This window comes from Ursus americanus, chromosome 2, assembly GCF_024610735.1.
Source record: "Ursus americanus isolate L20-20 chromosome 2, mUrsAme1.1.p, whole genome shotgun sequence".
Lineage (NCBI taxonomy): Eukaryota > Metazoa > Chordata > Mammalia > Carnivora > Ursidae > Ursus > Ursus americanus.
Window position 1 is genome coordinate 22,509,836 of NC_142128.1, and position 115,863 is coordinate 22,625,698.

Here is a 115,863-nt window from a genome sequence, read left to right on the forward strand (position 1 = left end):
TACTTCCACCCTGAGAATGTAAGCAGACGGCCACACTTTGCCCACACAGCTCATTCATGCCGCAGGTATTTACGGAGCCTGTGTGTGCCAGGCGCTGCTGGAGGTGCTCGGGACACACCAAGAAACAAAGCAGAGTCAGATCCCTGTCTTTGTGGAGCTGCCAGCAAGCCTCCCGCACTCCCGATTCTCCGTCTCTTAGGCAGAGGGTGGATTCTCTCTCTCGGAGCCTGAGCTGCCCACCCCAGCCAAGTCTCCCTGCAGCAGTGCTCTGTACTAACCCCCGCCATGCGTTCCTCCCGGGCTCTCTTGGCTCTCTTCCTCTGTAGTTAAAATGTGGGTAGGGCTAGTGACTTGACTGGGTAGAAGGCAACTCTGTGAGCTTGGACTGCACCCAACAGAAGCCTGACCCAGAGAAGCCTTAGAAATCCTCAAGCATCTGTTGCTTCCATTCCCTATGCCAGATGTCCCCGTTTGTCCCTCCAGATCACCCCTCTCCACTCCCCTCCACCCTGCTCCCAGAGGACGAGCTGCAGGCATCGTATCCTCCAGCTCCAAGATAGGTTTGGTCAGGGGGCTGCAGCAGGAGCAGGAAGGCAGGAGGGTAGGACATTTATGCCTCTGGCTCCCTCTCTGAGAGGGAAGCTCGGGCTGCTCTTTCCAGCAACAGAAGATACCTCTCGAAGAGCCTTGCCCTGTGCAGCTCTACTGCCTCTCGACCCTGCAGGGTGTGGATGGTGACACCCCCACCCCTGCCAGCCCCCAATCTGCACTCTTGTTAAGGCTCCACAACCTACCCATACTTTTGCAATCCGTTTCTTTCTTTTAAAAGTCTCCTCAAATTGTACCCATTTGATTTATTTAATTAATTTATTTATTTTAAAAATTTTGAGAGAGAGAGAGAGCACAAGCGGGAGGAGAAGCAGACTCCTTGCTGAGCAGGGAGCCCGATGTGGAACTTGATCCTGGGATCATGACCTGAGCCGAAGGCAGACGCTTAACCAACTGAGCCACCCAGGTGCCCCCAAATTGTATGCATCTGAATGTGCCATCTCTTTTCTGAATATGGAACCTGACAGATACGCCCCCTCTCCTCACATTTTTCTCAGTGGCTCCCTGCGAAGAAGCTAACTCAAGGCTGCAAATTCGGTGTCTCAGGCCATATCGGGCTCACAGATGTGCCTACTTGGTAGTTGGGATGCAGGGCACGAGCAGATCTCTTTGTAGAAATCAAGACCGTTCCTACTTTTTAATATTGAACCCCCTGCCTACTTCACCCATTTGTGTTACCTTCCAAACTCGAGCAAGCATTTGTTGGCTTTGGAATACAGCTTCAGCTAAATCTCGGTCTTAAGGGCATCAAGCGAGAACTCGGAATGAGAGAGAAGAGAAATGAATTAGGACTGAATTAGGCTAAGGTGGGATAGGTGGATTTTTTTTTTAAGATTTTATTTATTTATTTGACAGAGAGAGAGACAGCCAGCGAGAGAGGGAACACAGGCAGGGGGAGTGGGAGCGGAAGAAGCAGGCTCCCAGCAGAGGAGCCTGATGTGGGGCTCGATCCCAGGACCCTGGGATCACGCCCTGAGCCAAAGACAGACGCTTAACGACTGAGCCACCCAGGCGCCCCGGGATAGGTGGATTTTAGAACAACTGCATGTAATACTCCCTATCTTCTCATTCCCCCCTCCTATGAGCTGTAGCCTCCCTGAAACCCGGGCTCCAAGAAAAAAGGCCAATTCTAGAAAAGTTAGAGTTAGAGGAGAAAATGATAATTGATAAAAAAAAAAAAACTGATCTAGTCCCACTTTATATACAGACCTTCATTTGTGTCACCTTAATTTTTACCTTTTGGGAAATGGGAACTAACACATACTGGGTTTTAACACACTAGCTCTTTTTTTCTTTTTTTACATAGGTGCCACACCCAGCATAGAGCCCAATGCGGGGCTTGAACTCGCGACACTGAGATCAAGACCTGAGCTGAGATCAGGAGTCAAACACTTAACTGACTAGCCACCCTGGTGCCCCTAACATACCAGATCTTTTAAACGGCACAAGAATTCTATGAAGTGGCTCTTGTGACTTCCATTTTAAATATAAAGAAATTGAGGTTCAAAGAAGTTATGTAACTTGGCCAAAATTATATAGATCCCAAGTGATGGGAATGAGTGTCGAGCCTTCACTTTTTCCCTCTTTATTTCTCATAACCTCAGAACAGAGGGCAAGTTAGAAGCAGATTGGGTATTCCTCATGATGTAATTAATACAAGCCTTGCTTTCTTTAGTGAATGATACAGTGACCTTTCCACAGCAGTGCATACAGATCCCACCTCCTACCCATTAACAGCTGCTGAGTATCTGGATGAACCACAGAGGATTTAACTGCTTCCCTCTTGCTGGACACGTAGGTTGCTTCCCACTGTTTCACTACTGAAAAGTGCTGCAGTAAATATCCGTATTGTATCTACATCCAGACAGATACAGGTACATACAGATATTGAATAAGGATACATATAAAGATATCTTACACTTCTGTGAATAGCTCTATAAAGTAAGTTACTAGAACTGGAATCCTTTTCTCAATGACAGGTCTATTTTGAATTCGGAGAGTTACTGCCAGATTGTCTTCTAAAATTGTTGGACCAACTCACAGTCCCCACTAATGTGAATGCCTGTTTCACAACAACCTCGCCAATAACATGTACTGTCATTACTCTTCGATCTTTGCCAGACCAAGTAAAAACTTGACATTTTATGTCAATTTTATTTGCATTCATTATTATTATTATTATTATTATTGGTTGTTTATTGGCTACTTTGTCTTGTATAATTTGACTGTTCGTGTCTTTTGCCTATTTGGGGCAGGGGAACAGACCTTGATGTATCCCATATACTGAAAATCTCAATTGAGGTAAGTCAAGAAATAATGCACATGATGGCAAAAGGAACCTCAAATAGGGTCTCTGGTCCAGAGAAACAACAGCGATCTCTCAGATGCTTTCGCTGCTGAGAATGTGTTCAATCCAGAGCCTTCACCTGATGGCCTCAAGGAAGAACTGACAACAGCACACAAACCAGGAGGGCTAGACAAAGAGCATCTCGGGGAGGGGGTCCCTCAGTACGAGGCAGTAGTTCCTGCATGTCACCTTGCCTCCGGAAGCTCCACACCCGGGAGGTCTACAGGTCAGGGGCACCTGCCCCCACAGCTCCAGGGAATGCAGCCCTGGTGTGGGAGACAAATGCAGAAGAGGGCCACTACAGACAACGGCCAGAGATAAAGCTCCGGGAAGAAACACCTTTCAGAAAACTAGGTACTCGGAACTCAGTGAGCAATCTGGTAAACAGACTATAAAACATGTGTCCAAAACTGTGCCTGCTTCTTCCAAGCGAGGGTTGTTGTCCAGAGTTGAAAATAGGGAAAAAGGGAAGGATAAAATGAAGGGAACGCCCTTCCAAGCAAAGAACAGAAAGGATTCTATGTATCCCACTCTGGTAGGTAAGGGCAAGCCATTTACTTGTTAGAAAGACAAGTTCCTGGGCTGCAACCTGATGCACAGGTATCAGAGCCTCTAGGGGAGGGGCCCGGGAAGCTGTATGCTTGACAAGCGACCCAGGCGATTCACACCAGCAGGGAAGCTAGGGAAATACTGCCAGAGAACAGTGCTTCTCAACACAGGCTGCACAGAATCCCCTACGAAGGTTCAAAACAAAAGCCGGAGCCCCACGCAGAAAGATTCCCATTTATTGGTCTGGTATGAGGGCGAGGCACCAGTTTTTATTGGTGGCGGTGTTCTGTGTGTGTGTTTTTAGCACTCCTGGTAATCCCACTGGGCAGCCCAGGCTGAGAATCCCTGGTTAGTTCCTCAGTTTCCAGAATCACCTGGGATGCTAGAATACCAATTTTACCGTCTAGACCGATCAAGATGCAGACTCACAGTCCTCAACTCTGAAAGATGAGGGTAAGACAGGTTTGGCATGGGCCCTGGGAACAGACATAGTTACAATAACCAGTGGGACCACTGATTTACTTGACCTGCAGGTTAAGATCCTCTCCCAGGAAGACAAGTCCACATCATGTGTTAAGACAAAGATGGGATGCTAGGAAGCGGTAGCTTTCCAGAAACAGTGTGTGGGGGCTTCCTGTGGAATCAGTGCCAAATTGATGTACCTTCCTACCAGGCATCCTTCCAGAAGATTCCATTAGCGTGTGGGTCTTACCATATCTCCTCCCTGACTACGAGGGGTAATAAGAGGTGGGCTGGCACTGGGGTCATCACTAATGGGCATCCTGTAGAACAGAGGCAGATTTCCTTGCTGGCTGCCACTGCGGCTTCTTCCCATGAATAGCACAAGGCATGCAAAGAGGCCTCGGACATCCCACATTGTCCACGGCTCCAACCCTAAACCACTGGCCTTGACCAATGTCATGTTCCATAGCCTGATTCCATTTCTCAAGTGTCTCACAGCTCCTCTTAGACCTGACCTTGACCTCCCAATACCATTGGGATTAGAGTCTCATCATATGAATTTCAGAGGGGGCACACAAATATTCAGTCCACTGCAGCTCCTTTGGCTGCAAGTAACAAACACATGAGAGAAGTCACTAGAAAGCTGCTGGGATATCAGGGACTTGACAGAGGTTTTGGGTATCCAGTCCTCGGCAAGGACAGGAACCAGGATAATTTGGGGGCTCCTAGCAGTGGGTGTGCATACCTTCTCTTTGGAGCAGTGATCCCCAAAGTGGTGATATATGCACACCCTTGGCAGTGACAAGGCCATCCCGAGATACAGGAAGAAAATACCCAAATTCCTATTCCTATTTAGTTTTATCTCATTTTAACTTTTTCCTATTTTTGTCTGCTTTATAATTTACATAACAGTATGATATCTGTACAATTTATAAATAAATAAATGCACACCCACTGGGGTACCTGATCAAAAGACTTCTGTTAGAAAAAAGCGTATGCTCTATAGGCCCTTGCTTCTCAAAATGTGGTCTAAGAACCAGCAACATAGGCATCACCTGGCACTTGCTAGAAGTGTAGACGCTCAGGCCCCGCCCCAGACCTACCTGGACAAAATCTGCACCTGAATAAGACCCTGGTTGACTTATGTGCAAGTGTGAGAAGTGCTGCTTTAGAGCATGACCCTGAATCCACTGTGACCTTTGACCTCTGTCCCTAGAAAATGCCAAACTCCCAGAAGAAGAAGCTGATTGGTCTAATTTGGGTCAAGGGTCCACTCCCGGACCTACCAGCAATCACTGGCAGAGGACCAGGATCACTGGGCAGGAACATGGTTGCAGAGAGCCACTTCTGTGGACAGAACAAGATCTAGGGAAGTCCAGAAAAAAGGCAGCCACAGCACAGAAGTTTGGTAAATATCTGGCCTATGTCTGGGTATAGCCAGATCCTATAAGCAGGATTCAGGTGACTGGACCCTTACACAAACCAAACCCCAAACTCCTATTAAGCAACTCAACCTGGCCTCATGGGAATAAGCTCTGACCCTGTTATTTGATCGTGGGGCTCAGTCTTTTACAGAGACAACTGAACCAGCTGAGGCCTGGCTAGGATTTGGGGGTCACAAGTCACCCATTGTGTCCTGTGTATAATCTAAGTAATATGCTCTGCCCTGGTCTCTTCGGTTCATAGAAGTTTAGGCAATGAGTATAAAGCATGAGTGTCCGTTGGCTCAAGAGCACCATGCTTGTGACAGCAGGACTTCATTCCCCTGTCCTTTCTCTGGGGGGGTCCCCAGTGGGATGCCCCCACCCTGCCATGCCCTTGAGTACCAGACCACCAGTGGCAGCCACCTTGCGAATCTCCCCGTATGGCTCCCACATGTCCACATCTGGCGTCTACAGAGATGCTTGAAGGGGTTTCCCCACCCCAACCCAGCCGAAAATTCCACGCCCAGCATGCTGCCCTTGGATGTGTCTAACACCTCCAAAACTCAGGGTTCCAGGTGATGCTGGGTTCTCTGCAAGAATCAGGAGGAAGGTTTTCTTCCCAATTCTGGGCAACACCCTGTCATCCAAGGACTCGGAGAAGATAAGCTTCAGTCTAGAGTTTCTTAAAATGCCATTTCCACAGCTCTATCACTCCTCAATGCAACCCCTAACTTTTGGAATGGGAGATTTCTTTTCCCCCTATCCTCTTCCTTTCTCTGGCCTCTATACCCACCAAACTCCTATCTCCTCCTCCTGTGTAAGAACAACCTTGTGTGGGTGTGAATAGACATAGATGGCAGCATGGCAGAGGGATGGTGTGGTTAAAAAGAAGCTGAGTGTTTTCTTCACCAGCATCAGCTAGAGATGCCCAATTACATGTATAACCTTATTATTTTCTTATCACTCACTACCCCCAGGTAATTTGCTTTTCTTAAATTGATCTGTGTTCCTTCTCAAGTACCATGGCAACTACTCCTGCAGTTTGGTCCCTTGATTCTGTGAGCTGGTGGAAGTGAACAGAGCATGTAGGGGCAGCCAGGGCAGAACCAGGACATTGCTGAGGTCCAGTGGGAGGGATCCGTGGGCTGTCACTCCCAAGCCAGGCAGGGAGGCCACCTCACACAGGCATGATCTGGGAACCACTGCTGCCATATTGTCACACTGCTCACGTCTCTGGTTTGGTTTCATTTGCATCGTACATAATTGCTTTATTTGTCCTAAGTAAATACTCAGTGATGCCCAGCTCACCAGCTTCTGCGACTGAACTGTTTTCCACTGCCCCCCAACATGCATCTCTCAGAAAGATGGACATATGGGCACATTCATTTTATCAAACATAGGCAATCTGCACGCTGAGACCAGTCTAGAGCCACAGCCTCCTCTTCCCCAGAAGAGGGTAGCAGGGTAGCAGGCCCTTGCATTTGCCTTGGGCAAGAGTTGGCTGCGCCCACACTCCTTTCCTTGGATAGGGACTATGATCTGAGGCAAACATGAGTCCTTATGTTATAGTCTAACTACCATCTAGGAGGACTTAGGCCTTTGTGCCAGTTCCACAGCTTAATGATGTGCTATCCTTCATCCACCTGTGGAGTCTACCCAACTATCTTCCCCCTAATTGATCGCATTCCCCACTTCCTTTGTTTCAGGGTAACGATGCCTTTCAGATTTCCCCTCCACCAAAGGGTTGGACCCTGGGGCTATTTCTTACCATTTCTCTCTTCTGCTTCAAGCATACTACCCGTTCCTTTTCCTTGGCTTTGCCTTGAGCTTTCTTTCTCTTCATGCAGGTAGCCAGGACTATATTTTAGAAATTGAGTTCCCTGTCAAGGTTCTTCTTTAACAGCAGAGAAAAAAGTATCTGAGAAATGGGCCAACCAAAGGAATCACAGTTAATGTAGAGCGTTCACCTCGGAACTCCTAGACGTACGCACTATAGTGGGAAACTGATTCTTCCCAGTTGCGTCAATGGCCCAACAGATGGGTCAATGAATATGCTTTAACATGTGTCTCTCCTCTCACCAAGGCTGCTAAATAGAGAGTTTCTAGCTAATGTCAACTGAGAATTTCTGCCTTTACACTATCTAGGTATCTATAATTAGCATAAATATTCCTGGGTCTCTGCATTCCAGGACTGACCAAGCTTCAGACCAGCCTGAAGGTGGGGGGTTATATCTTCAAGAACCACTCCTCTAGAGGATGGTAACACTGATCCATCAACTAATAGACATTTTTCCTATGGACATAGTTTAATATAGTTAGAACAAATCATGGATAAGCGCTATCTATTTAACTTGGGGATAAGTATTATATATTGGTTAATGCTTAGCCCCTCATGGCTTTTCTCCCTTCTATGAGAAGTAAACCAGTAAAAATCCATCTGTCTCTTCCCAGCCCCATCCCATAATGAGCTTTCCAACAGCTGTCTCCAAACCAGTTTTTACTGAGGAAGGGACTAGTAATCTACTTTCATTTGATCCACTACCTCAGGTTAAATAAAACTCTGGGGGAAAAAAGAAAAGAAAGAAAAGACCTTTTGCACCAGAATTACTTAAAACTTCACAAATTATTCACATCAGCTAACTAAGCAGAAGTTCAACTTAGCCTACCATCTAAAGAGATGACCTTAGTACTTGCTGAAAACAATGATTCATTATTTTATAGGATACTTTCTCAAAATATTTGCTAACTCTATTTTTAATACATTGTAGGCTTGGATCTTCTGTCCGTGATCCTACCTGAGAAGCAACCCGGACAGAGTGTACTTTCTCTTCTACCGATCATCATTACACATTCTTCCACCTAATGGAAAAACAAAATCATTTGCAACTCACCTTGGTCCTTGATCCCGTGGAGAGGAGGTGGCTGCAAAATAGTGCAAACACATCTATCCACTCATTCAACAAGCTCGTGTGGAGGCCTGCAAAGGGTCCAGGTCCTGGGAACAAAGATGGAAAAAACTGGTCCCTGACAGCAGAAAAGTAATTTCCCAAACCAGGAGCAATTATTAAAAATACAGATTCCAGGGTGCCTGGGTGGCTCATTCGGTTAAGGGGCTGCCTTTGGCTCAGGTCATGATCTCAGGGTCTTGGAATTGAGCCCTGAGTCAGGCTCCTTGTTCAGCAGAGAGTCTACTTGTCCCTCTGCCCCTTCCCCTGCTTGTAGTCTCTCTCTCTCTCAAGTAAATAAAATCTTAACTAAAAATACAGATTCCAGGGGTACCTGAGTGGCTCAGTCGTTTAAGCATCTGCCTTCTGCTCAGGTCATGATCTCAGGGTCTTAGGACAGAGCCCCACATCAGGCTCCCTGCTCAGCGAGGAGTCTGCTTCTCCCTCTCCCTCTGCCCCCCACCACTCGCGTGCTCTCTCTCTTGCTCTGCTCTCTCAGAGAAATAAATAAAACCTTTAAAAAAATACGGATTCCAGATTCTCACCTCAGGCTTCCTGAGTCAGATTTTCTAGAGGTAGGGTCCCCCAAGAGATGTTTTAACAAAGGTCCTAGTGCATCAGCCACAGCCAGGGTTAGCCATCTATACAATGGGAGAACTCCTATTGACGGGGGTGTCAGGAAAGAAACAACTAGGGACAATGGCATGGATCCCGTGGTAGCACTTTGGATGAGGGTCTGGGCGAGTGGGTTTATCAGTCAGGGTCCAGTCAGAACACAGAAGCCATACCAGTGACTGGAGTGGGGAAAGGATTTCGGATAAGGAATGTTAAGGAGGTATAAAGTGGGAAACTAGGAAAAGAGAACTCCAAGGTATTATAGAGACAGCGCCTACCGGAAGCAGCTACCACCACACCAGCTGGGGCAACAAGAGAAGAGGTTGGAATGATTAAAGCTCAGCAACCCAGAGGACGGCCCCGTGGTTCTGGAACCCAATCCTCTGTGAGGGGGATGCTGGCCAGCTGGTGATGGATGCTCCCATCGGACTGGTTCTGTGAAATAGCTACAGACTGGCTCCGGGGCAAAGAAGTGTTATTAAGGAAACGAGCAAGGGAGCTGGAAGAAGCAAGTCTGACCTTCCTCTCCCAGCCTCTGTCTCCCTCTAGCGCCCTCTATGGACAGAGCCTAACTTGGAGCAGCTGACACCATAAAAATGCAGTAGCCAAGTCCTGGTCCCAGCACCACAAAGCTCAGTAGAGAGGTTTGGGTTTGGATGTGAGAGTTGATGATTTAACAACTGCACAGTGGATGAAAGGAGAGGAATTTACTCGGTAAGAATCATGCTACTTTACAAATGGAATTGTATTTAATCCTCACAGTCCCTTGAGGATGAAGCCCAGAGAGGTTAATTCACCCGTGAAAGGTCACATAGCAAGTAAGTAGGTGGAGCTGGATAAGAGCCTATTAATTCCATGAGTTGGCTCCAGGCCTTGTAAAGGACTCAAATTAGGGTGTTGTTCTTCCTTCTGCAGTTCTTTTCCCCGGAAGTGGCTATCATTCCACTTCACCTTCCAGATGGGCTGTGTGTGCCCCAGATATAATTTAGTTATGTGAGAGTAAGTTTTCTTTTTCTGATCTTTACTAAGCATTTCCACGGAACTGGGGTGTCACCAACGACTGTCCCAGCTAGACGGATGGTGGGGCAGTCTCAAGCTGAACGTCGCATAACCTGCTCCAGGGCATCAGTGAGGAGGCTTTTCACCACCACTTCAACAGTACCCCGGATCCCATCCCCAACGCCTTCTCCTGGGGTTCTGTGGAGGGGCAGGTGGGGCAATGTTCACATGGTGCAGTGTGACAGAGACAGGAAATCTGTGGTAAGGACAGGCTGCCCCTGTTGGGACATCAGACAAGCAGCTAGACGCTGACACAAAGAGGTCAATGCCAACAGAGGTGACAAGAATCCCTGGACCCAGCAAAAGGAAGGGACCTGCTCCAGTGGAGGCTGGGCTAATTCACCCTTCGTTCAATTGCTTAGAATTCTACTCTGGAGCCTATTGGCTCCTTTCTCATGTTTCTCCTCCTCTGTAAAAACAAATTTAAAAACCTTCCCTAACCCCACATCCTCCTCCACGCTTTCTATCCCACAAGGTCCTTCGAAAAGTTGTCTATACTCACAGTATCCCCTTCTTCACTTTTTACCCACTCTGATCTGGCTTCCGTTCCCACATCTCCACAGAAACAAAGTTCTTACTAAGGTGACAGATAACCTACTGGCTCATAAATGCAATGGGCCTTTCTTAGTCTTTCTATCACTTGACTTCCAGCCAACATTTGGCACTAATGACCATGGCTTCCATTTTGAACCATTCTCTTCCATTGGCTTCCAAGACTCAAATGTAAATACAAGTCCATTCTACCTTCCAGCTCGGCCTCAGTGAGAGTTCTTTGATCCCAAGCAACAAAAACCAACTCTGAGGGGTAATACAAACTTATCAGAAGGCTCTGAACTAGTTCATGTCATGCTTTTGATTCATAATAGCTCGGATTCTTCACTGTTCCCCGTGTCCATACTCTTTGTAATGTGACTTTGTACCTCCTCCCACCCCTGTCACTTGCTATGACCAACTGGACGTCAGCAGCTGTGACACCAGGAGAGGCTTGAAAAAGCACTGCCACTTCCCAAACTCTCCCTTGCTCCTCTGCCTTTATCTTAAGAACATGCCCTGCTAACTTGAGGAAGGATGAGACATGTCAGATACAGTTGAGTCACCCCATTTGTCTCACTGAGGTCACCCTGGAACTCACTCAGTTCCCAGCTGAACCCCGAGACATATGAGTGTCCAGCCAGGACCGGCCATTGTTTTCTTGACCTTCAGATAGCCACAGATTCAGGAGTGAACCTAACAGAGACCAGAAGACCATCTACGTGATCCACAGATTTATGAGCTGAAGAAATGCTTGGTGTTTTTAAGTCGCTGAATTTGGGGATAGTTTGTCAATTAGCTTGGTAGGGCTGTAGTAACAAAATACCAGAGACCGGGTGGCTTATACAACAGAAATGTATATTCTCGCAATTCTGGAGAACAGAAGTCCAAGATCAACGTGTTGGCCAGTATGGCTTCTTCTGAGGCCTCTCCTTGGCCTGTAGGTGGCCATGGATGGCTGTGCCCCACATGGTCTTTCCTCTGGGAAACCCAAATTTCCTCTTCTTATGAGGACACCATGCAGGCTGGAGGAGGGCCCACTCTAATGACCTCATTTTAACTTAATCACCCCCTGAAAGGCCCTGTCTCCTAATACGATCACATTCTGAGGTCCTGGGGCTTAGGACTTGAACCTGTGAATCTGGGGAAGACATGATCTGTCACAGTTTGTCACACAGCATTCTTATGGCAATAAACATTTGATATGTACGACCAAAAGCAAAGCCGAAGAACTCCCAAGAGGACAGGAAAAGGCAGCACTAAGGATCCAGAGAATGGGATCTAGTGGACAGTCTCTTCAAGCAGCTGCTCTCAGAGTGAACCAGCTCTTTTTTTCTTTTTTCTTTCTTTTTCTTCTTCTTGGGTGGGAAGATTCCCCTGTGTCGTTCTCAACAGTTAGGTTCCAGAGACAGAATCTGATGGGCTCTGCTTGAGACCTATACCCTCCTCCAGCACCCTGATTGACAACCCCACCAAAACTATGCTCAGTGGCGGAGGGGTAGTTCCCTAAGGGGACACCTGAAGCACAGCTGCCAAAAAATGGGGCATGACCTCTGGGCAGGCGGGAGCAACATGAGTCCGCTACAAGCTCTGGCTCTTCTTCCTGGTTTTGTAACAGCCACTTTGTCCATGAGCCAGCACACGAGGAGCACTGGCCCATGCTGGATGACAGACTGAGCCCCCAAAAGCTCCCTGGACAATCGGAATCACAGCACAAAGTTGGCAGGCTGGAATTGAATAGGGATTAATGTGAAGGCCTGTACATGAGTCCCAGGGAAGTAACAGCTGGTGGAGGACAAGATAAGAGTGTCGATGCTTAGTGGTAGCTTGTGTGGAGAACACCACAGGCTTGGGAAAAGCCAGTAATGGGAGGGTTTGGCCAGGGATGGAGGGCTGGCTCAAGGCTCAAAGAGCGAAGGAACAGTGCCTGTCCCTGATAGCTGTCTGTGGTTCTGTGCGGCTCGCTTGGAAGAACAGCCTAAAACGACTGACTGAATGCCTCCTACACACCAGGCACTGTTGCAGGTGCTTTACCCGGATCATCTCAGTTAATCAACACAAGCACACAGTGCTGTTATTCCCATTTTACAGATGAGGTGAGCGAGGCAGGGAGAGATTAAGTAACTGGTCCAAGGTCACATGGCTTTGATGGAGCCTAGTTTCAACCCAAGCACTCTGACCCCACAGCCTGTGCTCAGAGCTGCTGGCAAGGCTGGCTCCTGGGAAGTGGGACACAGACACTCGGCTCTCAGGTGGGGGACAGGAAGGAACAGCACCTACTGTGTGCTACAGACATGCTAGGAGCTTTAAGGCACACTAACTTATTCCCTTCTGGAAGCTAAGCATTACAGTCCCCGTTTTAAACATGAGCCTTGATAGGAAAAGAAGCAGGCTGCCTGGATGAGTAGCTGAAGGACTTGGTGCTCTCCCACCGGAAAGAAACATAGTTCAGCATACATTTAGGAGCGGGGAAAATACTTGGGGGTTGTCAGGATTCAATTTAGTCCGTTTCGCTTCAAGAGGAAGGAGTTAGGGCAACAGGTAGAGTTTACAGCAATATCATTTTGTCTCAAAGTTATAAAGGTCTTTCTGATATAGCTTATTAATACTTATAACCATCCTAAGTATAATAGCATAAATACTATGCCATTTACTAAGCATCTATTATGTGCTGAGAACAGCACTGTCATTATATAGAATGTCATTTGAATAACAAAATCGTAGCAACAGTTGTTAGTGAGCACTTAACTCTATGCCAGGCTCTGTGCCACAGCTTTGAATGGTAGGCACTATTATTCCCATTTTATAAATGATAAAGTGAGTCACAGAGAGGTTAACTAAATGTATCCAAGGTCACACAGCCAGGAGGAGGTACATGAATCCACCCACCCCTCTCCAGGCCAGAGTTCCTAATGATCACAAGGCCCGGTCCTGCTGGAACAGCAGTGAGGAGTCACGGGCTCCTCTCCGGGAAACACCAGAAGTCCATCACCCAATGTGCAATTGTCTGGCTGAAATCTGAAGCTCCTCCCACCCTGGGAACCTAGAGACCAGGAGCACAGACCAGGGTGAACAAGAGCAGATCGATCCCCACACAAATGGGCTGTGCAGGCCCTCCCCCACCCCCCTGGGCCCAGGCTGCAAAGCCAGGGTGCTCCCCGCACAACCGTTTCAGCCCTGCTGAGACCAGAGTGCATGTGTTTTATTAAAAGAAGTGTTTACCCGGCCTACTCCTGGCAGAGCTGCAGAAGCAGTTTATTAGGACTTCATTTGGAGTGTAAATTGTTGCTGGTTTATAAAAAGGCTCTGCAGAGCAGCTCCACTGGGATGGCCCCAATCCACAGCACAGGGCATGTGAGGCTTTAACTAAATCATTGATTTCCCTCTGGAAGGAGCAGCCCAGATATGAGCCACTCATTTCGCTGCTTAGCTGCTGTCTTCTTGCACCTGGAGGGCAAAGGTGGCAAGATTCCCTCTTCCCTCCATCTCTGTAAGCACAAGCACACGCGGCCACATGCATATGCACGCACACACCACTAACTTCTCTGAGAGCCTGTGACGTTCTCGTACACTGGCCCTAAAAGGCCCTAAAAGGCCAGTAGGGTCTGAAGAAAATCTGACTTAGAGGGGCATTTGCGACATGCTGCCTGCTGACCTTGTGTTCAGTTACAATACCTCATCCATCTCTAAAGTCAGACAGATTTGGGTCCAAATGCCACTTGGATAACCTTGAGCTTGGGATGTCAGATTTACCAAATAAAAATACAGAACACACAGCTAAATTTGACTTTCAGATAAACAATGAATAATTGTTTTGGAATAAGTATGGGGCATGCTTGTCTGAAATTTATATTTAACTGGGCGTCCTACATTCTAGCAACACTCTCCTGGGCAGAGGACTGACCTTCCCTCACTAAGCCTTAGTTTCTTCGTCTATAAAATCTCGCGATTCTTCTGAGACTTGTGCAAAGCAATGCCTGTAAAGTGTTCAACACGATGGCTAACGCACTGTTACTGCTCAATAAATGCTATCTGCTACCTGCATGTTGTATAATAACCCAATCTGTAGCCTGTTGTGGTCATTTGTGCACATCATCACCTCAGGATTCACTAGAGGACTGGTCCATCCTAATCCTTGGGCCCCTAATGCCTAGAAAGCTCCTGGAAAGAGTAGGTGCTAGGAATGGATGCTAATTAACTTAACTGATAATCAATTTAACAGTTGCAAAAAAAAAAAAATGAGCCAGTGAGTGAAAAATCAACAATCCTGGGAATATTTATTCAAAAAGCAAGATTCCCAACTTCTTTTTTTTAAGTTAATTACACACCCAATGCGGGGCTAGAACTCACAACCCTGAGATCAAAAGCTGGACATTCCACCAGTTGAGCCAACCAGTGCCCGAAGAGTCCCAACTTTTTAAAAAAGATTTTATTTATTTGTTTATTTATTTATTTATGGATGTATGCATTTGAGACAGAGAGAGAGAGTAGGTGGGAGGGAGAGGAACAGAGGAAGAGGGATGTATGTATGTATGTATGTATTTGAGAGAGAGAGAGAGACAGAGAGCAGGTGGGAGGGAGAGGAACAGAGGAAGAGGGACAAGCAGACTGAGCCGAGTTCGGAGCCCGATGAGGGGCTCAACCCCACAACCCCAAGGTCATGACCTGAGCCAAAATCAAGAGTCAGCTGCTTAAGTGACTGAGCCACAGGGGCACGCCAAGATTCCCAACTTTCAAAAAGAAAGAGCAAGATTGCCTGGGGACACGTACTGACAGTGTCCCAGTTAAGATAAGAACACCTGAGACAACTCATGTGGTTCAAATTCTGACTTGTCCTCTTCTCTGTGGTTCTCCGTTTGCTCCTTTGTAAAATGGAGGTAATAACAGTACCTACCTCAAAAGGCTTGGGAATGTTCATATGTGTAAAATACTTATTATAGTACCAGGCACGTGGAACTTGGTGTGTAATTAAGAGTAGCTATGATTTAAGCCAGCCCTAGCCCCATGAAAATGGACAGGACGGGTGCAGTGAAGATGGGGAAGACACAGCGGCTTCTTGCCCACAGCCTGCAGGCCAGAGCAGGGATGGCCACCTGTGCCCTCCAAGGAAAACAGACTGCCTCCAGGACACCTGGAGAAGGAATACAGTCTGCAGAGAGGTGGGCCCATGACACTTCCCAACATCTTGCATATTTGTTGAGTGTCTACCTCCTCCTACCAGAATGTGACTTGGTGAGGGCAGAAACGCTTGAATTTTTGTTTACTAGAATATCCTAGAGGAACACCTGGCACAGAGTGGGTGTACCAGTCAGTTGTCCAGGACGGGCAACGAAGAAGGGAAGTTGAGAGAGATTTTGTATTTTGTCATTTTCCTTCCTTTCTTCCCTTCTCCCGGCCCCTGTCCCTCCCTCCCTTCCATCTTTCCTCCCATCCAGTGTGAGATGCTCACATGTTGGAGGACGGAGGGAAAGGGCTGAGGAAGGAAGAGAGACAGAAAATAATGAAGAGGCACACCCTGCAGAGGAAAGAACAGAGCCCTCTCTCACCTCCTTGGTAAGCTCGTTCACCCAACAAATCCCTCTCCTACACCTACTGGCATGTGAGGGCTTACCGCCCACTGTCACCTACCTCCCTCTTCAGGGAGGGGTGGAAAACACCACTCAGCCACAAGAGAATGAAGTTGACCTCTATGCTGTGATTTAGAAAGTTCTCCAACATACCTTAAGTTGGGAGGATGTGGAGAGGATAGTATATTCTCAACTACGCACACGCACATGTTGTGTATGTGTGTGTTTGTATCACATAGAACGTTCCAACGAGGATGTAAAAGAAACTGCTCATAGCAGTTTTTCCTCGGGAAGAGAAGTGGGGAAGAGGGGGGTTTCTGGAATGGAACAGAGCTAACTTTGCACTGTATAGCATTTTGTTTTATCAGCTATTTGGCCATATACACTAATTATGTTTTCATGTTTAAAGTAGTATTAAAAATATTTGGGGACCAACTAAAAATATTTTTACATTCTTTCCTAATTATATAATAATACGGTCTGGGGAAAAAAAAGAATGGAAAACCAGTTAACAACAAAAAGCACTTGTGAGTCCATCATTCAGATATAACCACTGTTAACATTTTAGTGGATATTCTATTATTTCCAATGTACATAACCTTTCCCCCCCCACCACCGGATACTAGTGTTTTTTATCGTGGAGTTCTTTTTTTTTTTTTTTCAATATTTAACCATATGTTGGGCGCAGTTTCTCACATCATTAAAATAGACTTCTGATGACAACGGCCATGGTAGATCTATCCCTTACCGTATTTAATCAGACCCGTTTTTGGACATTAGGCTATTCTGGGTTTTTTAATCATTATAAATAATGCCATAATAAACATCTTGTAGATACACCTCAGATTGCTCCCTTAATGAAAATTCTCTGATATGAAATTGCTGAAAGGCTAGACGTGTCTATTTTAATCTATATAAACACAGAGAAAAATGTTTATGCTATATTCAGAGAAAGGCAAGACATAAAATAGTATGACTCATTTTGCACAGCCATATGTGGGTGTGTCTGTGGGTGTATGTGTGTATACACACACACACAATACACATTTCATATACATACATTTATCAGTAGGATTTAAAAGATTGAGAAGATACATACCAAAAAGCTAATCCTTTGCACGGGGTGGCAGGATCTGGGGCGATCTTTACTTTCTTATTCCTGTTCCTTCTAAAATGTGTACTGCAGTGCACCCCCACCCCCAAAATCCCTGCTCTGGCACCGAGACACTCCGGGCCCAAGCTTCTAGACACTTCCCAGGACTTATCCTCCGCTAAAGGAGTGGCCTCACCCAGGGTCACACCTGCACACCACGTGGACATCTGCATCCAATGACTGGTCCGTGCTGGCATGCAAAGGCCTAGTCTCTTAATCCCAGCTCTCAGCCCCCATGGGATCAGCTGGGGCCTTTGTTTTAACTGTATCACAGCCCAATGTCTCTCCCTCTGGCAGGTCCTGCTTTCCAGGTAAGCTGACCCACAACATCTAAAATGAACACTTACTCGCTAATGAGGAAAACTTACCACACTGAAAAAAAAACCAAAAAAAAACCTTAGGAAATGTCCTACTTTTTTTGCGCTAGATGATTTCCCACTAGGAAAAGTTGTCCGCTCTCCAAAGTGACCAACGAAATGCACTATGATATCTGCTCCCCTGGGTCATGCCGGGGAAAGGCACTGAAGGCAATTAATCAATTAGTTTTTTTGTCTTCCAATAAATCCCCTCCCAGTGGTGCCTGACCCTGGCCAGCTGACATTTCCATAACCCACTTGCCACCTTACGTGTGTTAAATGACTTCTTATTGTCCTAAACTTGGAGATTTTAATCTCATCTATTAAGCCAGCAGGCCCAGTAATTCCCTGAATGCATTTTTATTGACTTTGTAAATCAGACTTCCCCACGTCAGGGACTGTGACCAGGAGAGAGGTGTTTGTCTGTGAAATTGGCTGGACACAGACCATTGACTGTGATGATAACTGGTGATTTGTGGGGCCAGATAGACAAGCCACATGCACTAAGCAGATTAAAATATAACAAAACAAAAAGGTTCTATTACCAGGAATACTGGCAAAGGGCAGCAGGATGTTTGTGATAAAAGATAGAAAACAAACTAATTCCAAGTCTGGAAGGAAGCCCAAAACAGCGTTTTGCTCCCTCTTCGCTGAGCCAAAGAGAAAAGTGTGGGGCTGCTAAACACAGCTAAGTAAACCAATTTCTGAAAGCCCTTTAGCAAAAGTCAAAGAAAGCTTGGCACTGGCCTCACCGGGGCCCATATTTATGATGTTGTGCACACGTGCCTGACTCTTGTAGCAGGCAGAGCTTACAAAAGGTGCAGTGATGATCTTAAACGGCTTCTAAGAACATGGTTCTGGTGGACTTCATCCCACAGAGGATGAAATCTAAACTGTCTGGCCTCTGCCTACTGCTCTGACTCTAACCTTCATCAGTGTTCTCCAGCCCCGCTGCCTTCTTGCTCTCATTCCAGCAACACTAACAGTTCCTGCCCTCAGGGCCTTTGCACTTGCTGTTCCTTCTGCCTGTCATGCTCTTACGTCAAACACCTCTGAGTCCAGCTTGTCCACTTGACTCAGGTCTCCGGACAGATGTCACCTCCTCGCAGATGCTTCCCTCGTCACTCAGTCCAAAGTTCAACTTTGGACTCCAGTGCGAGCTCACAGGGTGGACACCCCACTCCATCACTCTCATTTTCTCCATTAGCTAGTGTTGCAATTCATGCTATTTACTGTGAACTGATGTCATATTATCTATTCATTTATTTAACAAATGTTTGTTGAGGACCTACAATAAGCCAGGCATTGTGCTGAGTGCTGGTTCTTACATGGATCATATGAAATGTATGAAATTCTAATCCACTATCAAAATTTAAGGTGCCACTTAGCAACAGTGTCCATACAGTTATTGGAAAGAGTTATGTGTGTGTTTCTCTTCTACAGTAAACTGGTAGATTATTATTTTGTGACCCATTTCTGGCCAATGGGAAGTGTACTTAAATGATGTGTACATTTTCCAAGAGTCTAGACCAGTGCTGTCCAGTAGAACTAAAATGTGAGTCACATACATAATTTCGAATTTTCTAGAAGGCATATTTTTTACAATTTATTTATTTATTTGAGAGAGAGAGAGAGAATATGAGTGGGCGGGGCACAAGGAGAGGGAGAGAAAATCTCAAGCAGACCCCTTGCTGAGCATGGAGCCGAATGTGGGGCTTGATCTTGGGACCCCGAGATCATGACCTGAGCTGAATCCAAGAGTTGGAGGCTTAACCAACTGTGCCACCCAGGCACCCCTAGTAGGCATATTTTTTTTACATATTTTATTTATTTATTTGAAAGACAGAGAGAGAGCATGAGTGCGGGGAGAGGGGGAGAGGCAGAGGGAGAGGGAGAAGCAGGCTTTCTGCTGAGCAGGGAGCCTGACTCGGGGCTCAATCCCAGGACCATGGGATCATGACCTGAGCTGAAGGCAGACGCTTAACTGACTGAGCCACCCAGGTGCTGCTAGCAGGCATATTTTTAAAAGTAATAAGAAAGTGGTTATATTTACTTTAATACTATATTTTATTTAATCTAGCATATCTAAAATGTTATCAGGTCAACATGTGATCAATATTTTAAAATTTTAACAAGATATTTTAGATTCTTTCTTCCATACTCAGTCTTCAAAATCAAATGGCTCTTTTGCACCTACAGCACATCTCAGTAAAGACACTATATTTTCATCAGAAATAGTTGATCAGTATTTACATTTCATAAATTCACAGATAAAAAAGTAGATTCATATACCCCAGTTGTTTCGAACATACTTAAAAGCTTTCCAGTAACAAAACAGAGTAGCGGTTTTTAATTTACGTTTAAACTAATTAAAATTAAATTTAAAAACTCACTTCCTCAGTTTCAGTGGTCACATTTCATGTGCTCGATAGCCACAAAGGGCTAGCAGCTACCATGATCGACCCTATAAAGGACAGGCACGCACTGCCCTATTCTTTCCCTCTTCCCGCTGACTGGGAGGTGGTTAATAACCAGAAGTCCAACTTGGACCAGAGACGGAAGCCGTGTGTTGGTGTTGGCAAAACCACCCTCCCCACCTATAGACGGTTAGGTAAGAAAAAAAGAAACTTCCAACCTATTGAAGCCTCTGTATCTTTAGGTCCCTTTTGCTGTGACAGCCGAGCCTCTACCCTAACTAATACATCCATGGGAGAATTTCCAGTATCTCCTGGGCCTAGCTTCACTTCTAAAAACATTTATTATTATTAATAATACCATCAGTACTAGTATGTTTCAGCTTATATTTTTCTTGGGACATTACATCAAGCACTCCTCAATATCTCAGCCTGTTATATCAGCAAATTTTTTACTTTGGACTCCAGTGGGAGCTCAGGGTGGGCAAAGATTGCCTGGCTCAGGCTCCACCACTCTGAGGGTTAAGTGTATGCATCGACTTGACTGGGCCTCAAGATACCCAGACATTTGGTCAAGCATTACTCTGAGTGCGATATTAGGCAAGGGTGTTTCTGGATGAGGTTAACATTTTTTTTTAAAGATTTTATTTATTTATGTGACAGAGAGACAGCCAGCGAGAGAGGGAACACAGCAGGGGAAAGGGAGAGGAAGAAGCAGGCCCCCAGCCGAGGAGCCCAATGTGGGACTTGATCCCGGAACACCGGGATCACGCCCTGAGCCGAAGGCAGATGCTTAACGACTGCACCACCCAGGCACCCCTGGATGAGGTTAACATTTGAATCAGTAGACTGAGAAAAATAGACTGTCCTCTCTAATGTTGGTGGGCCTCATCCAATCAGTTGAAGGGCTGGATAGAACAAAAGGGCTGACCAGAAAAGCGGGAACTCCTCCTGCCTAACCAGGAGCTGGGACACTGGTTCTTTCCTGTCTTCAGACTCTGAAACATTGGCTCTTTCTGGGTCTCAAGCCTCACAGCAGCATCAGTTTCACTGGATCTCCACCTTACTGACTGATTATAGGGACTTATCAGCCTCTGTAATCATGTGAGTCAGTTATTCGTTATAATAAATCAATCTCTCTGTCTCTCTGAGAGAGGGTTCCATTCCCTCCTGCTTCATCTGGAAGACACGTCTTTTCACTGTATGTTTTATCTCTACTTCTTCTTTGACCTTTTCCCTTTGGGAGAGGGAAGGAGGAGAAAGAGGGAGAAAGAGGGAGGAAGAGGGAGGAAGAGGGAGAAAGACGGAGGGAGAAAGAGGGAGGGAGAGAGAGGGAGAGGGAGGGAGAGAGAAAGAGAGATCTTACTGGTTCTGTTTCTCAGGAAAACCCTGACCAATGCAACCACTAACTGGCTGTTTCATCTCTCTGCCTCAGTTTCCTCATCTGGAAAATGGGAGAAATGATCATCTTCTACTAACTGTCAATTATTCTTGCTATTTTATTATCAAGACACAAGGACTGCAGAGCATTGCTGGGGGGCAGGGACACCGCCATGTAAGCATGTATGGGGGGCATTTCACATATAAGGCCTCCAGCTATGTTTGGCCCTCAGTGCACAGGAAAAGGGTTTTATACCTCCCTCTCCTGCTCCCCTCAGCAGCTTCAGACCCACATTACCACCTCCTCTTGGCCCTTAAGTTAGCCGGGGCCTCTTGGATTCCACCCTGCCCTCCATTTCAGAGAGAAAGGATGGCTTCCAGGCATGAACTTGTTAATTAATTTTGTTTCATCTGTTCACGCTTTTGATCTTGTGCTCTCTCCCTCCTCAGGGACATTCACTCCACATTAACTCTTCTCTCTTTCATGGACTCCTAGCCTCAGAACTCAGGCCTGGGGTCATCTTAGTGTTAAAAGCTTCCCTCTGTCCAGCCTCTTCCTAGCACCCCCTTGTCCTCCCTCTGGACTTCCTCACAAAAATGGCGTCTGCCCCTACCATTCCACGTACTGACTAGCACTCCCTCCAGAGGAGCTAAGGAAAGGGAACGAGCCAGGCAGATTGCTGGGGAAGAAGGTTCCAGACAGAAGATCAACGTACACAGGCTTCAGGGTGGGAGTGTTGTTGGGGTTGGCTGAGGAACATCAAGGCCCATGTGGAGAGTGAGCACGAGGGCAAGTGATCGGGGGCTGAAATGGCTCTGAGTGAAGTGGGGAGCTGTTGCAGGCTGTTGAGCAAAGTCACATACTCCCACCTACATCTGAAAAGGCTCCTTTTGCAGAGAAGCGAGAGCTGAGACAGGAGACCCATCAGAAGGCAAGTACAATAATCCAAGCCAGATAAGATGCAGCTCAACCAGAAAGGAAGCGTCAGAAGAGTGGGAGACACTGTCCCTCTCTGGCTGTTTTGAAGGCAGAGCCACGAAAATGTGCCGGCACTTTGGGTGTGCATCACAGGAGACAGAGAAGGAGGCATGAAGGGTGCCCCCCACGCTTTGTCCTTTCTCACCTGCCACGTACTCCTTCCCGGCCACTTGCCCTCCATGCCAAAGCTGTCATGAGCCTCATATTTAGAATGTTGGCCTAAACTTGTTCCCCAAATTGCAAAGGTAAGTACATCGAATAATAATAGCAGGAAGATGGCAGAGAGATGTCGTGAAGAATTCCCATCCATCGTAGCTGGCAGTCAACAGAGAGTGTATATGCTATAAACAGAAACAGCTGTTTTTGTATGTTTGTGTAGAGATATGGAGGTGACCGTCAGGACAAACAGTTAAAAGGGTTAAGACTGGTTGCTTTTGAGAAACAGGATTTCGAGCGGGAACAGTAGGGCAAGAATATTGTTTTCCATTAGAAGCTATTTTGTGCTGTTTGTCTCTTGCTCTTTTTTTTTTTTTAAAGCAATGACCATGTAGTCTTACATGCTAGTATTCTTTAGCACAAGACTTATTGTATCCTCTTGTGTTCAACCAGTGGTTACATTTCTTTATTTGTTTGGGTTTAAAAAATTCCCTGTATTGGTATTATAATGTTGATCTGGCTATAAATTTTTTAAAGAGCTTCAGCAAAACAGAAATGCTTTAGCTCCCCAATGACATTGCCTGTAAACACCGTTTATAAGCTTGTTTCCCACAACATTTTGAATGAAAGAGCTTAGTATTTCATATCAAATGAGCTGTTTGCATGTTTGGGGTTTTCCTTGACATAGATCATGGCACGTGTGTTTGACAGCTGTAACGTGGAGGCCATCACAGAGAGCTAATTGGCGTGGTTTCCAATTACTATACTGCTTATGAAATATCCACGCAAAACAAAATCAATCTTGGCTGGCTCCATGTTGCCCAAAGTCCAAGGCGTGGAATAAGTGGCTTTTGCAATCTGGACCTAAACCCTCTCTTTCCTACGTCACTTCCTACAACCCCTGTCCCCTCTTGGCACCCTCCTCCTGCCCACCTTCTCACTCTGGGTATTCACCACTCGGGACGGCACCTGCCAGCCTCTGTGTCTCTGTCTGAGTGGGTTCCTCCTCCAGGTGATCTCACCTTTCAAGGACTAACATGAACATGACCTGGTCAGGGACATGTCTTTCCACTGCTAGGCCTATTGCCACTGCCCCCAGTGCTGGCTGGCTCCCTAAGCTTTGACATGTCTTTCCACTGCTAGGCCTATTGCCACTGCCCCCAGTGCTGGCTGGTTCCCTAAGCTTTTCTTCTTCTTCTTTTTTTTTTAAGATTTTATTTATTTATTCGACAGAGATAGAGACAGCCAGCGAGAGAGGGAACACAAGCAGGGGGAGTGGGAGAGGAAGAAGCAGGCTCATAGCGGAAAAGCCTGATGTGGGGCTCGATCCCATAACGCCGGGATCACGCCCTGAGCCGAAGGCAGACGCTTAACCGCTGTGCCACCCAGGCGCCCCCCTAAGCTTTTCTTCTATCAGGCTTTAGACCCTTGGAAATCTTGGTGACTGTGACCTATCCACTCTGAAGGCTGCCTGATGAGTGAGAAGCTCCAAGCTCCCCTCTCTGCGCTGCCTTGGGAGCTCAGTGCTCACTCTCTCACACATTCTACACATTTTCATGGGACACCTCTGCTTCCGTTACGAACGCCCTAATGGGCGCTGTGCCAGAGACACAATCTAATGGGAAATGTGGTCAGTAAAAGAAGAAATGACCACAGGTCATGGGTACTTGAAAAGAAGATGTAAAATGTGCTGGGAGAATATATATAAATAAGGCTGACTGAATGGGGGAGCAGAGAGAGTTGAAAGGAAGTGATGTCTGAGCTGGTACCTCAACTCTGGGTAGCAGTCTGATAGGCAAAGAGGGAGTGATGGAGGAAGGAGTGTGTCCCAGAGGACATGACGGCATGTGCAGGAGTCCGGGAGGGCTGGGGATGGAGTCAGTGGACTGCAGTGGCACAGGCATGAGGGGGCAGGGGACAGCAGAAGACAGAGAGGTACACAGAGCCAGCTCATCAAAGGCCTCGCGAGTCAGCTCCCTTGCAAGGGGGTTTGGACTTTGCTCTAAAGCAACAGGGAGGGGCGCCTGCGTGGCTCAGTCGGTTAAGCAGCACACTTCCAGGCAGACTTTCGCTCGGGTCACAATCAGAGGGTCCTGGGATCAAGGCCCACCTCAAGCCCCATGTCAACAGGGGGCTGTGGAAAGGCTTTAAGCAGCTGGGAAGGGGCCAAACATGACCAAAGCAATGGTTTCTCACTCCTTTTTTTTCTTTCAAGGGTTATACAGTAGGGGCACCTGGGTGGCTCAGTTGGTTAAGCATCTAACTCTTGGTTTCAGCTCAGGTCATGATCTCAGGGTACCAAGATCGAGCCCCAGTCAGGCTCTGTTCAGCGCAAAGTCAGCCTGAGATTCTCTCCCTCTCCCTCCCCACTCTGCCCCTCCCTTCATTTGCGCTCTCTATAAAATAAAATCTTTAAAAAAGTGTTTTTACTATAATTACCACATAAAAATAGGACACAAAAAAATAAATACGAAGATTTCCAAGGTGTAAAATCTTACAGAATGTTTACAGACATGTCTCCTGACCTGTATGCTTTTTCTGACATCCCTATGGGTATTTGTGTTTATTTAATTTTTTTAAGATTTATTTATTTGAGAGAGACACAGAGAGAAAGAACAAGGGAGAAGGGCAGAGGGAGGGAGAGAAACCCAAACAGACTGCCCACTGAGTGCAGAGCCCAATGCGGGGTTCGATCTCATGACTTTGACCTACGCCGAAACCAAGAGTCAGGCACTCAAATGACTGTGCCACCCTGGCACCCCGATTTTTTTAAAGATTTTTATTTTATTCATTTATTTTAAAGAGAAAGGGAGAGAGACAGTGCACATGCAAGCTGGGGTAGGGACAGAAGGAGAGAGAGAATCCCAAACAGACTCCCCAATGATGAGCATGGAGCCCAACACAGGGCTCGATCCCACAACCTGAGATCACAACCTGAGCCGAAACTAAGAGTCTGACACTTAACTGACTGAGCCACCCAGACCCCGTATTTATGTTTATTAATAACTTTAATTACAAGGTAATATGTAGATATTGTAATTGTATTGTAAATTGTAAAAAAAAGGAATTTTTATAAATTTTTAAAATTGTATTGTGACATTAATTATAGGTATTATAACAGAAAATAGAGCAAAGAAGAATATAAAAGTCACCCCAAGGCTCGCCAGGAGACGGGAGATAACCACTATGTTTTCCTGGGCACAGATGCACAGACCCATGAAAACCCACACTATCAACACGGCATCGCTCAACACTCCACATGTAACTCATTTTGCAATCTACTTTTGTCACTTAACAGATATCCTCATCATCATTTTGTCATTAAGCACGTTATTCAAAAACTTTGTGTGGGGAATGTTCATGTGGAATTCTATTTATTGTGTGTTTTCTATTCCTCACGTAGTAATTCTCAATTCAGAAACCCCAGAAAAAAACGAAAAGTCTCAAACATAAAAGCCAACTGTAACCAGGTAAACGGTTTAAGTAAATGTCCTTGCCATCTCTTATTTCCTATGTATCTGTTAATTTCTAAGAAAAACTCAGGTTTGGTTTTTTTTTTTTTTATTAGAATGGGAAAGAAAAACACATTTGTCTTAGAAAGAAACACTGTACTTGTCATTTGGTAGCTGCTTTTCCTTTAGCAATATGTCATGCACGTGTTTCCATGTTTGCTGAATATTTCTATGCAGAGCTGGAAGATGCTGGACACCTACCCGCCATCTAGAGTCAGCCTTACCGAACCTCTCGTGGCGCTCTTGCCTCGAGAGCTAGTTCTTAGGGCTGAAATGGGTAGGAAAAAAATGCCCCTTTGTTTTAAGTGGCATCTCAAGAACTCCACCGTGGATTCCTGGTTCCCTCAGCCCTGCCAAATGCTGTTGATCTCTCCACGAATCTCTTGATGAAACCGGAGTGATGCCCCTCCCGGGAATAACGTGCTTCTCCCTCCACTAGGTGTACATTTACATCCGGCAATTCTCAATCCTGCACTAATTATTATTTTGTACAGAAGTTAGTTTTCTCTATTTCCTTAGTTACCACTATTTACAGAAAAAATTTTCTTAACACCCTACCATACACCAGCTTGGTGTCAAAGGAATCCAGTTAGGGTCTCGGCACACACACGGCTGGCAGGCGGCTCATGGAGGATACAGGGAAGAGCAGACAAATGTAATGCTGGGCAACAAGCACATGCTCAGGGGAGAAGATGGAGTGTGAGGTATTATGGCAGGAAATAAGAGGAGCATCAGGAAGGGATGGTTATGGGCTAGTCATGGAAAGCTTCCTGGAAGAAGGGACAGCTCCACTGAGACTGCCACTGCTCTTCCCAAAGTCATTAACAACTGTCTAATTGCCTCTTTTCAACCCAAAGGCCTCTCTTCAGTCTTCACTCTGTGTGATTTCTCTGCAGGACTTGACAGTGCCCCTTGCTTGCTACTCCATTCATTCAGTTATTTACCAAATATTTATTGAGAATATTCATTATGTGCTGATGAATGATGGGGACACAATGGTGGGTCCTTGCTTTTTGTGATGACATCTCTCTTGATTCCACACCTTTGACCATTCCTCCTCAATCTTCTTCATGAATTCATTTTCCTTTCCTCTGTCAGCCCAGGCCCCTGCCCCCCATGGTCCCCCAGCAACTTTAGTTACTCCAGTGACTTTGAGAAGTCACTGATGACCCACAAATCTCTATCTCTAAATGCAACTTTTCTCCCAGTCTCCATAGTATACTTCCAGTGGCTTCCTGGATATTTGACATGGGGCTGGGGGCGGGGGAGTTTTGTCTACTCTGTGCCAAGCACTGTGCCAATTACTGGAACTAGAAGGCAAATTCCTTCCTCTCAGAAGCTCACAGTCAAGTGGAAAGTTAAGTCTGCATAACTCAAGTACACTAAGCACACGCCCAACATGTATAGCACTGTCCACTCTGGAATATGATACCTGGTCTCTGACAGGGCTCATGTGATAACATCGCAGAACCCCAGGGGTTGTCTTCACTGTAAGACCCTCTACAGTTGAACAGTACACAACCTACACAACCTTACATGGCCAATTCCACTGGACTCCATGTGGGGCTGAGAAAGTAATAGGCTGGAACTGCTGGCCCTCTTGGTAGTTTCCCTGGTGATCGTTCTCTGCCAGGTCAATGGGTTGGATATGGACTATGATTCTCCACTTTGAAAATAGAGTCCTTTATGAGCAGAGTTCTGAAAATACCAGCCTCCTCCTCCCAATAAGAAAAGAGAAGCAAAGCTCCAAGGCTGTGGGACCCAACATTTAATCTTACTCTTTTCGTGAGGGCCCCAAGTAAATGTAAATCACTGAAATAAACGAATTTCTTCACAATTTAGACCCAAGGTTGCAAACAGGTGGGTTATACCATTTATGTCACGCATGACCTTGCAGAGGTATTTTGAATTTAGCTGCCAAGTAATTCCATGTAAAAATCCAGATGTTCAGCTGCTTTTGAAAAAACCAGAAGATGAGGCAACACTGAGCCCACATGCCCACATGGCAACCGTCAGCCCTCAGCTGAGGTGAGTGGCAGCATCCCCTTGGCTGGGGGGGGGGGCTTGCCTTCCAATTCTTCTCAGCCCCACCTCTACCTATCACCTCCCCGACCTGGCTAGCCTCCCTCTGTCACCTTCCTGACCCCTGTAGTCAGTCATATTAACTTCAATTTAAAATATTCTTTTCACCCAGAAATGACCTACTAATTATTTTATTGATTTGCAGAGTCCATTAATTTATTGAATTTTCTATAACAAGTCTTGGCTACAGAATAAAAAATAAAAACCTTACAACAGAACAGATTCCAAGAGCCATTTTTCTCATTGCACACAAGCAACCAATTAGTCCTGAGGGAGCACCGTTCCCCTCCCCTTGCTTCTCCTGCAAAAGCCACCCAGCAACGAGTACATTTTCAAAAATCATCTCTGATCTACCTCAAAATGAGCTCAGAGATCTCCCAGAGCTGGTACAATTAGTCTATCTCTAAGGCAGGGCTCCCCTGCAGGGGGATAAGGCCATTTTCCATTAACCCTTTGTGACCTGAGCACACACTGATGAAAGAAGAAATCTGATTCATAACGAGCAAGCTCACAAAAGAACTGTGAATCCACAAGGTACGGCATTTTCCTCCCAAAAAAGTAACAGACGTTAAAAAAAAAAAAAATACCCAGTAAAGGAAAAGAGCAGGCATTCTTGTTTCTTGTTTTGAGCAGGGTAAGCTGGTTTACCTTTTAGTAGAGGCTATTTAGAGGTAGGATTCAAGAGAAATATTTTTATGTTCATAATTCTCGATGTTGTGATCATGGCTTTCTACCGCCTCCACTCACGAGTGGCTTAGAGAGGATACAGATGGGGAGCAGTTGTCATGCCAGGAGCTTCTAGAAGTTTCTGCCCAGTGCAGCAGACAGGACCAGGTGAAAGGAGTTCTTTGAGGTCTGATACCTTCTCGGAAAGACGGTGTGTTCGGGAAATCATGGGGAGAAGCCCGTAGGAACCCCACACCCACCCTCTGTCCCTAAGTCAGAGGGTGTGGGCTCCAGGCAGCAGCAGGTTGAAACCCGGCTCCTGACCCCTTCCCAGACACGTCCGCCCTGAACAGCCTGTGGGACAGGCTGGAGGACTCCACCCCGTGGAGTTGCCAGGGGAAGTCATCCTCTCACACCCTACGAAGGGGCAGATCAACAAACCCAAATAAGTAACTGAGTTCCTCTATCAGTCCCCAGACACACTTGGACAAACCACCTGACATAAGCAGCTGGTCTTCACACAAGGAAAACAGCAACAGAAACAAAACACTCCTCTCCCTTCAAGAGCAAGCGCAGCCACAGGTGCTCACATTAGGTGGGACTGACCACCTCTCAGGTCCCGGTGGATGTTCTTTAATCTACTCCTCCTCCCACCTTGCCCACCACCCCTTCCCGCAGCCTGGAGAGGCTCTGCTTCCAGAGTTACCACCCTTCCGATAAATCCCTCCGGGGCTCCCCTTGCTGTAAAAATGAAGCCTGGGCCCATAACTGTGACTCAGGCAATCCTTCTGACCTCATCTGGTACCGCTCGACATCCCCACCCTTCACCTGCTCTGCCCTCCCCACCCCCCAGCCCCACATTTTTATCTTTATTCAGATTCCTCAAGCAGCTCAGGCTTCCTCCCACCCAAAGCCTTTGCACTCCCTCTGCCTGGCAAGCCCTTCCACCACCTACTTTGACTTGCTTGGTGCCTATTCATCCTTCAGATCACAGCTCAAATGCCACCTCCTCCAGGAAGCATACCCTGACCTCTCTCCCCACTCCATTACACACTGAGTTTGTAATGAGCCTTTGCTTATGTTTATTAACATGATCATTAGGTTAATACCTGATGACTACCCAATCGATTATAGATCCCATGAGAGCAAAGACGATGTCTGTAGTGCCAGCACCTAGAACAGTGTAACTGAACCTATTTCCAAAGTATAATTTAAGTGAAGATTGAGCTTAGAACCCAGCCTCCCTAGGTGAGGCAGGGATGGGAGACTAGATTAAAAAACCAAACTCAGAACTCCTTAGCCAAGCCAACTCTCAACTAGTGATTGACAGAGTAAAGCCTTCCACTTACAGATGCACGTTTAGTGAGATCTTTTTATATTCGTGGGAAAGCCTCTGTCTTCCCTTAATGACTGTGCTGTACACATTGTACGCCTGGACCCTAAATGTGCCAGAGAGAGATTTGGGGTTTGCTTCTGGTGCCTGTGACAAAGGCCCATGCTGGGGCGCTCAGAGACTCAGTTCCTTCCTTGACCCCTGACCTACCCCTGCACCCACACCCCCCAAGAGCTTCTGGGTCCCTAAAATTGATCACTGACTAGTAGTCTTCGGGATTTCCTTCTCTTCTCTCTTTCAATGTGGACCCGGAGGTCCCTCTTATAAAAATCTGGGCAAATATGATAAACAGCATGAGGCAGACAAAAATAGTGTGCAGTTAAAGGACGGGAACCTCTCTGTAGAGTCAGGGGAAGTTAACTTCCTGCCAAATAAAAGAAGAGGAGGAAGAAGGAATGGCAGAAATTAGGAGGAAAGGAAGGGGGGAACATTGTTAAAATAGCTGATCTGTGATTTCCACAAGATCCGAGAAGTCTTTCTGATCTATGAAACGGGGACAAGTGGTCGCCACAAGAAATTAATTTTGGGTTAGGAAGTTTTATCTAAAGATGAAAAAACAATCAAAATAATCAAGTTGGGCCACTTAAGAGGCAGCTCATAAGAAGACAAGGCCACATGGAGGGCAGAGTCAGCAGAGCGGAAGAAAAACTTGAGAAAATGAACTCCCTCTCCCACTAAATTCAGCGGAAATGGGAACGTGACAAAAACCATGAGAGAAAGCAAGCAAGCAAGCAAACAAAGCAGAAGCGGCCATACTATAGAATAATGGAAGAAAAATTGGGAATCTAAATAAAGGTAAGAGTTTAAAAGAGGAGACTGGACTTTACATAAATATGATCCACACAGAGAAATATCGGGGCAAATTTTTTAAATTCCTGTAAGTATCTAGGGGAAGCATCGTGTTGGCGTCCGACACGCACTCCAGAGAACTAAATGGCAGAGAACACTGGAGCATCAGTTACAAAGCACGAAGGTCGTGACCAAAGGCTCCTATATCCAGCCAAGAGGCAATCTGAGAAGAAGTCATCAGAAAGATTTTCTCTCTCTTTTTTTTTTTTTTAAGATTTTACTTATTTATCTGAGAGAGAGAGAGAGAAAGAGAAGGAGCTGGGGAGAGGGGCAGACGGAGAGGCAGACTCCCCACTGAACTTAACCAACTGAGCCACCCAGGCGCCCCAAGATTTTCTCAAACATGCAGAGACTCATCCTGAATAAAATACTTGAAGACCTATGCCGGAAAAAAATGCAATAGCAGTCAGAGGTAAATACTCAAGAATGGGGGAGCAGTGGCCAGCTAAGACGTGCAGTGTCCATGGCAGCCAGTGGTATAAAGACGGTGCTCTGAACTGCGGTCTTGGTATGGATGCAACATTGATGGTTGCCCCTCCCCCGCCCTGCTAAAGTTTTCTTTTTATAATTAAAAAAGTGATGGGGTTAAATTCACAAAGTCTGGGGCAGGAAAAAGATCAAAAATGAAATTTCTCATCCTCCATAAAAAAGGAGCATTCCTTCTAAGACTGCAGTTCTGGAATTGACTGTGATGGTTTAATTCAAGGACATCTTTACAAATCTTTTTTTTTTTTTTAAGATTTTATTTATTCATTTGCCAGAGAGAGAGACAGCCAGCGAGAGAGGGAACACAAGCAGGGGGAGTGGGAGAGGAAGAAGCAGGCTCCCAGCAGAGGAGCCTGATGTGGGGCTTGATCCCATAACGCCGGGATCACGCCCTGAGCCGAAGGCAGACGCTTAACGACTGAGCCACCCAGGCGTCCCTCTTTTCAAATCTTGAAGGTAGCTACTAAGAAATTTAAAACCAAGGTGTATGCCTTCCAAGTCTTCACAAAACATAAGAGAAATCAAAACAATTTACAGAGGGAAAAAGAAAAGTAAAAAAGTAACAGGGGCGCCTGGGTGGCTCAGTTGGTTAAGTGTCCAGCTCTCAGTTTCGGCTCAGTTTCTGGAGCCTCGGCACCATGATCTCAGGGTCCTGGGTTCAAGCCCTGGGTTCAAGCCCTGCCTCGGGCTCCATGCTCTGTGGGGAGTCTGCTTGGATTCTCCCTCTCCCTCTGTCCCTCCCCCCACTTGAGCACCCCCTCTCTTTCTCTCTAAAATAAATAAATCCTTAAAAAATAATAATAAACCAAGGATGTACTGTATGGTGACTAACATAATAAATTATTATTAAAATAATAATAATAATAAAGAAGACATTAAACACAAGATGATGAACCTCAAGCAGGGTCACCAGTTGGAAAGTGGCTGTTGGAATCATCACAAAACAACCCATGAGGGCCCATACTGGGGAGGTGGCAGTAGGGATGGAGTCAGGGCCATGTTTGGGGATCATTTAAGAAATTGCACCTGATAACCTGATGGTGGACTGGACATGAGGTTGGGGATCGAAAGACAGGGAAGAAATCAAGGGTCCCAGGTTCACAGCCTGGGTGACCAGAAGGATGAAAGAAAGACTCAGAGTGTCATCCCAGCTTCGGACACATTAATCTGCTGTGCCTGGCACGTCTCAGCGGACCTGTAGGCTGTTTAGATGGATGGCCTGGGCAACAGAGTTCCCACTGCAATAGGAGGAGAGGGTCCACCCTGCCAACATGTTCACATTTACAATACCCAGAGGGAGTTCTCGGGTCAGGACTTTATGAAGACCACAAAAAGACCGATTTAGAATTATACAGCCCCCACCAAGGAATGGAAACCAAATACATTTCACTTTGAATGGAGGAATAACTAGAAACAAGTAAGTACAAATGATTTACACCTGCTGTTCTGATTTCAGTCTCCGGGAAGTAAAACCATGAGGACCACGACATCATGTTCCATGCCCAGGTTTATTTGCAATTCTGACTCCATCACTTATCGGCTTTTGCACCTCAGTTTAGTCACTGATACAACGAGGAGGACATTATACCCACGTCACTGGGTTGTTATGAGGACTAACACATATTAAAGCTTTGGACACTCAATATGACCTGATCACCACAGTTACTGTCAAGATCCAACCTAGATTCTCCTCCGTGGTTTCTTCATCCCCAACTTGGCTGTTTAAGATGGCTTCCACTTCTGCTTTTAATCCAGGCTCTACTATTATCTGCAACGATTCTTGCTTCTTGCCCCAGCACTTGCTTACACGTCTGAGGCAGTACCAAGATTAGGAATGGTATCGTAAGGAGGCGTTGCCTCCCTCCAGAAGGATCCCAGAAAGTTTCAATGAAACACTAAACATACTTGATTAAAAAATATATTGATCGAAACATCTAACTGCATATTTGTGTGTGTGTGTGTGTGTGTGTGTGTGTGTATGTATTTACTGGACTGTTGGGTTCCACACCTGACCCCAAGAAAGCCCCCCTCCAAGATGCTCTAGAGAAGGCGATTGCCGCTTTATCCTCCCATCTGCAAATGACTCCACCAGGTTTCGGCTTCCAGACATCACTGCCTAGTCTGTAGGTTAAGTGTTCTGGTCAGCTCCTGCCACACAGAAGCAGTTTTCACAGATTCGGGTTGGATGAGATACTTCTCAAGGCGATCTGGGCTGACAGTGAACTTCCCCCACCTGGTGTGACTGCTGACACCTCTGGCCTTCCTTCAGTATTTTCCAACCTTACAATAATGACAACCAGCAGGACAGAGGTAGGGCCTCGGTGTCCACAGGCCAGTTGCAATCACACCCGCAAGAGAAAGGGTGGTCTGTCTGGTGCAACGCCCCAGCCCCAGCCGTCCTCCCAAACACAAACTCAGAATATCCCTGGGATTCACGGCACTGGCTCTTTGGAGTGCGATCCCACTCTTTGTTCTCTACCCAAGCCTCTCTCTAACCTCGCTCCAGGTGAGGCAGGCAGGTCCACACTCTGTCCTGCCCATAGTTAACCCTTTCTTCCCTGCTTGTTGCCGTGTGGTCCAGGCCACTGGGAGCAATGTCCACAATGGACACGACCTGGACCTCTGCTCCACGTGTTGAACCCCAGCTGTGTTCTTGGTTCACCCCATTTTATATCACAGAAACACTCCAGAATGCCTTCTTTTTATCTCATGTGATTCCTCAACTATCTTTCCCAAGATTTGTTCTCTCAAACCCATGACTTAGTATACATCCCATTTCTACCCATATAAGAGAACATTCCTCAACTGACATAACCAAGTCATCAGACCTTTACAAAACCTGTCAAAAGAAAAAGGATTTCCCCACCCAACAATACTTCTGACACAAAATGGGGGGAGGGGGGTCCGCTCCACCCAATTTTCCAGTTCTCTGTGGACACCAATGGGGTGTCCTACAATTTAAATCAACTCTGATACTAACTTCCCAGAGTGAGCGCAGACCCCACAGGTGAAGGGCTTAGTCCCACAAGACTGCCCCGGCACGTGCCAATCACTTCCGTCCACGTTGGCCACAAATCAGGGGCTCCCACAACCCCTTCCTCAGATTCGATAATTTGCCATAATGGCTCACAGAACCCAGGGAAACACTTTACTTACTCTTACCCATTTATTGTAAAGGATATTATACAGGATGCAAATGAACAGCTAGATGGAGGCACATAAGACGAAGTCCAGAAAGGTCCCAAGCACAGGAGTTTCTGTCCGCAAGAGGTTTAGGGCTCACCTCCCCCAAATCTCTTCAAATCTTGTTCTTCAAGAGTCTTATAGAGCTTAATCTCCAGAACCACCCCTCCACCACACACACACACACACACACACACACACACACACACACACTCCTGGAAGGCCACTGGGTGGGGCTGAAAGTTCCAAACCTGTTCATCACTTGGTCTTTTTGCTGAACGGCCCCATCCTGAGGTTATCTAGGGGTTCCACCCTAGTGACCTCATTACCATTAACTCAGGTTGTTAAAAGGGCCCTTTTTTTTTGAGAGAGAGAGAGAGTACATGAGCAGGAGTGAGGGGGAAAGGGAGACAGAGAGCCCCAAGCAGACTCCCCACTGAGCACGGAGCCCAAAGCAGGGCTCGATCTCACCACTCTGAGATCATGACCTGAGCCAAAATAAGTCAGAGGCTTAACCGACTGAGCCACCCAGTTGCCCCAAGGGCTCATTTTTGAGTAAGAAAAAGAATTTTTTTTTTCTCAGAGAATTCCAAGGGTTTCAGGAACTCTGTGCCAGGAACCAGGGACAAAGACCAAGTATAGTTATACCACATGTGTATAAACTAAATACTGTTTACATACATATCATCTACACTAATACATTTCCCTCTTCCAGGATCATAGGTTTTCCTTCTTATCAATCCCACTCACTGGAGCAGTCATGATACTTCTAAGTAAGATGTAGTTACCATTCCCCCAGGCCACAGGTCCTCACAGGATTTTCTACTTAATTATCATCCTACCGGATGATGATCCTCTGCTCGTTCCAATTCTCTCCATCTTCTCGAGTTGGAAATTAGATCCTGGATCCCTTTTTTTATTGGCTTTGTTTTTCAGCTAAAATTCGTTGAGCAATAACACAGTGCCAGACACTTGTGCTCCTGATGATCTAATCTCTGTGACAGCCCAATAGTTACATTCTCCTGTGAATCTTCATTTTCTAGCTGGCAAAACTCAAGCACAGAGGGGTTAAGTAACTTGTCCAAGGTCACACAGCTGGTAGTGGAACCAGGCTTCTAAGCCAGTTGGTCTGCTCCATCATCAATATCAGTGTCTCTAACCTCCGGCCTTCCCTGCCATCATATCTGTACACCCATCTCTACCTTTCCAAAGGCCCTTGTCCACCATGCTAAGCAAGATGCCCATTGCACCCCATACACAATAATGCTTGAAGTACTTTCTGAGTTATGCTGGCTGCCACTGACATCCTGATTGGTTGCAGGCAGGCATCCCTCAGTTTACGTGGGTTTGTCATATGCATGTTTGAAACGGTGGGGACCTTCCACTTACGGTTCCTCTGATTCTCAACCCCATGCTCTGAATAATTTCCACAACAGTGGAGGTGAGGAGGAGTTCCAGACAAGGTGTGGTGTGAAGTTTCGGCTGGAGACAGGATGGGAGGGGCTGGAGGTGCAGGTGTACCCTGGGAACACACCTGGGGGCACCTGGCTGCGGGGCATGCCAAGGCATATAGGGTCACTGAAGCTTAGGGACAGGGACAGGGACATTGCAGGCAATACAGGACCTATCTTGACACTCTTGCCGGGAGCTCTGTTGAGAACCTCACTGTGTACTAATCGCTGAACCAGAGGCCTTTCCCGTACCTAGGCTGTACCCTCCCATGACCAGTGGCCACCAGAAATGGGATGTCTGCCAAGCAGCAGTGTCCATCCCGCAGTCTCCTCACACAGGACAGGGGCTCTTAGGCACCAGAACTGAAGCAGAGTTGGGTCTGGATTTAATGTGCTCCTTCCTAGCGCTAACTGGGCATTGCATGACACGGGCCCAGAGTGGCATCTTTAACAGATGACTCAAGCGCTCTATTTCAATCTGTTCCAAGCTCTGCAGTGACAGTAGATTTTTTAAGCCTTGTCATCCTTCAGAGTCATTAAGTCAGCAGGCGCATTTGTCTGGCACCGAGACACGGGCTACGGCTTCACAAGGTTTAGCAGACAATCCATAAAAGGCATTCCTCTCCACTCTGCACCCACCCACCTCCCACCCACACTGCTTCACATGCAAAAAAAAAAAAGAAAAAAGAAAAAGAAAACGGTACTGTCACCCAATAAATAAATAAATATAGGGTATGCCTTCGGTGCCCTGAATGTGGTACTGCACAAAGAATCTCAAAGACATCCAAGTTATTCTGACTTTAACTCAAAGGCAAGCAGTAGACGGTACTTTTTCGGTGTGAGCATTATGGTGTCAAACTGCTTACACGCACTGGGATCTCGGGAAGTTACGCGGCTCCTAGGAGCCTCAGTATCCTCATCTGTGACCTTTGTTGTAGCAACAGTACCTACCTTCATAAATTTTCGATTAAATGAGATGATGCATGCCAAGTGCCTGCCTTGGGGCAAGGGCACAATCGGCATTAGCCATTCTTAGGATAAAGCAGAGGGAGAGATTAACTGGATGAAAATTAACAGCAAAAATCCAAATTCTCCAAAGGAAGCAAACAGAGTCAAGGATAAGGTTCTGGGATAGAGTGAAAGGTACGGTTTCTGACAGCTGGATTCCCCAGGGTTGCTGGGGAAACTCTGGTGTAATTTCTTGCATGTTTAAAAAACAAAACCAAAAACGTAGTCGATTGGCTGCCTACTTCACAGCAAGGCAACATGATCAAACTCCTTGCTGCTGAGGGGAGTGAGCTCTCCAGAGGAAGGTATTACCTAAACAAAAGTTATTTTTTAATCTTTCTACAGGCGGTGAAGGTAAAAGACTTTCTTTGAAATTAATTACAGAGTCAGAACTGGCCCTGTTTCCAAGTCCCTCTTTGGTCTTATAAAAATGGAAGTCAGATTTCCCAGCAGGGCAGGAGAAAGAAATGTTCCTTTAGCAGGGGACTGCGGGGCATTTCTCTTTCAGCCTCCTTTGGGCAAGAATCCCAGGTACTCAGACCTCCATTTAGAAAGCCTCAATGGGGAAATAATAATCATATGTTTCCGTTCCTCCAAGATTTTGGAGTGTCACACAGGTATTAACTAATTAATTCTCCAAAGTCGGCAGAGAAAATTGCTTCCAAAGGTTTCTGAGCACTCTTGAAATGTAAATGAAGTCTCAACCCAGACTGTCCCTTCCCTGCTTGAAGAATTCCAATAGCTATCCGTGTACCCGGAAAAAAGGCGAGATCTACCTGCGGGTCTCACCTCAGATGCTAGATTCCCAGAGAGGGCTCCCCGAGCTCTCTCTCCAGCCCTCTGGCCTCTCTGTCTCTTATTTTCCACCTAACATTTATCATCAAGTTAAGGTGCCTTATGTACTTGTTTACTGGTTGACTTGTTCATGTTTCCCAGCTAGAAGATGAGCTCCAAGAGGATTTCTGTTCAGTGCTGTATTTCCAGCACTTTTTACCATGTACAGCACATAGTGGTACTCAGTAATTTCTTGGTGAACAAACAGATGAAGGCAAGAGCAATTTGATTCATTTACTGATGCCCAAATTTATTTTTTTTAATTTTTTTAAAAGACTTTATTTATTTATTTGAGAGAGGGCAGGAGCAGGCGGGGAGGGGCAGACTCCTCGTAGAGCAGGGAGCCCAACATGGGACTCGATCCCAGGACCCTGGATCATGACTTGAGCCGAAGGCAGATGCTTAACTGACTGAGCCACCCAGGCGCCCCTACCCATGACCAAATTTAAAGTAATAATATGACATTTTATGAACAGAATGTCCATCTCTAAGATGCTTACAACTCTTACAGACCTCATGCTGGTGTTGATCCTATCCCCAAGTCGTCTTCCTTTGCCTTGAGTAAACTCAGAATGTGCTCATGATGTCAAACCCACGCCCTCTGCGGACAAACTGCTGAGCCCAAAGACGACATGTTCTCAATGTGGCCCCCAGGACTCAGCCTGCTTTGGAGGCTGCGGTTATGGCCTCATTTGACAATGTGGAGAGCTCGGGGCCCTGAGATCGTGGGCTGTCTGGCTTTCAGAGCTGGGGCCTTGGGAGGTCTGTTCCAACACCTTTGATGAGGAGGAACCAAGCACGAGAGGAGAAGGTGCTCATAAAAAGGCAAATCCCTAGTGAACCAGATTAGAGCCAAGGACCAAGGATTTGAGGGGTTGGACCAAGAGAGTCCCCAGGAAAGGAGACCTAACAGCTACTGGGCACCTAGGTGCAGGGCACCGAGCTAGGCACTGCACATCCTTGGCCTCGCTGCGTCCTCCCGACACCCAGGGGAGGCATTATTGTGCCTGTTTTACAAACAAGTAAGCCCACACTCATAGAATTTAAGTTCCTTTGTTCCAGGCCACCAAGATGTCAAGGTTAAGAGACTGGATTTGAATTCAAGTCTATCAAACCTCAAATTTTGGTATTTCAACCCCACACCTCCTCCTCCCTCTCTGTGATTTCATTGATATCTCTCATTCTTCTTCTTCTTTTCTTCAAGCAGACTCCACACCCGAGTGCAGAGCCCAACACGGGGCTTGAACTCACGATCCTGAGATCAAGACCTGAGCTGAGATCAAGAATCGGACGCTTAATGGACCGAGCCACCCAGAAGCCCCTATATCTCTCATTCTTCTAAAGGTAGTGTGGGCCGAAGTTTCTCACAAAAGCTACTGTATCTCCAACAAGAATATTAAACTAGAACGTGATTGCTTTATGTCAGACCCCGGGCTGTATTACCTCAATCCTCGGAGTGGTACTGGGAGGTTGAGGTGGGCTGGAACAAGGCCACCTGGATTTACATTACAGCCCCTACAAGCTAGATGAGCTTCGTTGGGCATTATCTTTCTGTGCCTCAGTTTCCTCCTCAGTAAAATGAGGGTAGCAACGTCGACCTCCTAAGGGCACTGTAAGAATTAAATTAGTTATTACACATGAAATGCTTAGAGCCACGCTTGGCACATAGGAAGCACCAAAAAACGCTATCTATTATTACTCATGATTGTCAAACAGAATGAAATCAAGGCTCCGAGGTGGGAATACAAGGTCTGCAGGTGACTTGCAGGAACCTCAAATTCAAGACGTTGCAGTGGAGTTCCTCACGGTCACTCCTCCTCCTCCAAGCCTGGATTCTGCACAGCTGCTCAAAGAGAAACCTCAAACATCGCCCCCGTCCTGCTCCCTCCCAGCCCCTATATTCCAAGTGGTCATGTCCTTTGAACCCCCTGTCCCCATTTCCACTGCCTCTGTCCAGTTCAGATTCTCATCTCAGATCCCTTAGAGTCTTGCGGTCATTTCCTACTTGGCCTCCCGCACTCCAGCCCTTCCTCGACACAGCTGCAACCGTAATCTCCCTAGAAAACAGCGCTGGTCCCGTGGGCAGCCATGTCCTGTTGGCCCAAGATCTGTTCTTGCCCTTCTCCCCGCTGTGCCTCTCAGGCTTCCTTGCCAGCTGACTGCTGGTCAGGTCTGGCCAGTAGGGGTCACTGGTGGGATATCTGGGGTGTGAAAGAGAGAAGTCCGCGCCAGGCAGTGACGGTCGCTTCTGCATCTCTCCCATGGCCTGAGCTTGGCTGGACAGCCCCCTTGTGCAGCTCCGTCCTATTGCACAGCCCCAGCTTCTGGATTCGGGTACCACCACCTCCTCCCCCTGTACTCCCAGCCCAAAGAGAGGCGCTGGCTTCCTGCACCTGGTAAACTGCGAGCTGCTATCCCATCCCTTGGGTGGCTCCTCAGCTCTTCCCTGTATTAAATGACTATTGTTTGAAATATCCAGAAAAGTTTATGTTGCCTTGCTTGCACCTCAACCAAATGATACTTTCTATCAATCCCCTTCTTAAATAACCTTCTAGAGTCTTTTCTCTACGATAAAGTCCAACAACTTTGGAATGTCTTTCAGGACTTGAAAGTCTGGAAGCAAGTCACATTAGCAAACGCATCTTCCTCCAAGCACACTAGGTTCCTGACACCCTGAAATTGCTCTGTTCCCCTAGACAACACACATTCCTGACTCAGATCCTTTGGCTGCGGCCTTTCCTCCCTCTGAAATGCCCTTCTCTGCCTGGCACATTCTGTTCACATTTCCAATCTTATCCCTACAGCTCATTCTCCAACCAGGGGTCAGTGACTCGTTCATTCAACTGAAATATAATTCACACATAACACTGTATTCCTTTTAGGTATACAACATAATGATCTGATGTATGTATATATCGCAAAAGATCACCACAATAAGTTTAGTTAATATCTATCACCACACACAGCTATAATTCTTTGTCTTGTGATGAGAACTTTTACAATCTGCTCTCTTAGCAGCTTTCAAATAAACAATACAGTATTGTTAACTATAGTCACCATGCTGTATGTTACAACCCCAGGACTTATTCATCTTATAACTGGAAGTTTGTACCTTTTGACCACCTCCCCCCATCTTACCCACTCCTGCCTCCTGCCTCTGTATCTACGAGTCTTTCTGTTTTCCCTTTTGCTTTGGTTTTTTAGATTCCACATGTAAATGAGGTTATACGGTATCTGTCTTTCTCTGTCTGACTTGTTTCACTTAGCATAATGCCTTCGAGGTCTATCCACGTTGTCACAAATGGCAGGATTTCCTTCTTTTTTATAGCCAAATAATATTCCTTTGTGTGTGTGTGTGTGTGTGTGTGTGTCTCACGCACACACACACAAATACACACACACACACATCATGTCATCCATTCAACTGCTATTGGACTCTTAGGTTGTTGCCATGCCTTGGCTATTATAAATAATGCTGCAATGAACATGGGGGTGCAGATATCTTTTCAAGACAATGGTTTTATTTTCTTCAGATAAAGAAATACCCATACCATATGCTGAATCATATGACAATTCTATTTTCAGCTTTTTGAGGACCCTCCATACTGTTTTCCATAGAGTGACACTTTTAAACTCAAATCACATCATGCCCCTTCTTAAAACTCTCCGCCACCTCCAAATAAGATCCAAACTCCTCACCAAGATTTAAAGGGCTCTGCATGATCTGACCTCCTCTCCTACCACCGTCCTGCCCACTGGCCTGCTCTGCTCCAGCCACAAGGGCCTCCTAGCTGGTCCGTGAGCAAACCAAGCCGGATTCCTCCTACGGCCACCGCACCTTTTGCTCTCTCTGCTTAGGAGATCTGTCCCTGGCGCCTTCCTTCTTGCCACTGCGATCTCAGCCCAAGCGTCCCCTCCTCAGAGTGGCCTTCCCCTGATCACCCAGCCTAGTGTTGTCCCTCCAGCATCACTTATTCATTAGTGAATCCTTCCAGGCCTAGTTCAACATCAACTCAGAGCTGCCACAGAACATTATGCATCTGTCATCACTGTTATCATCACCGCTGACTTATTAGGCACTGCACTTACTATGCATGAGACACTTTCTAAGAGCTTTACATGTATTATTTCATTAAATTCTCACAACTCTCTCACCAGTACTACTGTTTCCTCCCTTTCACAGAAGGGGAAACTGAGGCACAGGGAGGCATGTGAAATATCCACGGCCACTCAGCTGGTGACTACCACACCCCCAGGATTGTAAACTCCACAAGGTAGAGAACATGACTTTGTTCCTTCCTTGCCAAATATTTATTGAGCACCAATAGTGTGCTCTGTGCTAAGTCCGGGGGCGGGGGGGCGGCATACAGTGGCGAAAAAGCCAGAATGGCCTGTGTTCACATGGAACTTCAGTTCTAGGGAGGGAAGAGATAGTAAACCATAGTTATTTACATTTCTTAAATTCCACTTGAGCTAGTGCTGGGAAGGAGAACTACAGGGTGCCAAGGAAGGGAAGTACAAGGTCCTGGAATCTCGGGAATGCTTTCCTGAGGAAGAGGCCCGGAGGGGCAGGAGAAAGGAAAGAGGTTCCCCAGCAAAGAGAAATGCTCATGCCAAGGTCTTGGGAGAAAGGAACTAGGTGCTTGGAGGAACTCAAAGGAGGTGAATGTAGCCCCAGAGAGCATAGGGCGGAGCTAGAAGGTTGGAGGGAAAGTCATCCCTAATTACAGGTGAGCCAAGAGCTCTGGGCTCAGTCATCTTTCTACCCCCACCCCCACCCCGCCCCAGGCTGGACACAGTGGGCACTCCACAGTTTGTGCTATTGTCACTGTTCTAAGTAAATGAATGAATGATGGACAGAATGAAGAAATGGTTCTGTGTGTTCTAGCGGCCAGCAGCTGCACTACGTACTAGCTTTCTAAGTCAGGAATATTTAAAAGAGAGAAAGGCAGCTATCTTTAGACTTGGTGCAGAAAAATCCCACCAGGGAGAAAATTAGATTTCGAAACAAAAGAGACTGGTCTCTTTGCACTGGGAAGGGTGTATACTTTCATTTATTGGTGTTTGGACAATTGTTATTAAAACCATAGGAAAGGCTAACATGAATCTATAACTATGGATTTTTTTTTATTTTACTTTTTACTGAACCTGAGTTCTAGAGATTGATGTTCATTACAAGCAAGAGTCTATGGTTTGAGGGAATCTTTTATTTATAGTTATCTGGTATTTGAAATAGGTTATGTGATTTACAGGATAGTCATTTAAGGAAATAACTGCATGGGCCTTGGAGAACAGATTTGTTTGTATAATTTGGGGCCCCAGAAACTGGTGGGGATTAAATGGGACAGCACGACTCCCTGTATGTGAATATACTGTGTATCTCTGGGCTGGAGTTGCAGGAAGAAGTCCAAGTAGCCAGTAAACTCCTCTACCAGGAGGAACATAGAACCTCCACATCAGCTACCAGCCAAGTCCTCTTGGCCACCATCCCTACCATCTTCAGGGTTAAGCTACTGTCACCTGTACTCCATTCATGGAGGAGAATAGAAGGATCATAAATACAAATATAATGCTAATACAAATAATAACAACAACAACAATAATAATAATAATAATAGCTGATGTTTAGTGACTATTTTCCAAGGAGCTAAACCAGACCAAGTGTTACAATCTTCACAACCACCCCACAGGCAAATGCTCATTATTACCCCTGCTTTGTGTGCATGAGAGCAAACTGAGGTACCATGAGGTTAACTGATACACACATTTGATAAGTGGAGGATCTGGGATTCTGGAATCCATCTAGTTTCAGAGCAGAGAGAAGAGAGAAATGAATGGAAGCAATAATCAAACACTCGCAGAAGAAAATTTCCCAAGCCTGAATTCAGACCTGTGTTTTCAGCATAAAAGGGCCCACTGAACCATAAGCAGCACAAACTATAAAAGTGTATTTTCAGAAAATGTTATGAAGATTAAATGAATGTATACATATGAGAAGCCTAGAGGGGCGCCTGGGGGGCTCAGTCTGTTTAGTGTACGACTCTTGATTTCAGCTCAGGTCATGATCTCAGGGTCATAAGATTAAGCCCCACGTGGGCTCGCCACTGGGCAAGAAGCCTGCTTAAGATTCTTTCTCTCTCTCTCTCTCTCTCTCTCAGATAAATAAATAATAAAAATTTTTAAGATTAAAAAATAAGAAAGAAATAAAAAGCTAACAGGCCCACATGTATACATGTTCGATATTATTACTTTGATGAATCATAATCACCTTATTTAAGTCTGTTAAGAAAACATTAAAAGATGAAAGCAATGCACAAATTCATTTATAAATACAGATACACAATTATACATAAATTATTAGAAAATTAAATCCCTCAGTTCATCAAAAAAGTAGCACAACCTACGTTAGGAACACAAGAATGGCTTAAGATCACAGTATCTTCACTGTAATCCACTATATCAGCCAGTTAAAGGGGAAATTTCATATGCTGAATGGTTATAACTCAACAAAAATCAAGAGATTTTACTAAACCAATAATTACCAAATTGTTCAACATTGTACTAGAATTCCTAGCCTCAGCAATCAGACAACAGAAAGAAATAAAAGGCATCCAAATCGGCAAAGAAGAAGTCAAACTTTCTCTCTTCACAGACATGATTCTCCACGTAGAAAACTCAAAAGACTCCACCAAAAAATTGCTAAAAACTGATACAGGAATTCCACAATCAATGCACAGAAGTCTGTTGCATTTCTATATGCTAACAATGAGGCAGAAGAAAGAGAAATCAAGGAATTGATCCATTTACAATTGCACCAAAAACCATAAGATACCTAGGAATAAACCTAACCAAAGAGGTACTGGGATCTGTACCCTGAAAACTATAGAATACTTATGAAAGAAATTGAGTAAGACACGAAGAAATGGAAAAACATTCCATGCTCATTGATTGAAAGAACAAATACTAATAAAATCTCTCTCTATGCTACCCAAAGCAATCTACACATTCAATGCAATCCCTATCAAAATATCACTAGCATTTTTCACAGAGCTGGAACAAGCAAAAAGACCCCAAATAGCCAAAGAATGTTGAAAAAGAAAATCAAAACTGGAGGAATCACAATCCGGACTTCAAGCTGTATTACAAACCTGCAGTCATCAAGACAGTATGGTACCGGCACAAAAACAGACATACAGATCAATGGAACAGAACAGAGAACCCAGAAATGGACCCTCAACTCTATGGTCAACTTATCTTCTACAAAGCAGAAAAGAATATCCAACAGAAAAAAAAAAAACAATCTCTTCAACAAATGGTGTTGGAAAATTGGACAGCTACATGCATAAGAATGAAACTGGACCACTTTCTTACACCATACACAAAAATAAACTCAAAATGGATGAAAGACCTAAATGTGAGACAGGAATCCATCAAAATCCTTGAGGAGAACACAGGCAGCAACCTCTTCTACGCTGGCCACAGCAATTTCTTCCAAGACACGTCTCCAAAGGCAAGAGAAATAAAGGCAAAAATGAACTACTGCGACTTCATCAAGATAAAATGCTTTTGCACAGCAAAGGAAAAGGTCAACAAAACTAAAAGGCAGCCTATGGAATGGAAGAAGATATTCGCAAATGTCTTATCAGATAAAGGGCTAGTATCCAAAATCTATAAAGAACTAATCAAACCTAACACCTAAAAAGCAAATAATCCAGTCAAGAAATGGGCAGAAGACGTGAACAGACATTTCTCCAAGGAAGACATCCAAATGGCCAACAGACACATGAAAAAAATGCTCCACATCTCCTGGCATCAGGGAAATACAAATCAAAACCACAATGAGATACCACCTCACACCAGTCAGAATGGCTAAAATTAACAAGTTAGGAAACAACAAATGTTGGTGAGGATGCAGAGAAAGGGGAACCCTCTTACACTGTTGGTGGGAAGGCAAACTGGCGTAGCTACTCTGGAAAACAGTATGGAGGTTCCTCAAAAAGTTAAAAATAGAACTACCTTATGACCCAGCAACTGTACTACTAAGTATTTATCCAAAGGATACAAACACAGTGATTCAAAGGGGCACATGCACCCCCAATGCTTATAGCAGCAATGTCCACAATACCCAAAATATGGAAAGAACCCAGACGTCTATCAACAGATAAATGGATAAAGAAGATGTGGGGTATGTGTACACTCAGCCATCAAAAAAAAAAAAAAAAAAAAAAAAAAAGAAATCTTGCCTTTTGCAACATGGATGGAACAGAAGGTTGTATGCTAAGCGAAATAAGCCAGTCAGAGAAGGACAAATACCATATGATTTCACTCATATGTGGAATTTAAGAAAGAAAACAGGGACATAGGAGAAGGGAAGGAAAAATAAAATAAGATGAAAATAGAGGGGGAGGCAAACTATAAGAGACACTGAACTCTAGGGAACAAACTGAGGGTTGTTGGAGGGGAGGGGAATGGGGAGAGGGATAATTGGGTCATGGGCATTAAGGAGGGCACTTGATGTAAAGAGCCCTGGGTATTATATGCATTCGGTGATATGAATCACTAAATTCTACCCCTGAAACTAATAACACAGTATATGTATATGTTAACTACACTGAATTTAAATAAAGAATTTTTAAAAAGGAAAAAGGGTTTGGGCAATAAAAGAAGATCCCAGGATGCTAGTCTGATAAATCTGGTATTTATTAAGTACACAGTGGAAAAATATTAAACTGGAAAATAGCATAATTAGGTCTATTTTTGTGGAGATGGGTAACAGTGGAGGTACCGAAGGCAGAGAGACTTTCAGGAAATTACTGAATTAGTCCAGTCAACAGGTAATGAGGAACTGAGCTGGGACAGGGATCTTTCTAGAGGAATTATTAATAATAATATTTGGGATAAGTCAATAGAATTTGGTAACCAAGGACCAGACTGGGGGAAGGTTATACTGCTAGGCTATGTAATGAAGGGCAGAAGAGGTAGTTCAGGAAGCCGGACATTGAGTTTAGTCAAGCTGATTTTGAAACAGCTCCAGAACATCCAAGTGGCAAGAAATGCAGATCAGAAGCTTCAAATGAAAAGTAAGGACTAGGGGGTGCCTGGGTGGCTCAGTCAGTTAAGCATCCGACTCTTGGTTTTGGCTCAGGTCATGACCTCAGGGTGGTGAGACTGAGCCCTGAGTTGAGCTCCAAGCTGAGTGTGGAGCCTGCTTACGATTCTCTCTCTCCCTCTCCCTCTGCCCCTCCCCCTGCTCCCTCTCTTTCTCTCCAAAATAAGTAAATAACTAAAAATCTTTAAAAAAAAATCAGGACTAGGGGCGCCTGGGTAGCGCAGTGGCTAAGCATCTGCCTTCAGCTCAGGGTGTGATCCCAGAGTTCTGGGTTCGAGCCCCACATCAGGCTCCTCCACTAAGAGCCTGCTTCTTCCTCTCCCACTCCCTCTGCTTGTGTTCCGTCTCTCGCTGGCTGTCTCTCTCTGTCAAATAAATAAATAAAATCTTAAAAAAAAAATAAAAAAATAAAAATAAATAAAAATAAAAAAAATCAGGACTAAAACATGAATAGAGAAATCACTCATGGAGAGCTGATAGTTGGAGCCATGAGAGGAAAGGCGGTCAGCAAGGGAGACTGTGGAGCCTACAAGAAGGGCCAGGACAGAGCTTCCGAAAGTGCTGACATTTAGGGGATGGGATAAGGACACAGAGTCAGTATGAAGCTTGAGCAGGTGTGAGAGAGCCAGGTGTGTACAGAGCCACATAAGCCAGGGATGAGCTCCCAAAGGGACTGCGGCAGCCTGCAGTCTGGAATGCTGGAGAAGGGTCAAGTAGGAAAAGCATTCGGCAATGTGGCCCCCAGATCTCTGGGGAAAACAAGTTGGGAGAAGTGCTAGGGTTGAGTGGAAGTTTCGCGTAGTCTGCTGGCTAAGCAGAGACAGGGAGTAGGCAGACCGAAGAATCTAAGCTACTTTTTCCATCAAAGTGAGCAAGAGCTTAAGCTGGGGGCTCAGACTAACATGGATTCAAATCCCACCTCTCTGAGCTCAATTTTCCTTATTTATAAAATAGGGGTGACACCAGTGCCAACTTTGTAGGAGTTGTGATAAATGAGATCATTCATTTCAGGGGCTTCCATGGCAACCAACCCAGGGTAAATGGTCAGTAAGTGTTGAGTATCATTACTACTTCAGTAAAATACATGACAAGACCATCAGCTGAGAAAGGGCAGGAAGCAGGAGGAAAAGGCAGAAAAAGGTGTCATGCATATTTAAGTAGACTACTTCTCATAGCTTCACAAACAAACAACAACAAGATGACCAGGAGGCAGCAAGGGATCAGTTGAAGCCAGCGCAGTTGAACTTGTAATGGGCCCAAACAACCGACATTGTGAGGCCAGTCTTCCCTGCAGCACTCAACCACCGAACAACGGGGTGGGAGAGGAACAGATGGGTGGTTGGGAGCATTCTGGCCTGGGGATGGTGAGAGCTAAAACAATCTGGTGTGGGAAAGGGACAAGATCTGAGCAAAGAAGGAAGATCCTACTAGACTTGGAGGAGAGGGCAAGGTTGTGGGAGTGGGGGTCAGATGAGGGCAAAGATCAAGGTAATGGATCACGAGGAAGAGAAAAGGGTGTAAAAATGAGTACCTTGAGAGAGAGGGAGAGATTCAGAGACCCGGGCATCTCACCAGCCATTTTCCTTCTCTCTCTCTCTTTCTTTCTTTCTTTTAAGTAGGCTCCAGGCCCAACATGGGGCTTGAACTCACGACCCTGAGATCAAGAGTTGTCTGTTCTAACAACTAAGCCAGCCAGGCACCCCCGTTTTCCTTCGTTTCTGTTGTTTTTTCTTTTTCTCCTATGTTCAATCTCTAACCTATGTACCTCTGGTACATTCGATAATCATTTCTTTTTTTCTTTTTTAAGATTTTTATTCATTTGAGAGAGAGAGAGAGAACATGAAAAGGCAGGTGGGGGAGAGGGAGAAGCAGACTCCCCGTTGAGCAAGGAGCCTGACCCAGGGCTCGATCCCAGGACTCTAGGATCATGACCTGAGCCAAAGGCAGACATTTAACTGACTGAGCCACCCAGATGCTCCTCAATAATCATTTCTAAGTAACAACACTAATTACGGTGAACCTATTCAGAGCTAGGCAGGCACTGTGTCAAGCATAGTTGCCAATAATCCCATGGATCAGAAAGCCTTTGATGCCCATTCCTATTACTAAGCTTGCTCAGGGTAAGTAGTGGGACTGGGATTTGAACCTAGGTGATCCAAATCCCAAGGCTGGGCTAGTAACCATGGCACGTATAGCAATTTGAGCACTAGGGTAGGTGACCTCTAAGAGGCCTCCGGGAGTCCCTTCCTCCTGGTCCTACCCGTGTGCAAGTCCCTCTGCTTGACAGTGGGCTGTATTCTGTGGCTGGCTTCTAGCTGCAGAGGTGAGGAGAGGTCGCTTCTGGGATTAGGTTACAAAGAGGCAGCGCCTTCCATCTGGGGTGCTCTCTCACTCACACTCTGAGGGAAGCCAGCTGCCATGTTGTGAGCCATTCAATGAGAGGCCCCTGTGGCAAAGAACTGAGGAAGTTCTCTGGCCAACAGTCAGCAGGAAACAGAGACCCTCAGTTCCAACAGTCCCCAGATAACAGAATCCTGCCAATAACCCTATGAGTGAGCTCAGAGGCAGACACTTCCCAGCTGGGCTTTCACACACACAGGACCATAGCCCCAGCCTACTTGACTGCAACCCCGTGAGAGGCCTGGAGCCAGAGGCACACAGCTCAGCCATGCCCAGATTCCCGACCCACTGAAAATGGAGGTCATGAATGCAGATAATCCTGGTTTTAAGCTGCTACGTTCCAGGGTGATAATTTATTGTGCTCTAACAGATAACTAGCACAAGCATCTACTCCACGCCTGATACTTCCTGAATGCTGGGAATACAGAACTGTGTAAGACTCAGTCTCTGGCATCTGAGAACGAAGAGGGGAAAAAACGATATGAACAAGTGATTCCAGGAGAACAGGACCCAGGCATGGGGGTGGAGGGACTAGTGGTCAATTCTAATGGGGGAAACCAGAAAATGTTCACAGAGGAGGTGAAGCTTGATTTGGGTCTTCAAGGATGAATTGAAGCTAACCGAATGGGCAAGGTGGGGAATGGACAGTTTAATGCAGAGGGAACAGATACGTGCCAAAGTACAGAAGATACAGAAGACGAACAGCAACTGAATTGTGGTTGAGTGTGGCTGGTGTCAGAAACAACCAAACAGGGGCGCCTGGGGGGCTCAGTCGGTTAAGTGTCTGCCTTAGGCTCAGGTCATGATCCCGAGGTCCTGGGATCAAGTCCCATGTCGGGCTCCCTGCTCATTGGGAGCTTACTTCTCCCTCTGCCCCCCCCCCCCCGCCGCTGGTACTCTCTCTCATAAATAAAATCTTAACAAAGAAAAGAAAGAAACCACTAAATAATGAATGTCTTGCATGCAAAAACTCCCAAACATCCCAAAGAGGGTCATGCACAATACATACTTGATTTATTCAAGAACTCGGGCTACTCGGAAGTCATTTTTAGGTCAGAGGTCACAAACTGACATCCCTTGAGGAATATGGCCTGCGCACACGCCTGTTTGACCCACAAGGTTATGTTATTATTTCCAATTAGTTGTTAACGTTCAACAGGTAAGGGGTTTCAGAAAAATATCCAGATGTCCCACTTTGATTAAAATAGCAAAAGACCTGGGGCGCCTGGGTGGCACAGTTAAGTGTTGACTTGGTTTTGGCTCAGGTTATGATCTCAGGGTCCTGAGATCGAGCCCTGCATTGGCTCTGTGTTCTACACGGAGTCTACTTGGAATTCTCTCTCCCTCTCCCTCTTCCCCTCCGCCCGCTCATGCTCTCTCTCTAATAAATAAATAAATCTTAATAAAATAAAATAAAATAGCAGAAGATCTGCAAACTGAGCTTGCATTCCCATTTAACACTTATCAGGAGTGAGGTAGCAGCTGTCCCCTTTAAATACAGTGCATGCGCTCCAGCTTGCCACAGTTCCCACCTGGCCCGCTGAAGACATTCGACTTTGCAACCCTTTCTCTGGGAAGATACATGTATACTCCATATAAACATCACAGCTGTCAGGAGGATGTGTTGGTGAACCCCCATCACCTCATCAACTGAGTGACCACTTGAAAGGATCAAGCAGAAAAAAGTATTGATTTAAAGCAGTGATTCGTACCCTTTAATGTACGTGCGAATCACCTGGGGTCTTGTTAAAATACAAATTCTAACTCAGTAGATCTGTTGAAGAGCCTGAGATTGTGCACGTCTAACAAGCTCCCAGGTGATACGGATGCTGTTGGTCCAAGGACCATACTTCGAGTAGCCAGGGGCCAGGGGGCCTTGGCCTTGCCCTCTAGCCTCCAGAGTCAGACCTCTTCTGGGATTGGAGCATGTCCTCTCTGCTGAAACAGAGCCTCTTGTAATCAGAGTCAGCCCTGGATTTGGGCTCAGCTGGGCACAGCAGCTGAGCGAAAATAAAGTAACAGGTGTATTGAAAAATGATTCTTTCCAGAGTTTTGTAGAACTTGTGGAAAGTAAAGTAGCAATACTGACATCTTTCGTGTGCCCTGGGTTATCTCAGCTAATCGTCAACCCCCACCCCACACCACCTCCCCCCAAAATCCCCACAACAACAAATTATAAGGTATAAGTGTAGGGGGCAAGAAAGTGAGCTGTGGAGCCAGACCACTTAGGTTCATAACCCAGTCTGCCACTTGATAGATATGCAGCTTTGGGCAAGTTACAACCTCTCTGCTTCATTCTGTTTCCCATCAGGAAAACTGAGGGTGGCAATAGTACCCACCCCCTGAGATTTAACAGGGTAAAAACACAGACTGTGCCCAGGACAGCGCCTGGCATATGGTAAGTGGCCAACAAAGACGTGATATTATTAATACCCCTTTTTCACAAATGCAGAAAAACCAGCCTAGGAGAAGTTACTTTGGTCACACATTAAATGGTGGGCCCAGTTTTCTTTCCTTTTTTTTTTTTTTAAGATTTTATTTATTTATTTGACAGAGACAGAGACAGCCAGCGAGAGAGGGAACACAAGCAGGGGGAGTGGGAGAGGAAGAAGCAGGCTCATAGCGGAGGAGCCTGATGTGGGGCTCGATCCCATAACGCCGGGATCACGCCATGAGCCAAAGGTAGACGCTTAACCGCTGTGCCACCCAGGCGCCCCGCCCAGTTTTCTTTTCAATGACCTTAGGGAGTAAGGACAGAAAGGCCTGTATGAGTAAGGCTGTATCTAGAAAAAAAAAAACAGCGCACACCCTCCTTCTAGGTCCTTTTCTATCCTACCATGCAGCTCACTCTTGCCCAGGAGACTTTGGTACATGGCAATAATAATAATAATAATAATAATAATAATAATAATAATAATAATAATAAATAAAATGTATTGAATATGTATACCATCTTATTGAATCCTCACAACAATCTTTTTTTTAAGACTTATTTATTTTAGAGAGAGAAAGAGAGAGAGAGCAGGGGGAGGGGTAGAAGGAGAAAATCCCCAGCAGACACCCCACTGAGCAGGAAGCCCAACACAGGACTCAATCTCACAACCCTGAGATCATGACCTGAGCCGAAATCAAGAGTCGGTCGCTTAACCGACTAAGTCATCTAGGAGCCCCTCCTCACAACAATCTTATGATGTAAGTACCACTGCATTTTTATTCCTCCACTTTGCAGGTGGATGTCTGGAGACTTTCCCAAGTTCACCTACTACTAAATTTTAGAATTAGGACCCAAACCAAGGCAGTCTGATCCTGGAACCCAGGGAGCTATACTACCTGGATAAAATCCGGATATATAGATGGCTTTGCTGATGAATTCTATCAATCGCCTAAGGAAGACATAATACCAATTCTATATAAACCCTTCTAGAAAACAGGAAAAGGAGAAATACTTCCCATCTGATTCTATAAGATCAACATTACCCCACTACCAAAACAGACAAAGATACTACAAAAAAATTGCACACCAATATCCCTGAGTATACATGCAAAATTGCTAAACAAAATATTGGCATGTTGAATCTAACAGTACATAAAAAGGATAATAATTTTGACCAGTAAGTCTTGTCCCAGGAGCCTAAGGTTTGGTTTATATTCAAAACTAAGTCAAATAATTCACCATAGCAGCAAACTAAAAAAAAGAAACAAGTCATCTCACTAGATGCAAAAAAGATCTCATTCGTGAAATTCCAATACAAATGTTGGAATTTTTTTACTCATTCGTAACAAAAACTCTCTGCAATGCAGGACTAGAAGGGAGCTTCTTCAGCATGACAAAGAGCACCCAAATAACCTATAGTGAACATCACAATGAAAGAATGAAAGCTTCTCCCCTGGGATAAGGAAGAATACACCCATGTCTTCTCTTGCCACTTTTAGTCAACGTGTACTAAAGTTTCGAAGCAGTGCAGTAAGGCAAAAAGAGTAAATAAAATAAAGGCACCCAGATAGAAAAGGAAGGAGTAGAACTGTCTTCATCTGTAGACGGCATGATCGCCAAGCAGAAAATCTGCTGGAATCAACAAGAAAGCTGCTAGAACCAGTGAGTGAGTTTAGCACGGTTGCAGGATATAATGTCAATATACAAAAATAAGTTAGATGTCTATATAATAGCAATAGATAGCCATAAATTGAAATTAATAAAATGATACGTTCACAATAACATCAAAAATATGAAATACTTAGAGATAAATCTGACAAAAGATGTGAAATACTCATACACTGAAAATTATAAAACACTGCTAAGAGAAGTTTCAGAAAAGCCTAAAGAAATAGAGAGATATGCTATGTTCATAAAGATTCAATTTTGTTAAGATGATGTAAATTCTCCCAACTTGATCTATAGAACCCATGCAATCCGAATGGAAATCCCCAACAGGCATTTTTTATTTTTTTGGTAGAAACTGACAAACTGGCTCTAAAATGTATGTGGGGGGAGCACCTGGGTGGTGCAGTCAGTTAGGTGTCCAACTCGTGGTTTCAGCTCAGGTCGTGATCTCAGGGTTGTGAGGTCCAGCCCCATGTCAAGCCCTCCAAGGAGTCTGCTTCAGATTTCTCTCTTCCTCTCCCTCTGCCCCTCCCACGTGTGCTCTCTCTCTCTAAAATAAATAAATCTTTAAAAAATAAATAAAATGTATATGGAAATGCAAAGGACCTAAAAGAGCCAAATTACCTTGGGGGGGGGAGAATGAAATAGAGTACTAACATTATCTGATTTCAAGATTTATTATAAAGCTTTAGTAATCAAGACAGTGTGGCAATGGCATAAAGATAGAAAGATAAATCAGTAGATCAATGAAACAGTAAAAGTCCACAGACAGACCCACATGTATATGGGCAACTGATTTGTAACAAAGGCACAGGGACAGTTCAGTGGAGAAAGGATAGTGCCTTGAACACATGGTACTGGAACAATTAGATGCTCATATGCAAAAAGGAAAATGAACCTCTATCCATACCTCAGATCATATATTAAAATTAACTCAAAATGTATCACAACTCTAAATATAAAACTTAAAACTTTAAAACATCTCGAACATAGGAGAATACCTTTGTAACCCTGATCTGGGCAAGATTTTTCAGATTCATCATCAAAAGCAAGATCCATAAAAGGACAAACTGGTAAGGTGGACTTGATCAAATTTTAAAACTTCTGCCCTTCAAAAGACACTGGTAAAAGAATGAAAAACAAGCTGCAGGCTGAGAGGATCATATATCTGATAAATCATACAGCTGATAAAACACTTATATCCTGAATATATTAAGAACTCTGAAAACTCATTAGTCAACAAACCAATAAAAAATAGTCAAAATATTTGGACACATCACCAAAGAAGACATATCGATGGTAAATAAGCACATGGAAAAAGACTCAATCTTTAGTCTCTAAGAGAAATGTAAAGTTACATACCACTAATATTCCTACTAGAACGGTTAAAACTTAAAAGACTGACCATACCAAATGCTGGTAAAGATGTAGACAAAATAGAAGCCTCATAGACTACTGGTAGGAATGTAAAATAGTGCTGTACTTTGGAAAACAGTTTGTCAATTTCTTACCTTTTTAGGTAAAAATGTAACCTACCATATGAACCAGCCATTCTCCTCTTAGGCATTTACCCAAGAACAAATAAAAAGATATGTCCATAAAAAATATGTACATATATTCATAGCAGATCCATTTTTTAGTAGCCCAAAATTAAAAAAAAAACAAAAAACCAATATCCATCAATGGGTGAATTACAAACAGTGTGTACTTCTGTGTCCATAAAATGGAATACTACTCAGCAATTAGAAGGAATGTAGTATTGATACACGCTATGACATGGAAAAATCTCAAAATAATCATGCTAAGTGAAAGAAACCAGACGAAAAAAAAAGTACAGAGCACTTTCATTTTGATAAAATCACAGGAAATGCATTGCAAAACTGACAGAAGGCAGATCAATAGCTGTCTGGGAAGGTGGGTGGGAAGGCCTACAGAGGGGCACAGGAAACTTTTGAGAGCGAGGGACATGTTCATTATTTTGATCGTGGTGATGGTTTCACTGGAGTATCCATAGGACAAAACCTATCAAATCTCACACATTAAATAAGTGCAATTTACTGTATATCGATTACTCCTCTGAAAGGTTATTTAAGTATAATTTAAAAAAATTATAATTTTTTTAAGATTTTATTTATTTATTTGAGAAAGAGAAAGTGAGTGAGAGAGAGAGCACAAGCAAAGGCAGGGGCAGAGGGAGAAGCAGGCTTCCCGCTGAGAATGGAGCCCAGTGCAGGGCTCCAATCCCAGGGCCCTGGAATCATGATCTGAGCTAAAGACAGATGGTTAACTGACTGACCCACCGAGGCGTCCCTAAGTATAATAAAAATTTTTAATTGGATGGACAGGTGGATGGATGGATGGATAAATGGATGGATAGATGAGTGGGTGGCTGGCTGGCTGGATGGATGGATGGTAATGGGTGGAAGGAGGGAAAGAGCCATCTTTCCTTCACTCATGGCCTAAGAAACAGGACATTTCCCCACTGGATTTTTAGACAAGCTTTCCTATCACCTTGGGGCTCATTTGTCTCTCTGTTCATACTGCATTTATTGTCTGTCCCAACTCCTGCCACCCTAAGGACCAAATCCTTGATCACTAATTACACTGTCATTAGACTGGATTCCCTCCGGGACTGTACGACCTTTATTAGTTCAGAGCTTTTCATTTTCTTACCGCATTACATTCCCAGCACCAACCTTAGCATACACACAAAAAAGGCATTCAATAAAGATTCTTCTGGTTAATTGATTTACTGATTAATTAATTGAAAAAACTATAAATTCTATAAGATGTTAATTCTTTTCAAAATCCAATGAGATTTAGGGAATTGAGTTTTTATTAAATGGCTTACCTTAGGAAAAAAAAAAAGGATTGGATCTTCGACTTCCAAATTTTTCCATAACTGCCCCATAATGCTTTTAAAATCAGAAACAGGCTCTAAAAATAACTAAATAAGTACACATACCACTCAAATTTTAAAAACAACAGCCTCATCAGGTTCATTGGCAACTTTACTAAATCAGACTGAGTCTTTTCACTGTTTGTGTTATGCCAGAGGTTGGCGTCCTACCCTCCTCTCCTCTCTAAGCTTAAAGTAGTTCTGGAAGATTCCAGTAGAAACCACAGAGTGAACTGAAACAATGGATTCATGGAACAAGACAATCAGGAAAGGGAGCCAAGGCCAACCAAAGTTGTCTGCTTAGACAAAAGCTCTGATCCAGCAAATTTCTCAGAAAGTTCCATCTATATTTATAGCTTTGGAAAGCTTTGGGAAACACGGGACACTCAGGCTGGTGGAATCCTGGCTCTGAGAGGTACTGGGAACAAAGTGTTCCCTCCTAGCTTAGATGGCAAGAGAGCCAAGGGTTGGGTTTCTGAGTCCTTCATGATCTCAGAGGGGACTTTTAGCTTCTCTGCACCTCCAGGTCTTCGTTGGTTTAATGGGATTTTGTTTCCCGTCCTATGCTTTATGACAAGCATACAGTCAATAACCACCACCACTTACATAGTTAGTACTTACCATGTTTGAGGCACTGGGCTAAGGGTCATTGCATTTTCACAAACACTACTATTTTTAATGCCCCTTGTAGAGATGGTATAACTGAGGTGCATGGGAAGTAATTTACTCACACTGCCAAGTAAGTGGTGGATCGAGGATTTGAGACTGGGTCTACCTGGCTCTAGAGCCAGGTCTCAACCTCTAAACTGCTGTGGGGCTGAGACTAAATGTGACAAAATACAAACAGAAAAACAGAGGGAACAACTGTTTGCTGAGCCCCTTTTATGAGCCAAGCCCCTTACACCAGTCACAACTACAAACTGCTCTCAAATAGAAAGGTGACAATAATATTGTTTATTTATCGAAATCAAATATAATCCAGCTGAAACCCACCCCACCCCAAGAAAACAGGGTTATTGAGAAGTTAACAGTCCCTGATTAAGCCCTTCACTCCATCACTTTCCAGGTCCCCCTTCTTTCTGGGGTCCTGAAGAGCCCCAAGTCGTATCAGTGGTTGGCTTCCCACTGAGCGTCCAGTGGTTCCATCCTCTCTGCTTCATGGTAGGGGTGAAGGGGGTACCAGGGAACCTCGAACCCTACCGCTGCCCCCAGCCGGGCCTCAGGGTATCCTCTGCATGGCTTCCTAGACTCCTACCCATAGTGCCTGTTCTTCAGACACAACCTCCCGGCACTGTTTGTGGCTAAAGATCTCTAAAGACCAGGTAGTAGCTATGGTCACCATTAATATTTAGTATGCACCTTACATCCAGGTAGTATGTTAAACTCCTTAAGTCCATTATTCCATTTAATCCCACAACAACTAAGAAGTGTTACTGGCCCAGTTTTGCAGATAAGAAAACTAAAACTTGTAGAAATAGAGGGGTTTTGCCAAGGTCTCAGGGCCAGCAAGTGCTAGAGGTACAATCTGAACCCAGACAATCAGATAACAGAGACTCCACTGGCTCTCATAGCGCCTTTACAACCAAACCCATGAGGCAGCAATTACTCTCTTTTTATAGCTAAGTAGAGTTGAAGAGGTGATAACTCACTCGAGTAAACAGGGACAGAACCACAATTTCACCTCTCACCAAAACAAAGGCACCCTACCAGAATCTTTGCCCACGCTGAAGGAAATTGCTTTGAAAAGCCAAAGAGAATATGAACACCTAAACCTAATTTTGCTCAAAAACCTGAGTTTGGAGGTGCCTGGATTGCACAGTTGGTTAAGCTTTGGACTCTGGGTTTCTGCTTGGGTTGTGATCTCAGGGTCGTGGGATCGAGCCCCACATCTGGCTCTGCACTCAGCAGGGAGGATGCTTGAGATTCTCTCTCTGCCCCTCTCCCCCCTGCCCCCGAAATAAATAAATAAATCTTAAAAAAAAAAATCCTGAATTTGTCCCCACCCCTAGGGTAAAATCAGTAGGTTTTTCCTTAGGCTGTTGGATCATGGGGATCTGGGAATAAAGAAAGGCTCATGGTTCCTCAGAGGGCTCTGCTCCATTATGGTGACCATCTGATCTATGCTAGAAAAATGTGCAAAAATCTATGAGAAAATAATAGCAAATTTTTATATGGTGCTTACTGTGTGTCAGGTCCCGTTCTAAGCAATTCATAAACATATTCACTATTTAATCCTCCGAACAACTTTATTAGGTAACAGTAGTGCGCTCTTAAAAGTTTAAGAAACAGCTCTTGGGGGAACGTCTGCCCAGGTCCCTGGTGTAAATACTCCCACCAAGGCCAATTTCAGGATACAAATGTGAGGTCATGGGCCTCAGAGTTGGGAATAGGTGTGCAGGGGCACACCAACATATCGATGCCACCAAAAGTACATTTGCAAGAAAAACTCCTAACCATCTCGCCTACGGCTTCTCTTGCAAAAGTGCTGTGTCTTTCTGGCTAGCATGTCAGCCCACAGGTTTTCCTTTGTGCTTCTCTCAGGAAATACAGCCAGTGCATCTGACGGGAGACTCACAGAAGGGCTCTGGCTTTTAGCGCAGCTTCTTTCCAGGACCTTGGACAGGAGCTGAGGCCTCCGCCTGCCTCCACAGCTCGGCTCTCAGGCTCCCGGGCCCTGCGATTGGTTGGGCCACACGCCTCACCTGGCTGCGCTCCACGTCTGGCGGGCTGGGCCTTGCCCTCGAGGCCCGACTGCGCCTGCGTTCCAACCGCACATCCATTATGGAAAGGAGGGTCCCTTAATGTAGCGCAAATTATAGCTGGAACACAAGCAAATTGCCGGCTTTTACTAGCACATAAACTGAGCGGAACCTTTGAGATAGATCTGCATTACCCTAAACGGCATCCATAATTCATACCTGCAGCAGAAATGCCTCCCTCTGAGGGCTGGAGCCGATCTATTATTGATGGGCCCCTTAGAAGGCCACGACAGAGTTTCTCGTGCTCCAGCCATCTGCCAGCGTGGTCAATTCCTCAGGCGGCCGCGGCGCATTTATTCATCAGAATCAACTCCCAATTAGTTTCCTAGCAGGACCCGGGGGGGATTTATTTGAGGAATCAAAGTGAGTGTTTCTAGAACAGTACCCCATTCCCACCCCTGTGATGCTAATCAATACATACAGAAGCAGCGAGCAGCAGCGAGCAGCAGGCGAGCATCCCTGTTCGCTCAGAAGCGCGGCTGCCTTTGGAAATCACGGGGAGCAGAACGGAAAAGCTGCAGTTCCTCCCTCCCTGCAGAGGGCCCGGGACGGCCAGGGGCTTCTCGCGGTCTGTGGACAAGTCACGGGATTGTCCCAGTGCAGACACCACCTGACGGAGAACACTTAGGAGGGGCCAGTTCTTTCCTAGGCGCTTTGTGAAAGTCCTCAGACAAACCATGTGAGATGAGTATTTATTATAGTCCCCTTTTTTATGCATGGAGAAACTGAGGCTAAAGAACTCACCCAAGGTCACACGCTTCGTAAGTGGCGGTACCAAGATGGGAGCCCAGAAAATCGGATTCCAAAATGCAAGGGCTTAACCACTACTCCATGCTGCCACCTGGAGGGGGAGGAAAGGGAACCCACAACAAATCCCTAATGGAATGTGGACATTTAGCTACAATAACCGGACAGGCTGACAAAAACCCCAACTGACAGGTTAAGTAAATGCCGAGGTGTTGTTTTTTTTTTTAATGTTATTGCTATTTCATGTTGTGATTTATTATTTTACGGAATGCCTAATTTTTAAATGACTAAATGAATTCATGGCTATTAATAAATACAAATGGTTTTAAAAGACTAAATCTTTTTATTTTTTTTTAAGATCTTTTTTTTTTTTTTTTTGAGAGAGAGAGAGCGCACGTGCATGTGGCAGGGAGGGGTAGAGGGAGAGGAAGAGAAACTCCAGCAAACTCCCAGCTCAGCATGGATCCCAACATGGGGCTCCACCCCATGATGCTGAGATCACAACCGAGCCGAAACCAAGAGTTGGACACCCAACCCACTGTGTCACCCAGGCACCCAAGACTAAATCTTTTTAAATGAGGATTTGGGGGGATGGAGGACAAATCATGAAAGGGGTACCCAGAATTTAAAAGGGTGAGATACACCAGGCAAAGACATAACCACTAAGGTTTAGAGCCCAAAGGAAGCATTCATTCATCAAGCACTTAGTCTGTTAAACATTTTCCAGTACCAGGCTCTGTGCCTGGCACAGGGGATACAAAAACCAATAAGGCATAGATTCTGATGTCCCCAACAGACTACTCAGGTGGAAAGACAAATAACTAACTCCAACATGTGGCAGAAAAACACTGCACTGGAGAGAAACAAGCCTCCCCACAACCACGCCCTTTCTTTCCTACCGCAGGGGAAGCCGGCACAGCACTTAATCAAGATGAAAGTCTCAATCACAAGGCACTTTGCTTACTAGTCTGCTTCTGCCACAGGACTCTACGTTCTATGGGGGCAGGAATTGGGTTGTGTTCCATTTTGAACCCATCGGTGCTTAGTACAGTGTCTGAACACAGCAGGTGCTCGATGAATGTTTGCTGAATGGATCCATCAATAAACGGATGAATAAAGCATTAGAATGTAAGAACAAGGAATGAGAGCAGACTGACAGCTCACGGAGGCAAGCCCGATTGCAGTCTAGAAAAACACTGAGCGCAGGACTGCTGCCCCAGCCTGGCTCTCACAAAATCTAAGTGGCATGCTGCATCGAGGAACTGGCTCCATTAAAGAGCTAGGCCTGGGCGGGGCACTTACCTCCTTTCCCCCGACTCCTGCACAAGGCTGGTTTCCACATCTCTTTCTGGATCCCACCACTTCATTTATTTTCTGCCCTCTGATTTCTCTACCTTTAATGGGAGCCTTTTCTTCAAGTTTTCCTCCTAAGTGCCAAAACAATAGCTCCAATCTCCTCCAAGTTAAAATAATGAAAGTAATACTCCTTGTAGCAACCACGCCTTCCCTCCTCCCAGAGCCAAGCCTCTGGTCTACACTAAGAAGCTTCGCTTCCATGCAGGCCTGGAGGGGGCGCCATTCACACTGTGCTAGATGAGGACCCCATGTCTGGGAGCACAGCTCAACAGAACAGTCAGCTCACTCCTCAATCCACTGCTCTCTAGCTCCCGGTGTGGCACGGAGACTGTTCGGAGTGTGGTCAGAGAGGACACTGTACTGCCAAGCCAAAGGGGCGTTCTGAGTTGTGGTCTTGGCTTCTCTGCAGAGGGGTGGCACAGTTGTCCCTGCCCTCCTTCTCCAAACTTGGCTTCCATGGGTCCACTTCCTCGGGTTTCCTTCTCCCTCTCGGACTGCTCCTCAGTCCCCTCTATCTGTCCCTTAGTTCTTGGCTCTTTTATCTTCTCCTTCCTTCCCTTCTTTCTAGATGATCCTGTCCAGATCCTGTACTTCCGCTACCTCTTCATCACCAAGAACTCACAGCCCTGCATTCTCTGCTGAGCTCCAGCCCACGTGCTTCACCAGCCAGCTCTCTTCCTCCTCTCCCAAATTCAAACTGTCAGCAACTCCTATGTTCTGACTTCTTAACTACTTCCTGAATCTACCTTCTTACTATCCCTACTGTGACTACCTTAGTTCAAACCCTCACCTGGACTCCTTGCCTCTATTTTACTTTCTCCATACATATCCCATCTGGCTGCCAGTGTGACTTTTCAGTAGAATGAGGTTCTCTGTATCCTTCATCTCTTTAATACCTCCTCATCCTCACCCCCAAAGAGGACATCTTTCAGCTGCATTAAATTAAAATATCATATTTTCATCTTACCTAAAACACTCTGATGCTGGCATTTTTTTTTTTGAGTTTACAAGAAAATGTCAAAGGAAAGTTTTCATACAACGTGGTTAACATCACTTGTAAATGCACAGAGCAGGGGAAGGAGAGGGAGGAGGAAGAAGAAAAGAAAGAAAGAAAAAAAGGAGGAAAGAAAGAGGGCAAGAGACCAAAAAATGTACTTCCAAGAGCCCATCTAAGGTAATTCTCTGTGGACAAATGGAACTCACAATTGTGATGCCCTCCTCTGGATTCTGACTATACCCATGACTGGCTCCAAGAAAGCCTGGTTCTTTCTGGAGATGGGTTGGGTCCTTTCAGACACAGCGGGTCATAAAGGCAGTTTTACAAACGTAAATTCCATCTCATTGTTAGAGCACTTTGAAGCCCTATCTCATATGACTTACAGGAAAAAGTCCAAAATGTGAAAGAGCATTATGAGGGTCGGGACTTAAGAGAATGTGGAAAATATCCCAAGACCCCTAACCCACTTCCCCACCTCTTACGGGCAGACAGCTTATAAAGAGCAGCTAGTACTGCATGTGGGTGCAAGGCGGTGAGTGAGATGCTGCCATGTTGATTGTGTCTGGCCCGGCCTGCCCAAGAGGCCAGCACCCCATCATTCCCCAATAAATCAGGAGGTCATTTTTCACTGAACTGAAACTCAATACTCCCATCGTTTTCTCCCCTAACCAGCCCCAAGATTGCTCTGTGCTCTTTATTACCTTTCAATGACTTAAGCCCCTGAACTGAATAACTTCATCAAGGTGTCAACCTAAACAGATTTTCCCCATAATGGCCCAACTCTCACAGGTTCTTAATGAAAAATATTGATTCCCAAGGATTAGTTGCAGATTTATGTGTTGGGATGCTGATCTCTCTGTCACCTAGCACCTTATCAGTAGATGAAAGGACCTAGTTCCCCTTCATGGTTTTAAAAAAGCAATCACTGGCTATGTCAAGGGGCAGCTTAGGTCCAGAAAAACAAATAAAACTCTGTGTCTGGATCCCATGGAATACTTAACAGATGGGGGTGGGGCGCCAAGACACCTGTCTGTCTTCCCTCATTTAGCATCTTCACTGGTTGGGCTCTTGGGGAACCAGGCACTGAGAAGCTGGAAGCAAATGTGACAAGCAGTCCTCCTGGTAGGACTGATCCCAGGGACACAGTCTGGAGAAAAGCATGCTGCGTACACTCTGTCTGGGGCTGAAGACACCAACTGGAAGGAATTCAGCAGCTGCTGTCTCAAAGTGGCATTCAATCAACACCAGCCTAAGGTTGGCTCTGCCAACTCACTCTGTTAAATGTGGTTCTCGGGGGATAAAGTTGAGATTCTGGCACCTAAAACCTCAACAAGCGGCACAGTAGAATCTCTCCCATCACCCAGAGGTGGCTGGAATGGAATACGATTCATTTGTTATTTGGTAAATAAATCTCTATTGACAGTCTACTATAGGCTAGGTACAGAGCTAGGCATTGAGGACACCACAGTCAGCAAAATCAGATATGGGTTCCCACGCTCATGGAAAAGGCAGACAAAAAAGAAAACTATCACAGATCAATGCAGAATTGCAGCTGTGACCAGATGCTGGGGGTGGGGACAGAAGCCTGTAAGAAGAGGATTTACCTGGTGAGAGAGGTCGAGAGAGATTTCTCTGAGGAAGTGATGGTCAAGGTAACATCTGAGGATGAGAAGGAGTTCCCCGGAAAAGTAGGGAGGGTGGGGGACATCCAGGCACAGAAGGGAGTATGTGCAAAAGCCCTGATTTGGTGGGAACCCAGCACCAGCTGTGTGGCCGGAATGCAGAGAAGTGGGGAGCATGGCCTGAGAGGGCTCTGGACAGTAGGCAGAGGCCAGACTGTGGAGTTGAGCCCCTATGCTAACAATAGGAAGCCACCAAAGGATTTTAAGCAGGAGGGTGACCTGATCAGATCCACACTTTGCAAAAACCTCTGTGGCTCCTCTGTGAAGAATGGATGGAAGCAGAAGGTAGGCTTGGGGAGACAGTGGTGGTCCGGGTGGAAGATGAAGCCATGATGCTGCCAGAGAGGGACAGACATGGACAGAATCCAGGAATATTTTGGAGGAAAAATCAACAAGCACTGGTGCTAAATTGAATGTTGAGGGGAGGGGTAGGCTGAGGCAAAGGAGGGGAAGGAGGACTCTCGACCTCTTATCTGAGCCGCTCCTTTTCTGAGTTGATGACCTCCTCAGTTTGGAACATCAAGGGTTCTCTAACCCTGAGGAGTCCCTAGAGGAGGGCTGGAAAAGTTCTTCTGTGAAGGGACAGATAGAAAACATGTCAGGCTTTGAAAGTCTCTGTTACCTCGCTCTGCTGATGTAAAGGAAAAGCAGCCACAGACTAGGTAAACAAATGGGTGTGGCTGTGTTCCAATAAAACTTTATTTACAAAACAAGTGGCCAACCCATCTGGCTGTAGTTTCCAGAACCCCTACCCTACAGAACCTGGAGGAATGTGAAAACTAGCCGGAACTCCTGGATTCCCCAGTCCCAAAGAGCTGGAGTATTCCATTGAATTGGGGTGTTCATTCCCAGGCCTGGAAGCCTTGGACCTTTCCAGGGAAATGAAGTAGAGCACTGAGGACTCTGGGGAGCCCAGAGCCCCACAAAAGACCTGCAAAAAGGGTCACTGGGAAACTTCTGGAGCTGGAGCTGGGCTGATAACATAGATGTCTAGCTTCCCCAGGCCTCCTTGGAGACCCCAACACCTTCCAGAAAGGAAACGCAGGACAAGTCCTTCCTATACATTTTCATCTGTACTGGTAACAGAATGTTAGAGAAACACCAGAAGGACACCCAAGAAACTAATAAGTGCTCATCTGTAGGCCTGGGAGTAGGAATGAGACTTTTACATGTATACCTTTTATATCATTTTGATTTTTGAACCATAGCAATATACTACTTAAGTATTATGTACTCAAAAAAATTAGTAAATAAATTTCTTCATAAAGCACACTCTGTTTCTATACGGACAAAAATGTATCTAGTTGCCTACCATTAGATTTTAACTATGAAAAAGACCCATATTTATCCCTAAAGTCACAAGCTAAAATTAGGCATGTGGCAGGTTTTTACCAGTTACACTGCACTTGGAACTGCGAAGTTGGTTGTGAAAAGTTAACAAAAGCACCCTTTTCTGGTTTGATTCTCAGGTCTGCTCTCTCAGTAGAAGTCTACTTCCAGCTTCTCCTCCTATGTTTTTAACAATTCCCCATCTCCAGGTAACAGCCCCACTTTTACTGGGGGAACCTCCCCTCTGGTAGGAGTGTCAATCAAAAGGCTCTGCCCGCCTAAATGCTGGTCATGTGACCAGGCTAGGCCAATCAGATTCCCTCTCCCCAGCCGAGTCTGGAGGGGATCCCGCAAAGAAGGAAAAATTGTAAAAGTGGCTTGGAGAGTTTTCTGTTAGTTCCTGTTGCTTAGATCTTTGGAGCAACTCTTTCTAAAGGTCTGGTTATTTGACCTTTGTTTCCATTTTAATTGTTTTGTTTTATTTGACTAAATTGGCCAGTATCCATGTTTGTGAATTGATACTGATACAGTGATCCTGCTTAACTATTTCCAATGTGTCTCTGAGGCTTACACTGAAAGGACAGACAGGATGTACAAATCTGAACAAACCCTGGCTCAGGACACCCCCCCCCCTTCCTCAACAGACACTCTCTGCTTCAGCCCACTAAAATTTCTGCCCTTTCTCCAAAATGCACGAATTATGTATTCCTCTGTGCTCCATTCCCGCTTTGGCACCTAAAAAAAATTCCTACTTATCATTTGAGGCAGCAGATTGGGGCAGATCAGACTGTCAGTCCTGGTGCCAGTCTAGCAGCCAGTGGTTGCTTTCTGAAAAGCCCTGCACTCCAAATATGAGACTGATCAGGCTCTTTTCCCTTAGGAAACACGGCAGAATCTACCACAAGTCTAGGACCCCCAGAGCCCCATTCAGAGATCTGAGATGATAGTGCTGTGGTTATGACAGCACTGAATTCAAGTATTTCTGCCAGTTGGCCTTGAGCAAGGTGCTTCCTCCTTCTAGGTCTCAGTTTTCTCATCTGTAAAATAAGGATATGAATTCAGCCTTCATCCTAGGAAGGGCTTATTTATATATTTAACAAACACCCCGTACCAGACATTGCTCTAAATGCTTTACATATACTGATTCACGTAATAGTCATAACAACACCATAAGGCAGATACTATTATTGTCCCCATTTTGTAGATGAGGAAACCGAGGCACAGAGAGGTTAACTTAGTTGTTCAAGGTTACAGAGCTAGTATGGGGATGAAATGAAAGATTGCATGGAAACTACTTAGCACAGGGTCCAGGAGATAATACATGTTTCACAAAATGCTAGTTATATGGACTGAACTGTGTGCCCCCAAAATTCTTATGTTGAAGCCTTCACCCTCAATGTGACTGTATTTGGAGACAGGGCCTTTAAAGGAGTAACTAAGATTAAATGCAGTCATAAGGGTGGGGCCCTAATCCAATATGACTGGTGTCCCATTAGTAGGAAGGAGACACATGGAATGTGCACACAGAGAGAAAAGGCCATGTGAGGACACAGCAAGAAGACAACCATCTGCAACCCAAGGAGAGAGAGCTCTGGAGAAACTAAGCCTGCCAGCACCCTGATCTTGGGCTTCCAGCCTCCAGAACTGTGAGAGGTACATTTCTGTGGTTTAGCCACCCAGTGTGTGGGACTTTGTTATGGCAGCCTGGCGCCCTAATACACTATTGAAGAAGACCCCACCTTGTGGTGGAAATTCCAGCTGTTTTTCAAATGCTGGTGTGACAACCTTCCACCAGGACATAATCTCCTTCAGGGATGCCCTACCCCGTTCAGGATAAACTCAGGCATCCTTGGAAAGATCTATAGGGCCCTCCAAAATACCTCTCCAAGTTCATCTTCTATCATCCATCCAGTCCCACCTTCAGTTCAACCATAACGAATTTCACACTCACCTAAACATGCTAGGGCTTTGCACGTACCATTTCTACTTCTCATGTCCTCCTCCTCTTGTGCCTTCACCCATCCCACTTTCCTGGTGAGTTCCTATGCATCCTGCAAGACCCAGCCTCAGTATTTCTTCTGAAGCTTTCAAGGAACTTCTGGGCGGAGTTGGATACCTCCTTTTCTGTGCCACTGCCATACCTTGCACATGGTTCTGTTGTGTTACACTGCTGTTACCTGACCTAATGTCTCTCCACCACCACCACCATCACTGTCACCATCTCTAACATCTACTGATGTGCTCTTTTCGAGGTACTGTGCTTAGCTTAATGCACAATCTTCCTTAAATCCTCATGATGACTGTCAATTGGGCTTGTCAGCATACTTTCATTGCAAGGAACAGAAACTGACTGTAGGTAATTTAAGCCACAGGGAAATTCCTGTAAGGAAATGGGGACCAGACCTTCTAAAGTAGCTTCTAGACTATAGCCAAGCCTGGGAGCAGACAAGGACCAAGACACCTCTAGAAGCTAGAAAAAAAGAAGCATGGGGCGCCTGGCTGGTTCAGTCAGAGGAGTGTGTGGCTCTTGTTCTGGGGGTGGTGAGTTCAAGCCCTACAGTGGATGTAGAGATTACTAAAAAAAAAAATTAATTAAAAAAAAGAAGAAATAGAATAGCCTGATGTTTAAAAGCTAGGGTTCTAGAACCAAACTCCCTGGGTTTAAATCCTGTTCATGCTACTCACTAGCTTTGAGGTTGCACAAACTACCTGGGCTGTGCAGGCTTTGGTTTTCCCATCTATGAAATGGGGATAATAATAGTACATGTCTGATGACTTTATTGTAAGTATTAAATAAGTGTATGTGTTTACTACAGTGCTGAGCATAGACTACCAATGGGTCTATGGGTGTTAGCTGTTATAATTGAAAGTCATAGAATGAGTTTGGTTAGGAGACCACCTTTGTAATTAAATCAAACTTCTTCCACTATCTGTCACCTTGTCTCACTGCTCAGGATTCAAATCCTAGGTAGAAAGCATCAGGGTATCCCAGCTTGTTTCCTGCACCCATTCCACGTCTAGGAGAGGATGGGGTCTCCAGTTACTGTCCCATGAACCTGCAGCAAGTGGGAGGAAGGTTATTCCTCAAAACAAAAGTAAGGAGTCTAGAATTTAACCCACATATAAATAATTTTCAACAAGGGGCCAAGGTAATTCAATGAGGAAAGGGTAATCTTCCAACAAATGGTACAAACACAATTGGATCTCTTTATGTTAAAAAATGAACTTAGACCGTTAAATCACAACACGTGCAAAAAATTAACTGGAAATGGGTCATAATCCAAACATAAGAGCTAAAACTTCTAGAAGAAAACATAACAGGAAATTTTTGTGACATTGGTCTCAGCAAACATTTCTTAGTATTGACATTAAAAGTACAATCCATAAAAGAAAAAGTTGGCAAACTGTACTTCATCTAAATTTCAAACTTTTGCTCTTTAAAAGACAGTGGTACAACTAATGAATCATCGAGCCTTACATCGAAAACCGGGGATGTACTGTATGGTGACTAACATAATATAATAAAAAATCATTATAAAAAAATAATAAAATAAATAAATAAATAAATAAAAGACAGTGGTAAGTAAAATGGAAAGACAAGCCACAGACTGGAAGAAAACATTTGTCAAACACGTATCTGACAAAGGACTTGTATCCAAACTAATGAATGGTTACAATTCCATAATAAGGAGAGAGACCACCCAATTTTTTAATGGGCGAAATATCTGAAGATATTTTGTCCCCAAAGAAGATACACCAATGGGTAATAAGTGTGTGACAAGGTGCGCACACCATTACCATCACAGAAATGCAAACTGAAAGCACAACGAGATGGCACAACATATTTAGAGGGGCTAAATAAAAAAGATGGATAAATCAAAGGTTAGGACAGAGAGTAGCTACAATCCTCATGGGAGTGTAAAATGGTACAACCACTTTGGAAATGATCTGGTGGTTTCTTTAAAAATTACTTAGTGTACAACCCAGCAATTTCTCTCTTAAATACCTACTCAAGAGAAGTGAAAATATATGTCCACACGAAGACATATATGCAATTGTGTATAGCAATTCATAACAGACAAAATCTGGACAATCCGAGTATCCATCAGTTGGTGAGTGGGTAAATGGGGTGTATATACATGCCAGCAATAAAAGGGAACTATGGATACATGCCAAAACCTAGATCTCAAAAACACTGCGCTAAGTGAAACAAGCCAGCCACTGAAGACTACCTGTTATATGATTCAACTTACAGGAGACGTCTAGAAAAGACAAACTGTAGAGATAGAAACACATTGGTGGTCGCCTAGAGCTGGCGGTGGGAGCAGGCATCAACCATAAATGGAAATGAGGAGACCCTGGGGAGTGATGGAAGTATTCTAAAACTGGATTGTGGAGGTAATTGCGCAATTATATAAATTTGCTAAAAACTCATCGAACTGTACATTTAAAATGGGTGAATTTTAATGCATGTAAATTATGCCTCAATAAAGCTTTTGAAAATAAGTGATAAACTATGAAAAGAGAAAGAAAGAAAGAAAGAAAGAAAGAAAGAAAGAAAGAAAGAAAGAAAGAAAGAGAAAAAGAAAAAGAAAAAGAAAAAGAAAAAGAAAAAGAAAAAGAAAGAAAGAAAGAAAGAAAGAAAGAAAGAAAGAAAGAAAGAAAGAAAGAGGGGCACCTGGGTGGCACAGCGGTTAAGCGTCTGCCTTCGGCTCAGGGCGTGATCCCAGCGTTATGGGATCGATCCCCACATCAGGCTCCTCTGCTATGGGCCTGCTTCTTCCTCTCCCACTCTCCCTGCTTGTGTTCCCTCTCTCGCTGGCTGTCTCTATCTCTGTCAAATAAATAAATAAATAAAATCTTTAAAAAAAAAAAAAGAAAGAAAGAAAGAAAGAAAGGAAGGAAGGAAGGAAGGAAGGAAGGAAGGAAGGAAGAAAGAACAGGAAACCAATGCTGTTAGCTGGGTTTGGAGAGAAGAACACAAACTCGTATTATCCCATTTTATGCACTAGGACAGTGACAAACAGTGATGTGCCCAATGTCACATAGCTAGTGACAACCCAGATGTGAACCTCAACTCTTTGGTCCCAAGCCCATGCTGCTGACCCCCCCACACTAAGCAAACTTTCTTCCCTGTTGTGCGACCTGCCTCCAGTCAGCACTGCTGCGTACAGAGCCATCATGAGGACTCTGCTCACATCACAACATGACCAGAATGCTCAGCTGAATGACATGTAAGCAAGAGACACTCGGAGGGCTGATGTCCTCGGACGGTTCATTTAAGTTGCAGTTGTTACTCTTCTTTGAGCATGTGTGCTCGGGTTCATTTGGTGCTTTTTGTATATTGCCCATCTGGCAGAGAATTACTACTCTACTCTACAAGTTCCCACAGATGGCTTTATTTTCCATTGCTATTAAATTGGTTTTGAACAAGACATAATTCTTCAAGTGCCTAGTGAGCTCTCTGGGTTTGCTCAGGCAAGATTCCATAAAAATGTAAATAATCGGAACACTTCTGGGATTATTTATCACAACTGACTTGCGGCTGTAAATTTATGTATTAATTTCAGCTATAAGCTACAGTGGGGAAAAGATGAACAGCTGAAAATAGACTCGCCCACCTAACATCCTCTCTATGTCCCCATTTCCCCTTGGCTTCCAAGGAACGTACTGTAGAATGGCCCTACAGATCTGGGTCTGAAAGACACTGGACAGCATCAGAAAGAGATTAGGTGGCAAGCAGGGAAAAAAATCATCCCTCAGCAAGCCATAGGCGGTCTCTTACCACTGCCCCTGCTCTTGGAACTCCAGCTACATGGGCTTTCCTTTACTTCCTCCTGCTGATTCCTGCCTCAGGACCCTTGCACATGCTCCCCTGGTTTATAATGTTCTTTCTTCCTTTTGCTTGGTTCAACTGTACTCACCCTTCAGCTCTTGGCTCAGCATCACGAGAAGACTTCCATGCCCACCCATCCGCCACACCAGGTCTACTCCGATGGTAGCATGCCTTCTCATCCACAGCACTACACACAATTGTAATTTCCCTTTTTAAAACTTAATGTCTGTCTCCCCTACTCAACTTCAAACTTCATGAGGGCTGGGCCCATGTCCTTTGTCACCTGCATCCCCAGAGCCTGGCACAGAGTGTGTGTTGAATGAATTGACGGGTCCACTTAAGAGTAGAAGAACATAGCTGGGCTTCTGGGGTCTGCCCACACACACTCAGATCCCTTCATCACTGTCTGCACAAAAGCAGAGGTGTGCAGCTCCAGATGTGCCTTCACTCAGCCAACACCTGTATCTCCTTGTCAGAGAACTGCTCTCTCTTTGCCTGGGTATGCCAAGAGCCCAAAGTGGCTAGGAATTTCCAATCCCTTTAGGGAATTCCCTTTAGCCCTTAACCAGTTAGTGACTGGTACAGGTGTATAACCTTGTGGGACAACTGTCAGGCGTGACCTGTACTGCCTCTGGAGCTCCCCTGTGGGACTGAGCCACGATGACCCTCCAAGGGACCTTGCTTCATGACACTACACTCTTCTTGCCTCTTCCAGTCCCCAACCCACTTCTACACTTCTCTACCAGTATTCCCTGAGAACTCCTAATAAATCACTTTACACAAATCCTCATCGCAGGGCTGCTTCTGGGGAGCCCAACCTAAAACTGAAAGCCTGCTGCTGGAAAAGTTTCTCGCTGAGCTGTGATTAACTCATAAATTTTAGTGTAAGAAAGCACTCCAGCCAGACCATTTGCTGGTTCAGTCAAGGATAGGTCCTGCCAGTAACTCTCTAACTGGCAAGAGTCATGTCTATAAAGAGCACTAAAACCCTCCACTTTTCAATTTTCACAGACATGACCCAGTGCCCCACTAAAAAGGAGTCAGGAGGCTGTGCCCCTGGCCTTCCAATCAAACTGGATATGGAAGCCTGCTACTCAGACTGTCTTGAGGGTGAGCCAAGATCATCTCTATCTGCTCCTTCTCCAGGATTTCAGCTCAGGCCAGGCCAGGGAAGGACCAAGCCTGTGCGTGGGGAGAAGGGAGCCTGTCTAGCTAGAGGATCTTAGGAGGAGGCGATGCAGGCTGTTAAGGTCTGTGCATACACAATCAAAAGAGGTTTAATAATGGGGCATATTTATTGAGGAATTTGCAATAAGGCAAAGTCACACAGTGTTATGAGACGAAAGATCGGGGAAATCCTACATAGATGGGATTGGCTGAAAGGCCTCTCTGAGGAGGCCCATTAAATTCAGCACTAGAGAGTTGGCTATGTTGGGAAGTACACTGGCCCCCACCAAAGATGTCCATGTCCTGATCCCCGGAGCCTATGAATCTGTGACCTTCCATGGCAGAAGGCACTTTGCAGATGTGACCGAGTATAGAATTGTTAAGTGGGGAGATTATCCTGGATTAGTCCATGGGTCCCACTCTCATCTCAAGGGTCCTCATGGGGAAAAAGGGAGGTCAGAGAAACAAAACTGTGACAAGCGAAGCAGAGGTCAGAGTGATGTGGCCAGGATCCAAGGTATCCAATAAGCCTCTACTTCTACAAAAGGCAGAGAAATGGATTCTCTCTCTAGAGCCTCCAGAAGGAATACATCTTGATTTCAAGCCACTGAGACCCACCTGGGACTTGTGACCTCCAGAACTATTAGATAAGAAACATGGGGGGGTTGTTGTTTTTTAGGGAAGATTTTAGTTTTTGTTTTGTTTTTTGTCATGAAGAGAGAGAGCACAAGCAGGGGAAGGGGCAGAGGGAGAAGCAGACTCCCCACTGAGCAAGGAGCCCAAAGCAGGACTCGATCCCAGGACCCTGGGATCACAACCCAAGCCGAAGGCAGATGTTCAACTGACTGAGCCACCCAGGCATCCTGAAATGTGTGTCATTTTTGGGCCACAAAGTTTGTGGTCATTTGTTACAGCAGCCAGAGGAAACTAATATGAGCATGATCACACATGGAATGGTTGTGTACAAAGTTCAGAGGCAGGGGGCCTTTCAGTGTTAAGAAATATGAGGGTGACCAGTGTGGCTGGTACTTAGTGTACCAGCCCCTATAACAAGGTGAGATGTAAACAGGGGCCAGGTCATGCAGGGCGTTAACAGACCACTGTAAGAAGTTTGGATTTTATTCTAAGATTGGTGGGAAGCCATTAAAATTTTTGATACAATCTAAACAGCATTTTTCCAAAATCACTGTGGCTGCTGCATGGAGAACCAGGTGGGGGGCTGCATGAGGACCAGTAAGAGAAGACGAAGACCAGAACGCCAGTCCAGTCACCACAGAGTGAGACAGTGATGGTCCGCATCAGGACAGTGGGGATGCGAAGAGGAGAAGGCTGCAAGATAGATTTCAGACACTGATTTATTGGCTCTGAAAAAAATCAAATAAAATAATTTGGAATTCTTAATGCCAGAGGCTCTTCCATCAAGTAAGAGCCAGCTTTTCAGAGACCACATGTTGGCTCCTGACAGTGACAAAATGGCATCGCCACAGAAGTCCCAGAGCAGGGACTTGGGGATGTTCCAGTAGAGAAGAGAGGAGTAGAAGGAAAATGTGTGTTCCTTCCTAAATGTCCAGCAACAAATGACTGCCTAGTGAGAAAGAATTTCAGCCACAGCGCAGAAGGATGGTCTAGCTGTGTCATGGACCCTTGAGAAGTCAGACGTGACTCATGGGGACAGTGACTTAGTCTCCTAAACAACTGTAAAGTGATGACCTCTCTGAGTTCCATGAAAACCTCCAGTTCAACTTCCAACTGGAAGTTACAAAAATAAGCACAGATCCTTCAGGAATTCAGATTTGATGTAAAGTATATCCAAAGACCTGCCAACAGATGTTACAGCATCTTGGAAATGTTAAAGACTCGTGCCTGCTGACAGAAGTGTTAAGTAGAATCAGTGTTCTGATTTTGTTTTAAAGACTTTATTTATTTGAGAGAGAGAGAGAGAGAGAGAGCACATGAGGTGGGGGAGGAGAAGGAGAGAGAGAACCTCAACCAGACTTCATGCTGACCGAGGAGCCAGTACAGGGCTCGATCCCACGACCTCAAGATCATGACCTGAGCCGAAACCAAGAGTCAGATGCTTAACTAACTGAGCCATCCAGGCGCCGATTTTTTTTTTTTTTTTAAGCCAGGATGAGGGCATGGTGCTTGTCCTGGGGTGACCTTCCTGAGTCTCTTCTGTTCCTCACAAGAAACAATAGTCATAATGATGTGAACAACAAACCAACAATTAAGTTCACATTTCTTGAACACTTACTATATACAACAATCCTATAGACCTATCATTATCCCCATCTTAGATTGGAGGAAACTGAATCTCAAGAAGTAAAATAATTTACCAACGTCATACAAGGAAGCAGTGGAGATGGGTCTAACTACAAAATCAAGTTCTAAACCACAGAGCTGCAAACTCTGGCCTGAGGGCAAAATCCCATCTGCCACTTGTTTTTGTAAATAAAGTTTTATTGGAACATACACCCATTTATTTACCTACTGCATATGGCTGCTTTCACACTCAAGGACAGAGCTGGGTAGTTGCAACAGAGACCATATGGCGCACAGAGCCTAAAATAGTCACGTGGCCCTTTACAGAAAAAGTTTGCCAATTCCTGTTCTAGACCATACATGACACTGGAACATTACCTCATAATGCATTCTCCTACTCCTTCATGACATTTGCACAAGTTAAAGCCTACTGCAGAGCACTGAATAAGAGGCCCAGGATGCTTCCACTTCCCGGATGCTTCCCACTCCCATAGTTAGCCTGGCAAGACCCCTGGCAACCTTCCTCTTTGGCCTGCTCTGTGTGGAGGCGGGGGGGTGAGGGCTGCATTACTGCAATCAGGATTCCTGGTGCCTTGTGCCTCCAAGACCAGTTCCACACATGAGAGAATGAGCCGGAGTACTCACTGGGGGACCACCCACTCCAGGCATGGTTTTTTGAGAAGCATGAATGTTATCTATGAGACCGCTTACTTTTCTAGCCAACCATAAAGTCCTGACCTGTATGAGTTCTATGAAACACCCCAAGCATGATTTCTAGTACATGAGGCTTTTCCGCTGGGGGTTCGGGGGTCCCTCCTAGAAAGTCTACTCAGTCGGAGGGAGGGGGAATGAGGATGGAAGGGCAAGGGTGCTTCTGACCATCTTGTAGCCCTTCTCCAAAGCCAGCAGGAAGAGATGCAAAGGGAAATGGGGGTCAGAGTCAGGCACGGTCTTTCCTCTCACTGGCTGACAACTATACCCACAACCCTTCCTAACCTTACTTGCCTGTCCTGGTTCCTTTATTCCAGCTTCCATACCTCTTTGATTTTTAAAAGATTATCTTTGCATCATTTGTTTTCCACTTACCATCTTTGCTGACTGTTAAAGGGACATATGGTTAAGAATCTGTGCCACCTCCCTGGTTCTGAATTCTTGCACTATGTCACCCTTTTTGAATTGTTAGAGCTTTGTAATACGTTATCGTATCTGGTGTTTCAAGTCCCTTGTTAGGAATCCTTTCCCATGTTGTCCTCACCGGACCACAGAATTACTTTATTAAGGTAGCAAACAGTGTAAATTCCATGTGTTAATCTGTAAGCTAATTTTGGAAGAATTTAAATCTCTAAACTCTTTAGGCTCCTATTCAGGCAACTGATACATCTATTTATCTAAACCATCTGCATTGCTCAGTAAATTTTTATTTTATTTATTTTATTTTTTAAGAGAAAGAGCACACACACACATGCCCGCATGAGTGGGGGAGGAACGCAGGGAGAGGGAGAGAGACAATCAACAAAAGGATAGATCTTAGGACCCTGAGATCATGATCTGGGCCTAATCAAGAGTGGGCTGCTTAACTGACTGAGCCACCCAGGCACCCCTCAGTGAATTTTTCGTTTTCTTCATGCACTTCTCCTCTTACAGTCTGGTTATTTTTTGTTGATATTGCAAGTAAGACATTTAATGATAGCTTTCTTACTGGTTATTGATTTTTAAACGTCTGTCTGAGATCCAACCATGTTCCTGAACCATCCCATTGACAACATTCTAGTTTCCATGATACATCACTTAGGAATGATACATTGGTCTCTTTCTCATAGTTGTACCTCTTATCTCTGTAATGCCATATGGTCAACGATCAAAAATTTCACAAAGTGAAGGTCAGTGTATTAGTCTGCTTGGGCTGCCATAACAAAGTACCACAGACTGGGTGGGTCAAACAACAGAAATTTATTTTCTCATAATTCTGGAAGCTAGAAGTCCAAGATCAAGGTGGCAGTAGGGTTGGTTTCTTCCTAGGGCCATTAAAGAAGGATCTGTTCCAGGCCTTTTTCCTTGGCTTATAGATGGCTGCCTTCCCCCTGTGTCTTCACAGGGGCATTCCTCTGTGCCCATCTATGTCCTCATTTCCTCTTCTCACAAGGACATCAATCACATTGGATGAGGGCCCATCCTAGTGACCGTATGTTCACTTAATTACCTCTCTAAAGACTATCTCTCCAAATATAGTCCCATTCTGAGGTTCTAGGGGTCAGGATCTCACCATATGGATTGGGGGGAGCACAATTCAGCCCCTAACAGTAAGCATCATTATCTCTAATGAGAACGCATCTCATGTTTCCTCAGCAAGTCTGATGGGTAACTTGTTCAAAAAAGATAATTTTATCATGCTTCTATTCCTCAAGTTTCAAGGAGCTTTTTATAAAAAATTAATCTCAGTTTCTCCTGAATGCTTTTTCGTTATCTATTGACATATCATATGGGGTATTTTTTTAATCTATTTCTCTGGTGTAATATATTAATACATTCCTTGTTATTAAATAGTCCTGGATCAACAGAATATAAAAAGAAATCCTACAAATCAATAGGAAAAGGATTTTTTAATCTACTATAAATTAGACAATAGATATAAAGAGAATTCAGAGAAAAGGAAACACTCTTGATCACTGAACACTGGAGAAATCAGGGAGACAAATATTAAAACAGAAATAAACCCATCCCACACAAGAATTAGCAAGGCTGTGGGAGATGGAACTCTCATACCCGGCAGATAAGAGAGTAAACTATAACCTCATTCACACACGTATGTGGGGAAAAGTATGCAATGCTGTGGTAGCATTGTTTGTAATAGCCACAAAAAGAAGGGAAACAACCTAAATGTCCACGTGTAGAAAATAAAGAATAAATAAAATATAGTGCATTTGTATAATGAATGAGCTAGATCTACTTGCGTCAACATGGATAAATCTTGAGAACATAATGCCAATAGGAAAAAAAAAAGCAAATTCGAGAGGGCCACGTTTAGAATAAAGCCAGTTATGAAATTTTAAGAACATACAAAATAAGATGTAGCTGAATATTTATGGGCGCATAAAAACTGTAGGGATACAAAACGCAGATTAGAAGGCTAAATACCAACTTGAAAATAGTTGTTTTTGCAAGGGGTGGGGGACGGAAGGAAGGAAGGAAGGAGGGGAGAGAATGAAATACAGGAAGGGTGCAAAAAAGGTGCCTCAACTAATCTATGAGATTTTCTTTTATTTCTTTTTTAATAAAATTGATCTGAAAAACAAAAGTCTTTGCATTCTGGGGCTAAATCCTACTTGGTCATGGTGAACGATTCTATTAATGTATTATTGAATTCTGTTTGCTATTATTTTATTTAGTTTTTCATCTAGTGCCTTGGTCTTCTGTTCTCTCCTACCCCCCAATTATATTCTTCAAGATTGGATTTCAGGGTTGTTCCATCCTCATAAAATGAATTAAAGAGTTTTCCATGCTTTTCTATAATCTGGAACCATTAGTCAAGTATAGGAAAAATCCGCTACTGGAAAATTTGGGGGAAAAAAAACACATTAGAAAAATCTCTGTTCAAGAAGGCTATTTTAGAGCTACCGTTTAGTAACACTTTAACTTTTTAATTTTTATATGATTATTTTTCTCTTCACACATTACTTTTTCATGAGTCAATTTCTGTCGTTGAGATGGCACAAAAAATCTGCACCGTTGGATTTTTTTCATTTCTTTACAAAGATTTGTGCATAGTAATATCTTGGGTTTCAATCTCCCACGTGCCTTTCTGAGTTCCTCATTTATAATTTTATTTGTTTTGTTCTTCCTCCCTTCAGTCAATATGCCAGAGGTTTATCTGTATTATTGGTTTTCTTCCAAAAACCACTTCTCGGATGCATTTATTATATCTTCAGCTTTTCTGTTTTTGAATCCATGGATTTCTCCTTTGTTCTTGAAAAGATTTATTCTTTTTTTTACTTCCTGAAAAATTTTTTTCTAATTTTCGTAGTTCTTGATTTTAAAGCTAACTTCATTTATTTTTATTTTCAACAATAAAAAGCAATTTAAGGGCTCTGGCTATATCCTGTAAGTTTTCATATGTATGAGTCACATTCCCATTATTCTCTAAGTGGTCTTTGATTATATATTTTATTTTTCCTTTGACTCAATAATTACTTGGGAGATTGTTCTTTTTTCTTTATTTCCATACAGCAATAGCTGTTTCAGTACAAATGTGAAAAACACAAAGTACAAGAGCAAGGCCACTGATGTGCCTACCACAGTGTCCAACATTCCATAAACCTTTGCTCCACAGATGTGCCAACTGATCATGACACAAACATAAAGTCTGGTAATCCTGAAAAATAACATCAACTCCTTAGTTATGTCCCAGAAGTCGAAATAACAACAACAAAATGAAAAGAAAAATAAGCAGAGTCGAAATCCTCTGCCCTTTAGCCCAGCACAGTTTGAATGTTAGGTTCCACAGACGGTCCACAAATAACCTTAACCCACAACAGGAGCCTCACACAACCAAATGAGGCCACTCAAACCTAATGAACGGCAAAGACCTTTTGGCGCCCAGGACCTCATCCCCTCTCCACCTGCAAGACAGCGTATTTGCTGAAACGTAACACGCACACCCCCACATGCACCTCATGTGTCCATTCTTCAGATGGAAGGCCCATCATAACCAGGGTCAATGGAGGATACCACCCCCTTGCGGCAGAGCGTGGCAGCACAACCAAGACTGACCCAGAGGAGCTTTTACCAGCTACATATGAAACAGACCCTTCTTGACAAGACCTGCAGATTCCCAACCCCCACCTCCGTCACACCTACCTGAGGATTTCAGATGCTCTGTTGCAAGTCCAAGTGCAAAGTCTATGTGTTGTTATCATTTGTTTCAGGGACACAGATAACACCTTGTCCTTTTTAAAATATACTTTGCTGAATTTTCCTCTCAAACGATAATAACAACACATACTCACAAGAACCCTTCCCTTCAAAGTAGCTAACTAATGTCAACCACTTGGTATGTATCTTTCCATGTTTTTGCTGCGCTAATGCAAACAGGCATCCATAAAAAGTCACATGAATAGATTTTCTTTCTTGTCAAAAATGAGATCATCCCATACAAGTTTGCTTTCTTTATTTAACAAGATATTATAGGGGGGCACCTGAGTGGCTCAGTCAGTTAAGCGGCTGCCTTTGGCTCAGGTCATGATCCATCGAGCCCTGCATCAGGTTCCTTGCTCAGTAGGGAGCCTGCTTCTCCCTCTCCCGTTCCCCCTGCTTGTGCACACACTCACTGGCTCTCAAATAAACAAATAAAATCTTTAAAAAAAAAAAACCAAGATATTATAGATATATCTCCATGGTTTTTTTTTCCCCCATAGCTGCATAAAACTCCAGAGTATGAAATAATATAATTTACTCAATAATTTCCTATTTTGGTACATTTGGACTGTTTCCAAATTTTTGCAAGTATCCAATATGCTGTAATAAATAAACATTTTTCTATTGATCTGGTATTTTTGTCTACCCAAAGAGTATGTATATTTTAAATTTCAGTAGCTACTTCCAGATTTTCATTTAACCAATACCCTAAGTTAAACAAATCACAAATTACTTTGAATGGTTAAAACAATTCTTACTCATACCAGCAAAGTATAAGAGAGTCCTTATTTCCCCCACATAGTCAGAAGCCATGGATTATGAATCATTTCCATTTTGGCCAAATTAATGAATTTCTAACATGATCTTACTGTCTTTTTATTTACATTTTCCCTTCCCCCATACGAATGAGCATAATTTAATTCACTTATTGGCCATTTGCATTTCCTCTTCTGAAAATTGCCTACTCCTATCTTTTGCCTATTTCTTTATTGGATTTTTAAAATCTTTTCAGTTTGCAGCAGAGTAGAAAACTTAACTCCAGGGCTCTCCCCAGTACTTTTGCTGGAACTATCAAAACAGCAGCACAGTCTAGTCTTTTTTGTTGAAATCATTGGTACAAGAGCAATGGAAGGCCAGAGGTGCTCGTGCTGTCAGTGCCACCATGTGAAAGAGTGAAGAAAAGGAAAATCCATATAGAGAAAAAATAAATCAGAGTGGGGAGAGAGAAGAGCTAATTACATCATCTGAATGCCCAGATATAGCCAGACTTGAAGCTGGAAGGGTTTAGCCACTGCAGTTCCCAATTAAGATCGCCAACACATTTTCTTTTGGGTTTGTACTGGGTTTCCGTCATTTGCAACCAAAACATTCCTGGCTGTAGTGAGTTTACACACAGTGGGATCACACCCTGATTCTGGAACAAGACCCTACCATCCAAGAGAACTGGACATTCTAAATTCTGGGTCCGGGTAATATCTGAACTGGCCTTATCACTGTTCCTGAATGTCCCTGAAGTTTCCTCTTATGTGACAACCTCCAGAGGGTTTGTGGCACAACAGCAAACCAAGCCCATGGGAAGAGTTCACAGTGTAGACCTTTGTTGGTCACCAAGAGCATTCAAGTCTCTACGAGTCACTTGGTTTACACCTGTGCATAGGTGAGACATGCTCAAATGAGACCCAAGCCAGCAATTGTGCAGAGACCCAAGTTAGACAAGTCACAAGTTGCTCTTGGAACGGCTGGATATTTGTGTGAAAGGAGTGCTTGAGTCCACAGATGAGTCAGAAGGCCTATGCAAGCTAAGTCTCCTACTGCTCATTGAAAACACAGTGGCTCCCCAAATGGACTGTTACATTAGGCTGTACTTCCTTCAACTATATGAGATTATTAGATAGTGTTGTAAGGAAAAGGAGAAAGTAATTAGAACTATGTGTTAGAAGGCTTTGTCTATTCTGGAAACTCTTTAACAGAGAGGAATCAAGGGAGCCTGCTGTGGGACTCCTGATTAGGATGGAGGGCCAGATATTGAAGTACTAACAGTTCCCATAGACACTGAACATACCATCCCAGTGTCACAGATAGGGTCATTTAGACACAACACACAGGCATCCCCAACTACAGCAACAATACCAGCAAGTGCACTCATTTATTAAGTACCCACTATGTGCCAGATAATGAGTGAAGCAATTTTTGTGAATTACCTCATTTTTTTCCTGATGTAACTCAATAAGGTAGGTACCAAAACTTAAAGTAATCAAAACTTAGAGAAGGGGGCACCTGAGTGGCTTAGTTAAGTTTCCACCTCTTGATTTTGGCTCAGGTCATGATCTCGGGGTTGTGGGATGGAGCCCTGCATCAGGCTCTGTGCTGTGTGTGGACCCTGCTTGAGATTCTCTCTCTCCCTCTCCCTCTGTCCCTCCCCCTGCTTGCACACACGCTCTCTCTCTAAAAAAAGAAAAAAAGTCTTAGAGAAGTTCTAGAGGTGGAATAAGCTGCATTATGCTGAAATAATAAAACCCCCAACATCTCAATGGCCTAACACAACACAAGTTTACTTTTTGCTCATGCTATATGACCAGTGCAGATTGGGAGGGAGGGTCCAGCCCACGCAGGACCAGTGGGCACTCTATCTGATCTGTGTCTCCACTGCAAGAAGGAATTGCTGCAATAGGGAAAACATCTTAAAGCTTCCACAAGCAACTGACACCCCTCACTTCCTGCATGTCACTGACCAAAAAAACCTCATGCCCCTATCCAAATTCAGGGTTGGAGAAGGAGAAGAGTGCAAGCCTACTTGTGCCCAGAAGGAAAAGAACTGGAGATGTTTGAACTGGTCAGAGCTGGTCTCACTGAACACAACAGAGCATCAAACAACGTGGCCTCTTCTAGAAATAGAGATGTGTCAGAAACTGTGGCACACTCTCTGTTTCTCTCTCTGCCACTGCTCCAGGTTAACACTTTAAACAGGAAAGTCTCTCTGCCTCAAATACCCATGGATGACCACATCCCTAATGTTATTGCTGCTCTCACAACTAATGCCACTTAGATGACCTACATCCAGCCAGCATTGCAGAAGGAAAACTTTTGATGCGTTCCTACCAAGTACAATCATTCTGCCTGTGCAGGTCCTTCTTCCCCTCCACGGAGATGGGTTTTTGTAGAGCTCTGTGGCTAGAGGTGGGAAAAGGGATTTCTCTTTTAGATCACACGCCACCTGGAAAACTCCTGGAGCTACAGCAAAATTATTTGTAACAAAATGCTGCGATACCTGTAGCTAAGCATCCATATACAGACAGTTCCTGAATTATAAATGGTTCAACTTACAGTTTTTCGACTTTACAATGGTGCAAAAGCAATACCTTTCTTGGAATTTTGAATCTGGATCTTTTCCCAAGCTAGCAACACGCAATAGGATCCTTTCTCATCATGCTGGGCAGCAGCAGCCACAGCTCGCATTCAACCACCAGATCACGAGGGTCAACGACCACTCTGCACCTGTACAACCATTCTGTTTTTCATGCTCAATACAGTGTTCAATTAACACATGAGATACGCAACACTTTACTGTAAAATAGGCTTTGTGTCGGATGATTTTTTTTAAGATTTCAAGTTTTTATTTAAATTCTAGTTAGTTAACATATAGCATACTATTATGCTATATTTCAGGAGTAGCATTTAGTGATTCATCACTTAAATATAATACTCAGTGCTCATCACAAGTGCCTTCCTTAATCCCCATCACCCATCTAGCCCATCCCCTGCCCAACTTCCTCCAGCAACCCCCAGTTTGTTCTCTGTCATTAATATGGTTTGCCTTCCTCTCTTTTCTCTTTCCCCTATGTTCATCTGTTTCTTAAATTCCACATGAGTGAAATCATATGGTATTTGTCTTTAACTGACTTATTTCACTTAGCATAATACACTCTAGCTCCACCTACATTGTTGCAAATGGCAAGATTTCGTTCCTTTTATGGCTCAGTAATATTCCAGTGTGTGTGTGTGTGTGTGTGTGTGTGTGTGTGTGTGTATGTGTGTGTATGTATGTATATGTATATATATATATATATATCTTCTTTATGCATTCACCAGTCGAAGGACATCTCGGCTCTTTCCATAATTGGCTATTGTTGATAATGATGTTAATAAACATTGGGATGCAGGTGCCCCTTCAACTCAGTAAGTTTGTAGCCTTTGGATAAATACCTTGCAGTGCAGTTGCTGAGTCGTAAGGTAATTCTGTTTTGAACGTTTTGAGGAACCAACATATTGTTTTCCAGAATGGGCTGCACCAGTTTGCCTTCCCACCAATAGTGCACAAGGGTTCCCCTTTCTCCGCATCCTCACCAATACCTGTTGTTTCCTGTGTTGTTAATTTTAGCCATTCTGACTGGTGTGAGGTGGCATCTCATTGTGGGTTTGATTTGTATTTCCCTGATGCCGAGTGATGATGAGCATCTTTTCATGTGTCTGTTAGCCATCTGGATGTCGTCTTTGGAAAAATATCTATTCATGTCTTCTGCCCATTTCTTAACTGGATTATTTATTTTTCGGGTGCTGAGTTTGATAAATTCTTTATAGATTTTGGATACTAACCCTTTATCAGATATGTCATTTGGAAATATCTTCTCCCATTCCGAAGATTGCCTTTTAGTTTTGTTGATTGTTTCCTTCACTGTGCAGAAGCTTTATATCTTGATGATTTTGCCCATATGTCAGCTAATTTAAGTGTTCTGAGCACATTTTTAGGCAAGCTAGGTTAAGCTCCAGTGTCCAGTAGGTAAGGTGTATTAAATGCACTTTTGAATTACGATATTTTCAACTTACAACAGGTTTATAGGGATACAACCCCATCTTAAGTCAAGGAAGATCTATACTTTCTAAATGGGTAAAAATAGAAAATGCAAGTTTTTAAAACTCCTAGATGTCTGCTTTATTCACAATTTGGGCTTCCCTCACTACCCCCCATTTTCTGTCTGTAACACCTTTCTACAAGAATTCTCATCTTTTTACTTTATTTTAATAGAACTTTCCGCCTCCTGGGCATAAAACTCTTTAAAGTGCACATTTGGTTCGGAGGGGTTGTGGATTTTTTTTTTTTCCAAGAGAAGTTTAAAAACCTTCATTTTGCATTCAGGAATAAATGAGAAGTGGTGTTATTTATAATTGGCTCCTTCTAATTCAGACTAAATGTAGATTAATCCTAATTGATAACACATAAAATTTAATTAAACCTTAATAAAGAACCTGGGAAAGAGTTCTCAAAAGATAATATCAATGGTAATGTTGGATGCTGCACACTGCAATACTTGAGATAAAACACAATTCGTAGGAGTATTTTCAGGGCTTTGTGCAAGTCCAGATATGGGTCATTATCTCAAAGAGGACACTCATTAAAATTGTGGATAAATCTGAGAGAGGGTGTTCTTTGTGCAGCTCACCGATAAGAAGTTTGGACCCTAAGAGCTCCCAGTGACCTCCTCAACCCGCCTTCCTCTCTCCAGCCTGTTGGTCAGATGGCGGCTCAGCTCCCTGCACACGGAGCCACCCTGAATCATTGCCAGGAGCTGCCATCCCAGCCCACGACGCATCAGACAAACCCTAAACAACTGAATATCTCATTGTAGAAATCCAATTAACAATGTTACATAAACATCACCCCTCTGATGGATGTTCCTAGAAGAGAAACATTTTCATTTCATGTATTCATGAATATTTTTATGTGTTTGGGAGTGACTGAGGACTGATCTTCCATGGTCAATCACCCCACTATCTAATTACTTAAAACATGAATAGAGAGCCCAGGCAGGTGGGAGACCAGGCCCACAGGAACGGGACGCCTTAGAGATGGGAGCATACACTCGAGCTGCTGGCAAAGCTAAATAAAAGAAGCAAACCCAGATGCCTTCAGGGGTCAGAAGGTAACCCAAGTGAAGACAGTGGGATTGGGCTGGGATCACAGGAAACTGGAAAGGGTCTTCCTAGTCCAAAGGGGGCAACCATTTCCCCATTCTACCCACACTTTCCATTAGGGACTGCGGATCCAATGTTACCAGATCATTTTAGTCTTAATTAGAATTTTTAAATTTGGATTGTAATCTGAAAAATAAAACCTTATTTTTGAGTTGGTAGCAAATCTTTTTAAATGTTTAAATACTCTGCAGGCCTTGTGATTTCTCATGTATAAGTTGACTCTCGATCTATAAAGTTTCTTCCCTTCGGTTCATCTTTTTTTTTTTTTTTTTAGAGAGAGAGCGGGGGTAGTGAGGGGGGCAGGATAGGAAGAGAGAGAATCTCAGGCAGGCTCCATGCTCAGCACAGAGCCCAACACAGGGCTCGATTTCAAAACCCTGAGATCATGACCTGAGCCAAAACCAAGAGTTGGACACTTAACTGAGCCACCCAGGCGCCTCCTTTTGGTTCATTCTTTAGTGAACATTTAATGTTTTTTTGAGCATTCTAGGAAGAAGGAACAGCCCATGCAAAGTGCCCACAACAGGAGTATGCCTGGTGTGTTCAAGAAACAGCAAATAGGGGTGCCTGGCTGGCTCAGTAGGTAGTTCTCAGGGTCATGAGTTCAAGCCCTATCATGGGCATAGAGTTCACTTACAATAAAAAATTACAGTGTAAAATTTAAAAATTAAAAGTATTAAATTAGAAAACTAAAAATTAAAGTATAAAATTTTAAAAAAGAAATAGCAAATAAACTAGTGTGGCTGGAACAGAATGAGTGAAGGAGAGAGTAGGAGGTGAGGAGAGAGAGGAACAGAGGAGGAAGTAGATCACATAGGGAGAAAGCTACCAGGCCTCTTCATCACTGGAACGACTTTGGTTTTTAGTCTACGGGAGTTGGGGAGCCACTGGAAGGTTTTGAGCAAAGAGACACGGGCAGACTTGTGTTTGGTAAAGGATCCTTCTGGTTGCTGTGCTGAGAAGACTGTTGGAAACAGAGAAGCCGGGAGACCAGCGAGGATGCTGTAGCAGTATCCAGCAGTGAGGGGACTGTGGCTCAGACAAGAGTCGTAGCAATGGGGAGGGTAAGGACATAGCCAGCTTCTATCTTAAAGGTAAAGCCAACAGGAATACCTGTAACACTGGTTGTGGGGAGTGAGAAAAACAGAGGATTAAAGAACAATTCCAAGCTTTTAGCTTGAATCACTGGAAGGATGACAGGTATCAATATATACCCCCCAATCCCAAATTCTCCCAGATGATTTCAAATGGCCAGGACGCCCTATTTATCATCCTCTGTCCAATAATAATGATGATGTTAAAGAGTATTATCTTTTTATTGAGCACTTACTCTACAGCCAGGCATTTTCTATGCAATATTGCATTTAATCCTCCATCCACTCTGTGAGTTAGATCCTGTTATTTAGTGCCATTTTCTCCATGAGGACAGTGAGGTTCAGAGAAGTTAAACAAGTTGCCAGGTTTGCAAAACTACTAAGTGACAGAGCCAGGGTTTAAACCCAGGACCCTATGACTGCAAGGCCCATGACCAAAACCACCACGCTATCTTCAAATCTACCTTTTTATATGTCAGGTACGGGTTGGGTCCTTTCACATCATATGATTTTACTTAATCTCTCCAACAATCTTATGAAGTAGGTACTCACGTTTCCATTTTCAAGTGGAAGCCAACTGAAATACCTACCCAAGCCCTACTTCCCTTATTCAGAAATCTTTGTTCTCCAAGAAAATATGATAAGGCACATGGCATCTTCCCACCTGGGCCAATACTGGCTTGGGTAGAACAACTGAGTAAACTGGGGGAGATATAAAGAGGCAAAAGACACAGTCTCCTCTGTCAGGGAGTGTGACTCTCCTGGAGAAGATGATCTGTTACCCAAGGCCATTCAAATGCCACTAGGTCTCAGTATGTGCCTGCCTTCAGCAGGCAGCCTGCCCAGCGCGGGGAGGGCTTGCTCTTTACTAGGCTTTGAGAACAGAACAATGGACAGGAGGAAGTTCCTACACAATCTAAGGGCAATTAGGAATTTTGGAGGCATACGCATTTCTGTAAATGATGTGCAAAGCTTATTTAAAGGCATCATAACTGCCACTGAGCTGAGTGTCTATTCCCAGTTCTTTCCCTTAAATGTTAAAGACTAAAGACAGCACTTACCATCTGCTGTAGCTTGAGATCTGCTCCTTCCCCAAGGTCTCCTGACATGGCAAGGCCTGGCTGGCAGCCCCATCTGACACAGCCCACCAGCAACATCTAGAAGCAGTCAGAACATCTGCTGGCCTGTTCTCTGCAATATGCAGCTGCTGGAGACTCGTAACCCTTGCCTCTCAGGTCACTTCAGCCTGTGGACAGTAAGGAACCCAGATCTGAGGGCACTTATCTCAGTTCTCATCCAGTGTGTTATTTATTCAACAAATGTTTACTAAGCACCTGCTAAGTGTCAGGTGTGGTTATAGATGATACCATGGTAAACAAGAGAGATGCAGGCTGTTCCCTGATGGAAAAAAAAAAATCTAGAAGGGAAATAAACTTTGATTACGTTCACTGGACATTGGGAAGATGTACAGAGTATTTCAGGAACATGTAATTGGTAGATCTAAACCAACGTGGGGTATTCTGGATGAGTGATCTTTGAGCTAAGAAATGAAACACGCATTAGCTTGGTGAGGGCAGAGACTGGTGAATCATTCGGGCAGAGAGAACAGTGTGAGGAAAGGTCCTAAGTCTGGACAGAGCATGTCAGTTTTGAAGAAAAGAATGAACTGTAGAACAGTGGGGGAGCATGACATAAAATAAAGCAAAGACGCCAGATCATGTAAGGCCTGATCACCGTAAGGAGTCCTTTTTATCTCCCAAAGGCAGTGGGAAGCCATTAAAGGGTTTAGGCAAATGAATGGCTTGATTAGATTTATATTGTAAAAAAATCTTTCTGATGGCTGTGAGGAGATTGATGGAGGGAAAGAGGAGGAGGAGGAGTCTAGGCCATTGCAGTGGTATAGGTGAGAGAGGATGGTGCCAGAGGCCATAAGGGTGGCAGTGGAAATGAAAAGGATGAGATCTAGGTCTGTTTTTGGAAGATGCAACAAAACATGGTGAGACTGTATGAGGTGGGTGAGAGAAAAGGCAGAATTGAGGCTGATTCTATCTTTTAGGAATGATGGTGCCCTCTGTCGGATGGGGAAAGGCGGAAAAGGGTAAGTTTAGTGACTAAGGTGATGAATTCATTTCCAGACATTCTCAATCAGAGAGGACTGCAAGACATTCAAGAGAACATATACATCCAGAAACAAAACCTAGCCAGCCTCCTATAGTGGTTGGTTATTTGTTCTGACTCTTCTTATGTAAAGATAGCATAGCCAGGAAAGACAAACTTCCACCTTGTGACTATCCTCCTGGCCCGGCCAGCAAAGAAAAACTTTCATCCTATGAGTCCCGCCTGGCTCATGTTGCTGCTGTTGCAAATAAAAACGTGCAAATGGATACCCCGAAGAGCCAATGTTTCAGAAGCACGTATCATGCAGCACCTTGGACAGATCCCTGACTGCCCTTGCCACAAACTTAGGCTTGTCATTCTATGCATCTTGTCTTCTATCCTGCCCCTTCCTACCCCACTGACCTCAAACACTACTTTCTGTGTGTCAGTTCATCTGTTCCCCTTATTTATGGCTTAGAACCCCAAAAGACATAACCTTGAATTTAAAGTCTTCCACCATCTGATTCCTGATGTGAATGCCATGAGACAAGCCTAAGGAAAAGTAGGGTCTGAAGACCAGTGAGGATCTTCCTAGCATCTGACAGAGGGTGGACAGAACATTAAACCAGGGAAAGCATGAAGCGAGAGAGAGAGATACAAGACCGAGAAATTAATGACGCACAATAGATCCTTCCAAAAGCTAAAGTCTGCTTAGGAGATCAAGATCAGGGTGAGCCCTGCAGGACATGGAGGGAGAGGGAGAGAATGAAAAGGAACAACCAGGAAGATCATGGGGGGTAAGAGTAGCTGCAGGAGAAGACCCTTGATAGAGCTTACAGCAACACCAAAGAACAATGTGTGCTTACAATTCTGTGTGAGTGGAAGGATGCAGCTTGGTAGTGCATAAAGACACTCCAGTAATGGTATTGATTTAGGTCCACAACTTCTAATTAGGAGATAAAAGGAAAAGAACATAAGGTAATTCTGTGTGCCCACATCACATAATGTTCACAATGCACTCTGCTTTGAGAGGGGAGAAATGGCAAATTTGTGGTACAGAATGCATAGTCTTGTTTATGTTTGCACAGAAAATTTAAAGTCTGGCAGGATATACTCTAAACTGTTAGCAAAAGTCCTCTCTGAAAGGTGGGATCATAATAAGATTCCATTTTCTCTGTAATGTCTTTGCTTTTATGATTCTATACTAAGTCACTGTTTGGCCAGTATGCACAAGTGCAGCAGTGTGGATTGCTAAAATACTTCTGATTGGTTGGGAAAAGCCACTCTCCCAACACCCTGCGCTCAAAGAACCTTCCCCAACCTATCCATGATTCAGCAGGTGAAGGGTTAACACTGAGTACAGCTGGGAGCTGCCAGGTCCCTTCCAAGGCCAGTGTCCATTCTGATGGTTAATTTTTAAAATATTTATTGTTTGCAAAAAAATATATATTCTTTTTTTTTTTTAAGCATGGTATTGACTCCAATCAGAATTGCAGGACTATGATGCTGGAAGGATTCAGAACACTGGTTTGCAATTTTTATTGTGGTCACTATTCACATGCCAAATGACCCCTACCTAAAGGACTCACTTTTATAGTATGTTTCCCCAAATTCTAAAAATTATTTAAAATTTTTTAAAACCAAATGTCCTGCAGAGACTTTGCCTCCTCTTATTTGCACTTCACCCAGATATAGCTGCCAAAATAAGAGTCCCAGCAAGGACTCTGCCTGATGCTATGTCACAGCCCAAGTGGGGCTGCTCTTTCCTGAAGACTTGTGTCAGCTCCCTTTTCCCCATTCACTTTATGCTTGGCCTCTGTTCCTTAATATTTCTTATTATTATGTTCTGTCACCCTGACTGCTTCGTAAGCACTCTGAAGACATATAATTTGGCAGGTTTTTTTGTCCTCACTCTACCTAGCCTACTGCCTGGTTTGTGGAGACTTTCAAGGGTATTTATTGTTATTGATACTGAAACGTGTTATTTGCAAAGTGATCCTCTTCCCTGGTTACTGCCCGAACTGTCCCTGCAGGGTTAGTGCGGTGGAGGATACAAAGCCTGTCATCAGAGGCTTAAACACAACTGGGGTTGGAAATATTCCCCCTTCTGAAGGAGCAGAAATCATTTTCTGCCTGCCTGTCCCAACAGGTATTGCTTTTACAATCCTCTCTTATCTTTAATATCCTTTTCTACTCATCCCATTATCTGGTAACAAATATCACTCTCTTTTCTTTCAGAATAGTTGTTACAGGACAAAAGTTCCTTACCTACCCAGTATGTTCCATGCTGGACATTAGGACTCATTGCTTTTATCAGCGTCCCTGTGTCCAGAGATCAAAGTGCCTTAAACCAGATGAAGATTTTTCAGTGCCTGGCTCGTCAGCCAGTGTATGGTTAATAAAGGTAATCCAAGCAGGTGTAATAAGAAAATCTCCAAATTCCAGTGGTTTAGCATAATGCACCCTTATTTCTCACTCACATCGAAGTCCAGTGAGTGTTTCTGGTCAGCAGGCAAGTTTCGTCCATGCAGTGACCCAGGGACCCAGGCTCTTTTCGTCTTATAATTCTGCTTTCCCCCAGGGCTTTGGATTACCTGCACTCAGGCACCCACTTCTTCAAAGACCTTGACCCACAAGTGACACATGTCACTTCTGCTCATGTTCCCTTAGTAAAGGCTAACTGATGACCACCTGTTGATGCAAGGGAAGCTGGGTCCTGTGGTTCCTGGTCCCAGGAGCAACTCTGTGCTGTCACAAGGGGATCATGGGCTCTTGGTGGATAGCTAGCCATCTGCTACAGCAAATGAATTTTCAAAGGCTTAGAAGATCGTCCAGTGAGACTCTTAAGGAAAACCATCTCCAAATGAAGGCAAAGGAAGCATTTTCAGGCTTCTTCTCTCCAAGTCCCTTAAGAACACTCCCGCTACTTGCCACAAGATGCGAGTTTTCATGGAAATGGGGGAAGGTTTTGAACTGGGGGGGGGGGACTGTACAATGTGACAACCTATATAAACCTTCAAGCTAGGCTTGTAGCATTGTAGGACGTGCATCCATAAAGCATGTGGGCATCAGGAAGTCAAAAAACATTCTGCAATTCTTTGAACCAAACTGGTCTCCCTCTGGAGTTACCACTGCCTGACAGTGCATCCCCACACTGTCATCATCCATACAGCCAAACCTTGAGGCAAAAATCAAGCCCAGGAAGGAAAACTGAAGTAAACTCACAGAACACGTGTCTAATAAAGCTATTTCTTTCAGAAATATAAGCAACTGCTACTGGTCCATAATGAACATTTTTATTTTTAAAGTATTTTCTTTCATAGAGAAGAAATGTAATTCATTCTTTTCCCCAAAATAATAAAGAAAATTGCTACTGAGAACAGTTTGGCATTTGAAACCTAGTGGGAGATTTCTCCAGCAGATGGTTTTGTGGCAAAAAGCTTTTAAGAATTTCTAACTGCTAGCAAAAAATATATGAGAGAGAGAAAGGGAGAGAGAGAGGGGAAGGGAGGGAGGGAAGGAGGGAGGAGGGAGAGGGAAACCAGAGAGCGAGAAAGATTGATTTGATATGATCAAGAAAAGATGTACCCAAAGAAAGCAATCCTTATTCAAGTTCTGATGACTCAAATGATCCATAGACTAGGTTGTAGATTCCAAAATCTGGCTGTGCATCAGAATAGCATGGAAAGCTTGTTTAAAATAACCATGGAATCGGAATATCTGTGGGTGGTGACCAGACATGCATATTTTTTTTTTAAAGTTCCATAGATGATTCTGTTGAAACCCGGTGGCCCAGTCTTTTTTTTTTTTTTTTTTTTAAACTCTGATGGTGGTTATGCAAACCAGTAGGCAGTATTTTTAGCTTAGCAAAGATCCTGCCCTTTTGGCCACTTGGCTGTCATTTGCTACATGAGCACGTCCCCCAGCAGCAGGCTCTCCAGCAGGTCCCTCATGTTACCACACAAAGCACTTGGGTGATGTTCTTAAGAACCCCATCGACAAAGATACCAAAGCAGTTAATTATTTTATTTGGAAGCAAGGGAGACAGACTTCACAGCCAATCCACCCAGCACTATGTGCAGAGAATCAGAGGTGTGTCACAGCCAATGGCTCTGCCAAATACCATTGGCCACATCCTCTCAGAAGGTGGGGCGGGGGGTATCCTGGGAGGCTTGGCGGATCAGCTTTAGCTCCCAACACAGCTGCCTCCTGGCTGAAAGGCCAGGATAAGTCCCTACCCAACCCAGTCTGCTTATTTATAAAATAGTAACTGAAAATTCTGACCCCAGAGTGCTGTGAGCTGCAAAGGGGAAAAAGGTGAGAAAAGCACCTGGAAAAGCACCTGCCACAGAAAAGGAACTTGATCAATGGTACTTCCTTACCACATTTCTTTAAACCTCCTTCTCCCTGGAAAAAAAGAGAACCAATTGTCAAAGGCTGACAGAAGACATTCATGTTTTCCCAGCACTCCAGGAGTTGTCTACAGAAGGGTTATCCACGACAGAATCTGGAGACAGGTGTCGATCTCTATTCTTATGTAAGGGAGCTATTACTTCTAATTCCTGCTGTCACCTCAACCAGAAAGCATCTCTTTGTACCTGAGGCCATGGTAGGAAATGCCAGGTATGGCTTTTGCAGCCATAACTTGGGTTATGGGCATGATCTCTGTGAGTCCCACATGGTCAAATGCTAAATTATATGGGATTCAAATTAATCATATAGACAGTCATAAAACAACAGACTCTAAATATTATTTACCCAGCATCAAGCAGATGTTTGTTTCCAAAGCTACAATCTCCTCTAATTGGCTGACATTGTGCTGCATAAACACCCATGCAAGCTTATGTTCTCTAATGAATGACAAATGCCTAGAAGAATCCTCTGTGGATTGGCAGCCTCCCCCTCCAGCATGCAAATTGCATGGAAATTCCATCAGTACATGCAGATAAGCTGATCTGCATGATTGGCAGACTGGTGGATAAACACACCCATGGAGTCATTGTCCAAATTCAATTTGGTGGGTTCATCTCTGTTTTTAGTGATCATTTGTTAAGTTATTCATCCAGCCAACATTCCCTGAGCAGCCATTCCACAACAGGCTCTGTCTTGGGCTTTGGGAATACAAAGATGACTAAAAATATGGTCTCTCACTTCAGGTAGTCCACAGTGAAAGAACAGAGACACGACTGGTAAAGAAAGTTAACAATGTGAGAGGCGCAAAAATAGAATGTGGGCAAGCATCTGTGGTCAGAGAGGGAATAAATCAACTCTGCCTATAGGGGTTGGGGATAGCTGCCCAGATTTTCAAAGCAAAACTCAGAGGAAGATCTTAAGAGTCAGCTAGACAAAGTGTAGAAACGGAGGTCGCAGTAAAGAGAATAGCAAGGACACATGACAAAACATGCCGGGGTTTGGGAGCCGACAACAGTTTGAACTTGCTGGAGCATACGGTGCAAGCAACTGTCTGCTGTTTTAGCTCCTTAAAAATGCGTGCAAACTATACAGCCCCTTTGAAGGGTAACATGGCTGTTATCTATTGAAATTTAAAATGTGCGTTATCTTGTTTGCATAGCAGCAAAAGATATGGCAGAGAAAGTGATCCTCTATAAGGAACTAGTTAAATATGGTACATCCACATAGAGAAATACTACGCAAACTAAATACTCTGTCAAAAGGCATAAGTATATGTCCCATAAACTTACAAGATTTACAGTTATGGGTAGATCTCCAGAAGATACGGTCAAGTGAAAAAATCATGAGATAATAAAGACAGGATGCTACCTTTTGTGTAAGAGAGGAGACAAAATAGCAATACCTATTCTTCTTTGCTTTATTCATAAAGAAACCCTGGAAGGATATACAAGAAACTAATAACCTGTAAGGGTGGGGGGAATAGATTAGCGAAGAGCTGGGGGTGAGACTGCAATGCAGACCATGTAGATTGTTTTTTTAAATTTTCAAATCACATAAATGCATAATCTCTGAAAAAGTAGGACCAGGGGTGGGGCACCTGGGTGGCTCAGTGGGTTAAGCATCCAACTCGTGATTTCAGCTCCAGTCATGATCTCAGGGTCTTGGGATCAAGCCGTGCATTGCAGTCTGTGCTCAGTGGGAAGTTAGTTTGAGAGATTCTCTCCCTCTGCCCCTCCACCAACTCCTCTCAAATAAATAAGTAAATCTTAAAAAAAAAAAAAAAGTAGGACCAAATTTTAAAATGTATCTGCCTCATGGCCCACCAATTCCAGTCTTGGTATCAATCACAATCACTCACACGCTTGCATAAGGATATTAGGAGAAGGAGGAAGAAGAAGAAGGAGAAGGAGAAGGAAGAAGGAAGAAGAAAGAAGAAAGAAGAAGAAACTGGATCAACAAAAATGTCCATTAATAAAATCATAGAATAAAAAAAGTATGTTCATACTTTGGACTATCATGCAGCAGTTAAAACTATGAGGTAGATCTTCTATTCACATGGACAAATCCAAGACTCCCAGAAGGATAGGATACTATTACTATAACACACACACCCCCCAAGTAACACTGTGCTATCTAAGCTGCAGTAATTCACACAAATCTGTTACCAGTGCTTACTTCTGGACATGGTCTAGAGCAGTAGTCAGTGCTTGTCTTCTATAAAGAGCCAGACAGTCAATGTTTTAGGTTTTTCAGGCCTTACGGTCTCTGTTGTGCCTAATCACATATGGCAAACACAGCCACAGACAATATATAAATAAGCTGTGTTCCAATAAAACTTTATTTCAAAAACAGACAGGGAGCCAGATTGAGACTGCAGGCGTAGTTTGCCAACACCTGGTCAAAAGAACCAAGACAGGAGATGTTGATTAAAGATTTTTTTTTTTTACAAGGAGAATGAAAGTATCTCTTACTTATCTAACTAAAGTTCATTAAAAACAACATAAATACGTTAGTCTGCTTGGGCTCCATAATATCATATACTGGGTGGCTTGAATAACACACACTTATTTTCTAACGGTTCTGGAGGCTAGAAGTCCAAGATCAGGGGCGCCTGGGTGGCTCAGTCGTTAAGCGTCTGCCTTTGGCCCAGGTCCTGGGATCGAGCCCTGCATCAGGTGCCCTGCTCCGCTGGGAGCCTGCTTCTTCCTCTCCCACTCCCCCTGCTTGTGTTCCCACTCTTACTGGCTGGCTCTCTCTGTCAAATAAATAAATAAAATCTTGAAAAAAAAAAAAAAAAAAGAAGTCCAAGATCAAGGTGCCAGGGGTGGTTTTTGGTGAGGACTCTCTTTCCGGCTTGTAGACTGATGCCCTCTTGCTGTGTCTTCACATGTTTTTCCTCTTTGTGCATGGAGGAAGAGAGAGAGAACACTCTGGTGTCTCTTCCTCTTCTTACAACGACATCAGTCCTATCAGATCAGGGATCCATCCTTATGATGTCATGTAACCCTAACTACCTCCCTAAAGGCCCTATTTCCACATAGTCGACTACTTTGGGGGTCAGGCCTTCAACATGTGAATCTTAAGGAGACACAATTCAGTCTGTAACAGTGGGTCAAGACTTGTGCCCTATAATAACAATACGAATACACAGGCTCCTCCTCCCAGATTCTAAAAGAAATGAGTCAAAATCATGATGGTTCTGGACATCAGAAGGCCCAGCCAGGAATTATACCTTCCTTCCTGAACATTCTCTCCTTCTTTTCCCTGGCAGGAATGTTCCTCTCCCCGAGGCAGTGCTGGTGTCCTGCCTGGGTAGGAAGTCTTTACTACCACACCTCCCCCCACCAACTGACACTCTCTCTCTCTCTCTCTCTCTCTCTCGATTCCTCCTCACCTGTCAGAGGTGCTAGAAAGGCATGTGCTGAGAAAACCATGGCAATAGCTCCAGATCCCCTTTGGGACTTATGTCTATATTTGTCTCTATCTTCTGATATTTATCTATCTAAATCTTTCGAGAGAAATTATAAGGAACTGGCTTATGCAATTATAAAGTCTGAGAAGTCCAGACCCAGGAGAGCCAATGGTATAGTCTGAATCTGAGTTCAAATGCAATAGAAGACCAATGTCTCATCTCAAAGACAGGCAGAGAGAGAATTCTTTCTTATGCAGCCTTTTATTTTCAGGCCTTCAACTGATTGGATGAGGCCCACCCACATTGAGGAGGGCAATGTGCTTACTCAGTCTACTGAATCAAATATTAATCTCACCCAGAAACTCCCTCAAAGACACACCCAGAAATGTTTAACCAAATGTTTGGCACCTTGTAGCCTAGACAAACTGACACATAAAATTAACCATCACAGCAAGGGACTAGAAAAAACTCAAGCGTCCACCAGTAGAAGACTGGTTAAATAAATTATGGGACAGCCAGACAAGGGGACACTGTACAATTATAAATTTAAAGAGAAGAAAAAAGAATGAACTTCTCTAAATACTCTCATGGAAAGAACAAAAGTGGAAAAAGCAAAGTGTAGAATATGTGCATAATAGGATAGATTTGAGAAAATGAGGAAAAATTAGCATTTATATTTGTATTTTCTTATATATATGTAAAGAACCTCTGGAAGGAGTCCTAAGAAACCACACAACTTTCCTATGAAGATAGGAACTAGGCACATACAAGACAAAGAAGGGAGGGAGGATTTTTGCAGACTCTTCATATTGTCTGGATTTTAACTATGAAAATGCAGTACCTATCCAAAAAACATTTTAAATAACTGAGAAGAGAAAAACAAGTGTTGGGCACTTCCGAAGGTCCAATGTGGAAGTCATAAGTACACATCCAGCCAGTAGCGAAAGCCATGAAGAAAATGAGGTTGTCCAGGCAAATATGGAGAGAAGGAAATAATGTGGAACTCAGACCCTGGGGAACACCGACATTTCAGGGAGGGGGAGACGAAGAGACTGTGCAGGAGTCAGGAAGGTAGAGAAGGTAGGAAGGTAGAGAACCGGAGAGTCAGGTGGTCTCGGAGGGTATGCAATGGTCTCATGACGATGAGAAATGTAAAGTACAGACTTAAGCATTCGGCAGTTGGATCATTTCTGGGATGATATATTTAACCAGATAGTCTGTATTGTGTTTGCACTTTCTGTAGGAAATAGATCATGTAGTTACATCTCTTCCCTGGAATTTCTTTAGCTGCTGTCAGTGCAACCTGATTTGAGATGTAAATAAACTGCGGAGATAATGCCGGGATCTCGGCAGACTCCGTTCTGCCGCCCGCCCAGGACGAGGGCGGTGATGGATGGTGCGAGGGCCACTGCATAATCTCTTCTGTTTTAATACTCGATTATCATGTCCCTCATCTTCCCCCAGAACCCGACTCAACACATTAAAATCTCTTTGTTCCTTCCACAATGCTTGTATCTCCCTTGCATCTCCAGCCTCCTTTAATATCGTTCATTATTGAAATGAACACAGAAAACCAATTACCCGGGTGGCAGCAGGAGTTGGTCATGTGCCCACCCAGCCGCACTGGGAGCCTGATTCCTTGTTGAGATAAACAAGAACCCCCATACATAGCCAAGCTCCTCACCTGTCCTTGGGCTCCTGGGAGCCACCCCAACACAGCCACAGGGCTTTAGACATTCCTGTTCGGCTAATTCAGTGCATGTTTGTTGTCACCAGATGCTACGGGAGGGCGTGGCGTGTCTAAGTTCGGGGGCCAGGCAGCTCTGCAGGCCAAGCCGTTGTCAACACAGTGAAGAGCAGAGACTCTCAGAATACCTGAGTTCCAATCCAGGCTCTGTTAACAAAGCTGTCTGACTTTGGGAGGATTCTTCATTTCACAGTGCCTTGGATCCTCATTTGTGAAATGTAAATGATGATAGTACCTACCTGGGTGCCTGGGTGGCTCAGTCAGTTAAGCATCTGCCTTTGGCTCAGGTCATGATCTCGGGGTCCTGGGATCAAGCCCCACGTCAGGCTCCCCACTCAGTGGGGAGTCTGCTCTCCCGCTGACCCTCCTCCCCCTCATGCTCTCTCACATTCTCTCTCTCAAATAAATAAAATCTTTAGAAAAAAATAATAGTACCTACCTATTATGGGTCAAATTGTGCCCCCCCAAAAGTTGAGAGTCCTGACCCCCAATATCTGTGAATGTGACTTTATTTGGAAAAAGGATCTTGGCAGATATAATCAAATTAAGCCTCCTAGATTAAAGTAGCATCTCAGTGGAGTGACCAGTGTCATTGTGAGGAGAGAGATTTGGAGCCACAGACCCAGGCACACATGGGAAAATGCCACGTGATGGAAGGAGCAGAAACGGGAGTGATGCAGCTCCAAGGCGGGAGCAAGGGTGGCCACCAGACGCTGGAAGAGGCAGGGAAGGGGGAAGGATTCTCCCTGAGAGGCTTCAGAGGGAGCATGGCCTAGCCGACTACTTGATTTCAGATTTCTAGCCTCCAGAGCTAAGAGAGAATAAACTTCTGTTATTTTAAGCCTCCCAGCCTGTGGCAACTTGTTACAGCAGCCACAGGGAACTAATACACCCCCTCAAAGGCTTGGTATGAGGATTAATTAATTATACATGCAATCCATGCAAAGTGCTTAGGAGAGCGTCTAACACCTAGTGAGTCATACAAAAGTGCAGCATTATCGTTATTACTAATTATTATTACTGTGGTAGCCTTGTCCCATTAAGCAGGCCAAGTTTCCCTCATCACGTCAAATAACAGCTGACAGACAGATAGGTTAGGTGCCTCCCACCTTCACAGAAACCTAGAGCTTCCAGTTGGTAAGCGAGTCCTCACTCTACCTCTGGAGCAGGTGAAAAGCCCAGCTTCTCCCATCTACACCGCGTGAGTCACCTTTGCAGGGGTACTGTGACAGGGAGGATGTCCAGGGCATTTGCATAAGCTGACACCTTGTCGAAGTCTAGGCTGGTTTCTGCTAAACTGAATCGTCCTGGTGGGGAGAACCAGTTCCTTAGTCAAGGTTACTGAGGCATGGGAGCACTGTGGTTAAGCACATCGATCTTGGAGTCAGACTATGTAGTTCAAATCCCACCCTCTCCCCTTACCAGCTCTGTGACCTTCAGCGATTCGTTAACCCCTCTGAACCTCAGTTTCTTTATCTGTAAAATGGGCAAAAGCTAGCGTAAGGTGTATAAGAACATACAGGTGAATAATCTAGAGAAGGTGGGAAAAGGGGCAGTTTGTTCAGAACCAACACAGCCTCTCTTTCTCCTACCTACACACACACACACACACACACACACACACACACACACCCATCTGGTGGCACTTCTTAGATCATTCCTAAAGCCTAGCAGAGTTATCTGTTCTTTTGCCTGTCTCTGTGTAGACTAAGCTCCTTCAAGAAAGAGAATGCGTGTGTCCTGAGCATCCTGAATATACAGAGTCCTTGTGACCAAGAACACATACTGAACAAAGTGTCTCAATCCTAAGGCATTTACATTCCAGCTTTATGATTTCTACTGTATCTACTTACTCCATGAATTCTTATTCTAATAGTTAAGTTCCTTTCAATCAAGGGTCAGCTAACTGCAGGCCTAATCCGACCACAACTACTCGAGTACTATCATCATGGCTGCTTTCAAGCTACAACAGCAGGATCGAGCAGTTTGCAGTGGAGACCATATGACCCACAAGACTGATGATATTTACTATTTGGCCCTTTACAGAAAAAGTCTGTCAACCGCTGCTTTCAATCAATTTGTTGTTTTTAAGTGTATTTTTAAATAGGAAACTTCCTATATCTAATGTAAATGGAAACCAGTATTTCTTGCCATGGAAGGCAGCAATCAAATCACTATGGAACTATGAAATAAACCACATACCAGCTAAAAGTACTTATCATGCCTCAGGAAGCCAGGCTGTAGTGCACAAAACAGAAGGCTTGGGAGGAGGTGCCAGGACGAACAGTGGAAACTGGGGGGGGGGGGGGGGGGCGCCCAGGCTACTCTACAGGCAAAAATGTAGAAAGAAAAAAAGGAAAGTGTGAGTACTGGATCTTGAAACAGCCATGCAATAGTGTGGAAGGAGGAAGACTATACCAGCAAAGGAGGCAAAGAAGAAACCCTCCAGGCAGAAGATGACCCAGAATTTTAAGAGCAGGAGCTCAGAGGACACCCAGGCAAAGGGACCACTGAGAAAGGTAGTGAAGGCTCCTCACAGACGATCCAGAGGGGGGAAAAGAATTTTTTTTCAACATTTCAAAGTAATAAGCATAATTTATAAACTGGATTAGAAAAGAACATCTCAGCATATTTATAATGAAAACAGCTGATGCTAATGAGAGCAATAACATTTAAATAGAAATCTGTTTACCTTTGGGAGATTCATGCAGAACTTCACTGCTGTACTGATTGATTTAAGGACCAGGGACTGGACTGATTAACCTTCCTGAGTTTTCTGGATTTAAAGGGTAGCTGACTGAGGTGCAGAGGCAGACTGAGAAGCTAGCAGCCTAACTAACTAGTGATTGGGAGTAATTAGAACCAGGTGGAAAAGAGGTCGCAGCGCCCAACCTGGCCATATGCTCCAGTTCTTTCCTTTATGAGCACCACAGACTCCTTGAAAATGCTGAAGAGAGCTATGCCCCTCCTTCCCAGAAAACTGCACAGAAATACATACACCAAAACTTCTGCATTTAAATTTTTTTTCTACGTTGGAAATGTATTTCCTACACATGAAGAAAAATTAAAAGCAATCTTTAAAAAAAAAAGTCTTGGCCTCATTTTTTATAACACGTTAAGATTCAAGGTCTATTTGAGTGGTAGAGGGAATAGATCTAAAATAAAACAAAAAAAAATTTCAATTCTTCTCAAAATCTCATTTTAATGAGATGTCTGTGATTTTTTGGCCTGAATAGAAAGTTGGAATTGTGGAGTGGTCTCTGGCATCAAAACCAAATCATTTTCAAATTTTCATTTAAATGGTACCTGCATGGACAAAAACCCTGAACCCCAAAAATGCAGAGGAAAAGAAAAAAGTATTATTCCTATTATTGACTTGGCCAACTTAGTGTGGGGTTGTGTCAATAAACACCAAATCCTCCAAAATATTTTGAACATTGAATTTACGTCAATTTTTTTCCCTCGTCCTTAGGCTAATGAGGCTAGATGGATGAGAGAAGTCCTTATGCATCATGTTTAAATTTGAAGATGGTCTGGGGCGCCTGGGTGGCTCAGCAGGTTAAGCATCTGCCTTTGGCTCAGGTTATGATCCCTGGGTGCTGGGAGGTCCTGGGATCAACTCCCTGCTCAGCGGGGCGTCTGCTTCTCCCTCTCCCTCTGCCCCTCCCCCTGCTCATTCTCTCTTTCATGCTGTGCTCTCTCTCTCTCTCTCTCTCTCAAATAAATAAATAAAATCTTAAAATTTTTTGAAGATGGTCTGAGTAACTCCTGTTAACCTTAAAAATAAAACTACCAGTTATTTTACCAGCAAAAGTGGGTTTATCTGGGAATAGCAGAGAATTGCAATCTAGGACAAGTGCTTCTGCAAAACTGCAGGCAAGTCTGGAGAACAAAGAAGAGAAGTGTTCTAAAGGGGAAAGGGGGATGGATGTAGGGGAGGCTGTTCGAACTAAAAGTCTACTGGAGTAAACCAGGAGTTCTAAGTGGAGTGGCTTCTCATTGTCTGGGCTGTTGGCAGGGTAGGAGGAAAGCCTTTCTTCCTCCTGCTGGAGTAGTCAAGTAGCAGCTAAGGTAGTAGCCCCTGAAAGCTGCTGACTCTTCCTGTTGGCTCTGCAGCTGACCAGTGCTGGGCATGAGAGTTCCCCCAGCCCGTCTCCCACCTCCATCCTAAACACAGCTTCCTTTTATTAATTTTCACACACCCCCCACCTTTAATGGAGATCTTTCTTTGAAAAGCATTGCTGATCAAGAGTCAGGTTTTCCCCATTTAGTGGTTTTGTCCCTCAGTATTAAGGAGGACCTTTCCTGGTTGCTATGTCCTATGTTGGAGGAAGTGTGCACAGCAGTTGGAAACTACATAAGGCCACGTTTGAGTAACAAGGAAGCTTAGGAGGGAGAAACTCTCAGGCCCTTCCCATCAGTAATCCAAGATGGTTAAGCCTTGGAGATCATCTTGAGGTGTCGGGCCAGCATCACCTTACTGGGTACACCGCTTTTTTAAAAGTTTGAAAGGTACATACAAAACTTCAAATAATTTGTACAACAGAAAAAGTGACATGACCACTCCAAATTGTAGGATGGTTCTAAATCAGGACTCTAGGCCTGAAAGTAGGCAACCGAAATACTTATTGGCACTTATTTCAACCTCAAGAAGAAAGGTTCTCCCGATGGAGGCAAATCTGGACTCGTGTACGCCTCCTAGAGGTCTCCGCTTAGAGCAGCCATGGAAGGGTAATAGTGGCCACTCCAGGAGCACACGGAGAGAATCGACCAAGTGCGTTTGGGAAGATGCAGTGCAAGAATAAACAGGAAGCAATCGCTGAAGAACTTTTTGCGAAACACTAGAACTTCAAAGATATTTTTAAACAGTGCTGTTATCACAAAAGAACTATTTACACCCAAGTATTATCAATAATGCAGTCTGTAAAGTTGTAAATTCAAAAATCATGACTATGGATAAGAATTCCAAGTAGGTGACTAGTTCAGATGACCTTTGTGGATTCTGAACCTAACCCTTCAGGAAAAGCAAGTGAAAGCTGAATCTGCCCTGGGATCAAGATGACGCTAGTTCCGAAAGACTGATATCAAAAAGGAGGTTTCTCCCTTTCACCAGGGCTTGGGAAATGCAGACAAGGACATTATCTTTCCAAAAGAGAGAAAGGAGACAGCAGTGAGAGAAGGCATACAGGCCTCGTCCGGACATCTTGGGAAAGCTGTCTAGTCGGATGTCGCCTGTTTCAATTCTGGGAAATCTTAACTTTCAGGTCACCAGATGGTGTGCTGATCCAGTCAGGGGTGGGTACTTTCTTTAGATGTTTCATGTGACTCCAAGAGTCTGTTCCCTGGAGTCTGGTGGCACAAAGCACTACCTGGTACCGGCTTTTCATCGAGGCTGAAATCTCTTGGGAGGTGTCTTTTCTAATGGGTGAAATCTCCAGGAAGCAAGGTGGAATGCCTAAGGTCATTGCCTCCCAGAAGCACACAGTGAAAAAATTGCCCCACCAAAGCATGGTTAATTTAATAGAAGCAATCAGGCCTTTACAATAATGAAATATATCTTTTATCAGCTATGTGTCAAAGGAGACTGGGGCCAAGTGCATTGGTCACCCTGTGACTATCTCAAAGGGTAAGAGTCTGGGAGTTCCAAAGGCAGTGGATCTGAGATTTAGAAGGACCAATCATAGTGCTTTCACCCAAAATACCTGGAGGGTCTCTACAAATTTTGCCAGTTGAGTCGCAATAGTGCCGTTAGTGTGTTTGAGTAATCCTAAGGATGGAGGATGGTGTGCACAATGGAAGTATTGTAAAACCAGCCCAGCAGCACAGACTTGTTGAAGCACCTGACCAATAAAATGGGTTCCCCAGTCACTGTGAAGTTCAAGAGAAGTTCCTCGGGTAGGGACAATCTTTTCTAACAGAATTTTGGTCAGAGAAAGCTTTGGTCCAGTAAGAAAACATGAAACCTATGACTAAAACATATTTATATCCATGAGACAGAGAAGCTATATGAAATCTATACAAACAGGCTTCCCTGGATTATACTTGGGACAGATGGGGCAATTAAGGCAGGCATTTTTGCAGCCTTATTAATATTTCCCCACCAATACTGGTTTCTAAATGCCAGCATTCTGTCAGCAGACCAATGGTTTAATGCGTACAGAGTTGTGAATAATGGGAATTCTAGAATTTCTTGCAGGAATGTATGGTTACTTACTCCAAACCAGAGTTCTCGCTTTTTATTGAGCCAACAATTATTAGATTTCCAATATTGTTTTCCCCTCTCTAGGGCCAATAGTTGGGTATCTCTAATCAATTTTTCCAAATAATAATTTGGGAGAACATCCCTTTGGAATATGACAGAGGTTTGGCTATGGGTTTCCTTGGGAGCAGTGTTTTTGGCATAAATATCAGGGAGGTGGTTTACTTTGGCCTCCAGGGACTGGAGTCTGGAATGTTCAGGAACCTATGAAAGTATGGCATCTAATAAATTTTGGATGTAGGAGCCTTTTTTTTTTTTTTTTTTTTTGAGAGAGAGAGAGAGTGAGCGAGAACGTGAGCAGGAGTGGAGGGGCAGAGGTAGAGAGAGAGAATCTCAAGCAGGCTCCACGCTGAGCACAGAGCCCGATGCAGAGTGTGATCTCACGACCCTGAGATTATGACCTGAACCAAAATCAAGAGTTGGACACTTAACCATTTTAAATTTTATTCCCACTGGAGGTAAGAAAACCTTGTTGTTTCCATTATATTTCCAAGTATGAACTAGCCAAAAGGCATACCAACTATCGGTATAAATGCTTAGGGTTTTCTTGGCTAAAGTACAAGCCTGAGTAAGGGCATCTAATTCAGCCCATAGGGCTGAAGTATTCAAAGACGAAGTTGTCGTCTCAATGATTTCAGAGATGTAGTAACGTACTCAGCATATTTACCATTTTCACCCTTTAAATAAGAACCACCAGTATACCGTGAAAAAAAAATCTGCATTGGTTAGAGGCGTTTCCTGTAAATTTCCAGAGGGAGTCAAAAGGTAATCTGTCAGAGTTAAGTAGTCATGAAGGGTTTCATCTGGGTGGAAATGTAGTCCTTGTTTCAAGATCAAATGCCCTAAGGATGGAATGTGAGATGAGCAAACTGCAATTTTTCTTTGGAAACTTTGTGTCCCTTTAAGGCCAAAAGTTGTAGCAGGTGAATTCTGTTTCCTGGCAAGAGGTTTCAGGCGGGGAACAGAGAAACAAATCATCTGCATATTTTAACAAAGTAGAGCCTGCAGAAAACTTTCTATCAACCAAAATCAGCTTTTAAGGTTTGTGAAAAGTAAAGACTCTGTGAAACCCTGGGGCATTACTGTCCAGGTGCATTTCTGTTCTTACTAAGTGAAAGCAAAAAGATACTGGCTTTCCTTATCAACAGGAGTACTAAAAATGTACTGTGCATATCATTTGCAATGAAAAATTTGCTTTTGGTGGGAGTGGATGTCAGGAGCACATGCGGGTTAGGAAAACAGGGTGTCGAGGGATAACAATGTCATTTACTGCTAGTAGGTCCAGGATAAACCTGGTAAAATGGCGGTGTTTACAGGGACTAGTGCAGGGGATAATGAGACCTTGAGCTTTATAATCTATATTAGCTCACTGTCTTGAAGGACTTCTTTATAGGCTATTAATTAATTCTGGGAAGAGATTTTGAGGGATCTATCTGAATCTTGATGGGAGGTGCACAGTGGACTCTGCCTATAACAGCTGAGGATTCTGCCCATAAAGAAGATGGTAGCTGATCTAACAGGAATCAGTGATCAGGGTCCCTAGACTCAGCTACGGTGCAACATCAGAGATGGAACCAATAAAAGATGTCAAAGGGTCATTTAATTCTCCTGGTTGGCTACTTTGGTTACTACTGTCAAATTCTAGAATTATTTTCCTCTTTTGGCAGAAAGAAATTCTGGCAAGATACTCTGCTAAGAAGTCTTGGCCTAATAAATGAATGGGGCCTGAGGAACTAAGGAGAAAAGGGTGCATATCTCTCAAAGGCCCTAGACAAAAGGGAATAGGTTCAGAGACAGGAACCTGCTGAGGTTTATTAGAGACCCCCAGTATTTGGACTATCTTAGTATCCTGAGGCAGGGGCTGCTTTATGGCAGTGGGGCTGGGCACTGAGTGTAGCTCCAGTATAACCAGGGACAGAGACAGATCCATTCTTAACCTGGAGAATGGTTTTTCCAAGCCAAGTGGTAGTGAGGATTGGGAAGTTCCTTGGAGCCCATCCCTGGGAATCAGGAGGACACTGGAAAGACTGAGCAGAGGGTGGAAGGTGCCTGGAATGCTTACGTTTGTAACACCTTAAACCAATGCCCTGGCTCTTTGCAATAATGGAAGAAACCAGAAGGGTTTTGTTTTTGTTTAGGGGCCTTCACCTGCTGGAGTTGAAAAATTGAAAATTTTAGCAGTCTTTTAGTTGACTCATCTAGAATATGAGCAAGCAGGTTTGCCAAATTAACTAAATCTGAAGTGAACAAATTTCCCATTCCATCCTGGTCTTTTGGTCTGATTCCCTTCTGGAAGGAGGCTGCTCCAAACAGAGGAAAGAAGAAACCAACTCAGTCCATTAATAAACATAGAATTAAATGCTACCCCGATGGATTCAACATCTAAAGGAAGACCAGAATTTTCTTTCAAGGCATTCTGGAGTTGGTTGTAACAGTCATGAACAGGTTCACGAGGCTTTTGTGTGAAAGCCTGAATGCTGTTCCAATCCACAGGCTTATCAGAAGCTATTGTAACTGCTCAGTGGTGATTTCCAGTGAGGGTTCTAGCCTCTTGCCAAAAGTCAGGAGTTTGTTTCTTTAAATCCCCTTCGGGATGTTCCCGTTGGGCTAGCTCTATCCAATGTTGGCCTGACCTTCAGCAACAAGCATGTAGACTCATTGATATAAATCTGAGAAGGCAGGTTGGTAAGTTTGGATAACTACGCTACATTCTTGAGCAAACCTATGAGAGTCCTCAGCCACATTAGGACACCTGGGTGGCTCAATCGATTAAGCATCTGCCTTCCGCTCAGGTCATAATCCCAGGATCCTAGGATCGAGTCCCGCATCGGGCTCCTTGCTCAGCGAGAAGCCTGCTTCTCCCGCTGCCTGCTGCTCTCCCTGCTAGTGCTCTTTCCCTCCCTGTCTCAATCTCTTTCTGACAAATAAACAGAATCTTTATTAAAAAAAAAAAAAACAAAACAGAAACAAGGCTGCAATTCTGCCTTAGTCCAGGGAACATAAAGACCTGGGGGGTTATCTGGATTCTCAGAAGATTTAACTTTAAAGGGATTTTAACAGGTTCAGGAGAGGAGGGAGCAGGGGTAGGTTTGGAGGAAAAGGGAAGTTCGGCAGAGAATAGAGGGAAATGGCACAGGAGGCAAGTCCTGAGCACAGGTGGCTGCCAAGTGTTAGGAAACCCGGGAGGAGGGGGAGGGGGAAAAGAGGCCTCAGAGACATTTCTACTTCTTTCAGTTATTTGTTTGCCTCAGTTAATTTAGAAATACTATTTTGCAAAGAGGCAAATTTAGAATCCCCAAAACATGAGGTAGCCTCAAGGGACCATTTACAATAGGTATCCCATTCAGTTTGTTTGTTGTTTTAGGAGCCGCAGCTTTCTAATTTAATTTTGAGTAAAGTAAGTTTGGTGAGCTTGGAAGGTCCCCATAATGGCCATTGATGGTCTAAATTACTTTCAGTTAAGTTGGTCCCTTTCCTTAGAAATGTGCATGAGGAGGGGGACCATCGTTTTTAAACAGAACACCAGCGCCCTCCAGGTAGGAGGTTATCTTCAAGCATTCTGATGACTAGGATCCCATTTCTTAGAGGTTTTTCTCTAGAGCAAAGAGGAAAAATTCCTAAACAGCACAGTTTCAACAGGAACAGTATGATTCCAGACCAAAGGCCCGCAACAATTCCAAAGGGCACAATCAGCTCCCAAAAAGGAGTGGGACCAAAAGCCAAACAAATACGCTGAGGAAGGACAAAGCCTTAAATAAAGCCTGTAGAGGGGCACCTGGGTGGCTCGGTGGGTTAAATGCAGACTCTTTTTTTTTTTTTTAAGATTTTGTTTATTTGTGAGAGAGAAATGGCGCGCGCACACACAATCAAGGAGAGCGGCAGGCAGAGGGAGAAGCAGGCACCCCGCTCAGCAGGGAGCCCGATATGGAACTGGATCCCGGGACCCTGGGATTCTAACCTGAGCTGAAGGCAGATGCTTAACCAACTGGGCCACCCAGGCGTCCCATAAGCGCCAACTCTTGATTTCGGCTAAGGTCATGATCTCAGAGTCCTGAGATCAAGCCCAGAGTTGGGCTCAGGCTGGGCTCACGCTGGGCACGGAGCCTGCTTGGGCTTCCCTCTTGTCCCTCTCCCGCTGCCCCTCCCCCTCCTCTCTCCCTCAAAAAAAAAAAAAAAAAAAAAAAAAAGCCTGCAGAGGTCAGACACCAAAAACAGCAGAGCTGGATAGCCAGGAGAAAACTTACCGTCGGACTCCAGGGTAAAAGCAGTGAGAAAGCAGTGAGCTCAGCTGGCTCTGTGGGCGCCGGCACTAGCTTGCTCACCAGCCTCAGAGTCGTTGGGGGTCTTCTCTGGATCCCACTTCTGATCACCAAGTAACATTAACCTTAAAAATAAAGCTGCCAGGAGTTTCACCAGCAAAAACGAGGTTACTCTAAACAAGAAAACTACAAGTCCTCAGAGCAAACCCGAGGAGCTTTTTTTATAGAGGAAAGGGGAGGAGTTAGTGGGACTCTTACAAACAAAGAGTCCATTGGAGTAAACTGGGAGTTCTAAGTATAGTGACTTCTCATTGGCTGAGTTGTGATAGTCTCTCATTGGCTGAGCTGTTGCCAGGGGAGGAGGCAAGCCTTTCCTCCCTCCCATGTGCAAGGTGCATCTCTTCCTTTTGGGTCTGCAGTTGGCAGGGAGTGGTAAAGTGTGAGAACTCCCCCTGCCACCCCACTCCATTCTAAATAAGGTTTCCTTTTAGTAATTTTCACACCCTCAAATGAATTCCTGTGATATTATGATTTATAATAAGAAATATATATTTGGTCTTGTCCCATTCCTGGCACAGAGCTCCTAAAACCCTTGGAATTTCCTAAGTGATGAGAACAATCGAGGTGTCTTTTGTTATGTTAACGAGGTGCCTTTGGGACCCACACAGAAGGATGGGGGCTGGTTGCCAGGAGAACCAGCCTTGTGATTAGAGGGTTGGGACTTTCAGGGACACCTTGGGTGACTCAGTGGTTAAATATCTGACTCTTGATTAGGGCTCAGGTCATGATCTCATGAGATCAGGCCCCAGCAGCCCCCAGCAGCCCCCAGCAGCACATGGCAGCTGGGGTAGGCTATGTGTTGGGCATCAAGCCTGCTTAAGATTCTCTATCTCCAGGACGCCTGGGTGGCTCAGATGGTTGGGCGCCTGCCTTTGGCTCAGGTCATGATCTCAGGGTCCTGGGATCGAGCCCCATGTCAGGTTCCCTGCTCCTCCTCTGCCTCTGCCTCTCCCCCTGCTTCTGCTTTCTCTGTGTCTCTCTCAAATGAATAAATAAAAATCTTTTGGAGGGGGGGAAGATTCTCTATCTCCCTCTCCCTCTGCCCCCCTTCTCTCCCTTTCCTAAATTAAAAAAAATTTTTTTTATTTAAAAAAAAGAGGGTTGGGAAAGTTCCAACCCCAACCTCCAGCTCCAGGAAGGAGAGAGGGCTGGAGGTTGAATCAGTTACCTATAGCCAATGATTTAATCAATCGTGGTTATGTAATGAAGCCTCCAGAAAAACCCAGAAGGACTAGGTTCAGAGAGCTTCTGGGTTAGTGAACATGTGGAGTTGCCAAGCTCAGAAAGGCTATGGAAACTCCACGCCCCTTTCCTCATACTTTGCCCTACACAACCCTTCCATCTGGCTGTTCCTGAGTTACATCCTTTTATAATAAAGCAGTGATCTAGTAACTAAAATGTTTTTCTGAGTTCTGTGAGCCACTTTAGCAAATCAGTCGAAGTTGAGGAGGGGCTCTTGGGAATCTCTGATTTTTAGCCATTTGGTCAAAAGTACAGGTAACAACTGGGCTTGTGACCAGCATCCAAAGTGGTGGGGAGGCAGTCTTGTAGGACTGAGCCTTAACCTGTGGGATCTGATGCTATCCCCAGGTACCTCATGTATGAATTCAGTTGAATTATAAGACACCCAGCTGTGTCGGAGAATTGCTTGCTGGTACGGGAATAACCCTCACATTGGAATTGGTACCAGAACATATTTCGTTCCTCAGCATTCCTAAGTGTGTTCAGATTTTAATACACCCAGAAATGAATAATGCTTATCATTCTCAACTCCAGTCTGCAGAAGCACATTCTTTCAGTCTTGTACAATTTGGAGAGGCTGAAAGAGCTCACAGTTTTTGTGCAACATCCATAATGGTAACTGAAGGACCTTGAGTGGAAATATCTGCTTCATTCAGTTGGCCAGGAAGGCCCTCCAGGTAAGTCCAGTGGTGAAAGAATTTGCTGCCCCATTGTTCTGCAAGGGGGCTTTTCATTCCCTCAGAAAGGTGAAAATTCTGTTCAATATTCAAGCAAGAGGTTGGTGATTTGTTTTCTGGAGAGGCAACCCACTTGTGTTTAAACAAGATGAACATAATATTATGCATGCATTTTGTGACAAAAACTCCTGAAAAGACCAGCTGTTACGACACTAGACAAGACTCCTTTCAAGATTTTGGCTGAGTCTTTGATGCCAATGTAGACAGTAATGAAGCATGCAACGTCTCCACCAAAGGAAGGAAACCATGTGTTGTCAAGCATGACAGGTGCTCCCTTCCACACCCAGACTTTTTTCCAGTTAAAGTTATGCCTGAGAAAAAAAAACAAAAAAACTTTTCAGCCATTAATGTCTCCAAAGGGACCCACTGAAAGAAAACATTTCTTCTGATGACACTGTAGGGCACATAACGGATGAAGAGTAATAGCTCCACATTGGAAAGTGTAAGCATGTTCGTGCAATTACAGGCTGAGGGAAAGGAGTAGCTGCAATTCCTGCTTTCGAATATCAGGAAGAAATGTTTGGCTCTTAGATCAGGTGAGGTTCTTTGATAGAGACACTGTTTTATTGGTGTCTCTGTTGCAAGTCATAAACCAGCTTGATCACTGCAAGGGCACAGGTCTTTCCCAAGACACCCCCTATTGCACAGATATGCTGCTGTTTGGCAATGTGAGAGGCAGAGTTTTAGAATGGTTCCACATATGGCTTTGGGGTGGGGCAAAGGCAAGTCCAGGGGAAGTTTCTTCTTTTCAAATCGAACCTTCTTCTCAGGAAACATACTTACGCTGCAAGATACTATATAAGGATGCTGAAAAGGAAGGTGCTCCTTCAGCTTTGTTCCATGCACCCACCGACAAGTAATTCTCATTCCAAGAACCATTATGGCTTTAGTGACCCATTATGTTCAGTAATGAAACGAAAATCAAGGGATACAGAAGTCACTTCATGCTTTTATTTCATGATACTTCCCAAATGGGCTAAGCTTATGATTTCCTTAAGCATTATGGCAACGTAAACCTTCTTTCATTTCTATCAGAGAAATTAATCTAGGTATCGACAGGTGACAACCATAAACTTAGTGCATTACCTTACTGAGCAAAAATCCCATTCCACAGCACAATTGTTTGGAATGAAACAAAACTTTCATTATATAATTTGACCACAACTCTTTTTTTTCAAAGATGACTTCTATTCCAAATAACAGAAAGAAAAATGGAAGAAAAGAATCGCATGTGTGTGTGTATATGTGTGCATGTATATGTGTGTGTCTGATTCACAGAATATTTGCCGCTCACCCACAGGCCTTATATCTGGCCCTCCCCTCTCCCCTGTCTGAGATTAAGAAACTCTGCAGTCAGCATTGACTGGCCTATTGCTTCTTGTACAGATAATTGAATGGAATTGCTATGAGCTGTTCTTTTTTCATTTTTTTTTAAGATTTTATTTATTTATTTGAGACAGAACACAAGCGGAGGGAGGGGCAGATGGAGAAGCAGCCTCCATGCTGAGCAGGGAGCCCAGCCAATGCAGGGCTCGATCCCAGGACCCTGGTATCAGGACCTGAGCCGAAGGCAGATGCTTAACCAACTGAGCCACCAAGGCACCCCTGTTGTGAGCTGTTGTGAGCAACCAGACCAAAGGACAGACAGAGACAGTCAGCATATATTTCAAGCCCAAAGTGGTCCATATTTCCCACCCTTTTATACTCTAACATGGTCCAACTCCTTATTTGTGGATAGGGCCCTCCAGTGATGACTGAAACTCCCTTGTGACATTTGAGACGCTCAGATTGTGAGTGGTAGGACTCTTCATTTTCCTCCAGGGAGGCAATGTAGCACAGTGGTCAAGTGAACAGTTTTGGAAGTCAGATGGGCCTGGGTTTGACTTCCAGATCCACCATTTATTTTATTTCTTTAATAGCTTTGTGGCCTATTTAACTTTGTAAAGTTGTTATCTCATCTGTAAAATGGAAATTAAAGGAGATAACATATCTCCACTAAAGAGTCTGACTCCATTTTTCATTTTGACCTTGACATCCTTCAAGCTTCACACTTTCCCCTTCTGCTTTGGACTCATATCTCAGCAAGCTGATCAGCAAGCCTGGATGTTCCTTCCTTCGGTGACAGTGAGACGTTCACACTGCAGAAGCCCTGGCTGGTGGGCGGGAGCCCTCACCCCAGCCCTTACCCCCTAACCACCACAAACGTCAAGACGGTCTAGACAATCTCCATTCTTTGCTCTCTCAAGACATTTTGTACCTGCTTGGGAAGCTTGCCCTACTTTCCCCAGAAAGCCTTGTTATTTGAGGAATAAACCTTGTCATACCCTCTTGTGTGTGCATAGGAACCAAATTTTGACTGATGGAGTCCATCCCACTGCTTCAAGGTGACCACAACAAGTGGCACTGTTAGCAGGATGTCGAGGCAATGCCCACCACCAGTGAGGGTCTTTCTTCTCTTGCTTTGGCTTGCAAACTGGCTCTGCTGAAAACACACATCACAAGCTGCTGCTGGCCAGTATCTTCTTTGAGTTGTGCTGCTGACTGCTGGCTAGCTTGTACTTTGAGCTGAACTGTGGGTGTCACATTTGCTGAGTTCTTCAAGGCTCTGTTATACTTAACCAACCTAAGTCAATAATAATTGGCATTTAGGAACAGGAGTATGGGATTTGGGCCCTCCTTAAAGTAGCCCTGGGTCATGTGTTCTGGCCTGGACCTATATGTGGATCTTTCTGACTGAACTGTGTCTCCCTTCCAGCATAAACCATTACTGCTGCTAGGTTTAGGGGAATGACTCTTACCCTGTGACCATTGTGTGTGTCTAAAGCCAGGCTTTAGCCCCCTGGAGGGCTCAGGGGAAAAATTGATGCCCTACACTCTATGCATGCCCTTTGGGTGGTCACTCATGTGGAAGAATAGCCTGAGGTCATGCCCCTAAAAATGTTTGGACCCTCAAAATACTTTTGAGGCTGCATACGCCTCTGTCATAACAAGTTTTGTCCTCATGGTTATAGGAAAAAACACTCATGGCACCTCCATGGCACAAAGTGTTAACATAAATACTACTTAAGCTATGGGTCCTAAAATGCCATAAAGCAATCATCTCCATAGGGGAGAGGCCCCTAATCCTGACAATACTAATTTGAGGGTCTCTGGAAGAAGAAATTTCTAAATATGAGCAGGGTAGAGATGACCCACTCCCCAAAGTATAGTAACCACCACCAGGTGATGATGATGATGGTGATGATGATGATGATGATGATGATGATGATGATGATGATACCACCTGGACAGAGAAGGAAACAAAACAACTGAAACAGAGATTTGGCCCAAGTAGAAATCCAAAATTTACTAAAAGAATTTATAGAATAAAAAGGTAAAAGGGAGTAGATTGGCTTTTACAACCTTAGAGCATAGGCTCTGAATTAACTTTAATATCTACTGAGATACACCAATTGGAGGCCTTAGTCAATACCGAGACTCAAATTATACTTCTACCTGAGGATCCCACTAAATTTAAACGTGGTCCTCCCTATAATCTTATGGAAGTCTAATGAACATAAAATACAAGAGCAAAAAGGTATGCCTCCCCTTCACTGTCAGAAATATTGCCTTGCCTAAATTTCCCACAAAGTGCCTATTGCCCTAAAAATATCCCAGAGTGGGGATGGACACTCTGATTCAAAGTATGATAAATTAAAATTCAACTAAATCTTCACCACTTACAATCAACTTAACAAAAATGGAGCCCCACAGACCTCCTTGCCCCTGGTTAAAATATTTAATGACCCAATATATAACAAAACAGGGCATTTTAGATTTGAAACATGTTATCCAAGACCTATTTAAAGAAGGGAATGATTATCCCCATTACTGCTCCACTTAATAGCCCAAGTTAGCCTGTTTCTAAACCTTGGAAGGAATAAATGGTACCTCACCATGGATACTGTAATCTTAATGTCATGGTCCCACCCACTGAGGCCCCCATATCCAGTATTATGGAAATTACTGACTTCATCTAATCAGCAACTGGTAAATACTCTGCAGTCATAGATTTGGCTAAATCTCTTCTATTCAGTGCTTATTTTAACAGCCTCTCATTCACAATTTGTCTTCACCATCAAAGGGACACAATACAGCTTTACCTGGCTACCCATGGAATACCTCAACAGCCCTGCCATTGCACATAATCTTGGCAAGCAAGATCATAACCACAACTAATGTAATGTGATGGAACATAGTAGGAAGCTATTGCTTTCCATCCCTAATAAGGACATCCCTAAAAAAGGATAGGACCAAAGGGTCAGCACAATTCACTGAACTTAAGAAAGTTATCTTAGTGCTGAATGCCCTGGCTAACAATCAGCCCCATCTGCACACTTTTATAGGCCTGTGGACCATTGCCAATGGTCTGGCCATTGGTCTTGCCAATGGCAGAAACAATTCCTTATCCAAGGTTGCCCCCTTTGGGGTAAAGAACTCTATGAATCTCTTGCCTCACAGATCCCCAAAATATAAATCATGATCACACATGTCTCTGTACATACTAAAGCTACAGTACGAGGCCTCACCAGGATGCTTTTTTAATCTCCTTTGAAGTTTTGACCAAAGCACTCATTTCAATTCTCAAAATACACAATGCTGAGCTCTTTAATGACTCATTCAATGAAACTTTCATCTCCCCTACTGATCTCAAGATACAGGCTTATAGAGAACTATTAGTGCTTAATTAAACAAGCTCAAACTCAATTAAATGAAACATAGCACATTTCAGTCATTAGTCAAACACCAAGGGTGAATTATAATAGTCTGCCTTCATTTCTGATGTTTGACTGCTGACATCTTCCAGACCTACCCCTAAACACTTCCCCTTCTGCCCCAAATCTAAGCAAACTGATAAGGAAGCCTAGATGCTCTCTCTTTTGGAGCCAGCTGGAAGTTTTAAGCCTAGCCCTCATATAAGACCTCTTGTCCCAACCCTACCCCTAACTACCATAAATGCTAAACCAG

The 115,863-nt window shown here is 44.3% G+C and overlaps 1 long non-coding RNA gene across 1 annotated transcript; it reads right to left on the reverse strand.

Annotated features, from left to right (window-relative positions):
- Window positions 1-7,103: 7,103 nt before the first annotated feature.
- Window positions 7,104-109,034, reverse strand: LOC123778846 (uncharacterized). The gene is made up of 4 exons (XR_006776018.2): window positions 108,803-109,034; window positions 87,692-87,876; window positions 8,283-8,386; window positions 7,104-7,309 (listed from the first exon to the last, which is right to left on the reverse strand). It is a non-coding gene; the product is annotated as an uncharacterized LOC123778846 (long non-coding RNA).
- Window positions 109,035-115,863: the final 6,829 nt, after the last annotated feature.